This window comes from Lathamus discolor, chromosome W (genome assembly GCF_037157495.1).
Source record: "Lathamus discolor isolate bLatDis1 chromosome W, bLatDis1.hap1, whole genome shotgun sequence".
Classification (NCBI taxonomy): Eukaryota; Metazoa; Chordata; class Aves; order Psittaciformes; family Psittacidae; genus Lathamus; species Lathamus discolor.
The window spans coordinates 26,197,569-26,341,747 of NC_088908.1; the positions used below are offsets into that span (position 1 = coordinate 26,197,569).

At 44.9% G+C, this 144,179-nt stretch overlaps 1 protein-coding gene and 3 long non-coding RNA genes across 4 annotated transcripts; 3 read left to right on the plus strand and 1 right to left on the minus strand.

The window, feature by feature from the left end:
* Positions 1-18,578: 18,578 nt before the first annotated feature.
* Positions 18,579-21,561, plus strand: LOC136004418 (phosphorylase b kinase regulatory subunit beta-like). The gene is made up of 3 exons (XM_065660898.1): positions 18,579-18,693; positions 20,964-21,025; positions 21,115-21,561. The coding sequence occupies exons 1-3, from the start codon at positions 18,634-18,636 to the stop codon at positions 21,305-21,307; spliced, it is 315 nt and encodes a 104-aa protein (XP_065516970.1). The 5' UTR covers positions 18,579-18,633; the 3' UTR covers positions 21,308-21,561.
* A 29,438-nt stretch (positions 21,562-50,999) lies between these two features.
* LOC136004264 (uncharacterized) lies at positions 51,000-87,972 on the plus strand. Its single transcript, XR_010608347.1, has 2 exons — positions 51,000-51,248; positions 87,828-87,972. It is a non-coding gene; the product is annotated as an uncharacterized LOC136004264 (long non-coding RNA).
* Positions 54,732-58,678, plus strand: LOC136004262 (uncharacterized). The gene is made up of 2 exons (XR_010608345.1): positions 54,732-55,362; positions 56,084-58,678. It is a non-coding gene; the product is annotated as an uncharacterized LOC136004262 (long non-coding RNA).
* A 10,326-nt stretch (positions 87,973-98,298) lies between the features above and the next one.
* Positions 98,299-107,557, minus strand: LOC136004263 (uncharacterized). The gene is made up of 3 exons (XR_010608346.1): positions 104,807-107,557; positions 100,695-100,855; positions 98,299-99,973 (listed from the first exon to the last, which is right to left on the minus strand). It is a non-coding gene; the product is annotated as an uncharacterized LOC136004263 (long non-coding RNA).
* Between the last annotated feature and the right edge of the window lie 36,622 nt (positions 107,558-144,179).

The window sequence follows — 144,179 nt, forward strand, 5'->3', positions numbered from 1 at the left end:
TTCTCCTTGTGAGGTAAGCCACAAATGAGAAAAGTGTTGAGCAACTCTGGTTTCATCTCATGAGCAGCAACTTCCTGTGGTACTCAACACTGTGCAGGAATAAGTAGGAAAATTGAGGTAACAGGAGATAATGTCACACAGTATTTTTAATTAGAGATAACAAATTTGTAAATAGTAAAAATAAACCAATAAAAAACAAACAAAACTTCACAGATTTTGACTGAGGTTCTCGAAAATACATCTTATGTATCTTCATGATACATTTCCGCCTCCATTATTTGCTGTAGAATCATAGAATCATAGAATAGTTAGGGTTAGAAAGGACCTTAAGATCATCTCGTTCCAATACCCCTGCCATGGGCAGGGACACCTCACACTAAACCATCCCACACAAGGCTTCATCCAACCTGGCCTTGAAAAAAAAAATTAACACCGCGAGGGATAGAGCACTCACAACCTCCCTGGGCAACCCATTCCAGTGCCTCACCACCCTAACAGGAAAGAATTTTTTCCTCACATCCAATCCAAACTTCCCCTGTTTAAGTTTTAACCCGTTACCCCTTGTCCTGTCACAACAGTCCCTGACGAAGAGTCCCTCCCCAGCATCCCTATAGGCCCCCTTCAGGTACTGGAAGGCTGCTAGGAGGTCACCACGTAGCCTTCTCTTCTCCAGGTTGAACAGCCCCAACTTCCTCAGCCTATCTTCATACGGGAGGTGCTCCAGTCCCCTGATCATCCTCGTGGCCCTCCTCTGGACTTGTTCCAGCAGTTCCATGTCCTTTTTATGTTGAGGACACCAGAACTGTACACAATACTCCAGGTGAGGTCTCACAAGAGCAGAGTAGAGGGGCAGGATCACCTCTTTCAACCTGCTGGTCACACTCCTTTTGATGCAGCCCAGGATACGGTTGGCTTTCTGGGCTGCAAGTGCACACTGCCAGCTCATGTTCATTTTCTCATCGACCAATGCCCTCAAGTCCTTCTCTGCAGGGCTGCTCTGAATCTCTTCTTTGCCCAATCTGTAGCTGTGCCTGGGATTGCTCTGACCCAGGTGTAAAACCTTGCACTTGGCATGGTTAAACTTCATAAGGTTTCCATCAACCCACCTTATGTCAAGGTCCCTCTGAATGGCATTCCTTCCCTCCAGCGTATCAACCGAACCACACAGCTTGGTGTCATCAGCAAACTTGCTGAGGGCGCACTCAATCCCATTGTCCATGTCAGCAACAAAGATGTTGATCTATACCCTTCTCAACACCAATCCCTGAGGGACACCACTCGTTACCGGTCTCCAGCCAGACATCGAGCCATTGACCACAACTCTTTGCATGCTGCCATCCAACCAGTTCTTTATCCACCAAGTGGTCCATCCATCAAATTGACATCTCTTCAATTTAGAGACAAGGATGTTGTGTGGGGCAGTGTCAAATGCTTTGCACAAGTCCAGGTAGATGACATCAACTGCTTTTCCCTTGTCCATCAGTTCTGTAGCCCCATCATAGAAGGCCACCAAATTGGTCAGGCAGGATTTCCTCTTAGTGAAGCCATGTTGGCTGTCACCAAGCACCTTGTTTTTCATGTGCCTTAGCATGCCTTCCAGGAGAATGTGTTCCAAGATTTTGCCAGGCACAGAGGTGAGACTGACTGGTCTGTAATTCCCTGGGTCTTTCATTTTCCCCTTCTTGAAAATGGGGGTTATATTTCTCTTTTTCCAGTCTTTGGGAATTTCACCTGACTGCCATGATTTTTCAGATATGATGGACAGTGGCTTAGCAACTTCATTAACCAGCTCCAGCCGGACACTGAGCCATTGACCACAACTCTTTGCATGCAGCCAGCCAGGCAGTTCTTTATCCACCTACCAAATTGATGTCTCTCCAATTAAGAGACAAGGATGTCGTGTGGGGCAGTGCCGAACACTTTGCACAAGTCCAGGTAGATGATGTCAACTGCTCTACCCCTGTCTATCAGTTCCGTAGCCCCATCATAGAAAGCTCCTGTTGATGTGTTGTTGCAATAGTAATCCTGCTCATTACGAGAGGAACTGCAGGTTCAGACCCTTGGTGCGTGTGCTTGGCTGAGGAGCCACTGGCATGAGGCTACCATCTGTGGGCTTATGACTGAACGCCTCTAAGTCAGAATCCAGCCTTGTCGTTTGATGTTGTGCTGTTGCATCATCGGTCGCTCGAGATTGACCCAGGAGATGACAGTCTTGCTCAGAATACGTGGGTAAAGCCCTTCCCAAATCTTCGTTAGTGAAGACAAGCCATCCTCATAGGAGAAGGAAAACTCCTATCTTCAAACCTGGGAAAATGGAGCTCATCTAGACTTGTAAGGTCTTCCATCTAAGAGAAGGACACTCTTACAACAACCAACAACCTGAGGACTTTGCTGTCACCGTCCTAGCTAGCTAGGCCATGGCAGTTAGACCTCAGGTGTAAAGGGTGGGGCCAGTTCTGTGCACACTGTGCCTCACCTAAAAAATCCACTGTGCAGGCGCAGGCTGGAAGGGCTTACTCTCACTTGTCTGTATGGACAGGCGAGGGTTGAAATGGCAGGTAACAAGGTGCATTGGAAGCTGCAGATCCAACCTTGCTTGTGGGCGAACCAGGGCATGGGTCGTTTGAGATTGCCCCAGGAGTTGACAGTCCTGGTCGGATGCTTCCTGATTGCCTAAGTAGCCTTTTTTTCCAACCAGATTTGCCTATCCCACTTGCCCTTGGTCATCGTGCTTGTAGTAAGCATGGGTAAAGCCCTTCCCAAATCTTCGCTCACGAAGCCAAGCCTTCATTATTATTAGTGGTAGTAGTAGTAGTTTTATATGGTACCTTAGTTATTGGACTGTTCTTATCTCAACCTGTGGGAGTTAGATTCTTTCGATTCTCCTCCCCATCTCTCTGGTAGCAGGGGAGAAAGAAAGGGGCGGGGAGTGATCAAGCAACTGTGTGGTTCTGAGTTACCGTCTGGGCTTAAACCATGACAATATCTCAAAATTTCTGTGTGCATTTTGATGCCTCACTCACTTGAATATTCTAAGACCTCTCAGTTTTCACTGTTTCTTAGTTCCTTATCAGTAATTATTTTTCTAAGCAAATAGGCACTGCAACTTTATTCTGTTTATCACATGTTCTTTATCCAAATAAATTCAAAATTTTGCAGAAAGTATATTACTTTGCTTTTGTATTGCATATAATTATGTCAGTCATTTGTAATTATGTTCCAAAATTCCTGACTCTTGTCCACTTAAAAAATATCGAAGCAGAGTTTGTTAATCCACAATAATCAATAATACCTGTGGCATAACTGTAGATGCAAGATATGCTGCCTTCTAATGAAGAAGTTATGCCATCTTGTTTCATGATGCTTCAAAACTAAAATGCTTGTTTTAACTTGGTTTTGTGTACATGCAAAAATTGTAATTTTCATTTAATTAAATGGTTGACTGTTTTTGGCAAAGATTTTAGCTTTAAAAAGTTGTCTGATACTGAGCTGGTGTTAAGTGTGGGGGAAAAACACCCCAAGTGTTTCACCCTGATACAGCTTTCATTTCTTTGGGTTATGGCTTGTTACCTGTACTGAAATTTGCTTTATTGTTTTTCTTCTTGTGCAGTAAAGTGCTATACAGATAGTGTATGTGTTCTGGGAAGGAATTTTGTGGTTTGGTGAAAAATAAAGTAGTTTACTATTGCCCTAGGTTTGCCATGATGATTGCGTTTTTGCAAGATAACAATGAATAGCAGTAGTCTTTTCTGTTCAATCAAATTGTTGCTAGGGTATAGTTTTTCATGGTTTTGAATCCACTTTAGGTTTATTAGGGAACTACAATAAAATAATAAGAGAATTGAAATTTATTCACTTACTTTAGTTATTTTAAAACTCCATAGGATGTCCTGTTGCATCCAAGTATTACTATGTGCCAGCTGATTTTGTTGAACTGGAGAAGAACCCTGGCAGTCAGAAACTGTTCCCTAGTAACAGTGGACATGATGGAAAGTTTTTCTTGTGGGGACAGGCTGTTTACATCATTGCAAAACTCCTGGATAAAGAGGCTGAGGAAATTCTATTCAGGTTTTAACTCGCCCCAAGTGAAGGGTATTTATCTTGTTAATATTTTTCTTGAATATGAACAAACAAACTAACATTGGCTTGAGTTTTGATTGGACTGTAGGTGACATAGTTTAGATCCTCTGTTTTAGTACATACCTGATAGGCAAAAACTGCTTTTTATTCTTTATGTTAAAATTTTACCCTGCATGCAGCGTACTATAAAGTTTACTGGAATATTTCCAAATACTAAAAATCTTCTAAACATGATATGTTTCTTTTTTGCTGTTTCTTTTCCTGGCTTTCCCTCTTATTTCCTCTTCTTCATGGCAAAATACATTAACACTGGATTAACTGTATCAGCTGCCCCTGTACAGTGATGTTTTAAGTGATATATAGCATTTAATTAAAATTATTTACTTCTTTAAACAGGGCATGTTTAAACTTTGAATAGCTAGAGTCTCAGAAAAAGTTGATGTTTTCTTCAGTCTGTTTTATTTTTAACCTTTGGAAGAAACTAGATGAGCATGTGAAAGTGCATTTCAAAGTTGGGCCATTGTAAATTGTTATAGTGAATTTCAGTCACGACTGAACTTGTGGTCTCACTTGAGAAGATTCAAAGGCTAATGCAAAAACAGTTAAGCTTGGAAAGTCTTCACAGTTAAGATTTTCTACTTAGTATTTCTTTTAAGAGAAAGATATATTACTTTATTTTAACATGGTCAACATTTACCTGGTAATCAGTAGACTGAGTTCTTTTTCTATGAACACTATGAACATTTTTTTCTATGAACACTTTTTTCTATGAACACTATGAAGGGAAACAGGCTGTTGGTAGTAAAAATGAGAAACACTGAAGGGGACTTTAAAATGCAAGACTTGATAAGAACAGTGGGTGTATCTTTAGGTATGGAGCTCTGGTCCATCTGGTGCTCCATCTATTTGGTTTCACTGTATTCCTTGCATAATTCCTTTTTTAGCCAACACTGTAAAGTAAATGTAGGCAGTCTCACCTTTAATGGAAAATAATTAATTAAGCTTTTTAGTATTAGCCAAGTACTCCTCAAATATGTGTGCAGGAATACTGTAGTAGTTCTACTACTATTCATCTTACACTAAAATTTGTGTAGTTCTGTACTTGCAGTTCCTAGCTAAATAACTTGTATTTATTGTTTACTGAATGCTGTTTGAGTAACATAACTTTTTTCTCTTTTGTTTCAATTCTTTGCTGAACATTGTTGCACACTTTTTAATCATTGTGCCAAATCTTTTTGAATTGTTGTAATTGTTTAAAGACTCTCCACTGTATTCACTACTTCTCATTCCTCCCTCACTTTTTTCAAAATTTTTTTTTTCCCTTTTCTCTTTGCAAATAGGGTCTGGAAATTTTATCACAAACCTAAATCTATTTGCCAGTAATTCAGGAACTCCATTTATTCATATTAATTTATAATTGGTGCATTTAACTTTGCTCTTTTCTGGGTGAAAACCTACCTCAATGACAATCTTGTCCTTAGTGAAAGACTTCATGTGTGTTACATTGCTTGTTGGTGCTTGCTAATTAAGTAGAGGCCTGACTCCAAACACTTTGATTTCTGGGGAAGTACTGGTTTCCCATTTCATCACAGAATCGTAGAATAGTTAGGGTTGGAAAGGACCTTAAGATCATCTAGTTCCAATTCCCCTGCCATGGGCAGGGACACCTCACACTAAACCATGTCACCCAAGACTCCATCCAACCTGGCTTTGAACACTTCCAGGGATGGAGCATTCACAACTTCCTTGGGCAACCCATTCCAATGCCTCACTACCCTCACAGTAAAGATCTTTCTTCCTTATATCTAACCTAAACCAAACCCTGTTTGAGTTTGAACCCATTGCCCCTTGTCCTATCACTGCAGTCCCTATCATCCATTTCAGAAATTGCTGTCACCTCAAGGGAAATGGGAAATAATTAATTTGTTTTGCTCAGCCTCCTTACTTTTATTGGCATTTGGTTTTGGGTTTTTTTCCCCTCTCCTTTCTTTCTTTCTTTCAGGAGAAGGTTAAAATAATGGAATTTTAGGGTTGTGGGGGTTTTTATCCCCCCTTGTAAAAAACTCCAAGTAAAAATTACTGGATTTCAAACATACTTAACTGGGTTTTTTTTACAATTTCTTCTTGAGATACCATATTGAGAGATATCTTTGACATCCTTGTCCCATTCAGCATTGTAGTTGTGAGATTAATTTGAGATAAGAGGCTGTCTGCTATTCTTCAAAGCTAAACAGTTTTTTATGGTCACCACTGAATTTGTCATTAAAGCTCCAGAATAATTCCATGGTTGTGGATTGAGGGTTTTTTATGCAACTCGTGTGTTGTGGAGTCTGTTGTCTGTGTATATTCTTTTAACACACCTCTGTGAAAAAATAAAGTATTGTTTTTATTTACTACAGTATTATAGTTAGCTGTAGCAAGAATGATGCTTAAGTCATTAGCTTTAAAATTAATATAATTTTTCACAATTTTTTTTGATCTGTAAATTATTGATGTAAAAGATTATAGCAGCAGAACTGACTATGCAAGATATGTTTGTATGCCTCCTTCACAAAAGCTGCAGGGAAGTACTCGGATCATTCTGCATTTTTATTATCGTTTCCTTTCAGCTGACAAAATAGTAAGTCCTAAAGATATTAACCCTATTGGACCTCCACAGGATCCACAGATTTTCAAATCAGGTAAGCATAACCTTAAAATTAAAATATTTTTATGGAAAAATTGTGACCTATGTGTTATACATGGTCTTCTAATATTGCAGTTAAAGTGCTAGGAAAATATTCAGCATATGTCCATTGTAGTTGATGGAATATTGCTTTTAAAAGGAAAATTATAACATTGCAGTTTTGTGGAAGTGGTGCCTTCAAATTAAGTGGTGCCTTTAAAGGCTGCCTTAGCTGATGAAATTTGCGAAAACTTTGGCAGAAATTTTCATATGTGGGATCAGTAATGTTTTTGTTGTTGTCAGGACAGGAGAAAGAGAAAGACATTCCCAGGATTATCCTTGAGCATACTCTGATGAGCAAGACTGAAGTTATATTTGAAAGCTAGAAATTGAGAGGATAAGTTTACCTTGGTGGGTGGTTTTTTTTTGTTTGTTTTTTGTTTTCCCCTTAAACATAAAAAACTTCATAGAAATCTGACTTAGAGCAATGTGTTCAGTGATTCCTGTAGTTATTCATGTCCTTTCGCAAGCAAGAGGTGGTGAGATGGATTGTTGTTCAGTGGCTTATAGGTAAATAAAGGAAGAGAGAAGCTCTGGAATCATCTGGGTCTGCTTATACTGATACACGGGTAGACTCCACAACTCGTTAAAGTTGTAAAGTAGGTATGCTTTATTCAGTGCTGAGGTGCATGGGGGATTGCTCCTCCAAATGCATGTGCACCTCAGCATTGTTCTCCTCTATATTTATCCGCTAAACTATTACATATGCATTAGATTATGGAACACACTTATACATATTCATGACCCATCCCCACTTCATATTATAATGAGGTAAAAGGTCCTTGCTTGCGTAGTATCTCCTGGTGGTTGTGGGTGAGGGTCTGTCCTGGGTTCAGCAGTAGCAGTCATTTTTCTCCTTCTTAGTCGCTAGTGCAGTGCTATGTTTTCATTTCTTGGCCTGGGAACAGTGCTGATAACGCCGATGTTTTCAGTTGCTGCTCAAATGTTTGGTCTGACCAAGGACTTTCTGAGCCTCATGCTCTGCCAGGGAGGAGGGGAAGGTGGGAGGAAGCAGAGACAGGACACCTGACCCAAACTAGCCAAAGAGGTATTCCATACCATAGCCTGTCATGGCCAGGATGTAACGGACAGTTACCCAGAAGGGCTAGTTGACTGCAGGGTTGGACGAGGTATCGGTCGGTGCTCGACTGGGGGGAGTGGAGAGAGTTATTTTTCAGCTGGTGTTGAGGTGTTGTATTCTTTCCTCCTGTTATTTCCTTTATCATTATTGTTATTGGTGGCAGCAGCAGTGATTTGTGTTATATCTTAGTTACTAAACTGTTCTTATCTCAACCCGTGGGAGTTGCATTCTTTTTGATTCTCCTCTCTGTCCCTCCAGGAGCAGAGGGAGGGAAAGAAGCGGGGGGAAGTGAGTGAACGAGGTTTGTGGTTGGGTTTAAACCACGGCAGTTCTTTTTTGGCGCCCAACGTGGGGCACGAAGGGTTGAGATAATGACGGAGATGATCGGATTAATAGCCATCACAATGCTGATTTATTGGCTCTCAAAGCTGTTTCTCCTGATTTCACAGTTTCAGAATGCTGTACATTACTTAGAGCTGGTATTTGCGGTGTTAGTGTTTATCAGATGGGGGGCTTGGGCTAAGGTTCTTGTTTCACTGTACTTTATGACAATGACTTGTGATACGGGCGGGCTCCGGCAGCAGCGCAGGATGGACGTGGCCGTGGACTTGTACCTGGCCGTCCTGCTGCTCTTCACCGTCCTGGCCCTTGTCCTCGCCCCCGTCTTCGTGAGGCTGCGGGGAGCCGAGGGGGAGCGGCCCCGGGAGCCGGCGGAGGCCGAAGCGGCCCGGGAGAGCGGCTCCTGGGACCAGGCGGCGGCAGGAGTGGGGCCGGAAGCCGGGAAGAAGGAGGCTGCAGAGCAGCGGGAAGAGGCGGTGGAGGAGCCGAGCCCCGCGGCCGAGCCCCGCGGCCGAGCCCAGCCCAGCGGCGACCGAGAGCATCCCCCGGAAGCCGCCCGCCGAGCCCCAGGAAGATGCAGGAGTCCATGCAGCATTTCCCAGCAAGGCAGAGGAGGAAGATCTGCACTCAGGAAAAGAGAAGCTGGTGGTGAGAGAGCTGGCAAGCACAGCAGCTACACGAGCCCCAGTGACAAGTACAGCAGCATCATTTGAGAGTTCTGAAGGTTTTGAATGGACTTTGGGCACCCTTGGGACCTGCCTGCTGATTGTGATGGGGATCAGCATGTTGGCACACACACAGAGTGTGTTCTACCCACGACCATTTTGTCTGATCTCGAAAGTTATTCAGAGTCGTGTTTGGGTCTTGTCTAGGGTTAGACGACGATATAGGAGGACCAGATTTTCCCCAAGACTGGACAGTCATGAGTGGCAGGGTGTGTGGGACAGTATAGGCAAGTATCTAGTCCACTGGGCCCCTCCAGTGCTTTGGAAACATCGGAGGTGGAAGGCAGCTGTATGGAGTCCCCAGCAACAAGCTGCAGAAACTGCTGAAGGAGACAGTGAATTATTTTGAGCCTGGTGGGCCCATGGCACTTCAGGCCATCAGAGCAGAGATGCAACATAGAGATGGACTCATGGTCGAGGGGTGGACTTAGCAATGGACACTATTGACCAGGTTATTCACAAGTGTGAACACTGCACAAAGCCTCTCCTGCTCTGAGAGACTGTTACAAGAGATGGAGCCTCTATGATGTCATAGATCAGATGGACTCAGCAGCTTTATAGGGACTGGTCCATGCACTAAGAGTGTACTGAGATAAGAGTGATGGTATATTGAAAATGTGGGATCTGGGCATGACGTGAATGGTATGGAATAAGGGGTGGATACTGTCCTGGGTTCAGCAGTAGCAGTCATTTTTCTCCTTCTTAGTCGCTAGTGCAGTGCTATGTTTTCATTTCTTGGCCTGGGAACAGTGCTGATAACGCCGATGTTTTCAGTTGCTGCTCAAATGTTTGGTCTGACCAAGGACTTTCTGAGCCTCATGCTCTGCCAGGGAGGAGGGGAAGGTGGGAGGAAGCAGAGACAGGACACCTGACCTAAACTAGCCAAAGAGGTATTCCATACCATAGCCTGTCATGGCCAGGATGTAACGGACAGTTACCCAGAAGGGCTAGTTGACTGCAGGGTTGGATGAGGTATCGGTCGGTGCTCGACTGGGGGGAGTGGAGAGAGTTATTTTTCAGCTGGTGTTGAGGTGTTGTATTCTTTCCTCCTGTTATTTCCTTTATCATTATTGTTATTGGTGGCAGCAGCAGTGATTTGTGTTATATCTTAGTTACTAAACTGTTCTTATCTCAACCCGTGGGAGTTGCATTCTTTTTGATTCTCCTCTCTGTCCCTCCAGGAGCAGAGGGAGGGAAAGAAGCGGGGGGAGTGAGTGAATGAGGTTTGTGGTTGGGTTTAAACCACGACAGGGTCTCAAGATGAAGTAAACGAGTCTTCCTTGACCTTTCCACGTCTAGTTGTTGCATGTGTTCCCTGGTGATTTAGTCACTGTCCAAACCACAAGCTGATTTCAGCTGGTTTAGGGGTCCAGAAAGCAAGAACCGAGTTACTGTTACTTCCTCTTATCAATAACCTTGGTCCTCCCACCCTGTTCCGGCAAGCACGATAAGTGTTGAGCATGCATTTGTTGAGTAAGCATGAGTAAGCAGTAACACTGTTAAGCAAGTGGCTTAACCCTAACCACTCTGTACATCGGTTAACCCTTCACATCAATACCTCTGCTCTTCCCAGTGATGGTACTTCTTTGCTATAGATGGCTGTGCTTTACTTTTACATGTAAATGATAAAACTATCAAACATACTGCATGTGCTTTGCAATGTGGGTAAGAAGGAAGAGAGGCATTTTGGAATCAGTGGGAATTCCAGCTAACTAACTCTGGCATCAGGCCTTTGTCCTTGTAGCCTCTAAGCAGCAGCGTGGAAGTTGTGACCAGCGTGTTTCGTGTCCGTGCCCTGCTAAGACAAGGGGGGGTACAAAAATTACAAAATGGCATATATAAACCTTTTGAATTAGTTTTAAGTAATGTTAAGTTTGATGGCTTTGTAACAGGAGCAATGGAAAATTACTGAGGTCCATAATACATAAAAAAAGAGTACAGCTAGAGAACACACTGAGAATTCTTATACAAGATAAATTGTTATAGTTGACATAATTTTAAGAAAAACAGTCTAGAGGAACAGGATGCAAGGATAAGGAGTATCTGGGAACGGCAGGTGTCCAGGATGGGCTACAGTTAAACTAACTGATAAGTAGGAAGATAGGAGGATTATTATGTCTCTGGTGCTAACGAACTAATTAAACTGGTATAAGCATCTACTGCGCGTGCTTCAAAGGCTGCCAGAAGTGATGAAGACTGATGGAAGAAGTAAACGACCCTCAGAGACCACCACCACAATTTTGAACGCGTGCGGGAAACTTTCTGGAAAGTTATGTAATCCATACGTAGCCTCATGAATATATATGTATGCCCAGTGGCTATATAAGGACAGCTTGTGTAGCAATAAGGGAGACACACGTTAGGAGGAGCTATCCCCGGTGTCTCCCGGCTCCGCAATAAAGAATACCTGCTTGTCAGCTTGAAAACGTTGTTGGCAAGAATCACTGCTAACCAGAGGGTTGTGGAATTTCACTGGGATTGCTGCTACTGAAACAGGTGCTAGTCAATCATCTTGTGCAGTTTTATTATTACATTACGATCAGGGAAAAATATTTGTTGATACAGATGTTTGTTCCAGTTTGTCAACATTAAGAGAATATTAAAGAATGCTGTTGGAACAACTCCAGAGGAGGGCCACGAGGATGATCAGGGGACTGGAGCACCTCCCGTATGAAGATAGGCTGAGGAAGTTGGGGCTGTTCAGCCTGGAGAAGAGAAGGCTGCGTGGAGACCTCATAGCAGCCTTCCAGTACCTGAAGGGGGCCTATAGGGATGCTGGGGAGGGACTCTTCGTCAGAGACTGTAGTGACAGGACAAGGGGTAACGGGTTAAAACTTAAACAGGGAAAGTTTAGATTGGATATAAGGAGGAAATTCTTTCCTGTTAGGGTGGTGAGACACTGGAATGGGTTGCCCAGGGAGGTTGTGAGTGCTCCATCCCTGGCAGATGTTTGTTCCACGAGATCATTCTCGTGGCCCTCCTCTGGACTTGTTCCAACAGTTCCATGCCCTTTTTATGTTGAGGACACCAGAACTGCACACAATACTCCAGGTGAGGTCTCACAAGAGCAGAGTTGTGGAGGACTGGCTTGTCGAAAAAGGTCAAAAGGTCACGTTCCCATCAACGAGCTGAAACAAGACATCTGTGTAGAACATGGTGCAAACCTCTCACACCAGATAATGAGGAAATGAAGGACACCGGCAAACAGCAACATACTATGACCAATCACAGCCAAGGACACTAAGTGATAAGTGCATGAGAAGGAGGATGGTGGGGGGGTGCACGGTGTAGCTGCAAAAATATAGAGCTTACACAATGCCTTATTTGTGCCAGAACCAATCAAGTGCCTAGTATATTTGTGGTCAATGGCGCAGAATCTAGCTGGAGATCTGTGACTAGTGGAGTTCCTCAGGGGTCGGTGCTGGGACCGGTGCTGTTTAATATTTTCATCAATGACCTGGATGAGGGAACTGAGTGCACCCTCAGCAAGTTTGCTGATGACACAAAACTGGGAGGAGTGGCTGACACACCAGAGGACTGTGCTGCCATTCAGCGAGACCTGGACAGGCTGGAGAGTTGGGCGGGGAGAAACTTGATGAAATTTAACAAGGGCAAGTGTAGAGTCTTGCATCTGGGGAAGAACAACCCCATGTACCAGTACAGGTTGGGGGTTGACCTGCTGGAAAGTAGCAAAGGGGAAAGGGACCTGGGGGTCCTGGTGGATAGGAGGATGACCATGAGCCAGCAATGTGCTCTTGTGGCCAAGAAGGCAAATGGCATCTTAGGGTGCATTAGAAAGGGAGTGGTTAGTAGGTCAAGAGAGGTTCTCCTCCCCCTCTACTCAGCCTTGGTGAGGCCGCATCTGGAATATTGCATCCAGTTCTGGGCCCCTCTGTTCAAGAAGGACAGGGAATTGCTGGAAGGAGTCCAGCGCAGAGCCACAAAGATGATTAAGGGAGTGGAACATCTCCCTTATGAGGAGAGGCTGAGGGAGCTGGGTCTCTTTAGCTTGGAGAAGAGGAGACTGAGGGGTGACCTCATCAATGTTTACAAATATGTGAAGGGTAGGTGTCAGGATGATGGAGCTAGGCTTTTTTCAGTGATATCCAGTGATAGGACAAGGGGCAATGGGTGTAAACTGGAGCATAGGAAGTTCCACGTTAACATCAGGAAGAACTTCTTTACTGTAAGAGTGACAGAGCACTGGAACAGGTTGCCCAGGGGGGTTGTGCACTCTCCTACACTGGAGATATTCAAGGCCCGCCTGGACAAGTTCCTGTGTGATGTACTGTAGGTTACCCTGCTCTTGCAGGGGGGTTGGACTAGATGATCTTTTGAGGTCCCTTCCAACCCTTGGGATTCTGTGATTTGCATATTCACTGTTATATTAACCGAAGGTAGAAGCCCAATAAACGAAGCTTGCTGTTAACTCATATTGAGTCGTCCAAGTCTTCCTTTCACGACACAGAGTAGAGGGGCAGGATCGCCTCCTTGACCTGCTGGTCACGCTCCTTTTGATGCAGCCCAGGATAAAGTCCTTTGAGCCTGCGCAGTGCCTCCTAGTGGTCGTGGGCGAGGGTCTCAAGATGAAGTAAATGAGTCTTCCTCCAGCCTGAACTTTTCACCTCTAGTTGTTACGCATGCTCCCTGGAGGCTTGGTCATTGTCCAAAGCGCAGTGCCAATTTCAGCCAGCCTAGGCATCCAAAGGACTGGAATCAAGTCATGAATCCCTACTTCTTAACAATAGCTATGTCCTTATATCTTGTCCTAGCATAATCATGAATGATCCATGATATTGTTAAGCAAGCGGTTTGACCTGTCCCCTTGTACACTGCAAGTACAATAAGCATGAGCAAGCAGTAACATTGTTAAGCAAGTGGCTTAACCCTACCCCCCCTGTACATTTGTTAACCCTTTGCATCAATCAAATTCCTAGCTGTGACAACTTCTATGTCAGGATTTTTTTTTCAAAAGCTTTTGAGACATCTGGCAATTCTGACATTTTCTTTGTGCTCATTATTGGTAGGTACATCTTCCTTGTCAAAGTGTACTTTAAAAAAGAATGTAATTAAATTATTAAATTGCCTGATGCAAAAATTCGCCCCTGTGGGCTTCTAAAAAAGGCAATGCTCTAGCCATGAAGATGAAGTAATGGAAGTTTTTGGGGCATTATGAGAAATGAATCTGGATCTCTGAGTTTATAAAAAAAAACAACAATCCAAACCAAAAAGCAAGCAAACAAAAAAACCCTGGTAGTATTTGTCCTCCTTTGTGGGGAGTGGAATTTAATGCTGGAACAGTTACCTGTATTTTGGGGAAAAAAGCGTTGATCCATAGAGAACACATCTCAATATTCGCCATTCCAGTGCTGTCAATTGTCAGTAATGTTTCATTTAATTTTGTTAGAAACTTTTGAACTGGGTTGGTGCACATGGTAACAGTTTAAACCTCTAGACTTATAACCAGGCATATGTCAAAAAAAGTAGTGCGAAAAGAAACAAATGGATGAGGGGAAGGCATTGATTAAGGAAAATTAGGGATTGAAAGTAAGACTGGAGATCACATAAACAGATCCACAGAGTCTAGGGGTAGTGAATGAAAGGAGGAAGAGTAGAAGAAGAAATTGGTGAAATATGTATGCAATATATAGGAAAAAAGTATTTCTGTAGTGGAAGTACAGTGCAGGAGAATAGCACAATACTCCATAGACATAGACTGATAAAAAGCAGAACACAGAAACACCCCTCTAGCTTGGTTCACTCTCAGACATCAAGCCCACAGTCCAGTCTGTTTTTACAGCCCTTTCTTGCTATTAGCAGCTTTGATATTCCAGAATTGAAGAGTACTTTATCCACAAAAGCCTGCTTGAAGCAGCTGGACTTGCCTGTAGCTGTCCTGTTCTGATACTCTGGTTCTGAATCTGAACTAACGCTTTGATTGCAACAGACCAAGATGGAAAGCTATTACTAGAAGATGAAACTGCTGTAGTAGACAGTAGAACAAAATGATGCCTCAAGTGAAAGAAAGAGTCTTCAGGGCAAGAGACAATATTACAATACTACTGGAACTCTATTTTTGTGATATTTTAGTGTTAAATTATAATGCCTACTGCCATTCTTCTGGTCTCCATTATTTATTGCACAAATAGGTTTGACATTGGTTTTGTTATGTATATAGATGGGATATTTAAAGCTGTTAGGGCTTTGATGTCTCCATTCCTTTCGCACTTGAGTGTGGTTACTTAGTCTAGATGAACAGGTAATGTAGTTGGTAATGTTAGGACAAGAGGTAATGGGTTAAAACTTAAACAGAGGAAGTTCAGGTTAGATATAAGGAAGAAGTTCTCCACTGTGAGGGTGGTGAGGCACTGGAACAGGTTGCCCAAAGAAGTGGTAAATGCTCCATCCCTGGCAGTGCTCAAGGCCAGGTTGGACAGTCTTGAGTGACATAGAGGAGAGGAGAGGAGAGGAGAGGAGAGGAGAGGAGAGGAGAGGAGAGGAGAGGAGAGGAGAGGAGAGGAGAGGGGAGGAGAGGAGAGGGGAGGGGAGGGGAGGGGAGGGGAGGGGAGGGGGACGGGACTGTTAAACCACACCTACATCAGAGTATGTACTGCTGTGCCAGAAAGGTAAGGACTGACAGGGAGCTGTCTGTTTGCACTTGCATCTTGTGTTTCTTGTCTTGATTACATCATTGGTTCCCCTTTGCTGTAAAGGTGCCTGTTATTGGAAGAATTAGATTTGGTCTTTGAACTGTACATTTACTAAATCTAGTGCTCTTTCATTTGATTTATTGTTCTATACAGATGACCCCAATAGAAGTAATGACCACATGTTATGAATCTTGTTTTCTAAATGAAAGCAGAATGCATACAGCTTTCTGTGTGAGCACCAGTAGGAGCATACCAAAGCCATCTGTCTAGGTTTCCCTCAGTTTTCATTATTCTTTCTTTCAGGCTTACTTCCTTTTGGGAGTGAATGACAAACTGAGATTATCTGGAAGACTGGACAGACCCATAGGATGCATTGGAATATCAAAAGTTGTTGCAATAGATGTTATTAGTATTGATGTATATTGCAGCTAAACATTGAATTAGCCTCTGAATTATTTTAAATAGAACTGAAATTAAATTTTATTTTATGCATGTATCTTAAAGTCCTTGTAATGCATTTTGCTGTGATAAGTGTGTGTGCTCTGTCTTACTGTTAAACTGTCGTATGTTTCCTAGACATCCAATTCCAGCAATACTGGGCCAAAACAGGCTGGATGGTAGTGAACTGCTTTGACTGAAGGAGAATGTAGACCTGCACGCCTAATAAAAAATAGAGTACCTAAAATTAGATGCGTAGGTTTTATCTTAAATATTTGGAGTTATTTTTAATTCAACTGTTCTACATTGAGTATTGCTTTTATAGTTTTGAAATAACATTTTTCCTTTTCAGATGCTTCACTGCTTCAAATATTTTAAAGAAAAGATTAATGGAAGCTTTTTCTCTCCACAGATTTATTGGATACTAGGAAAGACTAGTTTGCTACTCCATAATTTTTGATCTAAGTGATTTCTACATGTCTCAGGATGTTATGATGCTGATTGATAACATTAAGGTATTTATCTGTAACTTTTCTTTTGCAAAACTGATGAAAATAGTCTGTAGAAAACTAAACTGTGAAGTTTGATAAAATAGAAGATTGAAAGGGGAATATTGTATGGTGTGTATTGTTCCAATACAGAAATAAACTTGCAGCTCATGCTGGAAAATCTGTGAAGGTGAATATCCTGTCAGCCCAGTAAGAGTTCTAGTAAATATCTCTGACACAAAAACACACCCAGAAGTGACTGGGAATGCTGTAGTGCAGCAAACAAATTATTATTTGTTTCTTTGGGAAAACAAGTGCTCTTGGCTGAAAAAGGAATGAGACTGGTCTGTTTAAGGGAAATACCAAAGCCTTACGTGGAAGAAACATTACTCGATTTTGCACAAATATTACAAATTGTCTCCCTTCCCTGACTTCACGGCAGGCAGCAGGGCAAAGCTGACCTGCCATGTCCCCTGTGCTGGAGCAGATACTTTCAGTGCCCAGGAGGTGGCATTGGTTAGTCCACGCTAGTGGCCATGTTTCAAGCCCTGCATTCCCATGCGTACTTACTAGGTCATTGCATGTAGTACAGTACGCCACACTCTGTCTAGTAGTTTAGTCTGCACTAGGAACATTTTCAGAAAACTGTTGAAATACCAGTGCTTGAAAGCAGCTTCTACTCGTTGAAGAAGTCTGTTAGTAGTTTATTAGCTTTTTTTAAATCTGTTTTGTTTTTCAGTGCTGATAGATCCTTTACTATCTTGCACTGTGTATTCCAGTATGTTGTACTTCTGGGTTGTGGTTTGTTTTTTGGGGGGTGGGGGGGTGTTGGTTTGTTTTGGGTTTTTTTTGGTGACTAATGTATTATTTCTTACCTAGAATGCACTGCAGTTCATTAAGCAGTATTGGAAAACGCATGATCATCCACTGTTTGTTGTGCTTATCCGTGAAGGCAATATAAGGTAGTGAGCAAGAGAGAGACACACATCATTTGCAGGGTGACACTTACCTAATTGGAAGATTAATGGAGTTCTCTTTCAGATTTCAGAGGGAGCAGATTCAATCCAATATTAGATACGTTGGCAGCCTTTAGGAAGGGAATTGTTGGAGGAGTGAAAGTTTATGATGACGGAGTACGGGTATGGTATTTTTCCTGATTGTTGTGTTCTTACCTCCTACTATTGGTACATGTATTCTTACTTAGAAGTAACATTAAAAAAAAAGAAGTATTTCATTTAGTATCATAAAATTAAGGAGTCAAGACCCAAGACATTTGTTACAATTTTTGTTCTATCTCAAAAGAAACATGGGTTTATCTTCATTCCTTTTGATGAGTCTTTTGAAAGTGATAATCACCATGCAGGATTTTCAGAAGGGAGAAAGTCTTTCTTATATTCAGCAGTCTTGTGAAATTGCCACCAAAAGATAAGTCCACCATGTCAAGCATTGAGGGATTTTTTTTGATTAGATAATCAATGAAGGTGAAAAAAATGTGCTTCATATATATTAAAGATCTTACAAGAACTAAGATCTAGTTTTAACATCTTTGTTGGTTTGAATTAATCTTAAAGCACTTCATTAAAATGTGAAAATTACTGAGTCAGGTGCTGGTTTTAACAATACTTGCATATGCTGGTTAATCATATTTAACACCAGCTGAAGAACACTACATTAGAGAAAAGGCCAAAAACACTGTTATGATTTCTTGTTCCCTAGAAAATTAGTAATTTGTAAAAGAGCTGGGTCATTTGTAAATTAAATCCTTGTAGCCATAATGATTTAAGATATCCTTGTAATCTTTCAAATACTGATGTATTTCTACTGGTTACATCAAGGTCATGTAGCCTTGCCCTGGGTTCAGCTTTAACAGTTATTTTTCTCCTTCTTAGTAGCTGGTGCAGTGCTATGTTTACGACTTTAATCTGGGAACAGTGCTGATAACACACCGATATTTTTAGTTGTTGATAAGGAATGCTTACTCCTATCAAGGACTTTTCAGTCTCTCATGCTGTGCCAGTGAGGAGGAGCATGGGAAGCCGGGAAGAAGCAGAGACCAGACACCTGACCCAAACTAGCCAAAGGGGTATTCCATACCACATACCACAGCATGTCATGCCCAGCATATAATCTGGGGGGAGTTACCTGGGAGGCCCAGATCGCTGCTCAGGTCAGGCTGGGTATTGGTTGGTGGGTGTTGAGGAATTTTATTGTGCATCACTTTTGATTATTGTTTTCTTTTTTTTACTTTCTACTTTTAGTTTTATATTCTCTCCCCTTGTTATTTCCCTTATCATCATTATTATTAGTGGCAGTAGTAGTACTTTTGTATTATACCTTAGTTACTGGACTGTTCTTATCTCAACCCGTGGAGTTTACATTCTTTCAATTCTCCTCCCCATCCCTCCAGGAGCAGGGGGGGAGTGAGCAAGTGGCTGTGTGGTTGAGTTACTGACTGGGCTTAAACCACAACAAGTCTTTTCTGTTCCCATTGACTTTTCCTATAGCAAATGCCATAAATGTCCATGGGAAACCTTTAATTTGTCTACAGCACTTGTTGTGGTTTTATGGGTTTGTTTGTTTGTTTGTTTGCTTGCTTGCTTGCTTGTTTAATTTGACTGCAAAGTCTTTCTTGCCTTGCATTTGGTTTAACTGATGTATTATCAGGCAAGAAATTTCTCAATCAACAGAATGTGTCCTTATTTTAAGCACTACACCATTACTTGTTTCATTGGGGAGGATTTGGGTAAAGAAGGGACACGTGTAATTCATGTTTTTTTCTTAAATAATTCATCTATTCTGACAAAATCTGTATGGAATCTTTGTGAATTGTATTCCACTGCTTCATTTAGACACATATGTGTAAACATGCCTAGAGATAGTATATGTGGTTCTAATTGAGTGAACACTATTTTTGTCTTGTAAAATATACAAAATCTAATTTTATTTAAAAATGTGTCTGCTTACAAGATTTGCAGCACTTTTCTGGTTTTCACCTTCATTGTGGTTGTGTGCTCAGGCAGATATGTAAGTCAAAGAGTGGATGACACTAGCAGTAAAAGCAAAGCAGGTTTTTTTATATTCAGTCATCTCACAGTGTACCAGATCAGTATTTTACTGCAATGGAACATAAAAATTCACAATACACAGTTTTATTTAGCTACTGTGAGCCATCAAAAAGCAGTCTTAAAAATGCTTTAGTATGCCACGTTTCTTCTGGCATTATCAAAATAGGAAATTCATAACAATTTGGAGTGAATGAATTGTAATAACTACATCAGATAAATACCACGTTGAATTTCAGGTATGTCATATTCGGAGACAGAAGTATCTGTAAGCTGCATTTGATGTGCAGACTTGGGGCAGGCATGCTTGGATGTCCTGGGTTCAGCAGCAGCAGTAATTTTTATCCTTCTTAGGAGCTAGTGCAGTGCTGTGTTTTGATCTTTTGGCCTGGGAACAGTGCTGATAATGCCGATGTTTTCAGTTGCTGCTCAAATGTTTGGTCTGGCCAAGGACTTTCTGAGCCTCCTGCTCTGCCAGGGAGGAGGGGAAGGTGGGAGGAAGCAGAGACAGGACACCTGACCCAAGCTAGCCAAAGAGGTATTCCATACCACAGCACGTCATGCCCAGGATGTAACGGAGAGTTACCCGGAAGGGCTGGGACTGCAGGGTTGGAGGAGGTATTGGTCAGTGCTCGGCTGGGGGGAGTGGGGCGAGTTATTAGTCGGCTGGTGTTGAGGTGTTTTATTCTCTTCCCTTGTTATTTCCTTTATCATTATTATTATTGGTGGCAGCAGCAGTGATTTGTGTTATACCTTAGTTACTAAACTGTTGTTATCTCAACCCGTGGGAGTTGCATTCTTTTTGATTCTCCTCTCTGTCCCTCCAGGAGCAGGGGGAGGGCAAGAAGGGGGGGAAGTGAGTGAACAAGGTTTGTGGTTGGGTTTAAACCACGACATTGGATTAAAGAATGGCTGCGGGGTAGGAAATGACATGGTGTTGTCTTCCTGAAACATCACTGAGGCTGACAGGAAAACTACCCATCCTTCCGCAATCCCTGAAATAACAAGCATTACCATCCAGAACACAGGTATCATGCAGGACTCTGAGGAATGCAAATACTTGATCTCAGGTGTTCTCATCAGACCTGTTTTTCTTCGGCAGGTGGGGGGATGGATATTGCTTGATTTCACTGTACATTGCAGGCAAAAGAACAGCAGAACACCTACAAAAGAGAGACAGCAGCTCCAAGATACTTCTGCTGTCTTAAGTGAGATCTTAAGAAGGAGGAAAGATATTCTGAAACTGTAAAGATATTTGGAAATGTAGATAAAGAAACTGCTTGCTCAATGGAAACCACAAGCTGAGATGAAAAGACAACTATATAGTTATGTACCTTTCTGCATCTATTTTTATTTTTTCAATTTTTAATTTCAGACACTAATATCTGGAGCAGTTGTTGAACAACTTGACTTCGTAAGAATCGCTGAAACAGAAGAGTAAGGCTATGTGTAAATAATAATGATGATGTTTCATAATCAAGATATTTTCTGAACTATGAAGATATCTAATACTTCCTTTTTTTTAGGGTTCCTGTAATTAAGAGGTTGGAGGAGTTGGATTTTCCAAAACATTCAAAATTCAAGAGACAGTCTGGTACTCCAAATGCTTCTGAACTTGAGCAACAACCAGATGTAGTTATTAATGACTGGAAAAACAAGTCAACTTACGAGATCCTGCAGAAATTTAATGTAAGAAAACTTGCTAAAAAGACAGTGTAAAAGACAGTGTAACATCATTCTCATGAAATGAGAAATAATGTGCTGTTATTTTTACAGCAGGCTTCGTACATCAACATGATTAGTGTCATGGTTCAATGTTGTTAGTATAGCTAGGAACAGAAAAGGTCTACTGTTCCTCTTCATCCTCAGGGAATCTTCCTCTTTACATTCCTCTTTCCTTCTGGCACTTCATGCTGTATCTCTTGGCTTCCATTCTCCCATCTACCCAAATCTTCTGGTAATAAATGACTATCTAAAAGGGGATCAATTTTCCATGTGTCTTATCACTAGATATTTTATTGCTAGAGTAAAATTCGAAAGACTTCAGCAGTTGGTATTCACTCGATAGGTAGGTAGCTTATTGATACCAAGGAAAAGTTCCAATCTGGTCTTTTTTTTTTTTTTTTTTTGTATCTAGAAGAAAGCTACCACTAAGTGTTTCTAGATCCAGAATTTGATAGGAACATACGAAATCTTCTACTTGGCTCCCTATGTCATTACAAGCATTTTTGCTGTAAATGACTGGACCCAAGGAAAGAAAATTGGGAAACATTTCTATGGCCAAATAAGTACAACTTAATTTGATCCACTGAGAAGCCTCTGCAAGCATCAGTGACAAGGATACAGCATATATAGGGTATGAAATAGTTGTGAAGTCCCCTTGAAAACAAAATCTGTAGATTTTTTTTTTTTTTGTTATTAGAAAAAGAAAGGCCCTGTGAAAGCCTGAAGGCTATTTGTGGTTATGTTGTTGCTGGGTTGTTTTGGGCTTTTTTTAAGGACTGCAATTGCCTAGAAAGTCAAGCATTACTCTCAAGTATATTGCTTAAAAGGGAAGGACTGAATTTTATCGCCAAGTATGGTAAGAGCTTCTTTCATTTGACTATTTTGAGTTTTTCAATAAGCATCTGTATTGTCACTGAAAGTCGGGAGAATAAAACTCCTTAACACCAATGTAGCATTAAGAAGCAGTCACTTTTTTATTTCAGTGCTGCATGCTAGATGGAATTTCTACAAATCAAGAACACCCAATGCAGATCTCATTGTTATATTTATGCACAAAAATTACAAGGTAGTATGCTCCAGGTTACAATGATTGGTTAGTGATTTGCATACAATTATAATATCTGCAGTGTCATTCTCTTATGCAACTACACTTGGCAGGGGAAGGGTCTTCACTTGGGCAAAGGTCTTCTCGATCTGTGGGTGTGCTTTTTTGTATTATAATGAAGGCAGTTTACTTCAGGTTACCTTAAAAGTAAGTTTTGTTGCCAAGTTGGCTGGCTAGATTTCTACCTTGCCAGGTTGTCAAATAACTCATCCTATATACAATAGACCCTAGGTGCTCTGGTTATGGTCTAGAGAGTAAAGACTAAGGCTAAAATGTCACAAAGAACATGGATTTCAAGCAACACAGCGTCTGATTTCAAGTAACACATCAACCCATGCTAACATAAAGGCTAACTTCTTATATCAAGATCTTCCTATAGATAACTGTTTCACAAACACAAAAGATTCAGTCAAACTTAAGATAATCTGCAATGTTTTCCCCCTTTGAAAGTTTTGAAAATCATTTCAATACTTTCATTTTAACATTTAATTTTTTATTACTTGTTGGTGGGAGCCGTTATATGTTAGTGGGAGCCTTTGGAACTGATTATTGTTCATCTTGTTGTCTAGCCACTGCTTGGATGATCATTTGACTAAATGCATTCTTGTTATTTGTTTTTTTAAACAATAATAGATCAAAATGATTCTTAGAAAAATAATCAACAAGTTTATTGCAGTGCTAATCAGTGATTTTATCCATAAACTCAAATTCCATCCTAATCCCTTGAAGATTTTATCTGTCCAACTTTCTTGCATGTCTTGCTGAAGCTTTTAAGTATTCTGTTCTACCTTTTCCAATAAGTCTAAGTCATGCTCCACATCTTGAGTCACATTCAGAATGTGTATACAACAGTGATCAATTCTATCTTTCAAGTATCCACAAACTCCATGCTCTTTAAGTAAGAGCATATCCAAAACCATTCTATTTTGTAAAGTCAACCTTGAAGTTGCCTGTAATTGTAAATTCAAATCTTTAAATCCTTTCCTGGTTTTATTTGCTAGTATTTCTACTTGTCCCATTAGTTGATATATCTATTCCCTGTTCTTATATATTGCTAAAGGAGTCAGCAAAGACTCCAAAGCCCAACCAGTCGAAGGTTCATTCCATTCTTCATCTATTTCTGACCTCTTCACCCTTTCCAATTTTAAATGTTCTAATACTCCTCTAAAAGGAGTTCTTTTCCAGATTGGACATAGAGTTGGCATGCCTAATGTTATTTGTCTTACTTTACCATCTAGAGGTAAATAAGTTGTCCAGGTCCCATCACTCATTGTCCACACTAAGTGTCTTGGGCTCTGGAATGCAGGTCTTTTGCAACTAAATATTGTTCCTCTTCTGGGTATGTATGTCTCAGTCAATTTGAGCTCATTCCCTAAGGCCCCTACACAAACATCCATATCTTAAAGCAGCAGGAGGAATAGCCTGGATCACCATATCAGTAGTATTAAATTATATACCTTTTCACACTTTCACCAAGACACTAAGATTACCTTTTCTCATGATGAACTACTCCTATAATTTACATTTGAAAAGGTTGCAAAAGTCACTTCATCCTAAATAAAACACCAAGGTGCTTTAGCCATGTACTGAAATGGAGATAAAATGGCCATATTCCAACTAGAATCCCAATTTGCCTCATTCTTTTGTATCTATCTGTCTGACCTGTCTCATTACATTCCCATTCCATGATCATTTGACTTACATTTTTATTTCTTTGTTCATAAGAACATCATTTCACATTTCTAAATCTCCCAATTTTGATAAAAACATAATTTAACGATTTCCCACAGTCACGCTGATTACCTGGGGATTTCCTTTGTTTACGGATGGTTTCCGTTTGTTGTTGCCATTCAACCACAGGCTTCTGTTCACAATATGTGGTTTCACTTTTTTCCCTGCTTAACTTACGAGATTGGACAAGATTGGGCCTTCTCAGGGTGGTCACACCATAGGCAAAACATAGAGAACATATGCAGCAATAAGCTGGATCCCAGCAAAAGGAGCAGGATGCTTTCAAGGGCACTGAAAGGATATTCAAGATCTTTAACTTTTCCAAAATATGCTCCAACTGTAAATAGCCTGGTGGGGGAGTGGAGGGTGTGAGGGAATATCTCCTCCATAGGTTGACCTCTCGAGGGAAGGAAAAAGAAAGATGTGTAATTGTTAAAAATTCCCATTACTTGCCTCCCATAGTATAGAGGTGATGACCATGCTGAGAACGCATGCCAAACCAGTTTCATGACCAATGAGTCTATTGTATTACAAGTCATTACCATGAAGTAAAGTGAAATAGCCTTAGCCCAGGCCCCCCAGCCAATAAACACTAAACCAGCAAATATTGGCTGCAAGTGTGGTATGACATGCTGATACTCTGAGATCAAGAGCAACAACTCTGAGAGCAAATCAATCAGCATTATGATGAGTGACTATTGATATGAAACAATGAATGCTTATCACAAATACGATTAGAAACACTCTGCTCAGATCTGCTGTTATCTCAAACCTTCGCGCCCCACGTTGGGCGCCACAAAGAACTGTTGTGGTTTAAGTCCAGCCGGTAACTCAGAATCACACAGCCACTCACTCCCCCCCCATTCTTCCCTCCCCCCCCCCCCCCCCCCACTCCCTGAGGAAGGGGGAGGAGAATCAAAAGAATGTAACTCCCATGGGTTGAGATAAGAACAGTCCAGTAACTAAGGTATGATACAAAACTACTACTACTAACACCACCAATAATAATAATGACAATACAATTGTCATAACACATGCTAAGGATACAATTGCTCACCACCTGCTGACCAATACCCAGCTTGACCCGAGCAGCAATCTGGGACTTCCGAGTAACTCCCCCCAGTTTATATACTGGGCATGATGTGCTATGTGTGGTATGGAATACCCCTTTGCCTAGTTTGGGTCAAGTGTCCTATCTCTGCTTCCTCCCAGCTTCCCCTCAGAGCATGAGACTGAGGAAGTCCTTGGTCAAAGTAAACATTACTTATCAAGAACAAGTTTGACCCCCCCTGAAGAGAGCCCGTGCCCTTCCAGGTAACTCCCAGTTACCTCCCTGGGCATGATGTACTGTGGTATGGAACACCCCCCCGGCAAGCCCTGGTCAGGCGCCCCGGCCCCGCTTCCTCCCGGCCCCACCTCGTCCCTGGCAGAGAGAGCATGAGACCCACAAAGTCCCTAGCCAGAATAAACATTACTTAGCAACAATTAAAAACAATCAGTGTTATCAGCTCTGTTCCCAGGCTGGAAGTCAAAACACAGGGCTGCACCAGCTACCAAGAAGGAGAAAAACTGCCACTGCTGAACCCAGGACATGTTCCTTGTCTTTTAGCACTAACCCATTCCCTTACAGACAGTATATTATATAAAATTATAGTACAGACGGTGAAATATTTGTGTGTTCCAACCACGGACCACAGGGTGGCATGTATCAGAGACAATAGATAATGGTCCATGGTGAAACACACAGAAATAGAAAAGTACTGTTTGGCATGGGTTGTTGGAACATAACCTTGAAAATAGGGGAGTTAACACCACTGTTAGCACCAGGGAGTCTTATACCAGTAAACACCTGTTCGCACGCTGGCCACGTGTGTGCTGATGTTGCAACTGGGAATTTTCCACTCCAGCCCGAGGGGGGATATAAGGACCAGTGCAGGGACGGACGGGTAAGAAGGCCAGATGCGCATCTTGATTCGGGAGATGCCCTGATGATGCACTGCCTACCACCTCTCTGACTGGGCAACATAGAATCATAGAATCATAGAATAGTTAGGGTTGGAAAGGACCTCAAGATCATCTAGTTCCAACCCCCCTGCCATGGACAGGGACACCTCACACTAAACCATCCCACCCAAAGCTTCATCCAACCTGGCCTTGAACACCGCCAGGGATGGAGCACTCACAACCTCCCTGGGCAACCCATTCCAGTGTCTCACCACCCTAACAGGAAAGAATTTCCTCCTTATATCCAATCTAAACTTCCCCTGTTTAAGTTTTAACCCATTACCCCTTGTCCTGTCACTACAGTCCCTGACGAAGAGTCCCTCCCCAGCATCCCTATAGGCCCCCTTCAGATACTGGAAGGCTGCTATGAGGTCTCCATGCAGCCTTCTCTTCTCCAGGCTAAACAGCCCCAACTTTCTCTTTCCTTCTCCTGCTCAGCGGTATCCCATGCAACCAGGGGTCAGTATGTATGTAACTTGCTTCACATTAGTGTATATTTGCTTCGCATTAATAACTCAATAAATAGACTAGATCATTTGATTGTTTATATTGTGTTTGGTGTCCAGTCTTTGTACATGGGAATCCTACAAACCTGGAGCACTGGTTGACAGAGTCCTTTGGGATACAGTCTTGAAGAGCAAGGCAGTCCAGGAAGGCTGGACATTATTCAAGGAGGAAATCATAAAAGCACAGGAACGGGCTGTTCCTATGTGCAGAGAGATGGTCTTGTGGGTAAAAAGCCTGTTGTGGATGATCAGAGAGCTTTGGCTCAGGAAACACAGGGAAAAAAAAAAAGAGTTTATGACCTTTGGAAAGAAGGAGTAAGAAACTCAGGAGGACTATAAAGATGTCATGAGGTTCTTCAGGGAGAAAATTAGGGCCAAAGCCCAACTAGAAATTAATCTGGCTATTGCCATAAAAGACATTAAGAAATGTTTATATAAGTACATTAACAATTAATGGAGGGCTAAGGAGAATCTCCATTCTTTATTGGATACGAGGGGAAACGTGACAAAGGCTGAGGAAAAGGCTGAGGTACTTTATGCCTTCTTTGCCTCAGTCTTTAACAGCAAGACTAGTTGTTCTCCAGGTACCCATCCAAATGAGCTGGAAGACAGGGATGAGGAGTAGAATGAAGACCCCACAATCCAATGGGAAATGGTTAGCAACCTCCTACATCACTTAGACACACAAAAATCTATGGGTCCAGATAGGATCCACCAAAAGGGTTCTGAGGGAGCTGGTGGAAGTGCTCAAGCCACTTTCAATCATTTATCAGCAGTCCTGGCTAACCAGAGAGGTCCCAGTTGACTGGAGTTTAGCAAATGTGTTGCCTATATATAAGAAGGGCCAGAAGGAGGATCCAGGGAATTAGAGGCCTTTCAGGGTCAAGGGAATTACAGACCTTTCAGTCTGATCTCAGTGCTGGGGAAAGTTATGGAGCAGATCATCTTGAGTGCCATCATGCGGCACATGCAGGGCAACCAGGTGATCAGTCACAGTCAGCATGGGTTTATAAAAGGCAGGCTCTGCTTGACTAACCTAGTCTCCTTCTATGACAAGGCGACCTGCTCAGTGGATGAGGGAAAGGTTCTGGATGTTGTTTACCTGGACTTTAGTAAAGCCTTTGACATGGTTTCCCAAAGCATTCACCTGGAGAAACTGGCTGCTCATGGCTTGGATGAGTGTACTCCTCACTGGGTAAAAAACTGGCTGGATGACTGGGCTCAAAGAGAGAGTTAGAGTGAAATCCAGTTGGCGACCAGTCACAAGTGATGTTCCCCAGGGCTCAGTATTGGGGCCAGTTCTGTTTACTATCTTTATCAAGAATGAGTGCAGCCTCAGTAAATTTGCAGATGACATCTAGTTGGGTGAGAAAGTTGATCTGCTGAAGGGTAGAAAGGCTCTACAGAGGGGTCTGGACAGGCTGGATCAATGGGCAGTGGCCAATGGTATGAGGTTCAATAAGGCAAAGTGGTGGGTCCTGCATATGAGTCACAGCAACCCCGTGCAACGCTACAGGCTTGGGGAAGAATGGCTGGAAAGCTGCCTGGTGGAAAAGGACCTGAGGGTGTTAGTCGACAGGTGGCTGAATATGAGCCAGCAGTGTGCCCAGGTGGGCAAGAAGGCAAATACCATCCTGGCCTGTATCATCGATAGTGTGGCCAACAGAACTAGGGCAGTGATTGTCCCCCTGTACTTGACACTGGTAAGGCTGCACCTTGAATACTGTGTTCACTTCTGGACCCCTCACTACAAGAAAGACATTGAGGTGCTGGAGCAGGTCCAAAGAAGGGCAATGAAGCTGGTGAAGGGCCTGGAGCACAAGTCTTATGAGGAATGGCTGAGGAAACTGTGGGGGGTGTGTGTGTGTGTGTTAATCTGGAGAAGAGAAGGCTCAGGGGGGACCTTATCGCTCTCTACAACTACCTGAAAGGAGGTTGTTCTGAGGTGGGTCTCTTCTCTTAAGTACCAAGTGATAGGATGAGAAGAAACAGCCTCAAGTTGCACCAGGAGAGGTTTAGACTGGATATTAGGAAAAATTTCTTCACTGAAAGGATTATCAAGTATTGGAACAGGCTGCCCATGGCAGTGGTTGAGTCACCATCCCTAAAGGTATTTAACAGAGATGTAGATATGGTGGACATGGTTTTGTGGTGGACTTAGCAGTGTTAGATTTACGCTTGGACTTGATGATCTTAAAGGTCTTTTCCAACCTAAATCATTCTATGAGTCTGATTCTTTGCCCATTGAATCTCTGCTATAAACTTTGTTTAAATATTGTTCCCACATGTCACAAATGGAGTGAAGTGCAAGGTCCTACACCTGGGTCGGAGCAATCCTAGACACAGCTACAGATTGGGCAAAGAAGAGATTCAGAGCAGCCCTGCAGAGAAGGACTTGGGGGTGCTGGTCGATGAGAAAATGAACATGAGCCAGCAGTGTGCGCTTGCAGGCCAGAAAGCCAACCATATCCTGGGCTGCATCAAAAGGAGCGTGACCAACAGGTCGAAGGAGGTGATCCTGCCCCTCTACTCTGCTCTTGTGAGACCTCACCTGGAGTATTGTGTGCTGTTCTGGTGTCCTCAACATAAAAAGGACATGGAATCATAGAATCATAGAATCATAGAATGGTTAGGGTTGGAAAGGACCTCAAGATCATCTAGTTCCAACCCCCCTGCCATGGGCAGGGACACCTCACACTAAACCATCCCACACAAGGCTTCATCCAACCTGGCCTTGAACACCGCCAGGGATGGAGCACTCACAACCTCCCTGGGCAACCTATTCCAGTGTCTCACCACCCTAACCGGAAAGAATTTCCTCCTAATATCCAATCTAAACTTCCCCTGTTTAAGTTTTAACCCGTTACCCCTTGTCCTGTCACTACAGTCCCTGACGAAGAGTACCTCCCCAGCATCCCTATAGGCCCCCTTCAGGGTCTCCACGCAGCCTTCTCTTCTCCAGGCTGAACAGCTCCAACTTCCTCAGCCTGTCTTCATACGGGAGGTGCTCCAGACCCCTGATCATCCTCGTGGCCCTCCTCTGGACTTGTTCCAGCAGTTCCATGTCCTTTTTATGTTGAGGACACCAGAACTGCACACAATACTCCAGGTGAGGTCTCACAAGAGCAGAGTAGAGGGGCAGGATCACCTCCTTCGACCTGTTGGTCACGCTCCTTTTGATGCAGCCCAGGATACGGTTGGCTTTCTGGGCTGCAAGCGCACACTGCCGGCTCATGTTCATTTTCTCATCGACCAGCACCCCCAAGTCCTTCTCTGCAGGGCTGCTCTGAATCTCTTCTTTGCCCAGTCTGTAGCTGTGCCTGGGATTGCTCCGACCCAGGTGTAGGACCCTGCACTTGTCCTGGTTGAACTTCATAAGGTTGGCATCAGCCCACCTCACAAGCATGTCAAGGTCCCTCTGGATGGCATCCCTTCCCTCCAGCATATCAACCGGACCACACAGCTTGGTGTCATCGGCAAACTTGCTGAGGACACACTCAATCCCACTGTCCATGTCAGCGACGAAGATGTTAAACAAGACCGGTCCCAACACTGATCCCTGAGGGACAACACTCGTTACCAGTCTCCAGCCTGACACTGAGCCATTGACCAAAACTCTTTGTGTGCGGCCGTCCAGCCAGTTCTTTATCCACCGAGTGGTCCATCCATCAAATTGATATCTCTCCAATTTAGAGAGAAGGATGTTGTGTGGGACAGTGTCAAATGCTTTGCACAAGTCCAGGTAGATGACATCAACTGCTTTACCCTTATCCATCAATTCTGTAGCCCCATCATAGAAGGCCACCAAATTGGTCAGGCAGTATTTCCCCCTAGTGAAGCCGTGCTGGCTGTCACCAAGCACCTTGTTGTTCTTCATGTGCGTTAGCATGTTGTCCAGGAGAATGTGCTCCAAGATTTTGCTAGGCACAGAGGTGAGACTGACTGGTCTGTAATTCCCTGGGTCTTCCATTTTCCCCTTCTTGAAAATGGGGGTTATATTTCCCTTTTTCCAGTCATCGGGAACTTCACCTGACTGCCATGATTTTTCAAATATGATGGCCAGTGGCTTAGCATCTTCATTCGCCAGCTCCTTCAGGACCCGCGGATGGATTCCATCAGGTCCCACGGACTTGTGTGCGTTCAGATTTTGAAGATGGTCTGCTGGAACAAGTCCAGAGGAGGGCCACGAGGATGATCAGGGGAGTGGAGCAACTCCCGTATGAAGACAGGCTGAGGAAGTTGGAGCTGTTCAGCCTGGAGAAGAGAAGGCTGCGTGGAGACCTAATAGCAGCCTTCCAGTACCTGAAGGGGGCCTATAGGGATGTTGGGGAAGGACTCTTCGTCAGGGACTGTAGTGACAGGACAAGGGGTAACGGGCTAAAACTTAAACAGGGAAAGTTTAGATTGGATATAAGGAGGAAATTCTTTCCGGTTAGGGTGGTGGGACACTGGAATGGGTTGCCCAGGGAGGTTGTGAGTGCTCCATCCCTGGCGGTGTTCAAGGCCAGGTTGGATGAAGCCTTGTGTGGGATGGTTTAGTGTGAGGTGTCCCTGTCCATGGCAGGGGGGTTGGAACTAGATGATCTTGAGGTCCTTTCCAACCCTAACTTTTCTATGATTCTATGATTCTATGTTCTTCACTCGTAAGAGAGAAGTAGCAATATGTTTATTGATATAAAACAGCAATTTAACAAAGTTTGACGTGGGTAACGGGACAGAAATATTTAGCGAAATGGATCCAGGCGTTATCGCCCTGGTCGGGCTTAAGCCTTGGGAAATGAAGTGTCAAGATCAGTTAGCAAAGCATAGCAGGCAGTTTGCAAGATAAAGCAGGATGTGCAACTCAAAAACAGACCAAACAATGTAAATATTCGTAGCCCTTAGTGGTTTTGCTGAATCATGATGACAAGGAAGTAAGAAGAGTGGAAAATTACTGCTTAGAGCTTAGTACACTATAAAAGGGATGAGAGACGCGCAATAAAGGTCTTCAGATTTCACCAGACCTGGAGTCCATTTTTGATACGCCATAGTTTGATAGTAAATGTGACATTGATTTAACAAGATTTGATGTCGAGGTGCACTTATTTACTGCATAGAGAACAGGGTCAGACAAAACTGTCAGGAAGACCCTCCCACTGAGTCATGAGGTTCAGAAAGGACCCCCTTGCTTTTGAAACTCCTTCTCAGAGAGGAGTCTAGGTGCAGCTAGATACAGACTTATTCCCAGACTTGGTCAACAGGTTATATCTATAGGATTATATGTGTGCAATCAATCTTTTATATCACTTAGCTAAGATTTCAAAGTTTAGCATTCTTCCAATCATTGAGAATCTGTTGCAGCAAGGAATCTCTCAAACCTGGAGGAATAACCTTGAGAGGTGTCTCCACTCAAGGAGAGATGGTGGTCTGCAGCCCGCTGCCATGCTGGAAAGCTCAACAGGCCCCAGGCTGTCCCCTATTTATGGAGTAAGGTAATTGACACGTAGTCATAGAATCATAGAATCACAGAATAGTTAGGGTTGGAAAGGACCTTAAGATCAACTAGTTCCAACCCCACTGCCATATTTGCATACCAACTACCAAAATTTTAGTTTTTTTCAAAACTTGGCTTGAGTCAGACCTTGACCAGCACAATGGGGGAAGGGGTGGGGGGGGGTGGGGGGTGGGGTTGTCCATTGCTCAGATTAGCCTCTGGCTACTTATTTTGTTGCTGTCTCCCCCAAATCCATTCTGAGTCAGATGCGGACAATCATGACCAGATACATCAGTTACCACCACCACTGGTGGTTATCACTTGATCAGAGTTATGGGAAATAAAGGTTTCTTTAACACAGTGCCACACCACAGTGATGTCTTTGGTTTTTGCATTTAGGGATTTCTGGGTTTTAATGTTCTTCTGCATGTTCACCTCCCTGCCTAAAAAATAATTGAGGAGAGAGTCAGAGAGGGAAAATTGGCAGTTTGATCATATGCTCAGCTTACCTGGTCATCAGCAGTCACTTTCAGGATGGGACAATGTCATCGTTTAATCAGCAACTAAGTACCATGCAGCTGCTCACTCCCATGGGCAGGGACACCTCACCCTAGACCATGTCACCCAAGGCTCTGTCCAACCCAGCCTTGAACACTGCCAGGGATGGAGCATTTGCCACTTCTTTGGGCAACCTGTGCCACTGACTCACCACCTTCACAGTAAAGAACTTCTTCCTTATATCTAACCTGAACTTCCCATGTTGAAGTTTAAACCCATTCCCCCTTGTCCTATCACTACAGTCCCTAATGAAGAGTCCCTCCCCAGCATCCTTGTAGGCTTCCTTCAGATACTGGAAGTATGATATGATTCTTTTTTTAAGTTTCCAGGAACTCATGACTGAATTAATAAAAGCTTGGGAAAATCTGGCAGAATTGAATCTCTATAAGAGGATGTGAGACTCACTTTCAGTCTCTGGGGTGTACAGCTAAGTGTACTAAAATTACACTAAGTATTTGCCAAACTAAACAAATAAGGAGATATTCTTACTGTGTTCTTATGACATTTTGTTCAAAGGTAAATGCAAGCTTAATTTCCATTTTTTTTCCTCAGCTTTTGCATAGGCATTTTAAGAGGCTCAGTTTTAAACAAGATTAAACATGTTCACAGCTGAAATCTAAATTGGTTAAAATGTTCTACTTAAATGTTTGATTCTTAATGCAGTCTACACTCTGCCCACAGCAAATGTTCCTCCCACCTGCTGTTCTTCCAATTAACAGAAAGGGGAAGAAGAATTAAGCTACTGCTCTAATTCAAACATGTTGAAGCCAAGAGTTCTGTAGCTGCCATCCAGTATGTAGTGGCCTATAATAGATTGCCTGCCCATATATTCAGAACTCACGTTGCATGAAGATAACATTCATTTTATTAGAAACATTTTTCTAAGCATTTAGTCCTTCTAATTTCCAGTCATTCAAATAGGGCTTCCTTCTCCTTTCTATTCTGGAAAACTCTCTCCAAAAAAGATGAAAAATAAGAATATTTTTTATTATTGCCCAGTGTTTAGCCATAAGGGGAAGTTTTGTCTTGGAGTGGAAGGTGGGAGCACAAAAGCCAGATTCAGCCCATTCATCCCTGAATTATCATTAGATTTCCATCTGATTCATTTCTAAATTTGTATTTCCTCCTGCCATTTGTCTATTTTATCATTCTCCATCACTTGAAGAAGTACTAGTTAAATGGAATCTCTTTTGATTTCCAAACAGTGTAAATACAAAACCAAAACAAAGAAAAACCCTTTCAGATGAAGACAGCAATAAACCAATTTTTTCTCCAGCTTTTCAGATAAAGAGTCATGCTGATACCAAACCATTTCATTCTAAATAATTTTCAAGGCAAATATCCCAATTCCTCCTATTCACTGGTACATGAGGAAACATCTGGCATTCATACCAGCCACTAGCTGAAGCTCTGCCATAGGAGAAACTATGTAACTTGGTTCTAGTAAACTTTGTTCTATTCTTTGATTCCTCAATTTCATTTAGGAGCCTTGCAACCATTTTTTTTTTTTTTGGTCTTGTGTGAGAGCAGGATGTAATTGGAAAGAAGCTATGCAAAAAAATTTCCACTATCAGACTAGGTTGTTCATGGAAACCCCACTGATGACTCTCATCTCCTCACCTCTTTGGTTCAGATGGCTCTGAGAAGTGGACACAATTCACCTAAAACATTCATACACCAAAAACGTATTCATCTCTCCCTGGGAATATTAGTGTGTTCTTCCTTCCTCAGATTTATTTTTTTTCATTTTGTTCTGCCTTTCCCTGTGGCCATTTGACTACTAAACTGACAGTGTATTAGGCAAGCAGGAATTCATTTGAGTGTGTACTGAATTAGTGCAAGATAATCATTGCAATTGATAAGATTTCTTGGTTTTCACTGTTTCAACAAAAATTTCTCTCTTAGCTTTCTGCCACAAGCTTCTTTGAGGTGGGGAAGAAAGGCATGAGACAATACTCAAACTATACAAAATGAAAAATGAAAAATTAGACACCAGGTGCCCACCAAACCACTCTATCACTCCCCTCATCAGCAGGATGGGGGAGGGGGGAGAAAATAAGATGAAAAAAGCTCATGGGTCAAGATAAAGTCAGTTTAATACAGGAAAATAAAAGGAAAGCAAAAGTTTTATTCTCTACTTCCCATCAGCAGGCAACGCCCAGCCACTTCCTGGGAAGTAAGGCTTCAGTACATGTAGCAATTGTTCGGAAGACAAACATAATAATGAATGTCCCCCCACACCTCCTTTCTCTTAGCTTTTATTGCTGAGCAGATCTCATAAGGTTGGAATATTCCTTCAGTCAGTTTGGGTCAGCTGTCCCGGCTATGTCCCCTCTGAAATTCTTGCCCACCATGCAACCTACTGTTGAGGGAGAAATGTTGGAGAGGCAGCTTTGATGCTATGCCAGCACTGCTCAGCAGTAGCCAAAACACTTGTGTATTATCAAAACCTTTCTAGCTGCCAATACAATGCACAGCACTATGAGGGCTGATATGGGGAAAGTTAACTCTACACCAGCCAGCCCCAATTAACCTCTACCCCTTATTCCATACCATTTGCATCATGCTCAGTTCCCACATATTTTAATACATATATATATCTTCCAGACATCCCATTGTAATTAATTATCATTACTGAAATCACTTCTTACCAACCTTACAACTTAAACTACATACTTAAACCATCTTTATATCCAACATTCTTATTAACTACTATCCCTTGTCCTTTAACAAATAGATATTCTCCCATTCCATGGGCTTCCTCCACTCTTCCAGATGCTCATAAGAACCAGCTATGAATTGGGCCTCATCTGTGAAGATGGACACTCAGGACAGGAGAAGCAGCATTGTTGGGCACCAAGACTGTCTTGGTTTCGGTCACTGTTGCACTGACTTGGTTCCTTGTGAAACTCACTCTTTGTTGGTTCAGGTCATTCCTGCTACATTACATCCTACAACATACAACTTGCATCACAGGTTATTTTTCCCCCAAGGATAAATCTTGAGGCACATACTGGGTCTTCCCATCCTTCTGCATTACCCACCAAGTGTATCCAGGTCCTTGAGTGAAAAAAATCTGTCGTGGTTTAAACCCAGCCAGTAACCAAGTACCACGCAGCCACTTGCTCACACACACCTGTCCCCAGGCAGGATGGGGAGAAATGAAAAAATGTAAAACCCACAGGTTGAGATAAGAACAGTTTAAAAACTAAAATAAAATATAGTGATAAAAGAAAGAATACCAACAATAACAATAATGATAATAATAGGAAACAACAAAAAAAGAAATGAAAGCTCAGAAAATGCAAGTGATGCACAATGCAACTGCTCACACCCACCAAATGATACTCAGCACATCCCTGAGCAGCAATCAGTCCCTTCTGAGTAACTCCCCCCAGTTTATATACTGAGCATAATGTGCTGTGGTATGGAATACCCCTTTGGCTAGTTTGGGTCAGGTGTCCTGTCTCTACTTCCTCCTGGCTTCTTGTGCCGCTCCTCACTGGCAGAGCATGAGAGACTGAAAAGTCCTTGACCAGGATAAGCATTACTTAGCAACAACTTTGGTGTGTTATCAGCGTTGTTCTCAGACTAAAACCAAAACACAGCACTGTGCCAGCTACTAGTAAGAAAAATAACTGTGGTTATGGCACCAAGCCTGTCAGAGTTCCAAGGAGTGTCTGGATGATGCTCCTAGTCATATGGTTTAGTGTTAGGCAGTTCCATGAGGAGCAGGGAGTTTGACTAGATAATCCTTAGGGCTCCCTTCTAACTTGAGATATTCTATGAATCTATGATTATGAATGCCAATCTTTCATGAACACCCAGAGGAATGTTGGTTACCTATTTGTTTAAGTATTTACAGAACAACAAGCTTTGGGGTTTGGTTAGATACTTAGGGTGCTTCAGTCTTCCCATTCATAGACTGAATAGTCATACATGGACCATGAGAGTTTAATGACAAAAATAGAGGGGAAACATATCATAAATGAGATTTAGATCTTAATTAGGTATAAGAGTAACCAAATAGAAAAGCTGAACAAGCACAGTGATTACAGCTAATGAGTTTGTGTTTCTCCTCATAAACACAGGCTTTAATGCACCTTTCACGAAAGAGCAGCTTTTACAGTAATGGTCCCCATCCTACTGTTCCTGTGCTTTTGTAGCAGAGGCTCTAGTCAACTGTGGTAATGCAATATTTCATAGCTCATTTCTCCTGGGCCTGATCAAGCCTTCAGCATATGCCGTAAAGCCTCCAAAACACATTTCCTACCTTTTATTTATCCCAAATACAGTCCTTTACCACATCATCAGAAAGATTAGCTCAGTCCTACTTTAGGAGACTTACCTTTGGGCTACTCATCCTGTATCTTCTCTCCCTGCAACAGCTCTTTGCTTCCTGCAATGCAGGTGCCAAGTACTTAGCACTGATTTCATATGCTAGCTGCCATATGGTTTTCTTTGCTTTCTGGGGTGATATAAGCATTATAATGAATGGTACTGTTCATTCTGGACAGTACCACAGCTTAATGGGAACACAACAGAATTTTTCCTGTGGGCTTTACTTGCCTTTGATTAAAATTTGTATGTGTATCAACACATAAGCAGACTTAGGATGTAGGTTCCTAGAGCAGAAGGCTTCCCAGTGAGAAGTAGAATATGTAAGAGAATAATTTTCTGTTTCCCTACATATAAGCAGCACTCCTTTCTCACTTGGTGGCTCCCTGATTTTGCCCCTGCCATAATTCCCTGATGATAGATCAGCTGCTGTTCTGCACTGGAAGTATGATATTGGTATTGTTCTCTGGCTCAAACCAAGCTTCAGATGTCTAGGGAAAAAAGATTTTCATAGCTGCTCTGGGTTCAGCAGTAACAGTCATTTTTCTCCTTCTTAGTAGGTGGTGCAGCGCTGTGGTTTTGACTTTCGACCTGGGAACAGCGCTGATAACACCAATGTTTTTAGTTACTGCTCAAATGTTTGGTCTAGCCAAGGTCTTTGTGTGCCTCATGCTCTGTGAGGGAGGAGGGGAACCCAGGAGGAAGCAGAGACAGGACACCTGACCCAAACTAGCCAAAGAGGCATTCCATACCACAGGACGTCATTCCCAGGATGTAACTGAGAGTTACCTGGAAGGGCTAGGGAGCTGCGGGGTTGGACTAGGTATCAGTCGGTGTTCAGTCTGTTAGAAAAGGGCAAAATTTTTACGATAACTGTATAAATAGTAGAAATGATTATATTTGAAAAATTTATAAATCAATAGTGTGGTTTTGGAAATACTGTAATTTTGCAGTATTGTTTGTAGTTTTGTACCATGGTTATTCAGTAACCAATGTTACAATGGTAGGCTTGGTGGCAAGAGCTGACATAACCATATATAGTGAAGGGTATATAGGTGGATTTAAGAAAGTATTGTGAAAGTCTATTGAAGCAGAAATTATGGACACACCAAGGGTAGTCAAGTGAGATTAAGGGAATGCTGGCATCCACATAATGGTTGGGATATGTCCAAAGAACGGAAAGGTGAAAAGGACAGAGTGAGGAAGACTTCTTACTTCATCTGAGGAAGACTCCTTACTTCATCTGAGGAAGACTCCTTACTTCATCAATGCGACCACCAGAGGGGGCTGCGCAAGCGCAGAAGAGGCTGATGTCCTAATAGACTGATGTGGTAATCCTTGATGCATATGTATTAGTTAATGATGTAATCATTAACCATTGGCCACTGCCCATTGATCCAGCCTGTCCAGGCCCTTCTGCAGAGCCTTCCTGTCCTTCAGCTGGGAAAGAATTTTTAACAGGGCTTGTTGTGATAGGATGAGGGGTAATGGTTTTAAACTAAAAGAGGGGAGACTCAGGCTAGATGTGAGGAAAAAATTCTTTACAATGAAGGTGGTAAAATACTGGAACAGGTTGCCCAGAGGTGGTAGATGCACCATAGAATCATAGAATCAGTGTAGTTAGGGTTGGAAAGGACCTTAAGGTCATCTAGTTCCAACCCCCCTGCCATGAGCAGGGACACCTCATCCTAGACCATGTTGCCCAAAGCTCTGTCCATCCCTGGATACATTCAAGGCCAGGATGGATGTGATTCTGGGCAACCTGATCTAGTTGAAGATGTCCCTGCTCATTGCAGGGGGGTTGGACTAGATGACTTTTGAAGGTCCCTTCCAACCCAAACTATTCTGTGATTCTGTGAGTCTATGATTCTATGATTCCATGAATGGGTTTGCCTTTTCCCATGAGAGGAGCAATCCACACTGCCTTCTTGAGCCACTTCCCTATGTGCACTATGGGGACCTTATCTCCTCCCACATTATGTAGGGGTTTCGTTTGGTCAGGACCAGTACGGTTAGCAGATCCTCTGGTGTTAAACCATCAAAGTGGCTTCTGCTAATTTTGTATCTCAGTGCTTCCATGCCCCATTACCCAATGCTCTCAACACAGTCTTTAACAGTCTAATATATCTATCAGTCTTTCCAGTCTTGTAGGTAACAGGGGATGTGATACACCCACTCATTCCCGTGTTTCTTTGCCCAGGAGTTCATGAGGTTATTTTGGAAATAAGTCCCATTGAAAGGTTAAATTCTTTCTGGGGTACCATGTCACCACAAAATTTGCCTTTCAAGTCCTAAGACGGTGTTTCGAGCAGTGGCATGGTTTACAGAGTATATTTCTAGCCAACTGCTAGTTGCTTCCACCATGGTGAGTATGTAGCGCTTGCCTTGGCATGTTTGTGGCAGTGGTCCAATATAGTCAATTTGCCAGGCATTGCCATATCAAAAACCCAGCCACAGCCCTCTATTCCAGGGAAATTTTACTCATGTGGCTTGTTTGATTATGGCACACGTTTCACATTCATGAGTGACCTGTGTGATGGCCCCATGGTCACGTCCACCCCTTGATCATGAGCCCATCTGTATGTTGCATCTCTCCCTAGATGTCCCAATGTTTCATGGGCCCATTGAGCTACAAATAGCTCACCCTTACACTCCCAGTCCAGGACCATCTGAGCTACTTCAATTTTGACAGTCTTGTCTACCTCTTCATTGTTTCAATGTTCTTCAGAGGCATGTGAACATCTACATGACATACCTTTAGAGCCATGATTTCTACCTGGGCAGTGATGTCCTGCCACAATGCAGCAGGCCAGATGGGTTTACCCCTTCACTGCCAATTGTTTTTCTTCCACTGTTGTAGCCATCCCCATGGGGCATTAGCCACCATTCAGGCATCAGTATAGAATACTGGCACTTTTCTCATTCATCAATCTGTAGGGCTAGTTGGGTGGCTTTCACTTCTGCAAACTGACTTGACTAACCTTGTCCTTCAACGGCTTCAATGACTTTTCATGTGGGACTCCACGGCAGCTTTCCATTTCTGATGGTTCCCTACTGTGGTGTATCACGATGTTAGAGAAAGGGGTGGAATTTTTACGATAACTAAATATTAGAAATGATTATATTTGAAAAATTTATAAATCAATAGTGTGGTTTTGGAAATACTGTAATTTTGCAGTATTGTTTGTAGTTTTGTACCATAGTTATTCAGTAACCAATGTTAACAATGGTAGGCTTGGTGGCAAGAGCTAACATAACCATATATGGTGAAGGGCGTATGGGTGGATTTAAGAAAGCATTGTGAAAGTCTATTGAAGCAGAAATTAATGGACACACCAAGGGTAGTCAAGTGAGAATAAGGGAATGCTGGCGTCCACTCAATGGCTGGGATATATCCAAAGAACAGAAAGGTGAAAAGGACAGAGTGAGGAAGACTTCTTACTTCATCTGAGGAAGACTCCTTACTTCATCAATGCGACCACCAGAGGGGGCTGCGCAAGCGCAGAAGAGGCTGATGTCCTAATAGACTGATGTGGTAATCCTTGATGCATATGTATTAGTTAATGATGTAATCTGTGTTGAATATGTATTAGCGACCAAATTTTTAGTGTATAAATTGCGAACGCGATGTGACGAGGTCGAAGCCAGATTTGGGCGCGTGCCCCTGGTTTCCCAGCGCTGCAATAAAAAACCTCATATAACCATTCCGGTGGTTATATGTTTATTCTTATGCTAACATTTTAGCGATCCAGATGGGACCTCGCGGGCACTGCTGAGGCAGATCACATCTTGATCCTGCTCCAACTGGCACCGAGAAATTCTTGGGGAGCTATCAGCCGCAACCCACCTCCGCTGCTCACAACGGACCTCTGATACGGTAAGAAAGGTGCTTTTCTAATTTGGTTACGGTACCGATTGTTCAGTAATGTAAAGTGTACTGACTTCTGATAAGCCTGCCTGACAGACGCGGCAAAAGCTGCAATTGGTTTGGCGAAGTCTGGTCTGGTAAAGCCTGCCTGTTAGACGTGGCGAAAGCTGCGCTTGGTTGGGGCTAGGGAGCTCCCGGGGTAAGCCTGGGCGCCGTCCGTTAGACAGTAGTGAAAGCTCTGCAGGTTCGGCAAATCTGGTCTGGTTTTATGCTGCAGGATCAGCATTCGGCAAATCTGGTCTGGTTTTATGCTGCGGGATTAGCATCTGTCTGGATACGTGTTGTATACGTGTTGTAATGTAGTGCTGTGAAAGAAACTTGTTTCTAGGGATTTCTTTATATGTACAAAATGCCGTCAATTCCCAAGTCATCTCCGTTAGGCTGCATCTTAAGTCACTGGAAGGAGGGTCGGTTTGGGCAGAGCATGCAAAAGAGTAAACTAATTGATGACTGTAATGAATGGTGGACACAGTATGAACTGGAGGATCAGGAGAAATGGCCTGAAAATGGAACTTTGCAGTACAGTACTATATTACAGTTGATGTTATATTGCAAAAGGGAAGGAAAATTGGATGAGGTACCATACGTAGATATTTTCTTTACCTTAAAAAAAAAAAAAAAAAAAAAAAAAGATGAATGGCAGAAATCCTATGGAATAATGATTGTTAAGGTAAATACTAATGAACAATGTAAGGGATGTGTTACTGAGAAAAGATGTATGGGGTGTCTTGCCTTAGAGAATAGTTTACAACATCAGAAAGATATTGAAAGCTTGGATTTGACGGTTGCCCCATCAGCCCCGCCGGCATTAAATGAAGAAAGGGGGGAGGAAGAGGATTTTGTAATTCAAAAATGGGAATGAATGTAGAAAGGTTAAGATATAATCAATGTGCAAATTGCAAACAGGAAGGACACTGGAAGAATGAATGTCCATTTAAGGGAGGACAATTTATGTCTACAGGGAATCCTTTTATGGGATCTGATGTAGCCAAGGCAATGGTGCTAGGAGAATTTGACAATCAAAGCTGACTAGGCAGGGCGAAAGATAAAGAACCCCTCGTGAAAGTCCAATTGGGAGAAAAAGAAGTAAAATTTTTAACAGACACAGGGGCTACATATTCAGTTTTAAATGATTTACACGGGGGTTAGGGGAAAGAACTACAATTATGGGAGCCACAGGGAAGGAGGAAATATGGCCATTCTTGCAGCCCCTAGATCTGCGATTCAGAGGGAAGGAATTAACACACGAATTTCTATATGTACCTGAATGCCCCATTCCCCTTTTAGGATGGGACTTATTGGCCAAATTGGATGCAGTGATCATTTTTGAAAATGGTGAATTAATAATGCAAATCCCCAAATCAAAAGCAGGACAGATCTTGGTTCTTAAAGAAAAACCCATTGCTCAAATTCCAAAAGAGGTAGAAGAGGCTGTGATACCGGTAGTTTGGGGAACAGAAATCCCGGGAAAATCAAAAGCAGCTCAACCAGTAACAGTGAAATTAAAAGATAGGGTTAGACCTGTAAGAGTTAAACAATATCCACTGAAGCTAGAGGAAAGATTTGGGATTATAAAAATAATTGAGAAATTTTTGAAATATCGAATTTCGGAAGGATGTGAATCAGAATATAACACACCAATTTTTCCAGTAAGAAAACCAAACGGTGAATATAGGTTAGTACAGGATCTGAGGGCAATAAATGAAATAACAAAAGATATCCACCCAGTGGTAGCAAATCCTTATACACTGTTAACATCTGTGAAGGAAAAATATAAATGGTTTACAGTGGTTGATTTAAAAGATGCCTTCTTCTGCATTCCTCTTGATAAAAATAGCAGGAAACTGTTTGCATTTGAATGGGAAGAATCCACGGAGCAGACAAAAAACACAACTAACGTGGACCAGACTACCACAAGGATTCGAAAACAGTCCAACCCTTTTTGGGAATCAATTGGCTAAAGAACAGGAGGCATGGACTACTCAAGGAAAGCTATAGGTACCGACATCACAATATCTCTTATTGCAATATGTAGATGACATCTTTATTGTGCCATAACAGAAATCATTATGCAAAAAAGACTAAAGCCAAAACACAGCACTGTGCCAGCTACTAGTAAGAAAAATAACTGTTACAGCTGAAACCAGGACACAATCCCATGATATTTGAGAAGTCATGGAGGTCAGGCTAGGTCCCTGGTGACTAGAAAAAGGTCAATATCACACACATTTTTAAAAGGGGTAGAAAGGAGGACCCTGGGAACTACCAACCTGTCAGCCTCACCTCTGTGCCTGGAAAGATCATGGAACAGATCCTTCTAGGGGTCATGCTAAGGCACATGGAGGACAGGGAGGTGATTCAAGGCCGCCAGCATGGCTTCATCAAGGGCAAGTCCTGCCTGACCAACCTAGTGGCCTTCTATGATGGAGCTACTACACTGGTGGACAAAAAGACTTTGACACAGTTCCCCACAACATCCTTCTCTCTAAACTGGATATGGTTTTGATGGGTGGAGTGTTTGGTGGATGAGGAATTGGCTTCATGGTTGCATCCAGACAGTAGTGGTCAATGGCTCTATGTCTGTATGGACACTAGTTACAAGTGGCATCCCTCAGGTCCATACTGGGACCAGTACTCTTTAATATCTTCATCAACGCCATCATAGACAGTGGGACTTGGACAAGCTCAAGAGGTAGGCCCATGCAAGCCTCATGAGGCTCAATAGGGCCAAGTGCAGGATCCTGCACCGAGGATGAGGCAACCCCCAGTATTAATACAGGCTGGGGCATGAAGGGATTGATAGTACTCCTGGGGGTACTGGTGGATGAAAGATTGGATATGAGCTGGCAATGTGGGCTCGCAGCTCAGAAGGCCAATTGTATCTTGGGCTGCATCCAAAGGACTGTGGCCAGCAAGTCAAAGGAGGTGATTCTGCTCCTCTACTCTGCTCTGGAGTCCTGCATCCAGCTCTGGAGTCCGCAGTACAGAAAAGATATGGACCTGTTGGAGAGGGTCCAGAGAAGGGCCACAAAAATGATCAGAGGGATGGAGCACCTCTTCTATGAGAAAAGGCTGAAAAAGTTGGGGTTGTTCAGCCTGGAGAAGACTCTGGGGAGACCTTATTGTGGACTTTCAGTTCTTAAAAGGGGCCTATAAGAATCATAGAATCAACAAGGTTGGAAAAGACCTTTAAGATCATCAAGTCCAACCATTACTCCAGGACTGCTAAGACCACCACTAAACCATGTCACTGAGGGCCTTATCTACATGGTTTGTGAACACCTCCAGGGATGGTGATTCCACCACTTCCATGGGCAGCTGGTCCAATACCTGATTACCCTCTCTGTGAAGAAGTTGTTCTTAATATCCAGTCTAAACCTCCCCTGGCACAGCTTGAGGCTGTTACCTCCTGTCCTATCACTTGGTACTTGGGAGAAGAGATCTCCTTTCAGGTAGTTGTAGAGAGCGATAAGGTCCCCCCTGAGCCTTCTCTTCTCCAGATTAACACACACACACACACACCCCCCGCAGTTTCCTCAGCCATTCCTCATAAGACTTGTGCTCCAGGCCCTTCACCAGCTTCATTGCCCTTCTTTGGACCTGCTCCAGCACCTCAATGTCTTTCTTGTAGTGAGGGGTCCAGAAGTGAACACAGTATTCAAGGTGCAGCCTTACAAGTGTCAAGTACAGGGGGACAATCACTGCCCTAGTTCTGTTGGCCACACTATCGATGATACAGGCCAGGATGGTATTTGCCTTCTTGCCCACCTGGGCACACTGCTGGCTCATATTCAGCCACCTGTCGACTAACACCCTCAGGTCCTTTTCCACCAGGCAGCTTTCCAGCCATTCTTCCCCAAGCCTGTAGCGTTGCACGGGGTTGCTGTGACTCATATGCAGGACCCACCACTTTGCCTTATTGAACCTCATACCATTGGCCACTGCCCATTGATCCAGCCTGTCCAGGCCCTTCTGCAGAGCCTTCCTGTCCTTCAGCTGGGAAAGAATTTTTAACAGGGCTTGTTGTGATAGGATGAGGGGTAATGGTTTTAAACTAAAAGAGGGGAGACTCAGGCTAGATGTGAGGAAAAAATTCTTTACAATGAAGGTGGTAAAATACTGGAACAGGTTGCCCAGAGGTGGTAGATGCACCATAGAATCATAGAATCAGTGTAGTTAGGGTTGGAAAGGACCTTAAGGTCATCTAGTTCCAACCCCCCTGCCATGAGCAGGGACACCTCATCCTAGACCATGTTGCCCAAAGCTCTGTCCATCCCTGGATACATTCAAGGCCAGGATGGATGTGATTCTGGGCAACCTGATCTAGTTGAAGATGTCCCTGCTCATTGCAGGGGGGTTGGACTAGATGACTTTTGAAGGTCCCTTCCAACCCAAACTATTCTGTGATTCTGTGAGTCTATGATTCTATGATTCCATGAATGGGTTTGCCTTTTCCCATGAGAGGAGCAATCCACACTGCCTTCTTGAGCCACTTCCCTATGTGCACTATGGGGACCTTATCTCCTCCCACATTATGTAGGGGTTTCGTTTGGTCAGGACCAGTACGGTTAGCAGATCCTCTGGTGTTAAACCATCAAAGTGGCTTCTGCTAATTTTGTATCTCAGTGCTTCCATGCCCCATTACCCAATGCTCTCAACACAGTCTTTAACAGTCTAATATATCTATCAGTCTTTCCAGTCTTGTAGGTAACAGGGGATGTGATACACCCACTCATTCCCGTGTTTCTTTGCCCAGGAGTTCATGAGGTTATTTTGGAAATAAGTCCCATTGAAAGGTTAAATTCTTTCTGGGGTACCATGTCACCACAAAATTTGCCTTTCAAGTCCTAAGACGGTGTTTCGAGCAGTGGCATGGTTTACAGAGTATATTTCTAGCCAACTGCTAGTTGCTTCCACCATGGTGAGTATGTAGCGCTTGCCTTGGCATGTTTGTGGCAGTGGTCCAATATAGTCAATTTGCCAGGCATTGCCATATCAAAAACCCAGCCACAGCCCTCTATTCCAGGGAAATTTTACTCATGTGGCTTGTTTGATTATGGCACACGTTTCACATTCATGAGTGACCTGTGTGATGGCCCCATGGTCACGTCCACCCCTTGATCATGAGCCCATCTGTATGTTGCATCTCTCCCTAGATGTCCCAATGTTTCATGGGCCCATTGAGCTACAAATAGCTCACCCTTACACTCCCAGTCCAGGACTATCTGAGCTACTTCAATTTTGACAGTCTTGTCTACCTCTTCATTGTTTCAATGTTCTTCAGAGGCATGTGAACATCTACATGACATACCTTTAGAGCCATGATTTCTACCTGGGCAGTGATGTCCTGCCACAATGCAGCAGGCCAGATGGGTTTACCCCTTCACTGCCAATTGTTTTTCTTCCACTGTTGTAGCCATCCCCATGGGGCATTAGCCACCATTCAGGCATCAGTATAGAATACTGGCACTTTTCTCATTCATCAATCTGTAGGGCTAGTTGGGTGGCTTTCACTTCTGCAAACTGACTTGACTAACCTTGTCCTTCAACGGCTTCAATGACTTTTCATGTGGGACTCCACGGCAGCTTTCCATTTCTGATGGTTCCCTACTGTGGTGTATCACGATGTTAGAGAAAGGGGTGGAATTTTTACGATAACTAAATATTAGAAATGATTATATTTGAAAAATTTATAAATCAATAGTGTGGTTTTGGAAATACTGTAATTTTGCAGTATTGTTTGTAGTTTTGTACCATAGTTATTCAGTAACCAATGTTAACAATGGTAGGCTTGGTGGCAAGAGCTAACATAACCATATATGGTGAAGGGCGTATGGGTGGATTTAAGAAAGCATTGTGAAAGTCTATTGAAGCAGAAATTAATGGACACACCAAGGGTAGTCAAGTGAGAATAAGGGAATGCTGGCGTCCACTCAATGGCTGGGATATATCCAAAGAACAGAAAGGTGAAAAGGACAGAGTGAGGAAGACTTCTTACTTCATCTGAGGAAGACTCCTTACTTCATCAATGCGACCACCAGAGGGGGCTGCGCAAGCGCAGAAGAGGCTGATGTCCTAATAGACTGATGTGGTAATCCTTGATGCATATGTATTAGTTAATGATGTAATCCGTGTTGAATATGTATTAGCGACCAAATTTTTAGTGTATAAATTGCGAACGCGATGTGACGAGGTCGAAGCCAGATTTGGGCGCGTGCCCCTGGTTTCCCAGCGCTGCAATAAAGCACCTCATATAACCATTCCGGTGGTTATGTGTTTATTCTTACGCTAACATTTTGGCGACCCAGGTGGGACCTTGCGGGCACTGCTGAGGCGGATCGCGTCTTGATCCTGCTCCAGCTGGCACCGAGAAATTCTTGGGGAGCTATCAGCCGCGACCGACCTCCGCTGCTCACGACGGACCTCTGATACGGTAAGAAAGGTGCTTTTAATTTGGTTACTTCGGTTACAGTACCAACTGTTGAGTAATGTAAAGTGTAGTAATGTAAAGTGTAGTACTGACTTCTGATAAGCCTGCCTGATAGACTGTCGTGGTTTAAACCGATCCACACAGCTCGTCCACTCACTCCCCCCCCGACCCTCCCCACTCCCGGAGGGATGGGGAGGAGAATCAGGAGAATGTAACTCCCACGGGTTGAGATAAGAACAGCCCAGTAACTAAGGTATAACACAAATCACTACTGCTACCACCAATGATAATATTGATAAGAGAAAATAACAGGAGAATACGATACCACCGCCAAACGAGTTCGACCCCCCTGAAGAGAGAGTGTGCCCTTCCGGGAAACTCCCAAGTACCTCCCTGAGCATGACGTCCTGTGGTATGGAATACCTCTTTGGCTAGTTTGGGTCAGGTGTCCTGTCTCTGCTTCCTCCCGGCCTCCCCTCGTCCCCAGCAGAGCATGAGACTCACAAAGTCCTTGGCCAGAATAAGCATTACTTAACAGCAATTAAAAACAATCGGTGTTATCAGCTCTCTGCCCAGGCTGGAAGTCAAAACACAGAGCTTGCACCAGTTACTAAGAAGGAGCAAAACGGCTCCTGGTAAACCCAGGACATAGACGTGGCAAAAGCTGCACTTGGTTTGGCGAAGTCTGGTGTTGAGTAATGTAAAGTGTAGGACCGACTTCTGATAAGCCTGCCTGATAGACGTGGCGAAAGCTGCACTTGGTTTGGCGAAGTCTGGTTGTGGGGGATTGGCTTGTCGAAAAAGGTCACATTCCCATCAACGAGCTGAAACAAGACATCTGTGTAGAACATGGTGCAGACTTCTCACGCCAGATAATGAGGAACTGAAGGACACCGGCAAACAGCAACATACTATGACCAATCACAGCCAAGGACACTAAGCGATAAGTGTATGAGAAAGAGGATGGTGGGGGGGTGCATGGTGTAGCTGCAAAAATGTAGAGCTTACGCAATGCCTTATTTGTGCCAGAACCAATCAAGTGCCTAGTATTTGCATATTTACTGTTATATTAACCGAAGGTAGAAGCCCAATAAACGAAGCTTGCTGTTAACTCATATTGAGTCGTCCAAGTCTTCCTTTCACGACAAATGGTGACCCTGACGTGATACTTGTCTTCGCTTGGATGGTAACAACACCACGGCCGTGAAAACTGGCACTTGGCTCCGATTTTGCCCCGGAGGGTCAAAGCGGCGCATCGCGCGAAAGGACGACCGTATAGACGGGATCTGGGCGCTGCCGGACTTGCAGTGGCTGTATCGACAGCGTTGCACCAAGGAGGAGGAGCAGCCGAAGCCTCGTAGGGCAACGGAGCGCGAGCACCTTAAAAGGGGGTATGGAGAGGCAAGCTGCCCTAAATTTATTAAATTGCTTTTTAGAAAAGCGCGGTATTAAGGAGAAGGACTTAATCCAGGGGGTTGGAGAAGCCTTTGAGCTTGGGACTTGGGAAAAAACCGCTAAGGAAGAAGTCTCTGTTTTATGGATGTTTTCAGTCCTTAAGGTGAAGGGAGCAACCTTTAAAGAGACAGACTTAAATTTAATGTTGAAATGGTCGAAGACGCATTATCCAGAGACTGATGAGTCTACCGTATCTGAGGTCTCTTTGTGGAATGGTGCACGAGTTAAGTTGTGGGACGCAGCCACTAAAGGCAGTGACACTGTGAAACATTTGTTAGTCATTTGGAGAACTATTTTAGAGACGTTAAAGTCAAAAAGTGAGATCGTGGAACCCAGTGATCCCTGGCCACCCCTGAGCCTCTGCCAGTTGCCGCCGCGTCTGCAAAGACTGAGGACAGAGATGAAGACAGTCTTTTTGACCCGGACCCTATTGACCCCGAGAAGGAACCTGTGCATGCTCATCAGGCTGCTGCTGCTGCTCCTGAGGTTCTGACGCCTGTTAATTCTGATGCTGACCTGGATGGTCCTCTTAACATGGAGCCGGAAAAGAAGCCTGATTTATGTCACCCAGATCCTCATGATAAATGGGCAGCTGTAAAGGGAGAAGCGAGATGGGTGGGGGATGCAGATGTATTGTGTACTTTCCCTGTGATGTATGTGCTGGATCAAGACCCGCAGTGGGAAGGTCTCTCGTATGCCCTTATCAGGGGTATCGGGCGGACTGTGACGAACCGTGGACTTGGGGCCCCATATACAACTCATTTGATACAGTCTGTCTGTGATACTCATGTACTAGAAGTTGACAAAAATATCTATGATTCTATTGATGCTTGGAAACCTTTATAGATATTGCTGGCCACTTCTTCTGACATAGGCTGGCCACCTGTGTCAGAATGAGTGTGCATTTTGGTCAGTATAAAAGCCCAAGCCTCATGCGATGTGGGGGAGGCAGAGCCTCTGCGGGGACGCTCGCTAGGGCTGAGCCTGCCACCTCACACTGCGATGATGCTTGTTGGAGCTGGTTTCCTGATAGTCTTCACAGAGTCCTTGTGCCACGTTCTGTACGTGGGACTGTGTAGTGCGAGTAATGATTGTCTGAAATTTGTGTTTCAAATATTGTAGTTGTGTGAAGTGTGCTTGGGGGATCCCATATGCATACGTATGTGTGTGTGTGTGATGAGGGCAGATAGTGTTCTATGTATTTTTTTTATTATCGTGTTCGTGTAAAAGTTTTTAACAAGTAGCAGTTTAACATTTCAGGCAAGAAAGGGTTAATGCAAAAGTGCGGTTGCTGACAGGTATTTATGGTTGCTGCTGAAGCAGGCAGGCAGCTGTAGCTTCTGCCGAGCTGTTTGTAGCCGTACAAAACAGGGTGAACAACTTTAGAAAAAAGGTAAAGTTGCAGAGCACGGGTAGACAAATGCGAATTCAGATGATAGATTGGAAATCTATTCAGAGAGGAGCTCTGTCAAACAATGATTTTGATTGTTTGCAGGCCTTGCAGGAAAAGATTCTCGCCTTTCCTGTTAAGTACCAGATGAACGCTCAAGGTCAGGCAATAAATGCTGAAATATTTCCCTTAAATTGGAAATTGCTATCTCAGTTAAGGCAAACTGTTTTTTCTACAGACATTCAGTCTAAACCCACTAAGCAAATGTTGTCATATATTTGGAGAACAGATTTACTGTTATATTAAAAGTATTGTGCAAAATAACTTTTATGTAACCCGCTTATAGCACTTCGAAAATATTTAGCTGATTTTAGAAGTACAGATTTTGAATTACTCGAGTTATTTGAAAATCGAGGTTCGCTTCATAGAGCTGCATATACGTTTGCTTTACAAGCTGCTTCGCCGTTATAGGTCTCATAATTATAAGAAGTTTGTTGCTTTGTTGTACTTTGCAATGTTGTTCTGCTTGTTTACAACGACTCCTGACTCAGTCCTTATTCCTTCATAAAGAAAAAGGGGGGAATTGTGGGGGATTGGCTTGTCAAAAAAGGTCACGTTCCCATCAACGAGCTGAAACAAGACATCTGTGTAGAACATGGTGCAGACTTCTCACGCCAGATAATGAGGAACTGAAGGACACCGGCAAACAGCAACATACTATGACCAATTACAGCCAAGGACACTAAGCGATAAGTGCATGAGAAAGAGGATGGTGGGGGGGTGCACGGTGTAGCTGCAAAAATGTAGAGCTTACGCAATGCCTTATTTGTGCCAGAACCAATCAAGTGCCTAGTATTTGCATATTTACTGTTATATTAACCGAAGGTAGAAGCCCAATAAACGAAGCCTGACAGACGCGACGAAAGCTGCACTATGTTTGGCGAAGTCGGGTCTGGTAAAGCCTGCCTGTTAGACGCGGAGAAAGCTGCGCTTGGTTGGGGCTAGGGAGCTCCCAGGGTAAGCCTAGGCGCCGTCTGTTAGACAGTAGCGAAAGCTCTGTAGGTTCGGCAAACATGGTTATGGTATTGGTATTTGTGCTGCAGGATCAGCATTTGTCAGTATAATTTCTGTAACATAGTGGTAAGTGTGTGTGGGGGTTTTGGAGATCTCTTTGTATTTACAAAATCCCGTTGGTCCCTAAGTCGTCTCCATTAGGTTGTATTTTAAGTCACTGGAAGGAGGGTCGGTTTGGGCAGAGCATGCAAAAGAGTAAACTAATTGATTACTGTAATGTATGGTTGTCGTGGTTTAAACCCAACCACAAAACTCGTTCACTCACTTCCCCCCCCTTCTTGCCTTCCCTCTACTCCTGGAGGGACGGAGAGGACAATCGAAAAGAATGCAACTCCCACAGTTTGAGATAAGAACAGTTTAGTAAGTAAGGTATAACACAAACCACTACTGCTACCACCAATAATAATAATGATAAAGAAAATAACAAGGGGAAAGAATACAACACCTCAACACCAGCCGACCGATAACTCACCCAACCCCACCCGACTGAGCATCGACTGATACCTCGTCCAACCCTGCAGTCCCTAGCCCTTCTGGGGTAAATCTCGATTACATCCTGGGCATGATGTGCGGTGGTATGGAATACCTCTTTGGTCAGTTTGGGTCGGGTGTCCTGTCTCTGCTTCCTCCCGGCCTCCCCTCCTCCCTGGCAGAGCATGAGGCTCACAAAGTCCTTGGCCAGACCAAAAATTTGAGCAGCAACTGAAAACATCGGCGTTATCAGCACTGTTCCCGGGCCAAATGATCAAAGCACAGCACTGTACTAGCTCCTAAGAAGGAGAAAAATGACTGCTACTGCTGAACCCAGGACAATGGTGGATGCAATATGAATTAGAAGACCAGGAAAAATGGCCTGAGAATGGAACTTTACATTATAATACTATCTTGTAGTTGATGTTGTATTGCAAAAGGGAAAGAAAATGTGACGAGTTTCAAGGGAGGCAGGAGCGAGCTGGAAAGCCCTGCTGCCGCCTTCCTCCCACCCACCCACCCCTCCTCCTTTACCCCTCTCCTTTCCCCACCCCCTTTCACCCCCTCCAGAAAAAAGAAAAAAAAAAAAAAAGGAAAATTTAAAAAAAAAAAAAAAAGATGAATGGCAGAAATCCTATGGAATAATGATTGTTAAGGTAAATACTAATGAACAATGTAAGGGATGTGTTACTGAGAAAAGACGTATGGGGTGTCTTGCCTTAGAGAATAGTTTACAACATCAGAAAGATATTGAAAGCTCGGATTTGACGGTTGCCCCATCAGCCCCGCCGGCATTAAATGAAGAAAGGGGGGAGGAAGAGGATTTTGTAATTCAAAAATGGGAATGAATGTAGAAAGAATAGGATATAATCAGTGTGCAAATTGCAAACAGGAAGGACACTGGAAGAATGAATGTCCATTTAGGGGAAGACAATTTATGTCTCCAGGGAATCCTTTTATGGGATCTGATGTAGCTAAGGCAATGGTGCTAGGAGAATTTGACAATCAAAGCTAACTAGGCAGGGCGAAAGATAAAGAACCCCTCGTGAAAGCCCAATTGGGAGAAAAAGAAGTAAAATTTTTAACAGACACAGGGGCTACATATTCAGTTTTAAATGATTTACACGGGGGTTAGGGGAAAGATCTACGACAATTTGCTGTTTAATATTTTCATCAATGACCTGGATGAGGGAACTGAGTGCACCATCAGCAAGTTCGCTGATGACACAAAACTGGGAGGAGTGGCTGACACACCAGAAGGCTGTGCTGCCATTCAGCGAGACCTGGACAGGCTGGAGAGTTGGGCGGGGAGAAACTTGATGAAATTTAACAAGGGCAAGTGTAGAGTCTTGCATCTGGGGAAGAACAACCCCATGTACCAGTACAGGTTGGGGGTTGACCTGCTGGAAAGTAGCGAAGGGGAAAGGGACCTGGGGGTCCTGGTGGATAGGAGGATGACCATGAGCCAGCAATGTGCTCTTGCGGCCAAGAAGGCAAATGGCATCTTAGGGTGCATTAGAAAGGGAGTGGTTAGTAGGTCAAGAGAGGTTCTCCTCCCCCTCTACTCAGCCTTGGTGAGGCCGCATCTGGAATATTGCGTCCAGTTCTGGGCCCCTCTGTTCAAGACGGACAGGGAATTGCTTGAAGGAGTCAAGCGCAGAGCCACAAAGATGATTAAGGGAGTGGAACATCTCCCTTATGAGGAGAGGCTGAGGGAGCTGGGTCTCTTTAGCTTGGAGAAGAGGAGACTGAGGGGTGACCTCATCAATGTTTACAAATATGTAAAGGGTAGGTGTCAGGATGATGGAGCTAGGCTTTTTTCAGTGATATCCAGTGATAGGACAAGGGGCAATGGGTGTAAACTGGAGCATAGGAAGTTCCACGTTAACATCAGGAAGAACTTCTTTACTGTAAGAGTGACAGAGCACTGGAACAGGTTGCCCAGGGGGGTTGTGGAGTCTCCTACACTGGAGATATTCAAGGCCCGCCTGGACAAGTTCCTGTGTGATGTACTGTAGGTTACCCCGCTCTTGCAGGGGGGTTGGACTAGATGATCTTTTGAGGTCCCTTCCAACCCTTGGGATTCTGTGATTCTGTAATTGTGGGAGCCACAGGGAAGGAGGAAATACGGCCATTCTTGCAGCCCCTAGATCTGCGATTTAGAGGGAAGGAATTAACACACGAATTTCTATATGTACCTGAATGCCCCATTCCCCTTTTAGGATGGGACTTATTAGCTAAATTAGATGCAAGAATTATTTTTGAAAATGGTGAATTAATAATGCAAATCCCCAAATCAAAAGCAGGACAGATCTTGGTTCTTAAAGAAAAACCCATTGCTCAAATTCCAAAAGAGGTAGAAGAGGCTGTGATACCGGTAGTTTGGGGAACAGAAATCCCGGGAAAATCAAAAGCAGCTCAACCAGTAACAGTGAAATTAAAAGATGGGGTTAGGCCAGTAAGAGTTAAACAATATCCACTGAAGCTAGAGGAAAGATTTGGGATTGTAAAAATAATTGAGAAATTTTTGAAATATCGAATTTTGGAAGGATGTGAATCAGAATATAACACACCAATTTTTCCAGTAAGAAAACCAAACGGTGAATATAGGTTAGTACAGGATCTGAGGGCAATAAATGAAATAACAAAAGATATCCACCCAGTAGTAGTAAATCCTTATACACTGTGATTCGGAGAAAACTCCAGGAGCAAACTTGCCAAGAAAGTTTTCAAGCTGACAAGCAGGTATTCTTTACTGCGGCGCCGGGAGACATGGGGGATAGCACCTCCTAACGTGTGTCTCTCTGTTGCTACACAAGCCGTCCTTGTATAGTCCCTGGGCATACATACATTACGTCATTTTCCAGAAAGTTCCCCGCATGCATACAGAATTGTGGTGGTGGCCTCTGAGGGTCGTTTACTTCTTCCAACAATCTTCATCACTTCTGGCAGCCTTTGGAGCACGCGCAGTAGATGCTCATACCAGTTTAATTGGTTCGTTAGCACCAGAGACATAATAATCCTCCTGTCCTCCTACTTATCAGTTAGTTTAACTGTAGCCCATCCTGGACACCTGCCACTTCCAGATACTCCTTATCCCTGTGTCCTGTTCTTCTAGACTGTTTTTCTTAAAACTGTGTCAACTATAACAATTTATCTTGTACGAGAATGCTCAGTGTGTTCTCTAGCTGCATTCTATTTTTTTTTTCTATGTATCATGCTCCTCAGTATTTTTCCATTGCTACTCTTACAAAGCCATCAAACTTAACATTACTTAAAATTGATTCTAAAGGTTTATATATTCCATTTTGTAATTTTGTGTCCCCCTTGTCTCAACTGTTAACATCTGTGAAGGAAAAATATAAATGGTTTACAGTGATTGATTTAAAAGATGCCTTCTTCTGCATTCCTCTTGATAAAAATAGCAGGAAACTGTTTGCATTTGAATGGGAAGAATCCACAGAGCAGATGAAAAACACAACTCACGTGGACCAGACTACCACAAGGATTCAAAAACAGTCCAACCCTTTTTGGGAATCAATTGGCTAAGGAACTGGAGACATGGACTACTCAAGGAAAGCTACAGGTACCGACATCACAATATCTCTTATTGCAATACGTAGATGACATCTTTATTGCGACAGAACAGAAATCATTATGCATAAAAGTGACTACTGAAATCCTGAACCAGCTAGGAATGAAAATTGCATAGAGGCAATTTGTGCCATTCCAGAACCACTGAATTTACATGAGTTAAGAACATTTTTGGGCATGGCAGGAGGGTGCAGGTTGTGGATAATGAATTACGGACTCATTGCTAAACCCCTGTATGAAGCCCAAAAATCACACACTTTTCTTTGGGACAAACCACAGAAAGAGGCCTTTAAAAAACTGAAGAAGGCGTTAATGAAATCACCAGCATTGGGACTCCCATATTTGACAAAGGACTTTCAGTTTTTTGTTCCATGAGAGGCAGAGATTGGCGTTGGGAGTATTAACCCAGAAAATTGGAAGCTGGAAAAGACCAGTAGGATATTTTTCGAAACAACTGGATCCGGTAAGTGCGGGATGGCCTTCATGTTTAAGAGCGGTAGCGGCAACTATTGTTCTAATACAGGAGGCCAGAAAACTGACTCTGGGAAAACATATTGAAGTGTTTGTACCACATATGGTAACAACTATCTTGGAACAAAAAGGGGGGTATTGATTATCCCCTAGCTGAATGATGAAATATCAAGCAATCTTAACAGAACAAGATGATGCAAGTCTAAAGACTACTAACTTGTTAAATCCACCAACTTTTCTAGGAACTGACCTAGAGGAAGGAATTCTTGAACATAACTGCATAGAGGTCATCGAGCATACATATGCAACCAGAACAGACTTAAAAGATGTACCTCTTGAGCAACCGGACTGGGAACTTTTCACAGATGGAAGCAGCTTTGTGGAGAACGGAACACGGTATGCAGGATATGCTGTGACAACGCAACAAAAGGTAATTGAAGCAAAAGCATTGCCTCCTGGGACGTCAGCTCAACGGGCAGAGCTGATAGCTCTTACAAGAGCGTTGGAACTGAGTGACGATAAAAAGGTAAATGTATGGACTGATTCAAAGTATGCGTTTGGTGTAGTACATATACATGGAGCATTATGGAAGGAACGAGGACTGTTGTCTTCACAAGGGACTAATATAAAATATCAAGAAGAAATTTTGAAACTGATAATTGCTGTACAAAAAACCAAACAGGCAGCCATTATGCATTGTAAAGCACACCAAGGAGGAACTTCGAAGATATCCGAAGGAAATATACTGGCAGATCAGACAGCTCGACAAGTTGCCCAAAAGGTATGGAACATGATGGCCCTGATACCTCTCAAGGTAAGCCCACTCCATACCTATCTTCCACAAGACCCAAAATATTCAAAAGAAGATGAAAAGCTGGCAGGACTTTTGAAGGCTCAAAAGAATTCTGAAGGGTGGTATACAACAACAACTGGACAGGTAATAGTACCACCAGCAATAATGCGAAAAATCCTACAAACTGAACACCAGAAATGTCATTGGGGTGCAGAAGCATTGGTAACTTATTTAAAACGAGGAATAATTTCCACACAGATGCTAACTATGACAAAAGCAATAAGGTCAAAATGTGAAATTTGTTTAAAAGATAATCCAGTAGTAAAAAGGCAAGTTAAGATGGGAAGAATTAGGATAGGAGTGGAACCAGGAGATTACTGACAGGTTGATTTTGCGGAACTACCAAAAGTACAAGGGTACAAATATCTGCTAATAGGGGTTGACACTTTTTCCAGATGGCCAGAAGCCCTTCCCTGTCGCACCAATCAGGCAAAGGAAACGGTGAAATGGTTGCTTAGAGAAATCATTCCACAATTCGGAGTCCCTTTAGGGATATCGTCAGATAGGGGTCCACATTTTGTTGCAACCATAGTACAAGAATTTAGTAAACAATTAGGGGTATCATGGAACTTACATACCCCCTGGAGGCCCCAATCTAGTGGACAGGTAGAAAAGATAAATCAAACAACAAAGAGACAAATCAGTAAAATATGTCAAGAGGCCAGAATAAAATGGCCACAAGCATTATCTATAGCTCTGTTACGAATCAGAGTAAAACCCAGAAGTGGAATGCCAGTAAGCCCCTATGAGATCCTCTATGGAAAGCCATACTTGGCAGGAACCCTCCACAGGAACTAAAGTAGGATGGGCTATGGAATCCTTATTTGCTCAAGTTGCAGCATATCGGAATAGAGAAATGATTTATGATCTGATTGGTCAGACAGAAAGATTAGCCAGAGCAACGAGGAAGGGATTCAGAGACATGAATTTGCAGTTGCAAGCAACAACTAAAATGACCTTGCAGAACAGAATAGACCATTGTCATATTCATATTCCTAATGTAACTGTGGACATAGAATACGCTATTTCCCAATTGACTAAAGTTGAAAAAGAAGCGGAAAAAGAAGGAGAATATATTGAACAAAATTGGATTGAAGCACTCTTTGATAGTTTGGGCCTTCACCTCACAGGATGGGTCCATTCCCTCGTGCAAACTATATTTGTGATACTGATTGAATTTTTCATGCTATGTCTGATGTATCTTTGTATCCGAAAGGAAATAGCCCAAAGCAGTACACGGACTCATCGAATTATAGGAGCAGTACCTAGGGAACATCCAAAGTAACCCACACCTCCACCTACTTATCAAGAGACAGCTACCTAAGAGAATGAAAATACTTACTTGAGTGAAGTATTTTCAAAGGGGGGAAATGTTAGAAAAAGGGGCGTAATTTTTACGATAACTATATAAATAGTAGAAATTATTATATTTGAAAAATTTATAAATCAATAGTGTGGTTTTGGAAATACTGTAATTTTGCAGTATTGTTTGTAGTTTCGTACCATGGTTATTCAGTAACCAATGTTACAATGGTAGGCTAGGTGGCAAGAGCTAACATAACCATATATGGTGAAGGGCGTATGGGTGGATTTAAGACAGTATTGTGAAAGTCTATCGAAGCAGAAATTAATGGACACACCAGGGTAGTCAAGTGAGAATAAGAGAATGCTGGCGTCCACACAATGGTTGGGATATATCCAAAGAACAGAAAGGTGAAAAGGACAGAGTGAGGAAGACTCCTTACTTCATCAATGCGACCACCAGAGGGGGCTGCGCAAGCGCAGAAGAGGCTGATGTCCTAATAGACTGATGTGGTAATCCTTGATGCATATGTATTAGTTAATGATGTAATCCGTGTTGAATATGTATTAGCGACCAAATTTTAGTGTATACATTGCGAACGCCATGTGACGAGGTCGAAGCCAGATTTGGGCGAGTGCCCCTGGTTTCCCAGCACTGCGATAAAGCACCTCATATAACCATTCCGGTGGTTACGTGTTTATTCTTACGCTAACACTTGCATCTCGTTGTGAGTGCAGAGTTTCACCTGCCTCATCCAGTAAAAAGTCATTACTATAGGAAAGCACACACAGATTTACATTAGCAATATAACTACTACAGGGTGTAGCAGTATGTTGAAGATGCTGGTGGCAGTGGGGGACCAGCCAAAGAAATTTCCTTCCAGTGGAGTTCTCCCACCCTCTCAATTTGTTCCATTACCTACTTTATAACACTACCATGGTATTAGAATCTTTCTAACTTTTGCCTTGGCGTTTTCTAGCAGCTGCTGCAAATTTGCATACTCTAACATCTTTTATAAGTGACAAATCCATACAATACAGGGTGTTGTTTCTTATTAGCAACTGGCTAGTAAATACAGGTGGTTTTATACACAAAATCACAGCCTCTAATAATAGCTACTTTAAAAGCACACATATTCAAGTTGTTACTTTTCAGTTGCCCCCAAGTGATGTTTTGCAATCATTCCTTTTTCTCTTCCTCTATCTCATTCTGCTTGGGGTATTCATGGTCAGCACCTGTAGCTGAGGCATCAGGTTCCTCCACTTGTCTGTCCAGCTCATGGCAAGGCTTGACAAACTTTGCAGGCAGCCGCCATGGACCTGTAAGTAGGATGACACAAATATACCCCCTCCCCCAGGTTATCATTTCTTGAGAAGAAGACAGGTTAAAGTGTTTCCTTAAAGCAGAGGCATTCTGATGCAAAAGGAATGTAAAGCAGCTGCAGAAGTAAACTGCACAGGAGTAAACCATCTCACCCAAGGTTCTGTCCAACCTGGCCTTGAACACTGCCAGGGATGGAGCACTCACAACTTCCCTGCACAACACATTCCAGTGCCTCACCACCCTAACATTAAAGAATTTCTTCCTTATATCCAATCTAAACTTCCCCTGTTTAAGTTTTAACCCATTACCCCTTGTCCTATCACTACAGTCCCTGATGAAGAGTCCCTCCACAACATCCCTATAGGCCCCCTTCAGGTACTGGAAGGCTGCTATGAGGTCTCCACGCAGCCTTCTCCAGGCTGAACAGCCCCAACTTTCTCAGGCTATCTTCATATGGGAGGTGCTCCAGTCCCCTGATCATCCTCGTGGCCCTCCTCTGGACTTGTTCCAGCAGTTCCATGTCCTTTTTATGTTGAGGACACCAGAACTGCACACAACACTCGAAGTGAGGTCTCACAAGAGCAGAGTAGAAGGGCAGGATCACCTCCTTCAACCTGCTGGTCACTCTTTTTTTGATGCAGCCCCGGATACGGTTGGCTTTCTGGGCTGAGAGCACACACTGCTGGCCCATGTTCATTTTCTCATCAACCAACACCCCAAAGTCCTTCTCCACAGGGTTGCTCTGAATCTCTTCTCTGCCCAACCTGTAGCTGTGCCTGGAATTGCTCCAACCTAGGACCTTGCACTTGTCACAGTTAAACTTCATAAGGTTGGCATCAGCCCACCACAAAAGCATTTCAAGTTCCCTCTGGATGGCATTCCTTCCCTCCAGCATACCAAGTGAACCACACAGCTTGGTGTCATCGGCAAACTTGCTGAGGGCACACTCAATCCCACTGTCCATGTCACCAGCAAAAATGTTGAACAAGACCGGTCCCAACACCGACCCCTGAGGGACAACACTCGTTACTGGTCTCCAACTGGACATTGAGCCATTGACCACAACTCTTTGCATGCGGCCATCTAGCCAATTCTTTAACCACTGAGTGGTCCATCCATCAAATTGATGTCTCTCCAATTTAGAGACAAGGATGTCATGTGGGACAGTGTCGAATGCTTTGCAGAAGGCCAGGTAGATGACGTCAACTGCTCTACTCCTGTCTAGTAAGTTCCACGGACTATTACCCGCTCCTGGTGATCCATGTGGGTGCTAGGGATATAGGTAGTAGACTGGGGACCATAAAGAAAGACTACAGAGCCCTGGGAGAGGTGGTTAGGGGCTCTGGTGCTCAGATAGTCTTTTCGTCAATTCTCCAGGACACAGGGGAGGACCAAGAAAAAGCTAGGAGGATTGGCCAGGTCAATAAATGGTTAAAAGGGTGGTGTCATAGTCAGGGGTTTGGGTTTCTTGAACATAAGACTGAAGTTAGTAGGCCAGATCTACTGGGGGCTGGTGGAGCTGCTCTGGTAAAGAAGGGGAAGAGCAGTTTTGGTAGGAGGCTTGCCAGACTGGTCAAGGAGGCTTTAAACTAGATGTGTTGGGGGAGGGGGGCATCATTCCATCCCAACACACCCAGTCAGTTGCCAGCACCTATAATAAATGCTCGGAGCAATGTAGATATATTCCAGCTGCTTCAGCCAACGAGCCGGCTTCAATTGGAGCTCGTCTCAGATGCCTCTATACAAATGCCCGTAGCATGGGGAACAAACAAGAGGAATTAGAGATGTGTACACATCTACGGGGGTATGATATAATAGGCATCACAGAAACATGGTGGGATGGCTCCGATGACTGGAGTGTTGGAATGGAAGGTTACAGGCTCTTTAGAAAAGACAGGCCTGGCAGGCGGGGAGGGGGAGTTGCCCTTTATGTTAGGGATAGGCTGGAGAGTATGGAAGTCTGTCTGGGGACAGGTGAGCAGTTTACAGAGAGTTTGTGGGTCCGGGTTAAAGGGAAAACAGCCGTGGGAGACATTACTGTGGGAATCTGTTACAGGCCGCCTGATCAAGGAGAACCTGTGGATGAAGCACTCTACAGACAGATAGGAAAAGCCTCACGCTCACAGGCCCTTGTTCTCATGGGGGATTTCAACCACCCTGACATCTGTTGGAACGATGGCACTGCACGGCACAAGCAATCCAGGAGGTTCCTCGATTGTGTGGAAGACAACTTCCTTCTGCAAGTAATAGAGGAGCTGACAAGGAGAGGTGCCATGCTTGACCTTGTGCTCACCAACAGGGAAGGGCTTGTTGAGAATGTGGTACTCCAGGGCAGCCTTGGATGCAGCGATCACGAGATGGTCAAATTTGAGATCCCCAGGAGAGTGAGAAGAGCGTGTAGCAAGCTCACTGCCCTGGACTTCAAAAGAGCAGACTTTGGCCTCTTCAGGAGCCTGCTTATTAAGGTTCCATGGGATATAGCCCTGGAGGGCAGGGGGGCCCAAGACTCTTGGTTGATATTCAAGGATCCCCTGCTACAAGCTCAGGAGTGCTGCATCCCAACAAGAAGGAAGTGCGGCAGGAGGGCCAGGAGACCTTCTTGGATGGATAAGGAGCTGTTGAGGAAAATTCAAAGGAAAAAAGAGGCTTATAAAAAATGGAAGCAAGGACAGGAGGCCTGGGTAGAGTACAGGGATGTTGTCCGGGAAGATCTGTCCGGGACCAGGTTAGGAAGGCTAAGGCCCAGTTAGAATTAAACCTAGCCAGGGATGTTAAGGATAATAGGAAGGGATTCTACAGGTACGTAGCAAACGAAAAACAGACTAGGGACAACATAGGCCCCCTGAGGAAGCTTTCGGGAGAACTGGCTACACAGGATTTGGAGAAGGCTGAGGTTCTGAATGACTTCTTCGCATCGGTCTTCACTGGCAAAGGCTCTGACTGCACCACCCAGTTCTTAGAAAGTAGATGCAGGGACTGTGAGAATGAAGACCTTGGGCCCACTGTAGGAGAGGATCTGGTTCGAGACCATCTTCAAAATCTGAAAGCGCACAAGTCCGTGGGACCTGATGGAATCCATCCGCGGGTCCTGAAGGAGCTGGCGAATGAAGTTGCTAAGCCACTGGCCATCGCATTTGAAAAATAATGGCAGTCAGGTGAAGTTCCCGATGACTGGAAAAAGGGAAATATAACCCCCATTTTCAAGAAGGGGAAAATGGAAGATCCGGGGAATTACAGACCAGTCAGTCTCACCTCTGTGCCTGGCAAAATCTTGGAGCACATTCTCCTGGACAGCATGCTAAGGCACATGAAAAACAACAAGGTGCTTGGTGAAAGCCAGCATGGCTTCACTAAGGGGAAATCCTGCCTGACCAATTTGGTGGCCTTCTATGATGGGGCTACGGAACTGATGGACAAGGGTAAAGCAGTTGATGTCATCTACCTGGACTTGTGCAAAGCGTTTGACACTGTCCCACACGACATCCTTCTCTCTAAATTGGAGAGATATCAATTTGATGGATGGACCACTCGGTGGATAAAGAACTGGCTGGACGGCCGCACACAAAGGATTGTGGTCAATGGCTCGATGTCCTGCTGGAGACCGGTAACGAGTGGTGTCCCTCAGGGATCGGTGTTGGGACCGGTCTTGTTTAACATCTTCGTCGCTGAAATGGACAGTGGGATTGAGTGTGTCCTCAGCAAGTTTGCCGATGACACCAAGCTGTGTGGTCCGGTTGATATGCTGGAGGGAAGGGATGCCATCCAGAGGGACCTTGACATGCTTGTGAGGTGGGCTGATGCCAACCTTATGAAGTTCAACCATGACAAGTGAAAGGTCCTACACCTGGGTTGGAGCAATCCCAGGCACAGCTACAGACTGGGCAAAGAAGAGATTCAGAGCAGCCCTGCGGAGAAGGACTTGGGGGTGCTGGTCGATGAGAAAATGAACATGAGCCGGCAGTGTGCGCTCGCAGCCCAGAAAGCCAACCGTATCCTGGGCTGCATCAAAAGGTGCGTGACCAGCAGGTCGAAGGAGGTGATCCTGCCCCTCTACTCTGCTCTTGTGAGACCTCACCTGGAGTATTGTGTGCAGTTCTGGTGTCCTCAACATAAAAAGGACATGGAACTGCTGGAACAAGTCCAGAGGAGGGCCACGAGCATGATCAGGGGACTGGAGCACCTCCCGTATGAAGACAGGCTGAGGAAGTTGGAGCTGTTCAGCCTGGAGAAGAGAAGGCTGCGTGGGGACCTAATAGCAGCCTTCCAGTACCTGAAGGGGGCCTATAGGGATGCTGGGGAGGGACTCTTCGTCAGGGACTGTAGTGACAGGACAAGGGGTAACAGGTTAAAACTTAAACAGGGGAAGTTTAAATTGGATTTAAGGAGGAAATTCTTTCCTGTTAGGGTGGTGAGACACTGGAATCGGTTGCCCAGGGAGGTTGTGAGTGCTCCATCCCTGGCGGTGTTCAAGGCCAGGTTGGATGAAGCCTTGTATGGGATGGTTTAGTGTGAGGTGTCCCTGCCCATGGCAGGGGGGTTGGAACTAGATGATCTTGAGGTCCTTTCCAACCTTAACTATTCTATGATTCTATGATCATTTCCGTAACCCCGTCATAGAAGGCCACCAAATTGGTCAGGCAGGATTTTCCCTTAGTGAAGCCATGCTGGCTCTCACCAAATAATATTATATTATATATAATTATATAATAATGTAACATAACCACACCCTAAGTTCAGCAAGTCATTATCAGACCCCATAAATACCAATCTCTTTTATGAGAGTTATTCCTCTCTAGAGAAATAATTCACAGGCCCAGAGCAAGCATAGGTAATTAGGAGGGATATAATGCCCCAGTAGCTAAAAATCTCAACAGGGATATAGGAGAATAAGTACAAAATCCTAATCTGGCATCCATTTAACTGATCTCTGCTCCCATTCTGTACTCATAATTTATCATCCACAGTACAGACAACGCTTCCACTTGACTTTTCATCTTGAAGGAAAAACTTTACATTTCAAATTGTATGAGTAAGAAATTGTATTAGACACTTCAAATATGTTACTTCTTGAGATTGCTTCATGCTATATCTAGAATAATGTGGATAAAAAAAAGATTATGGAACTTGCTTCACCATTATGGCCAATCTGTTCTATAGGCTTCATTAGGCCTTGGGTATATTGATTCTTATCACAACATCAAGTCTAAATACTTGAAATATTTTCCAACTATGGACCGTTATTCTACAACTGCGGAGACAACACTGTTTTGCACTCTAAAATTTCTCACATCCAGACTCCACCTCAACCCCATGACAGCATGCCTACACAGAAATGCAATACTAAAAGATACTTCTAACAACTGGTAATGCAAGATCTTATTTATTTTTTTCTGGAAAAGAGCTGCAATCTTTCTGAACATTACTGTACTTAATTCCTCCCACCCTTGGGTCTGTGGAATATCAGACACCAGCATGCCTGGTCTCCTGAAAATCCAGGGAGAGCCATGTAATGGATGGGAACCTACCTGAGAGTTGATTCCCTCTCATGACTGAGAGACATAACAAAGTATGTTTTTTTGTCACAGTGTATTCAGTAGAGTATATATGTTTATGTTCATCAAGACTGTTTGTCAGAAAGAGTCAGAAAAACATAGGTGTGCAGCTTTTCTATGACCTTCATACTTGGCTGCACCAGGGTGCCTGGCCAATGCTCTTGGCATGGATAACAGTGAGATCATGAGAAACTGCATGGCCCCACAAGTAAACAATTGGAGATCTGGCATAAAGTCAGTTGGGTTTCTAAGGGTATAAAAGAGGGACCCTCTTGTGGCCAAATCCAAAGCCTGTGTGGATGCACTGCATAGGAATTTTCCCAATTACCTGAGACTCCTGGCATCAGCTGCAATGGGGCTTCCCAGCTTGAAATGTGGGCCTGGATGATGATTCGGTGGTAATTGGTGATGTATTTCTTCTTAATCTCTGTTCTCTCTATGCAGTAATGATTTGATGCATTCTAATTTTCCTCTGTACTTATACATATATATATGTGATTTGCTTTATTGTACTTATTTACTATATATATAGGGAGATATATACCTGATCTGTGTTAGTGTGCTTATTTGCTTTAGTGTGCTTGTTGGCTTTAGTGTGCTTGTTTAATAAACTGTGCATGTTACATGGCTAGTGTGTGGTCATTTCGTTGAGTACACTGCCTGTCAGCAGAAGCCAACACTTCCTCATGGATAGTTTGGAGATTGTTAAATTCCCATCTCAGACATTCAGCAGAATGATAATTAAAATAATAATCCTTCCCTCCATTTTTAACTTCAGAAATAGCCTTATAAGCAGTAAGCATTAAGACTTTAAGTTATGCTCTCAGTGAAAACAATAGTGTAAGTACTGCTCTCTTCCAAATCACCAGCCTGCCTTCACCTACTGCTTTTCTCTCTGGTCCTCATTCAGTGGGGAAATACTCAGAAGGATAGAGCTAGGTATTGGGAGTACCAGTTCACTGAGGAAGAGGTTTGGGTTTACAGATTAGGAGCAGAAAAGACTTCAGGAGTCTTGAATAATCTTTCTGTGTACATTTTTGTATGACTATACTTATCTTTTTGCCCACTTTCCAATTTATCCATTCAACACCCCCTACCAACTTGTGGAATAGATTGTTTCATCTTGCAGATGTAGTAGATGTAAGGTGCTTAGTGCCTGTAGTCAGGAATAATGGTTGTATACCCCAGTGGCATTTCTGAACTGTCAAGTCAAGTCCCTCAAGACCTCACATGTCACTAGACATAGGGCTGTTTTGTGTACTTGGAGGGAAGGGGTGCCTTATGGCATAGCTTCACAACAGTGTTGGGACCAGCAGAACTAGTACCCCCCAGAGCTGCTTGGACCAGCAGAAAGATGTTGATTCTTTTGGGCTGTGGAACTTGGAAATTAGGAAACTGAAATCTGCTAAAATCAAGATAATCCAAACACAGAAAGATCAGGTTTGATTTATTTAGAAAGACATGCCAGGTCTTTCTATACTAATTTGGCTTCATTAATCTCCAGGAAAGTCACAGTACTGCAAGCTTTTCACTGGTGTCTTCTTTATGGTATAAATCTGAGAGAATGAAGAACAGGACAAAATACATTCAATACTTAAGGTTCAGCTCTTAGAGACATTTTATGCATATGGTTAACTAAATGAAATGAACATTTGAATATTGAACATTGAATACATGTAAGTATTTGTAAAGATCAGATGTAGATTTGTAAGATTATGATTAATTTATGTACTGTAGTATATGCGCTGCCACTGATATAACAAATCTCCTTTGTGTAATTTCACAAGAGTGCAACATGACAGAATCTGGGTTGCTCCTCAATAGAACCAAGAGAGAGTTAGAAATCTCTGGGATGGGGTTAGTTACCAGAAAGACTGTCAATGCCATATAAACATATTGTTCTTGCTGGTCTTTTCTCCCTTGCTGTGCTTATATCAGTGTGTCTCAATTTGCGGTTTAGGTGAAAGATGAGAGTTCATATATCAAAATGGTAAGATTTCCAGAACCTGACGGTCAGAACTTGAAGGTCAAAGGTTAAGCAAAAGACTAAATGTTCATAAGTACAGAGAGACCACATACACCAGACATCCCAGTTCTGAAATGCTCCCTTCCTGTTTAGGTTGCATAGAAATGCAACTTGGTGTCAATTGGCACTTCTCTTAGATAACATTCCTTTGAGAGCAAGGATACTGTGTCAAGAGTTAGCTGTTCAGAGTCCAAGCGTTCTTTCAAGAGCTTCCAGGGATTTAAATCTTTCCTAACCTGTTTGGAGAATATAAGTATTTAATTAATCTTTGCTCGTTCTGCTGGTGGCAAATGAAACTTGGAAAGAACCTGGTTTTATCCTCAACTGAGGATTAGGTCATTATCTGGCACATCCCTGAGCTCTGTTACTGTCCAGGTCCGTGTGTTTCATCATTATCTAGAAATCTGTTCTGGCGTATTCCTACATGTCCTGGGTTCAGCAGTAGCAGTCATTTTTTTCTCCTTGGTGGCTGGTGCAGCACTGTGGTTTTGATTTTTTGGCCTGGGAACAGTGCTGATAATGGTGATATTTTTAGTTGATGCTCAAATGTTTGGTCTGGCCAAGGACTTTGTGAGCCTCATGCTCTGCCAGGGAGGAGGGAAAGCTGGGAGGAAGCAGAGACAGGACACCCGACCCAAACTGACCAAAGAAGTATTCCATACCACAGCACGTCATGCCCGGGACGTAATGGAGAGTTACCCGGAAGGGCTAGTGCTCTGCAGGGTTGGACGAGGTATCAGTTGATGCTCAGTCGGGTGGGGTTGGGCAAGTTATCGGTCGGCTGGTGTTGAGGTGTTGTATTCTTTCCCCTTGTTATTTTCTTTATCATTATTATTATTGGTGGTAGCAGTAGTGGTTTGTGTTATACCTTAGTTACTAAACTGTTCTTATCTCAACTCGTGGGAGTTGCGTTCTTTTCGATTCTCCTCTCCATCCCTCTGGGAGTAGAGGGAGGGAAAGAAGGGGGGGAGTGAGAGAATGAGCTGTGTGGCAGGGTTTAAACCACGACACTACACCATAATACCACATTACATAGTGATCTCACAATCACTTGTTAGAGCCATAGAACAGAGCCTGAAGCAATCCCATGCAGCCTGATAGGTGTGACGGACAGAGGTGCAAAGGAGGAAGAACCCAGAGAAATACACATTTATCCTGACTAGAATGTGGATAGCAGCAATGAGATGGAGCCTAGACCAGCCTCAAAATCATGACACTGAGGAATGCCATGAACCCCAAGAAATTGCGTCTCCTTCTCATGTTCTTTTCCTCTTTAGTCAAGTGCTTTGTTCAGTACATCTGGGAAACTTTTCTCATAAATAACCTAATAAAAAATTTGTTGCTTGTTTTTCTACTCCATTAAAGTAGTAGTTATCCACCTCCAAAGTCTTGGCCTTGGGGCTTAGTTGGTCCCCACCCTCAGTCTTTAATTGCAATTCCTGTGGCAAAGTTTCCAACATAGGATGGGTTACATTATTCAATTGATGGTTTTCATCTACCATTTTCACAAAAAGCTTTTATAGTAACTAGTTTTACTTGCTTAGTAAAAGCTGAACTAAAAGGTTTCATTTATAGATCATTGCATCACCAACCAGAGCAGCAGGCTCCATTAACAGCCACATAGCACAGAAAGAGCTGCAGTGAAGAAGGAAAATCACTTAAACTAGAAGGACTGGCATCTAATTCCAGAAAAAATATTTGACATTGTTGAGGTCACAATTGCCTGTCTGTTTTTGAAAACTATTGCTGTCAAATTTAAAAGATATAAAATGTCACATGAATCATTTTAGGAAATACAAAGGGGGACACAAGAGGAGATTCAGCTGCATGGTCCTTAGATTATTTTTCTATTAACTCACAGACCAGATGAAAAAGAGCAATACCTGTTTGTTTTCCCCTTACACCTGGCTCTCTACTGTATAGATTCTGCTGGCTATAATCACAGAATCATAGAATGGTTTGGGTTGGAAAGGACCCAAGGATCATCCAGTTCCAACTCCCCTGCCATAAGCAGGAATGCTTCCCACTTGACCAGGTTGCTCAAGGCCCTGTCCAACCTGGCCTTGAACACTGCCAGGGATGGAACATTCACAGCTTCCTTGGGCAACCTGTTCCAGTGCCTCACCACTCTCACAGTAAGGAATTGCTTCCTTATATCCAACCTAAATCTTCCCTGTTTAAGTTTGAACCCATTATCCCTTCTCCTATCACCACAGTCCCTGATGAAGAGTCCCTCCCCAGCATCCTTATAGGCCCCCTTCAGATACTGGAAGCCTGCTATAAGGTCTCCATGCAGCCTTCTCTTCTCCAGGCTGAACAGCTCCAATTTTCTTAGCCTTTCTTTGTATGGGAGGTGCTCTAGACCCTTTATCATTATCATGGCCTTCCTCTGGACTTGTTCCAACAGTTCCATGTCCTTAATCCACCTTCAAGTAAGGGAACTTGGCATGCTTCTGGTAGGACCAGAATTTTAGAGGCCTCTGTGGTGATGGGAAGCAAAGTTAGGAGATTTCACACTGGGAATGAGTCAGCTATTGTCATGGTTTAAACCCAGTCAGCCATAAATCATGCAGTCGCTCTCTCACTCCCCCCCCCCCCCCCCTTTTCTTCCCCCCACTCCTGGAGGGATGGGGAGGAGAATCAAAAGAATGCAACTCCCACGGGTTGAGATAAGAACAGTCTAGCAACTAAGGTATAACACAAATCAGTACTGCTACCATCAATAATAATAATGAAAAGAGAAATAACAGGAGAAGAGAATATGATACCACAAGCTGAAATGAGCCCGACCGAGAACCGACTGATACCTAGTCCAACCCCACAGTGCCCTAGCCCTTCCGGGTATCTATCAGTTATATCCTGGGCATGATGTGCTGTGGTATGGAATACCTCTTTGGCTAGTTTGGGTCAGGTGTCCTGTCTCTGCTTCCTCCTGGGTTCCCCTCCTCCCTCGCAGAGCATGAGGCTCAGAAAGTCCTTGGCTAGACCAAACTTTTGAGCAGTAACTAAAAACATTGGTGTTATCAGCGCTGTTCCCAGGTCGAAAGTCAAAACCACAGCACTACACTAGCTACCAAGAAGGAGAAAAATGACTGCTACTGCTGAACCCAGGACAGTATCCACACCTTATTCCATACCATTCACGTCATGCCCAGATCCCACATTTTCAATATACCATCGCTCTTACATATATACATCCACATACACACACAGAGAGAAAGAGATCATTTCTTAGTGCATGGACCAATCCCTATAAAGCTGCTGAGTCCATCTGATCTATGATGTGAGGCTCCATCTCTTGTAACAGTCTCTCAGAGCAGGAGAGGCTGTGTGCAGTGTTCACACTCGTGAATAACCTGGTCAATAGTGTCCATTGCTAAGTCCACCCCTCGACCATGAGTCCATCTCTATGTTGCATCTCTGCTCTGATGGCCTGAAGTGCCATGGGCCCACCAGGCTCAAAATAATTCACTGTCTCCTTCAGCAGTTTCTGCAACTTGGTTTTGGGGACTCCATACAGCTGCCTTCCACCTCCGATGTTTCCAAAGCACTGGAGGGGCCCAGTGGACTAGATACTTACCTATACTGTCCCACACACCCTGCCACTCATGACTGTCCAGTCTTGGGGAAAATCTCCTGCTCCTCCTATATCGTCATCTAACCCTAGACAAGACCCAAACACGACTCTGCATAACTTTCGAGATCAGACAAAATAGTCATGGGTAGAACACACTCCGTGTGTTTGCCATCATGCTGATCCCCATCACAATCAACAGGCAGGTCCCAAGGATACCCAAAGGCCATTCAAAACCTTCAGAACTCTCAGATGATACTGCTGTACTCGTCACTGGGGCTGGTGTAGCTGCTGTGCTTGCCGGCTCTCTCACCACCAGCTTCTCTTTTCCTAAGTGCAGATCATCCTCCTCTGCCTTGCTGGGAAATGCTGCATGGACTCCTGCATCTTCCTGGGGCTCGGCGGGCGGCTTCCGAGGTATGCTCTCGGTTGCCACGGGGCTGGACTCAGCCTCAGGGCTCGGCTCCTCCGCAACCTCCTCCCGCTGCTCAGCAGCCGCCTCCTTCCCGGCTTCCGGCCCCTCTCCCGCCGCCGACTGGTCCCCGGGGCTGCTCTCTCGGGCAGTTTCAGCCGCCGCCGGCTCCCGGGGCCGCTCCCCCTCGGCTCCCTGCAGCCTCACGAAGACAGAGGCGAGGACAAGGGCCAGGACGGTGAAGAGCAGCGGGACGGCCAGGTACAAGTCCACGGGCATGTCCGTCCCGCCCTGCTGACGGAGCCCGCCCGTATTACAAGTCATTGCCATAAAGTACAGTGAAACAAGAACCTTAGCCCAAGACCCACACTTGATAAACACTAACACAGCAAATACTGGCTCTAAGTAATGTACAGCACTCTGAAACTGTGAGATCAAAAGAAACAACCTTGAGAGCCAATAAATCATCATTGTGACTATTGACTATTAATCCAAAACAATGAATGCTTATTACAAATACAATTAGACACACACCGGTCAGATCTGCATTATCTCAACACTTTGAGATCAACGTTGGGCGCCATAAAAGTACTGGCGTGGTTTAAACCCAGTCAGCCATAAATCGCACAGTTGCTCTCTCACTCACTCCCCCCCCTTTTCTTCCACCCGCTCCTGGAGGGATGGGGAGGAGAATCAAAAGAATGCACCTCCCACTGGTTGAGATAAGAACAGTCTAGCAACTAAGGTAAAACACAAATCAGTACAGCTACCATCAATAATAATAATGATAGGAGAAATAACAAAGGAAGAGAATACGATACCACCTGCCAAAACAAGCCCGACTTGTTAGTGTACGAATAACCATATAACCACTGGAATGGTTATATGGGGCGGTTTATTGCAGTGCTGGGAAACCAGGGGCACTCGCCCAAATCTGGCCTCAACCTCGTCACATCGCGTTCGCAATTTATACACTAAAATTTGGTCACTAATACATATTCAACACGGATTACATCATTAACTAATACATATGCATCAAGGATTACCACATCAGTCTATTAGGACATCAGCCTCTTCTGCGTTTGTGCTGCCCCCTCTGGTGGTCGCATCGATGAAGTAAGGAGTCTTCCTCAGATGAAGTAAGAAGTCTTCCTCACTCTGTCCTTTTCACCTTTCTGTTCTTTGGACATATCCCAACCATTATGTGGACGCCAGCATTCTCTTATTCTCACTTGACTACCCTTGGTGCGTCCATAATTTCTGCTTCAATAGACTTTCACAATACTTTCTTAAATCCACCCATATACCCTTCACTATATATGGTTATGTCAGCTCTTGCCATCAAGCCTACCATTGTAACATTGGTTACTGAATAACCATGGTACGAAACTACAAACAGTACTGCAAAATTACAGTATTTCCAAAACCACACTATTGATTTGTAAATTTCTCAAATATAATAATTTCTACTATTTATATAGTTATCGTAAAAATTTTGCACTTTTCTAACATTTCCCCCCTTTGAAAATACTTCACTCAAGTAAGTATTTTCATTCTCTTAGGTAGCTCTCTCCTGATAAGTAGGTGGAGGTGTGGGTTACTTTGGATGTTCCCTAGGTACTGCTCCTATAATTCGATGAGTCCGTGTACTGTTTTGGGCTATTTCCTTTCAGATGCAAAGATACATTAGATATATCATTAAGAATACAATCAGTATCACGATTACAGTTTGCACGAGGGAATGGACCCATCCTGTGAGGTGAAGGCCCAAACTATCAAAGAGTTCTCCGACCCAATTTTTTTCAATATACTCCTTTTCTTTTTCCACTTCTTTTTCAACTTTGGTCAACTGAGAAATATCATATTCTATGTCCACAGTTACATTAGGAATATGAATACAACAATGGTCTGTTCTGTCTTTAAAATATTCACAAACACCATGTTCTTTAATCAGTAACATGGCAAATGCCGTTCTGTTCTGCAAGGTCATTTTAGTCGTTGCTTGCAACTGCTAATTCATGTCTCTGAATCCTCCCCTCCTGATCGTGATGATCAAACAGCTGTTTACCCTGCCTAGCCTCTCTCAGAAGATCCCTTTTTTCTGTGATTGCTGTGGGTTGAAGAACAGCAGGTGCCAATTGCTACCAGGACAGTGCACTGGAAGCAATATCACACAAACTGAGAATCCCTGACTCCCATCCATCAGCTGATTCATCGATTGGAGGGCCAAGGAGTCTGATCAGCAAGACTCACTCACTTTTTAAATAGTCCCATAGAGCCAGTATAAAAGTCTGATAGAGGGTGGAGGTTAACAGTAGACTGTCGTGACCTGAATTACGTGATACCACCACTGAGTACTGCTGTAGCACACGTGTTGGAGTTCTGATATGAAGTGGAGTTCTAGGCAAATTGGTATGATACAAGTGACACTGCTAATGTGCTTTGTTCAGTTCCTTTGGCAGTGGAGTGCAGGCCACAGGTTGCTTTCACATGGAGGGAATCAACTGCCCCAGGGACTGAAGCACAGCCCTACCATTTGTCACAGTGTCCTGGGTTCAGCTGTAGCAGTCATTTTTCTCCTTAGTAGCTGGTGCAGTGCTGTGTTGTCAAATTTAGCCTGAGAACAATGCTGATAACACACTGATGTTTTTAGTTCTTGCTAAGTAATATTTACTCTGATCAAGGACTTCCACAGTCTCATGCTCTGACAGGGAGGAGGGGCACAGTAAGCCAGAAGGAAGCAGAGACAGGACACCTGACCCAAACTAGCCAAAGGGGTATTCCATACCGTAGTACATCATGCCCAGTATATAAACTGGGGGGAGTTACCCGGAAGGCCCAGATCGCTGCTCGGGTCGGGCTGGGTTTTGTTTGGCGGGTGGTGAGCAATTGTATTCTCTTCCCTTGTTATTTCCCTTATCATCATTATTATTGGTGGTAGCAGTAGTGGTTTTGTATTATACCTTAGTTACTGGACTATTCTTATCTCAAACTGTGGGATTTACATTCTTTTGATTCTCCTCCCCATCCCTCCAGGAGCGTGGGGAGGAAGAAGGGGTGGAGTGAGCCAGCGGCTGCATGGTTCTGAGTTACCGGCTGGACTTAAACCACACAGACTAATCCAAACTGCACTGGAAAAGGTTGATGCCTCTGAACATCCACAGTACATCGATGGCATCATCGTGTGGGGCAACAAGGCAAAAGTGTTTGATAAGGGAAAAAGAGTGATTCAGATTCTTCTGAAAGCTGGGTTTGCCATTAAAAAAAAGCAAGGTCAAGGGACCTGCACAGAAGATTCATTTTTGGGGAATAAAATATCAGGATGTATGCCATCATGTGCCTATGGATGAGGTCAACAAGATAGCAACTATGTCTCCACCAGCTAAGAAGAAGGAAACACAAGCTTCCCTAGCCTTGTGAGGTTCTGGAGAATGCATATTCCAGATTGTACTGAGGGCCCTCCCTGTCGAGTAACCTGAAAGAAGGACTATTTTGTGTTGGGCCTTGAGCAACAACAAGCCTTTTAGCAGATCAAACAGGAAATAGCTTGTGCAGTACCTTCTGGGCCTTGTCCAGACAGGACCAGCTGTTCAAAATGTACTCTACACTGCAGCTGGGGAGTATGGTCCCACCTGGAGACTGGCAGAAAACATGAGGAGAAACCCGAGGTTGACCATTACTGCTTTGGAGCCAGGGTTATTGAGGATCAGAAGCTCACTACACCCCAACTGAAAAAGAGATACTAGCACCATATGAGGGGCTTTGTGCTGCTTCAGAAGTTGTTAGTGATATGCGGATTGACTCCACAACAGGTCTTAAGGACCTAAAACTATGTCAACTACCTTCAAGCACCTCAGTTATTTTCCATTACAAAGCCATCAAACATAACCTTACTTAGAATTGATTACATTTTTTGCTTTTGTGCCTCCTTGTCCCACCTGAGATCAAAAAATCAGTCTGCTGTTGCTGCTCCTGGGGTTCTGCTACCTTTTAATTCTGATGCTGACCTGGATAATTCTTCTGACCTGGGGCTTATTGGTCTGCCAAAGGAGCCTGATTTATATCCCCCAGATTCTCATGATAAATGGGCAACTGTAAAGGGAGAAGAGAGACGGGTGGGGGATGCAGTCTCAACATTAGCAGTCTCAGCTGCTAAGGTTGACACTGCCACCTCACACTGTGATGATGCTTCTCTGAGCTGGTTTCCTGATCGTCATCACAGGGTCCTTGTGCCACATTCTGTACATGGGGCCGTGTAGTGGGGGTAATGATTGTCTGGATTTTGTGTTTCAAATATTGTAGTTGTGTGAAGTGTTTGTGGGATCCCTTGCGTGTGTTGAGGGCAGATGGTGTTCTGTGTATTTTTTGTTGTTGGGTTCACATAAAAGATTTTAACAGGGGGCATAAAAAGGCAGTGAGGATCCTTTAGTTGTTTGATAACCATGTTTAAAAGAAGCTGCCCTCAAATTAGGCTCCCAGTGCTCCACCAGTGGAACAGCCAGGACGGACATTGGAGCCATGGAGTGAAAAAAAAAAAAAAAAGCCCTCTCGATCTATTGAAGCATTTGGAGCAGTTTGTAGAGACACCACAAACAAAGCCTAAAGAGTGCCTGCAACACTCTGGGAGCATGGGAGGAGCCCTGCTTGGTGTGTTTAAAGAAAACTGGGGGTGAATCCAAGACTTGGAGAAACTGATTCGGAGAAAACTCCAGGAACAGACTTGCCAACAAAGTTATCAAGCCGACAAGCAGGTATTCTTTATTGTGGCGCCGGGAGACACGGGGGATAGCTCCTCCTAACGTGTGTCCCCCTATTGCTAAACAAGCCCTATTGCTAAACAAGCCGTCTTTATATAGTCCCTGGGCATACATACATATTCATGAGGCTACATATGGATTACATCATTTTCCAGAAAGTTACCCACATGCCTACAGAATTGTGGTGCTGGTCTCTGAGGGTCGTTTACTTCTTCCAACAATCTTCATCACTTCTGGCAGCCTTTGAAGCATGCGCAGTAGATGCTCATACCAGCTTAATTAGTTTGTTAGCACCACAGACATAATAATCCTCCTGTCCTCCTACTTATCAGTTAGTTTAACTGTAGCCCATCCTAGACACCTGCCATTCCCAGATATTCCTTATCCTTGCATCCTGTTCTTCCAGACTGTTTTTCTTAAAACTATGTCAACTATAACGATTTATCTTGTACTAGAATTCTCACTATTTTCTCTAGCTGTACTCTATTTTTTTCTATGTATCATGCACCTCAGTAATTTTCCATTGCTACTCTTACAAAGCCATCAAACTTGACATTACTTACAACTGATTCTAAAGGTTTATATATTCCATTTTGCAATTTTGTGCCCCCCCTTGTCTCAGAACAGATAGATCAGTTGAAACAAGAACTGCTAAGTGAAAAAGTTAGAGGGGTAGCGCAACTGTGGAGGATTGGCTTGTCGAAAAAGGTCAAAAGGTCACGTTCCCATCAACGAGCTGAAACAAGACATCTGTGTAGAACATGGTGCAAACCTCTCACGCCAGATAATGAGGAACTGAAGGACACCGGCAAACAGCAACAAATTATGACCAATCACAGCCAAGGCCACTAAGTGATAAGTGCATGAGAAGAAGGATGGTGGGGGGGTGCACGGTGTAGCTGCAAAAATGTAGAAGCTATAAACCAATGATCTTGTAACATGTAAAAGCTATAAGCCAATAATCTCTCTGTAACCAAACTATAAACATGCAAGCAAGGTATATAAGTATCCATCTGCTTAGCAATAAACTGAGACTTGTCGGTCATCATCTGATGAGCTCGTCTCCCGGCGATTCCCACAAATGGTGACCCCGATGTGATCCCTCGAACGCCATGGTGGGACGACGTAAGTTCTGCTCGGGTCCTGATCGCAGCCACAGGACGGTCAAAGCGCCAAGATCTCGGGATTTTAAGCGCCGGACCCTGGGTGACCATATAGACGAGCCCAGCCGATACGCGCCACCGAAACCTGAAGGGGCTGCAACAAGCGCGCTAAAGGTATGGAAAGGCAAGCGGCGTATGATTTATTTACTGCCTTCTTACAAAAGCGGCAGGTTAAAGGGATCGACCTGCAGAAAGAGCTGCAGGGACTGTTAGCTTATGGACAGTCTAAGGGATGTTTTGTTAACCCTCACACTGTCCATGAATTAGCAGAAAGGCGAAAATTTGGAGATAAGATTTGGCAAGCTATATATAATACCCTGTTAAAACAAAAGGCTGGGAAGACAGCAGGGATCGGGAAAGCTCCGAAGAACGCAGCCACAGAAGGCAGTGACACTGTGAAACATTTGTTGGTCATTTGGAGAACTATTTTAGAGATGTTAAAGTCAAAGTTAGGTAAATTATGGCGGGTGGTACATAATGAACTTTTACAATATCAGGCAGAAAAGAAAGCTGCCGAGCAGGCACTCACGGCTCAGGCAAAAAACAGAAGTTATGAAATTGACTGGCCTTCCTCCATTCCAATGCCATCTGCTTTTTCACAAGTAATGTTGCCATCTCCACAAAATGCAGATGACACCGGAGCAAGCCCCTCAGTTTCGGAACCAACAGCTCCCCCCACCACTACGACTCTAAAACCAGAAAAGCCCTCTGTTAACCCTCTTTCAAGCAATGAGCCTATCCCTGGGGCAGAAAGTGACCTAGTGGAGGCCATAGCTAAAGAAAGAAGGGAGGCTTGGGCAGCGGTGGCTAAGGACAGCCTTGAAAAGGGGGACGATGAGGTGGCGACCTCGTTGGCATGCCCGGTGACTTTTCAGCAACACCAGGGTGGTTTGATGGCAACTGTTACCCCTTTAGATTGGAAACTGTTATCACAATTACGAGCGACGGCCAGTCAATTTGGAGTCACCAGTGAGCCGGTAAAGCAGATGTTAGATTATATCTGGACTGCTCATATCTTGCTACCATCCGATTGCAAGAGTATTGCTAAGCTTATATTCTCACAACATCAGCAGTTGCTTTTTAACGCTCATTGGCAAAATCTGGCTCATGGATTCGTAGCTATACAAAGACAACCTGGGGATCCCCTTTACGGGGTAATCCTGGATGAGTTAATGGGTACAGGAACGTTTTTTAGAACCGAGGCACAAGCTTTATTAGGACCTGATAACTGTAGAGCAGCTATGAATTTAGTACGGCAAGCTATTAACCAAGTTAAGGACCCAGGAGGTGTGCCTTCATATATGGCTATCAAGCAAGGACGAGACGAATCATTTGGGTCCTTTATAGACAGAGCTGCTGCAGCTATTGAAAAAGCAGGCATCCCAGACTACATGAAGGGAGCCTTGTTAAAACAATGTGCTTTACAAAACTGCAACCCCATTACCTGAAATGTTATTCTTACTTTGGGAGCTAATTGGACTATAGAGGAAGCATTAGAAAGAATGGCCTCACAACCAACAGGGCCACAAGCTATGGTAGTAGATGCCATAAAACAGCTAGCTGAGGGAATTCAGGAACAAGCTAAGGCTTCACAGACTCAGGTGTTAGCCGCTCTTGCACCCCTTCAAGCGTCGGCCACACTTGCCCAGCGCAACCGCGGCCCTCTACGCTGTTATCGATGTGGAGGAATGGGACATCTCCGCCGAGAATGCACTGTCTCAGGAGTGTGGTGTCAGAAATGCCGAAACAACTCACATAAAACCTCTATGTGTCGGCGAGGTTCGGGAAACTGCAACAGGAGCGCGTACACCAACGGCCGCGTGCAGAAACAAGTTGCCGCTGCAGCTCAGATGATTCCACCCCCTTGCAACCCGCAACCAGCGGAAGCCTCGGCTTGGACCTGGCAACCTCTGTAGAAATAACACTTGTAACTTCACAACCTCAAAAGATCCCTACAGAAATTAAGGAAGACAGAGATGAAGACACTCTTTTTGACCCAGACCCTATTGACCCCAAGAAAGAGCCTGTGCGTGCTCATTAGGCTGCTGTTGCTGCTCCTGAAGTTCTGACGCCTGTTAATTCTGATGCTGACCTGGATGATCCTTTTGACATGGAGCCAGAAAAGAAGCCTAATTTATATCCCCCAGATCCTCATGATAAATGGACAGCTGTAAAGGGAGAAGCGAGATGGGTGGGGGATGCAGATGTATTGTGTGCTTTCCCTGTGATGTATGTGCTGGATCAAGACCTGCGGTGGAAAGGTCTCTCGTATGCCCTTATCAGGGGTATCGAGAGGACTGTGGTGGACTGTGACGGACTGTGGACTTGGGGTCCCATATACAACTAATTTGATACAGTCTGTCTGTGATACTCATGTACTAGAAGTTAGCAAATATGTCTATGATCTTATTGATTCTTGGAAACCTTTATAGATATTGCTGGCCACTTCTTCTGACATAGGCTGGCCACCTGTGTCAGAATGAGTGTGCATTTTGGTCAGTATAAAAGCCCAAGCCTCATGCGATGTGGGGGAGGCAGAGCCTCTGCGGGGACGCTCGCTAGGGCTGAGCCTGCCACCTCACACTGCGATGATGCTTGTTGAAGCTGGTTTCCTGATAGTCTTCACAGAGTCCTTATGCCATGTTCTGTACGTGGAACTGTGTAGTGCGAGTAATGATTGTCTGGATTTTGTGTTTCAAACATTGTAGTTGTGTGAAATGTGCTTGTGGGATCCCATATGCATACGTATGTGTGTGTGTGTGTGTGATGAGAGCAGATGGTGTTCTATGTATTATTTTTGTTATCGTGTTCATGTAAAAGTTTTTAACAGGTAGTGGTTTAACATTTCAGGCAAGAAAGGGTTAATGCAAAAGTGTGGTTGCTGACAGGTATTTATGGCTGCTGCTGAAGCAGGCAGGCAGCTGTAGCTGCTGCCGAGCAGGCTGCTGTTTGTAGCCGTGCAAAGCAGGGTGAACAACTTTCGGAAAAAAAAAAAAAAAAAAAAAAAAGAGGGGGGGGAGAGAAGGAAAAAAGGTAAAGTTGCAGAGCACAGGTAGACAAATGCGAATCCAGGTGATAGATTGGAAATCTATTCAGAGAGAGGCTCTGTCAAACAATGATTTTGATTGTTGCAGGAAAAGATTCTCGCCTTTCCTGTTAAGTACCAGATTAACGCTCAAGGTCAGGCAGTAAATGCTGAAATGTCTCCCTTAAATTGGAAATTGCTATCTCAGTTAAGGCAAACTGTTATTTCTACAGTCATTCAGTTTGAACCCACTAGGCAGATGTTGTCATATATTTGGGGAACAGATTTGCTGTTATATTAAAAGTATTGTGAAATTAATCCTCACCCCTTCGCAGTTGTTGTTATGGAACATGTATTGGCAGAAAACCTGTCAAGAGGCAGTTGCAGTTCAGCGAGGCCAGGGAGATCCCCTGATTGGGGTGCAATTAGAACACCTGATGGGAACTGGACAGTTCTCCACTAAGGAGGCTCAAGTCCAGCTAGGTCCAGAATTGTTAAAAGAATCTATGAAACTAGCCTTGCTACTGGGGAGATCATCATCTGCGTTGAAAGGACTATTCATTGTTCCAGGTGTCATCAATGCTGATTATATGGGTGAAATTACGTTAAATTATTTATGCATCTTTGGTGATGAACAAACTCCAGCGGTTATTAAGAACTTTGTACAAACAGAAGATAAAGCCTTCTTTTAAGGCGTACTATCGAGATCCTAATACAGATCTGTGGCAGGGACCGGCAGAAGTAATGTATCTGGGCCGTGGTTACGCCTGTGTTTGTGCTCCTGCAGGACCCTTGTGGGTACCATCCAAGTGACTAAGACCGGCTGTTGCAGAAGCTCCAGTGACGGCGTCTCCGAGCTAGTGTATGGACCCTGACTCGCAGGCCCAGGAGGAGCGTTGCTTGCGCCGAGCGCTACAGCCACTAATAGAAGAACTTAACTCCTTAGTCAACACAGAGCTTTCATTGAGCACGGTCGCCCTCCTAGATCCGGTCCATGGCCACAGGCATATAGTGGTACAACTGAGATTGGTGATACAACAAGTGCTTCGATAACTCTGTAGTTTTTGTCATCAGTGTGACCCTACAGTAGAATTATACTGTGGTGGTTGTCAGTCTATAAGGCATCTTCGCCAGAGTTAGCTGAAACAAAGACTTTTGTATAGTCTGTCAAATTATCTTTTATGTAACCCGCTTATAGCGCTTCAGAAATATTTAGCTGATTTTAGAAGTTTCACTTCATAGAGCTGCATATACGTTTGCTTTACAAGCTGCTTCGCCGTTATAGGTCTCATAATTATAGGGGGTTTGTTACTTTGTTATGCTTTGCATTGTTGTTCTGCTTGTTTACAACGACTCCTGACTCAGTCCTTATCCCTTTATAAAGAAAAAGGGGGAATTGTGGAGGATTGGCTTGTCGAAAAAGGTCAAAAGGTCACGTTCCCATCAACGAGCTGAAACAAGACATCTGTGTAGAACATGGTGCAAACCTCTCACGCCAGATAATGAGGAACTGAAGGACACCGGCAAACAGCAACAAACTATGACCAATCACAGCCAAGGCCACTAAGTGATAAGTGCATGAGAAGGAGGATGGTGGGGGGGTGTACGGTGTAGCTGCAAAAATGTAGAAGCTATAAACCAATGATCTTGTAACATGTAAAAGCTATAAGCCAATAATCTCTCTGTAACCAAACTATAAACATGCAAGCAAGGTATATAAGTATCCATCTGCTTAGCAATAAACTGAGACTTGTCGGTCATCATCTGATGAGCTCGTCTCCCGGCGATTCCCACAGCGCAACCACAAGCTTTAATAGCCGCCACCACAGCATCAGCCACAGCATCAGGGTGACAGAAAGAAAAAAAAATGAGACAAGGCAGACATGAAAAGGGAAGGACCCATCGCAATCCTATGTTTCCAACCTGCCTGGCCCTTTAACTGCAGGTAATGACACAGCAAACTCCTGTGCAGTTTACTTCTGCAGCTGCTTTACATTCCTTTTGCATCAGAATGCCTCTGCTTTAAGGAAACACTTTAACCTGTCTTCTTCTCAAGAAATGATAACCTGGGGGAGGGGGTATATTTGTGTCATCCTACTTACAGGTCCATGGCGGCTGCCTGCAAAGTTTGTCAAGCCTTGCCATGAGCTGGACAGACAAGTGGAGGAACCTGATGCCTCAGCTACAGGTGCTGACCATGAATACCCCAAGCAGAATGAGATAGAGGAAGAGAAAAAGGAATGATTGCAAAACATCACTTGGGGGCAACTGAAAAGTAACAACTTGAATATGTGTGCTTTTAAAGTAGCTATTATTAGAGGCTGTGATTTTGTGTATAAAACCACCTGTATTTACTAGCCAGTTGCTAATAAGAAACAACACCCTGTATTGTATGGATTTGTCACTTATAAAAGATGTTAGAGTATGCAAATTTGCCATGTGAAGTATGGCACATGAATACCCCAAGCAGAATGAGATAGAGGAAGAGAAAAAGGAATGATTGCAAAACATCACTTGGGGGCAACTGAAAAGTAACAACTTGAATATGTGTGCTTTTAAGGTAGCTATTATTAGAGGCTGTGATTTTGTGTATAAAACCACCTGTATTTACTAGCCAGTTGCTAATAAGAAACAACACCCTGTATTGTATGGATTTGTCACTTATAAAAGATGTTAGAGTATGCAAATTTGCCATGTGAAGTATGGCACATGAATACCCCAAGCAGAATGAGATAGAGGAAGAGAAAAAGGAATGATTGCAAAACATCACTTGAGGGCAACTGAAAAGTAACAACTTGAATATGTGTGCTTTTAAGGTAGCTATTATTAGAGGCTGTGATTTTGTGTATAAAACCACCTGTATTTACTAGCCAGTTGCTAATAAGAAACAACACCATGTATTGTATGGATTTGTCACTTATAAAAGATGTTAGAGTATGCAAATTTGCCAGTACTTTTATGGCGCCCAACGTTGATCTCGAAGTGTTGAGATAATGGCAGATCTGACCGGTGTGTGTCTAATTGTATTTGTAATAAGCATTCATTGTTTTGGATTAATAGTCAATAGTCACAATGATGATTTATTGGCTCTCAAGGTTGTTTCTTTTGATCTCACAGTTTCAGAGTGCTGTACATTACTTAGAGCCAGTATTTGCTGTGTTAGTGTTTATCAAGTGTGGGTCTTGGGCTAAGGTTCTTGTTTCACTGTACTTTATGGCAATGACTTGTAATACGGGCGGGCTCCGTCAGCAGGGCGGGACGGACATGCCCGTGGACTTGTACCTGGCCGTCCCACTGCTCTTCACCGTCCTGGCCCTTGTCCTCGCCTCTGTCTTCGTGAGGCTGCAGGGAGCCGAGGGGGAGCGGCCCCGGGAGCCGGCGGCGGCTGAAACTGCCCGAGAGAGCAGCCCCGGGGACCAGTCGGCGGCGGGAGAGGGGCCGGAAGCCGGGAAGGAGGCGGCTGCTGAGCAGCGGGAGGAGGTTGCGGAGGAGCCGAGCCCTGAGGCTGAGTCCAGCCCCGTGGCAACCGAGAGCATACCTCGGAAGCCGCCCGCCGAGCCCCAGGAAGATGCAGGAGTCCATGCAGCATTTCCCAGCAAGGCAGAGGAGGATGATCTGCACTTAGGAAAAGAGAAGCTGGTGGTGAGAGAGCCGGCAAGCACAGCAGCTACACCAGCCCCAGTGACGAGTACAGCAGTATCATCTGAGAGTTCTGAAGGTTTTGAATGGCCTTTGGGTATCCTTGGGACCTGCCTGTTGATTGTGATGGGGATCAGCATGATGGCAAACACACGGAGTGTGTTCTACCCATGACTATTTTGTCTGATCTCGAAAGTTATGCAGAGTCGTGTTTGGGTCTTGTCTAGGGTTAGATGACGATATAGGAGGAGCAGGAGATTTTCCCCAAGACTGGACAGTCATGAGTGGCAGGGTGTGTGGGACAGTATAGGTAAGTATCTAGTCCACTGGGCCCCTCCAGTGCTTTGGAAACATCGGAGGTGGAAGGCAGCTGTATGGAGTCCCCAAAACCAAGTTGCAGAAACTGCTGAAGGAGACAGTGAATTATTTTGAGCCTGGTGGGCCCATGGCACTTCAGGCCATCAGAGCAGAGATGCAACATAGAGATGGACTCATGGTCGAGGGGTGGACTTAGCAATGGACACTATTGACCAGGTTATTCACGAGTGTGAACACTGCACACAGCCTCTCCTGCTCTGAGAGACTGTTACAAGAGATGGAGCCTCACATCATAGATCAGATGGACTCAGCAGCTTTATAGGGATTGGTCCATGCACTAAGAAATGATCTCTTTCTCTCTGTGTGTGTATGTGGATGTATATATGTAAGAGCGATGGTATATTGAAAATGTGGGATCTGGGCATGACGTGAATGGTATGGAATAAGGTGTGGATACTGTCCTGGGTTCAGCAGTAGCAGTCATTTTTCTCCTTCTTGGTAGCTAGTGTAGTGCTGTGGTTTTGACTTTCGACCTGGGAACAGCGCTGATAACACCAATGTTTTTAGTTACTGCTCAAAAGTTTGGTCTAGCCAAGGACTTTCTGAGCCTCATGCTCTGCGAGGGAGGAGGGGAACCCAGGAGGAAGCAGAGACAGGACACCTGACCCAAACTAGCCAAAGAGGTATTCCATACCACAGCACATCATGCCCAGGATATAACTGATAGATACCCGGAAGGGCTAGGGCACTGTGGGGTTGGACTAGGTATCAGTCGGTTCTCGGTCGGGCTCATTTCAGCTTGTGGTATCATATTCTCTTCTCCTGTTATTTCTCTTTTCATTATTATTATTGATGGTAGCAGTACTGATTTGTGTTATACCTTAGTTGCTAGACTGTTCTTATCTCAACCCGTGGGAGTTGCATTCTTTTGATTCTCCTCCCCATCCCTCCAGGAGTGGGGGGAAGAAAAGGGGGGGGGGGGGGGAGTGAGAGAGCGACTGCATGATTTATGGCTGACTGGGTTTAAACCATGACAATAGCTGACTCATTCCCAGTGTGAAATCTCCTAACTTTGCTTCCCATCACCACAGAGGCCTCTAAAATTCTGGTCCTACCAGAAGCATGCCAAGTTCCCTTACTTGAAGGTGGATTAAGGACATGGAACTGTTGGAACAAGTCCAGAGGAAGGCCATGATAATGATAAAGGGTCTAGAGCACCTCCCATACAAAGAAAGGCTAAGAAAATTGGAGCTGTTCAGCCTGGAGAAGAGAAGGCTGCATGGAGACCTTATAGCAGGCTTCCAGTATCTGAAGGGGGCCTATAAGGATGCTGGGGAGGGACTCTTCATCAGGGACTGTGGTGATAGGAGAAGGGATAATGGGTTCAAACTTAAACAGGGAAGATTTAGGTTGGATATAAGGAAGCAATTCCTTACTGTGAGAGTGGTGAGGCACTGGAACAGGTTGCCCAAGGAAGCTGTGAATGTTCCATCCCTGGCAGTGTTCAAGGCCAGGTTGGACAGGGCCTTGAGCAACCTGGTCAAGTGGGAAGCATTCCTGCTTATGGCAGGGGAGTTGGAACTGGATGATCCTTGGGTCCTTTCCAACCCAAACCATTCTATGATTCTGTGATTATAGCCAGCAGAATCTATACAGTAGAGAGCCAGGTGTAAGGGGAAAACAAACAGGTATTGCTCTTTTTCATCTGGTCTGTGAGTTAATAGAAAAATAATCTAAGGACCATGCAGCTGAATCTCCTCTTGTGTCCCCCTTTGTATTTCCTAAAATGATTCATGTGACATTTTATATCTTTTAAATTTGACAGCAATAGTTTTCAAAAACAGACAGGCAATTGTGACCTCAACAATGTCAAATATTTTTTCTGGCATTAGATGCCAGTCCTTCTAGTTTAAGTGATTTTCCTTCTTCACTGCAGCTCTTTCTGTGCTATGTGGCTGTTAATGGAGCCTGCTGCTCTGGTTGGTGATGCAATGATCTATAAATGAAACCTTTTAGTTCAGCTTTTACTAAGCAAGTAAAACTAGTTACTATAAAAGCTTTTTGTGAAAATGGTAGATGAAAACCATCAATTGAATAATGTAACCCATCCTATGTTGGAAACTTTGCCACAGGAATTGCAATTAAAGACTGAGGGTGGGGACCAACTAAGCCCCAAGGCCAAGACTTTGGAGGTGGATAACTACTACTTTAATGGAGTAGAAAAACAAGCAACAAATTTTTTATTAGGTTATTTATGAGAAAAGTTTCCCAGATGTACTGAACAAAGCACTTGACTAAAGAGGAAAAGAACATGAGAAGGAGACGCAATTTCTTGGGGTTCATGGCATTCCTCAGTGTCATGATTTTGAGGCTGGTCTAGGCTCCATCTCATTGCTGCTATCCACATCCTAGTCAGGATAAATGTGTATTTCTCTGGGTTCTTCCTCCTTTGCACCTCTGTCCGTCACACCTATCAGGCTGCATGGGATTGCTTCAGGCTCTGTTCTATGGCTCTAACAAGTGATTGTGAGATCACTATGTAATGTGGTATTATGGTGTAGTGTCGTGGTTTAAACCCTGCCACACAGCTCATTCTCTCACTCCCCCCCTTCTTTCCCTCCCTCTACTCCCAGAGGGATGGAGAGGAGAATCGAAAAGAACGCAACTCCCACGAGTTGAGATAAGAACAGTTTAGTAACTAAGGTATAACACAAACCACTACTGCTACCACCAATAATAATAATGATAAAGAAAATAACAAGGGGAAAGAATACAACACCTCAACACCAGCCGACCGATAACTTGCCCAACCCCACCCGACTGAGCATCAACTGATACCTCGTCCAACCCTGCAGAGCACTAGCCCTTCCGGGTAACTCTCCATTACGTCCCGGGCATGACGTGCTGTGGTATGGAATACTTCTTTGGTCAGTTTGGGTCGGGTGTCCTGTCTCTGCTTCCTCCCAGCTTTCCCTCCTCCCTGGCAGAGCATGAGGCTCACAAAGTCCTTGGCCAGACCAAACATTTGAGCATCAACTAAAAATATCACCATTATCAGCACTGTTCCCAGGCCAAAAAATCAAAACCACAGTGCTGCACCAGCCACCAAGGAGAAAAAAATGACTGCTACTGCTGAACCCAGGACATGTAGGAATACGCCAGAACAGATTTCTAGATAATGATGAAACACACGGACCTGGACAGTAACAGAGCTCAGGGATGTGCCAGATAATGACCTAATCCTCAGTTGAGGATAAAACCAGGTTCTTTCCAAGTTTCATTTGCCACCAGCAGAACGAGCAAAGATTAATTAAATACTTATATTCTCCAAACAGGTTAGGAAAGATTTAAATCCCTGGAAGCTCTTGAAAGAACGCTTGGACTCTGAACAGCTAACTCTTGACACAGTATCCTTGCTCTCAAAGGAATGTTATCTAAGAGAAGTGCCAATTGACACCAAGTTGCATTTCTATGCAACCTAAACAGGAAGGGAGCATTTCAGAACTGGGATGTCTGGTGTATGTGGTCTCTCTGTACTTATGAACATTTAGTCTTTTGCTTAACCTTTGACCTTCAAGTTCTGACCGTCAGGTTCTGGAAATCTTACCATTTTGATATATGAACTCTCATCTTTCACCTAAACCGCAAATTGAGACACACTGATATAAGCACAGCAAGGGAGAAAAGACCAGCAAGAACAATATGTTTATATGGCATTGACAGTCTTTCTGGTAACTAACCCCATCCCAGAGATTTCTAACTCTCTCTTGGTTCTATTGAGGAGCAACCCAGATTCTGTCATGTTGCACTCTTGTGAAATTACACAAAGGAGATTTGTTATATCAGTGGCAGCGCATATACTACAGTACATAAATTAATCATAATCTTACAAATCTACATCTGATCTTTACAAATACTTACATGTATTCAATGTTCAATATTCAAATGTTCATTTCATTTAGTTAACCATATGCATAAAATGTCTCTAAGAGCTGAACCTTAAGTATTGAATGTATTTTGTCCTGTTCTTCATTCTCTCAGATTTATACCATAAAGAAGACACCAGTGAAAAGCTTGCAGTACTGTGACTTTCCTGGAGATTAATGAAGCCAAATTAGTATAGAAAGACCTGGCATGTCTTTCTAAATAAATCAAACCTGATCTTTCTGTGTTTGGATTATCTTGATTTTAGCAGATTTCAGTTTCCTAATTTCCAAGTTCCACAGCCCAAAAGAATCAACATCTTTCTGCTGGTCCAAGCAGCTCTGGGGGGTACTAGTTCTGCTGGTCCCAACACTGTTGTGAAGCTATGCCATAAGGCACCCCTTCCCTCCAAGTACACAAAACAGCCCTATGTCTAGTGACATGTGAGGTCTTGAGGGACTTGACTTGACAGTTCAGAAATGCCACTGGGGTATACAACCATTATTCCTGACTACAGGCACTAAGCACCTTACATCTACTACATCTGCAAGATGAAACAATCTATTCCACAAGTTGGTAGGGGGTGTTGAATGGATAAATTGGAAAGTGGGCAAAAAGATAAGTATAGTCATACAAAAATGTACACAGAAAGATTATTCAAGACTCCTGAAGTCTTTTCTGCTCCTAATCTGTAAACCCAAACCTCTTCCTCAGTGAACTGGTACTCCCAATACCTAGCTCTATCCTTCTGAGTATTTCCCCACTGAATGAGGACCAGAGAGAAAAGCAGTAGGTGAAGGCAGGCTGGTGATTTGGAAGAGAGCAGTACTTACACTATTGTTTTCACTGAGAGCATAACTTAAAGTCTTAATGCTTACTGCTTATAAGGCTATTTCTGAAGTTAAAAATGGAGGGAAGGATTATTATTTTAATTATCATTCTGCTGAATGTCTGAGATGGGAATTTAACAATCTCCAAACTATCCATGAGGAAGTGTTGGCTTCTGCTGACAGGCAGTGTACTCAACGAAATGACCACACACTAGCCATGTAACATGCACAGTTTATTAAACAAGCACACTAAAGCCAACAAGCACACTAAAGCAAATAAGCACACTAACACAGATCAGGTATATATCTCCCTATATATATAGTAAATAAGTACAATAAAGCAAATCACATATATATATGTATAAGTACAGAGGAAAATTAGAATGCATCAAATCATTACTGCATAGAGAGAACAGAGATTAAGAAGAAATACATCACCAATTACCACCGAATCATCATCCAGGCCCACATTTCAAGCTGGGAAGCCCCATTGCAGCTGATGCCAGGAGTCTCAGGTAATTGGGAAAATTCCTATGCAGTGCATCCACACAGGCTTTGGATTTGGCCACAAGAGGGTCCCTCTTTTATACCCTTAGAAACCCAACTGACTTTATGCCAGATCTCCAATTGTTTACTTGTGGGGCCATGCAGTTTCTCATGATCTCACTGTTATCCATGCCAAGAGCATTGGCCAGGCACCCTGGTGCAGCCAAGTATGAAGGTCATAGAAAAGCTGCACACCTATGTTTTTCTGACTCTTTCTGACAAACAGTCTTGATGAACATAAACATATATACTCTACTGAATACACTGTGACAAAAAAACATACTTTGTTATGTCTCTCAGTCATGAGAGGGAATCAACTCTCAGGTAGGTTCCCATCCATTACATGGCTCTCCCTGGATTTTCAGGAGACCAGGCATGCTGGTGTCTGATATTCCACAGACCCAAGGGTGGGAGGAATTAAGTACAGTAATGTTCAGAAAGATTGCAGCTCTTTTCCAGAAAAAAATAAATAAGATCTTGCATTACCAGTTGTTAGAAGTATCTTTTAGTATTGCATTTCTGTGTAGGCATGCTGTCATGGGGTTGAGGTGGAGTCTGGATGTGAGAAATTTTAGAGTGCAAAACAGTGTTGTCTCCGCAGTTGTAGAGTAACGGTCCATAGTTGGAAAATATTTCAAGTATTTAGACTTGATGTTGTGATAAGAATCAATATACCCAAGGCCTAATGAAGCCTATAGAACAGATTGGCCATAATGGTGAAGCAAGTTCCATAATCTTTTTTTTATCCACATTATTCTAGATATAGCATGAAGCAATCTCAAGAAGTAACATATTTGAAGTGTCTAATACAATTTCTTACTCATACAATTTGAAATGTAAAGTTTTTCCTTCAAGATGAAAAGTCAAGTGGAAGCGTTGTCTGTACTGTGGATGATAAATTATGAGTACAGAATGGGAGCAGAGATCAGTTAAATGGATGCCAGATTAGGATTTTGTACTTATTCTCCTATATCCCTGTTGAGATTTTTAGCTACTGGGGCATTATATCCCTCCTAATTACCTATGCTTGCTCTGGGCCTGTGAATTATTTCTCTAGAGAGGAATAACTCTCATAAAAGAGATTGGTATTTATGGGGTCTGATAATGACTTGCTGAACTTAGGGTGTGGTTATGTTACATTATTATATAATTATATATAATATAATATTATTTGGTGAGAGCCAGCATGGCTTCACTAAGGGAAAATCCTGCCTGACCAATTTGGTGGCCTTCTATGACGGGGTTACGGAAATGATCATAGAATCATAGAATAGTTAAGGTTGGAAAGGACCTCAAGATCATCTAGTTCCAACCCCCCTGCCATGGGCAGGGACACCTCACACTAAACCATCCCATACAAGGCTTCATCCAACCTGGCCTTGAACACCGCCAGGGATGGAGCACTCACAACCTCCCTGGGCAACCGATTCCAGTGTCTCACCACCCTAACAGGAAAGAATTTCCTCCTTAAATCCAATTTAAACTTCCCCTGTTTAAGTTTTAACCTGTTACCCCTTGTCCTGTCACTACAGTCCCTGACGAAGAGTCCCTCCCCAGCATCCCTATAGGCCCCCTTCAGGTACTGGAAGGCTGCTATTAGGTCCCCACGCAGCCTTCTCTTCTCCAGGCTGAACAGCTCCAACTTCCTCAGCCTGTCTTCATACGGGAGGTGCTCCAGTCCCCTGATCATGCTCGTGGCCCTCCTCTGGACTTGTTCCAGCAGTTCCATGTCCTTTTTATGTTGAGGACACCAGAACTGCACACAATACTCCAGGTGAGGTCTCACAAGAGCAGAGTAGAGGGGCAGGATCACCTCCTTCGACCTGCTGGTCACGCACCTTTTGATGCAGCCCAGGATACGGTTGGCTTTCTGGGCTGCGAGCGCACACTGCCGGCTCATGTTCATTTTCTCATCGACCAGCACCCCCAAGTCCTTCTCCGCAGGGCTGCTCTGAATCTCTTCTTTGCCCAGTCTGTAGCTGTGCCTGGGATTGCTCCAACCCAGGTGTAGGACCTTTCACTTGTCATGGTTGAACTTCATAAGGTTGGCATCAGCCCACCTCACAAGCATGTCAAGGTCCCTCTGGATGGCATCCCTTCCCTCCAGCATATCAACCGGACCACACAGCTTGGTGTCATCGGCAAACTTGCTGAGGACACACTCAATCCCACTGTCCATTTCAGCGACGAAGATGTTAAACAAGACCGGTCCCAACACCGATCCCTGAGGGACACCACTCGTTACCGGTCTCCAGCAGGACATCGAGCCACTGACCACAACCCTTTGTGTTCTTCAAATACATAGCAAATAAAACTAAAACAAGAGGCAATATAGGCCCACTGCTGAACGAAGTGGGTACCCTGGAGACAGAGGATATAAAGAAGGCAGAGGTGCTGAATGCCTTCTTTGCCTCTGTCTTTACTCCTGCAGACTCTCCCCGAGGGCCCCGGATTTCTATAGCCCCAGAAGGAGTCAGGACAAAGGAGGAGTTTGCTTTGGTAGATGAGGATTGGGTTAGGGATCAGCTATGCAAACTGGACATCTGTAAATCGATGGGTCCGGATGGAATGCACCCACGGGTGCTGAGGGAGCTGGCGGAGGTCATTGCTAGGCCACTTTCCATCATCTTTGGTAAGTCGTGGGAAATGGGCGAGGTGCCTGAGGATTGGCGGATGGCAAAGGTCACACCAATCTATAAGAAGGGCAAGAAGGAGGACCCGGGTAATTATAGACCGGTCAGCCTTACCTCCATCCCTGGAAAGATGATGGAACAACTTATTCTTGACTCCATCACTAGGCATATCAAGGATGAGGGGGTCATTAGGAACAGCCAACATGGTTTTATGAGGGGGAAGTCATGTATGACCAACCTTATAGCCTTCTATGAGGAAGTGACTAGGTGGAGGGATGATGGTAGAGCGGTAGATGTAGTTTTTCTTGATTTCAGTAAGGCATTTGATACTGTCTCCCACAGCATCCTCATAGATAAGCTAAGGAAGTGTGGGCTTGACGATCAAGTAGTGAGGTGGATCGAGAACTGGTTGAAAGGAAGAAGGCAGAGAGTTGTGGTCAATGGCGTAGAATCTAGCTGGAGGTCTGTGACTAGTGGAGTTCCTCAGGGGTCGGTGCTGGGACCGGTGCTGTTTAATATTTTCATCAATGACCTGGATGAGGGAACTGAGTGCACCCTCAGCAAGTTTGCTGATGACACAAAACTGGGAGGAGTGGCTGACACACCAGAGGACTGTGCTGCCATTCAGCGAGACCTGGACAGGCTGGAGAGTTGGGCGGGGAGAAACTGGATGAAATTTAACAAGGGCAAGTGTAGAGTCTTGCATCTGGGGAAGAACAACCCCATGTACCAGTACAGGTTGGGGGGTGACCTGCTGGAAAGTAGTGAAGGGGAAAGGGACCTGGGGGTCCTGGTGGATAGGAGGATGACCATGAGCCAGCAATGTGCTCTTGTGGCCAAGAAGGCAAATGGCATCTTAGGGTGCATTAGAAAGGGAGTGGTTAGTAGGTCAAGAGAGGTTCTCCTCCCCCTCTACTCAGCCTTGGTGAGGCCGCATCTGGAATATTGCGTCCAGTTCTGGGCCCCTCTGTTCAAGAAGGACAGGGAATTGCTTGAAGGAGTCCAGCGCAGAGCCACAAAGATGATTAAGGGAGTGGAACATCTCCCTTATGAGGAGAGGCTGAGGGAGCTGGGTCTCTTTAGCTTGGAGAAGAGGAGACTGAGGGGTGACCTCATCAATGTTTACAAATATGTGAAGGGTAGGTGTCAGGATGATGGAGCTAGGCTTTTTTCAGTGATATCCAGTGATAGGACAAGGGGCAATGGGTGTAAACTGGAGCATAGGAAGTTCCACGTTAACATCAGGAAGAACTTCTTTACTGTAAGAGTGACAGAGCACTGGAACAGGCTGCCCAGGGGGGTTGTGGAGTCTCCTACACTGGAGATATTCAAGGCCCGCCTGGACAAGTTCCTGTGTGATGTCCTGTAGGTTACCCTGCTCTTGCAGGGGGGTTGGACTAGATGATCTTTTTAGGTCCCTTCCAACCCTTGGGATTCTGTGATTCTGTGATTCTGTGTGCGGCCGTCCAGCCAGTTCTTTATCCACCGAGTGGTCCATCCATCAAATTGATATCTCTCCAATTTAGAGAGAAGGATGTCGTGTGGGACAGTGTCAAACGCTTTGCACAAGTCCAGGTAGATGACATCAACTGCTTTACCCTTGTCCATCAGTTCCGTAGCCCCATCATAGAAGGCCACCAAATTGGTCAGGCAGGATTTCCCCTTAGTGAAGCCATGCTGGCTTTCACCAAGCACCTTGTTGTTTTTCATGTGCCTTAGCATGCTGTCCAGGAGAATGTGCTCCAAGATTTTGCCAGGCACAGAGGTGAGACTGACTGGTCTGTAATTCCCCGGATCTTCCATTTTCCCCTTCTTGAAAATGGGGGTTATATTTCCCTTTTTCCAGTCATCGGGAACTTCACCTGACTGCCATTATTTTTCAAATGCGATGGCCAGTGGCTTAGCAACTTCATTCGCCAGCTCCTTCAGGACCCGCGGATGGATTCCATCAGGTCCCACGGACTTGTGCGCTTTCAGATTTTGAAGATGGTCTCGAACCAGATCCTCTCCTACAGTGGGCCCAAGGTCTTCATTCTCACAGTCCCTGCATCTACTTTCTAAGAACTGGGTGGTGCAGTCAGAGCCTTTGCCAGTGAAGACCGATGCGAAGAAGTCATTCAGAACCTCAGCCTTCTCCAAATCCTGTGTAGCCAGTTCTCCCGAAAGCTTCCTCAGGGGGCCTATGTTGTCCCTAGTCTGTTTTTCGTTTGCTACGTACCTGTAGAATCCCTTCCTATTATCCTTAACATCCCTGGCTAGGTTTAATTCTAACTGGGCCTTAGCCTTCCTAACCTGGTCCCGGACAGATCTTCCCGGACAACATCCCTGTACTCTACCCAGGCCTCCTGTCCTTGCTTCCATTTTTTATAAGCCTCTTTTTTCCTTTGAATTTTCCTCAACAGCTCCTTATCCATCCAAGAAGGTCTCCTGGCCCTCCTGCCGCACTTCCTTCTTGTTGGGATGCAGCACTCCTGAGCTTGTAGCAGGGGATCCTTGAATATCAACCAAGAGTCTTGGGCCCCCCTGCCCTCCAGGGCTATATCCCATGGAACCTTAATAAGCAGGCTCCTGAAGAGGCCAAAGTCTGCTCTTTTGAAGTCCAGGGCAGTGAGCTTGCTACACGCTCTTCTCACTCTCCTGGGGATCTCAAATTCGACCATCTCGTGATCGCTGCATCCAAGGCTGCCCTGGAGTACCACATTCTCAACAAGCCCTTCCCTGTTGGTGAGCACAAGGTCAAGCATGGCACCTCTCCTTGTCAGCTCCTCTATTACTTGCAGAAGGAAGTTGTCTTCCACACAATCGAGGAACCTCCTGGATTGCTTGTGCCGTGCAGTGCCATCGTTCCAACAGATGTCAGGGTGGTTGAAATCCCCCATGAGAACAAGGGCCTGTGAGCGTGAGGCTTTTCCTATCTGTCTGTAGAGTGCTTCATCCACAGGTTCTCCTTGATCAGGCGGCCTGTAACAGATTCCCACAGTAATGTCTCCCACGGCTGTTTTCCCTTTAACCCGGACCCACAAACTCTCTGTAAACTGCTCACCTGTCCCCAGACAGACTTCCATACTCTCCAGCCTATCCCTAACATAAAGGGCAACTCCCCCTCCCCGCCTGCCAGGCCTGTCTTTTCTAAAGAGCCTGTAACCTTCCATTCCAACACTCCAGTCATCGGAGCCATCCCACCATGTTTCTGTGATGCCTATTATATCATACCCCCGTAGATGTGTACACATCTCTAATTCCTCTTGTTTGTTCCCCATGCTACGGGCATTTGTATAGAGGCATCTGAGACGAGCTCCAATTGAAGCCGGCTCGTTGGCTGAAGCAGCTGGAATATATCTACATTGCTCCGAGCATTTATTATAGGTGCTGGCAACTGACTGGGTGTGTTGGGATGGAATGATGCCCCCCTCCCCCAACACATCTAGTTTAAAGCCTCCTTGACCAGTCTGGCAAGCCTCCTACCAAAACTGCTCTTCCCCTTCTTTACCAGAGCAGCTCCACCAGCCCCCAGTAGATCTGGCCTACTAACTTCAGTCTTATGTTCAAGAAACCCAAACCCCTGACTATGACGCCACCCTTTTAACCATTTATTGACCTGGCCAATCCTCCTAGCTTTTTCTTGGTCCTCCCCTGTGTCCTGGAGAATTGACGAAAAGACTATCTGAGCACCAGAGCCCCTAACCACCTCTCCCAGGGCTCTGTAGTCTTTCTTTATGGTCCCCAGTCTACTACCTATATCCCTAGCACCCACATGGATCACCAGGAGCGGGTAATAGTCCGTGGAACTTACTAGACAGGAGTAGAGCAGTTGACGTCATCTACCTGGCCTTCTGCAAAGCATTCGACACTGTCCCACATGACATCCTTGTCTCTAAATTGGAGAGACATCAATTTGATGGATGGACCACTCAGTGGTTAAAGAATTGGCTAGATGGCCGCATGCAAAGAGTTGTGGTCAATGGCTCAATGTCCAGTTGGAGACCAGTAACGAGTGTTGTCCCTCAGGGGTCGGTGTTGGGACCGGTCTTGTTCAACATTTTTGCTGGTGACATGGACAGTGGGATTGAGTGTGCCCTCAGCAAGTTTGCCGATGACACCAAGCTGTGTGGTTCACTTGGTATGCTGGAGGGAAGGAATGCCATCCAGAGGGAACTTGAAATGCTTTTGTGGTGGGCTGATGCCAACCTTATGAAGTTTAACTGTGACAAGTGCAAGGTCCTAGGTTGGAGCAATTCCAGGCACAGCTACAGGTTGGGCAGAGAAGAGATTCAGAGCAACCCTGTGGAGAAGGACTTTGGGGTGTTGGTTGATGAGAAAATGAACATGGGCCAGCAGTGTGTGCTCTCAGCCCAGAAAGCCAACCGTATCCGGGGCTGCATCAAAAAAAGAGTGACCAGCAGGTTGAAGGAGGTGATCCTGCCCTTCTACTCTGCTCTTGTGAGACCTCACTTCGAGTGTTGTGTGCAGTTCTGGTGTCCTCAACATAAAAAGGACATGGAACTGCTGGAACAAGTCCAGAGGAGGGCCACGAGGATGATCAGGGGACTGGAGCACCTCCCATATGAAGATAGCCTGAGAAAGTTGGGGCTGTTCAGCCTGGAGAAGGCTGCGTGGAGACCTCATAGCAGCCTTCCAGTACCTGAAGGGGGCCTATAGGGATGTTGTGGAGGGACTCTTCATCAGGGACTGTAGTGATAGGACAAGGGGTAATGGGTTAAAACTTAAACAGGGGAAGTTTAGATTGGATATAAGGAAGAAATTCTTTAATGTTAGGGTGGTGAGGCACTGGAATGTGTTGTGCAGGGAAGTTGTGAGTGCTCCATCCCTGGCAGTGTTCAAGGCCAGGTTGGACAGAACCTTGGGTGAGATGGTTTACTCCTGTGCAGTTTACTTCTGCAGCTGCTTTACATTCCTTTTGCATCAGAATGCCTCTGCTTTAAGGAAACACTTTAACCTGTCTTCTTCTCAAGAAATGATAACCTGGGGGAGGGGGTATATTTGTGTCATCCTACTTACAGGTCCATGGCGGCTGCCTGCAAAGTTTGTCAAGCCTTGCCATGAGCTGGACAGACAAGTGGAGGAACCTGATGCCTCAGCTACAGGTGCTGACCATGAATACCCCAAGCAGAATGAGATAGAGGAAGAGAAAAAGGAATGATTGCAAAACATCACTTGGGGGCAACTGAAAAGTAACAACTTGAATATGTGTGCTTTTAAAGTAGCTATTATTAGAGGCTGTGATTTTGTGTATAAAACCACCTGTATTTACTAGCCAGTTGCTAATAAGAAACAACACCCTGTATTGTATGGATTTGTCACTTATAAAAGATGTTAGAGTATGCAAATTTGCAGCAGCTGCTAGAAAACGCCAAGGCAAAAGTTAGAAAGATTCTAATACCATGGTAGTGTTATAAAGTAGGTAATGGAACAAATTGAGAGGGTGGGAGAACTCCACTGGAAGGAAATTTCTTTGGCTGGTCCCCCACTGCCACCAGCATCTTCAACATACTGCTACACCCTGTAGTAGTTATATTGCTAATGTAAATCTGTGTGTGCTTTCCTATAGTAATGACTTTTTACTGGATGAGGCAGGTGAAACTCTGCACTCACAACGAGATGCAAGTGTTAGCGTAAGAATAAACACGTAACCACCGGAATGGTTATATGAGGTGCTTTATCGCAGTGCTGGGAAACCAGGGGCACTCGCCCAAATCTGGCTTCGACCTCGTCACATGGCGTTCGCAATGTATACACTAAAATTTGGTCGCTAATACATATTCAACACGGATTACATCATTAACTAATACATATGCATCAAGGATTACCACATCAGTCTATTAGGACATCAGCCTCTTCTGCGCTTGCGCAGCCCCCTCTGGTGGTCGCATTGATGAAGTAAGGAGTCTTCCTCACTCTGTCCTTTTCACCTTTCTGTTCTTTGGATATATCCCAACCATTGTGTGGACGCCAGCATTCTCTTATTCTCACTTGACTACCCTGGTGTGTCCATTAATTTCTGCTTCGATAGACTTTCACAATACTGTCTTAAATCCACCCATACGCCCTTCACCATATATGGTTATGTTAGCTCTTGCCACCTAGCCTACCATTGTAACATTGGTTACTGAATAACCATGGTACGAAACTACAAACAATACTGCAAAATTACAGTATTTCCAAAACCACACTATTGATTTATAAATTTTTCAAATATAATAATTTCTACTATTTATATAGTTATCGTAAAAATTACGCCCCTTTTTCTAACATTTCCCCCCTTTGAAAATACTTCACTCAAGTAAGTATTTTCATTCTCTTAGGTAGCTGTCTCTTGATAAGTAGGTGGAGGTGTGGGTTACTTTGGATGTTCCCTAGGTACTGCTCCTATAATTCGATGAGTCCGTGTACTGCTTTGGGCTATTTCCTTTCGGATACAAAGATACATCAGACATAGCATGAAAAATTCAATCAGTATCACAAATATAGTTTGCACGAGGGAATGGACCCATCCTGTGAGGTGAAGGCCCAAACTATCAAAGAGTGCTTCAATCCAATTTTGTTCAATATATTCTCCTTCTTTTTCCACTTCTTTTTCAACTTTAGTCAATTGGGAAATAGCGTATTCTATGTCCACAGTTACATTAGGAATATGAATATGACAATGGTCTATTCTGTTCTGCAAGGTCATTTTAGTTGTTGCTTGCAACTGCAAATTCATGTCTCTGAATCCCTTCCTCGTTGCTCTGGCTAATCTTTCTGTCTGACCAATCAGATCATAAATCATTTCTCTATTCCGATATGCTGCAACTTGAGCAAATAAGGATTCCATAGCCCATCCTACTTTAGTTCCTGTGGAGGGTTCCTGCCAAGTATGGCTTTCCATAGAGGATCTCATAGGGGCTTACTGGCATTCCACTTCTGGGTTTTACTCTGATTCGTAACAGAGCTATAGATAATGCTTGTGGCCATTTTATTCTGGCCTCTTGACATATTTTACTGATTTGTCTCTTTGTTGTTTGATTTATCTTTTCTACCTGTCCACTAGATTGGGGCCTCCAGGGGGTATGTAAGTTCCATGATACCCCTAATTGTTTACTAAATTCTTGTACTATGGTTGCAACAAAATGTGGACCCCTATCTGACGATATCCCTAAAGGGACTCCGAATTGTGGAATGATTTCTCTAAGCAACCATTTCACCGTTTCCTTTGCCTGATTGGTGCGACAGGGAAGGGCTTCTGGCCATCTGGAAAAAGTGTCAACCCCTATTAGCAGATATTTGTACCCTTGTACTTTTGGTAGTTCCGCAAAATCAACCTGTCAGTAATCTCCTGGTTCCACTCCTATCCTAATTCTTCCCATCTTAACTTGCCTTTTTACTACTGGATTATCTTTTAAACAAATTTCACATTTTGACCTTATTGCTTTTGTCATAGTTAGCATCTGTGTGGAAATTATTCCTCGTTTTAAATAAGTTACCAATGCTTCTGCACCCCAATGACATTTCTGGTGTTCAGTTTGTAGGATTTTTCGCATTATTGCTGGTGGTACTATTACCTGTCCAGTTGTTGTTGTATACCACCCTTCAGAATTCTTTTGAGCCTTCAAAAGTCCTGCCAGCTTTTCATCTTCTTTTGAATATTTTGGGTCTTGTGGAAGATAGGTATGGAGTGGGCTTACCTTGAGAGGTATCAGGGCCATCATGTTCCATACCTTTTGGGCAACTTGTCGAGCTGTCTGATCTGCCAGTATATTTCCTTCGGATATCTTCGAAGTTCCTCCTTGGTGTGCTTTACAATGCATAATGGCTGCCTGTTTGGTTTTTTGTACAGCAATTATCAGTTTCAAAATTTCTTCTTGATATTTTATATTAGTCCCTTGTGAAGACAACAGTCCTCGTTCCTTCCATAATGCTCCATGTATATGTACTACACCAAACGCATACTTTGAATCAGTCCATACATTTACCTTTTTATCGTCACTCAGTTCCAACGCTCTTGTAAGAGCTATCAGCTCTGCCCGTTGAGCTGACGTCCCAGGAGGCAATGCTTTTGCTTCAATTACCTTTTGTTGCGTTGTCACAGCATATCCTGCATACCGTGTTCCGTTCTCCACAAAGCTGCTTCCATCTGTGAAAAGTTCCCAGTCCGGTTGCTCAAGAGGTACATCTTTTAAGTCTGTTCTGGTTGCATATGTATGCTCGATGACCTCTATGCAGTTATGTTCAAGAATTCCTTCCTCTAGGTCAGTTCCTAGAAAAGTTGGTGGATTTAACAAGTTAGTAGTCTTTAGACTTGCATCATCTTGTTCTGTTAAGATTGCTTGATATTTCATCATTCAGCTAGGGGATAATCAATACCCCCCTTTTTGTTCCAAGACAGTTGTTACCATATGTGGTACAAACACTTCAATATGTTTTCCCAGAGTCAGTTTTCTGGCCTCCTGTATTAGAACAATAGTTGCCGCTACCGCTCTTAAACATGAAGGCCATCCCGCACTTACCGGATCCAGTTGTTTCGAAAAATATCCTACTGGTCTTTTCCAGCTTCCAATTTTCTGGGTTAATACTCCCAACGCCAATCTCTGCCTCTCATGGAACAAAAAACTGAAAGTCCTTTGTCAAATATGGGAGTCCCAATGCTGGTGATTTCATTAACGCCTTCTTCAGTTTTTTAAAGGCCTCTTTCTGTGGTTTGTCCCAAAGAAAAGTGTGTGATTTTTGGGCTTCATACAGGGGTTTAGCAATGAGTCCGTAATTCATTATCCACAACCTGCACCCTCCTGCCATGCCCAAAAATGTTCTTAACTCATGTAAATTCAGTGGTTCTGGAATGGCACAAATTGCCTCTATGCAATTTTCATTCCTAGCTGGTTCAGGATTTCAGTAGTCACTTTTATGCATAATGATTTCTGTTCTGTCGCAATAAAGATGTCATCTACGTATTGCAATAAGAGATATTGTGATGTCGGTACCTGTAGCTTTCCTTGAGTAGTCCATGTCTCCAGTTCCTTAGCCAATTGATTCCCAAAAAGGGTTGGACTGTTTTTGAATCCTTGTGGTAGTCTGGTCCACGTGAGTTGTGTTTTTCATCTGCTCTGTGGATTCTTCCCATTCAAATGCAAACAGTTTCCTGCTATTTTTATCAAGAGGAATGCAGAAGAAGGCATCTTTTAAATCAATCACTGTAAACCATTTATATTTTTCCTTCACAGATGTTAACAGTTGAGACAAGGGGGACACAAAATTACAAAATGGAATATATAAACCTTTAGAATCAATTTTAAGTAATGTTAAGTTTGATGGCTTTGTAAGAGTAGCAATGGAAAAATACTGAGGAGCATGATACATAGAAAAAAAAAATAGAATGCAGCTAGAGAACACACTGAGCATTCTCGTACAAGATAAATTGTTATAGTTGACACAGTTTTAAGAAAAACAGTCTAGAAGAACAGGACACAGGGATAAGGAGTATCTGGAAGTGGCAGGTGTCCAGGATGGGCTACAGTTAAACTAACTGATAAGTAGGAGGACAGGAGGATTATTATGTCTCTGGTGCTAACGAACCAATTAAACTGGTATGAGCATCTACTGCGCGTGCTCCAAAGGCTGCCAGAAGTGATGAAGATTGTTGGAAGAAGTAAACGACCCTCAGAGGCCACCACCACAATTCTGTATGCATGCGGGGAACTTTCTGGAAAATGACGTAATGTATGTATGCCCAGGGACTATACAAGGACGGCTTGTGTAGCAACAGAGAGACACACGTTAGGAGGTGCTATCCCCCATGTCTCCCGGCGCCGCAGTAAAGAATACCTGCTTGTCAGCTTGAAAACTTTCTTGGCAAGTTTGCTCCTGGAGTTTTCTCCGAATCACAGTGTATAAGGATTTACTACTACTGGGTGGATATCTTTTGTTATTTCATTTATTGCCCTCAGATCCTGTACTAACCTATATTCACCGTTTGGTTTTCTTACTGGAAAAATTGGTGTGTTATATTCTGATTCACATCCTTCCAAAATTCGATATTTCAAAAATTTCTCAATTATTTTTACAATCCCAAATCTTTCCTCTAGCTTCAGTGGATATTGTTTAACTCTTACTGGCCTAACCCCATCTTTTAATTTCACTGTTACTGGTTGAGCTGCTTTTGATTTTCCCGGGATTTCTGTTCCCCAAACTACCGGTATCACAGCCTCTTCTACCTCTTTTGGAATTTGAGCAATGGGTTTTTCTTTAAGAACCAAGATCTGTCCTGCTTTTGATTTGGGGATTTGCATTATTAATTCACCATTTTCAAAAATAATTCTTGCATCTAATTTAGCTAATAAGTCCCATCCTAAAAGGGGAATGGGGCATTCAGGTACATATAGAAATTCGTGTGTTAATTCCTTCCCTCTAAATCGCAGATCTAGGGGCTGCAAGAATGGCCGTATTTCCTCCTTCCCTGTGGCTCCCACAATTACAGAATCACAGAATCCCAAGGGTTGGAAGGGACCTCAAAAGATCATCTAGTCCAACCCCCCTGCAAGAGCGGGGTAACCTACAGTACATCACACAGGAACTTGTCCAGGCGGGCCTTGAATATCTCCAGTGTAGGAGACTCCACAACCCCCCTGGGCAACCTGTTCCAGTGCTCTGTCACTCTTACAGTAAAGAAGTTCTTCCTGATGTTAACGTGGAACTTCCTATGCTCCAGTTTACACCCATTGCCCCTTGTCCTATCACTGGATATCACTGAAAAAAGCCTAGCTCCATCATCCTGACACCTACCCTTTACATATTTGTAAACATTGATGAGGTCACCCCTCAGTCTCCTCTTCTCCAAGCTAAAGAGACCCAGCTCCCTCAGCCTCTCCTCATAAGGGAGATGTTCCACTCCCTTAATCATCTTTGTGGCTCTGCGCTGGACTCCTTCCAGCAATTCCCTGTCCTTCTTGAACAGAGGGGCCCAGAACTGGACGCAATATTCCAGATGCGGCCTCACCAAGGCTGAGTAGAGGGGGAGGAGAACCTCTCTTGACCTACTAACCACTCCCTTTCTAATGCACCCTAAGATGCCATTTGCCTTCTTGGCCGCAAGAGCACATTGCTGGCTCATGGTCATCCTCCTATCCACCAGGACCCCCAGGTCCCTTTCCCCTTCGCTACTTTCCAGCAGGTCAACCCCCAACCTGTACTGGTACATGGGGCTGTTCTTCAGATGCAAGACTCTACACTTGCCCTTGTTAAATTTCATCAAGTTTCTCCCCGCCCAACTCTCCAGCCTGTCCAGGTCTCGCTGAATGGCAGCACAGCCTTCTGGTGTGTCAGCCACTCCTCCCAGTTTTGTGTCATCAGCGAACTTGCTGATGGTGCACTCAGTTCCCTCATCCAGGTCATTGATGAAAATATTAAACAGCAAATTGTCGTAGATCTTTCCCCTAACCCCCGTGTAAATCATTTAAAACTGAATATGTAGCCCCTGTGTCTGTTAAAAATTTTACTTCTTTTTCTCCCAATTGGGCTTTCACGAGGGGTTCTTTATCTTTCGCCCTGCCTAGTTAGCTTTGATTGTCAAATTCTCCTAGCACCATTGCCTTAGCTACATCAGATCCCATAAAAGGATTCCCTGGAGACATAAATTGTCTTCCCCTAAATGGACATTCATTCTTCCAGTGTCCTTCCTGTTTGCAATTTGCACACTGATTATATCCTATTCTTTCTACATTCATTCCCATTTTTGAATTACAAAATCCTCTTCCTCCCCCCTTTCTTCATTTAATGCCGGCGGGGCTGATGGGGCAACCGTCAAATCCGAGCTTTCAATATCTTTCTGATGTTGTAAACTATTCTCTAAGGCAAGACACCCCATACGTCTTTTCTCAGTAACACATCCCTTACATTGTTCATTAGTATTTACCTTAACAATCATTATTCCATAGGATTTCTGCCATTCATCTTTTTTTTTTTTTTTTAAATTTTCCTTTTTTTTTTTTTTTTCTTTTTTCTGGAGGGGGTGAAAGGGGGTGGGGAAAGGAGAGGGGTAAAGGAGGAGGGGTGGGTGGGTGGGAGGAAGGCGGCAGCAGGGCTTTCCAGCTCGCTCCTGCCTCCCTTGAAACTCGTCACATTTTCTTTCCCTTTTGCAATACAACATCAACTACAAGATAGTATTATAATGTAAAGTTCCATTCTCAGGCCATTTTTCCTGGTCTTCTAATTCATATTGCATCCACCATTGTCCTGGGTTCAGCAGTAGCAGTCATTTTTCTCCTTCTTAGGAGCTAGTACAGTGCTGTGCTTTGATCATTTGGCCCGGGAACAGTGCTGATAACGCCGATGTTTTCAGTTGCTGCTCAAATTTTTGGTCTGGCCAAGGACTTTGTGAGCCTCATGCTCTGCCAGGGAGGAGGGGAGGCCGGGAGGAAGCAGAGACAGGACACCCGACCCAAACTGACCAAAGAGGTATTCCATACCACCGCACATCATGCCCAGGATGTAATCGAGATTTACCCCAGAAGGGCTAGGGACTGCAGGGTTGGACGAGGTATCAGTCGATGCTCAGTCGGGTGGGGTTGGGTGAGTTATCGGTCGGCTGGTGTTGAGGTGTTGTATTCTTTCCCCTTGTTATTTTCTTTATCATTATTATTATTGGTGGTAGCAGTAGTGGTTTGTGTTATACCTTACTTACTAAACTGTTCTTATCTCAAACTGTGGGAGTTGCATTCTTTTCGATTATCCTCTCCGTCCCTCCAGGAGTAGAGGGAAGGCAAGAAGGGGGGGGAAGTGAGTGAACGAGTTTTGTGGTTGGGTTTAAACCACGACAACCATACATTACAGTAATCAATTAGTTTACTCTTTTGCATGCTCTGCCCAAACCGACCCTCCTTCCAGTGACTTAAAATACAACCTAATGGAGACGACTTAGGGACCAACGGGATTTTGTAAATACAAAGAGATCTCCAAAACCCCCCCACACACTTACCACTATGTTACAGAAATTATACTGACAAATGCTGATCCTGCAGCACAAATACCAATACCATAACCATGTTTGCCGAACCTACAGAGCTTTCGCTACTGTCTAACAGACGGCGCCTAGGCTTACCCTGGGAGCTCCCTAGCCCCAACCAAGCGCAGCTTTCTCCGCGTCTAACAGGCAGGCTTTACCAGACCCGACTTCGCCAAACATAGTGCAGCTTTCGTCGCGTCTGTCAGGCTTCGTTTATTGGGCTTCTACCTTCGGTTAATATAACAGTAAATATGCAAATACTAGGCACTTGATTGGTTCTGGCACAAATAAGGCATTGCGTAAGCTCTACATTTTTGCAGCTACACCGTGCACCCCCCCACCATCCTCTTTCTCATGCACTTATCGCTTAGTGTCCTTGGCTGTGATTGGTCATAGTATGTTGCTGTTTGCCGGTGTCCTTCAGTTCCTCATTATCTGGCGTGAGAAGTCTGCACCATGTTCTACACAGATGTCTTGTTTCAGCTCGTTGATGGGAACGTGACCTTTTTTGACAAGCCAATCCCCCACAATTCCCCCCTTTTTCTTTATGAAGGAATAAGGACTGAGTCAGGAGTCGTTGTAAACAAGCAGAACAACATTGCAAAGTACAACAAAGCAACAAACTTCTTATAATTATGAGACCTATAACGGCGAAGCAGCTTGTAAAGCAAACGTATATGCAGCTCTATGAAGCGAACCTCGATTTTCAAATAACTCGAGTAATTCAAAATCTGTACTTCTAAAATCAGCTAAATATTTTCGAAGTGCTATAAGCGGGTTACATAAAAGTTATTTTGCACAATACTTTTAATATAACAGTAAATCTGTTCTCCAAATATATGACAACATTTGCTTAGTGGGTTTAGACTGAATGTCTGTAGAAAAAACAGTTTGCCTTAACTGAGATAGCAATTTCCAATTTAAGGGAAATATTTCAGCATTTATTGCCTGACCTTGAGCGTTCATCTGGTACTTAACAGGAAAGGCGAGAATCTTTTCCTGCAAGGCCTGCAAACAATCAAAATCATTGTTTGACAGAGCTCCTCTCTGAATAGATTTCCAATCTATCATCTGAATTCGCATTTGTCTACCCGTGCTCTGCAACTTTACCTTTTTTCTAAAGTTGTTCACCCTGTTTTGTACGGCTACAAACAGCTCGGCAGAAGCTACAGCTGCCTGCCTGCTTCAGCAGCAACCATAAATACCTGTCAGCAACCGCACTTTTGCATTAACCCTTTCTTGCCTGAAATGTTAAACTGCTACTTGTTAAAAACTTTTACACGAACACGATAATAAAAAAAATACATAGAACACTATCTGCCCTCATCACACACACACACATACGTATGCATATGGGATCCCCCAAGCACACTTCACACAACTACAATATTTGAAACACAAATTTCAGACAATCATTACTCGCACTACACAGTCCCACGTACAGAACGTGGCACAAGGACTCTGTGAAGACTATCAGGAAACCAGCTCCAACAAGCATCATCGCAGTGTGAGGTGGCAGGCTCAGCCCTAGCGAGCGTCCCCGCAGAGGCTCTGCCTCCCCCACATCGCATGAGGCTTGGGCTTTTATACTGACCAAAATGCACACTCATTCTGACACAGGTGGCCAGCCTATGTCAGAAGAAGTGGCCAGCAATATCTATAAAGGTTTCCAAGCATCAATAGAATCATAGATATTTTTGTCAACTTCTAGTACATGAGTATCACAGACAGACTGTATCAAATGAGTTGTATATGGGGCCCCAAGTCCACGGTTCGTCACAGTCCGCCCGATACCCCTGATAAGGGCATACGAGAGACCTTCCCACTGCGGGTCTTGATCCAGCACATACATCACAGGGAAAGTACACAATACATCTGCATCCCCCACCCATCTCGCTTCTCCCTTTACAGCTGCCCATTTATCATGAGGATCTGGGTGACATAAATCAGGCTTCTTTTCCGGCTCCATGTTAAGAGGACCATCCAGGTCAGCATCAGAATTAACAGGCGTCAGAACCTCAGGAGCAGCAGCAGCAGCCTGATGAGCATGCACAGGTTCCTTCTCGGGGTCAATAGGGTCCGGGTCAAAAAGACTGTCTTCATCTCTGTCCTCAGTCTTTGCAGACGCGGCGGCAACTGGCAGAGGCTCAGGGGTGGCCAGGGGTCACTGGGTTCCACGATCTCACTTTTTGACTTTAACGTCTCTAAAATAGTTCTCCAAATGACTAACAAATGTTTCACAGTGTCACTGCCTTTAGTGGCTGCGTCCCACAACTTAACTCGTGCACCATTCCACAAAGAGACCTCAGATACGGTAGACTCATCAGTCTCTGGATAATGCGTCTTCGACCATTTCAACATTAAATTTAAGTCTGTCTCTTTAAAGGTTGCTCCCTTCACCTTAAGGACTGAAAACATCCATAAAACAGAGACTTCTTCCTTAGCGGTTTTTTCCCAAGTCCCAAGCTCAAAGGCTTCTCCAACCCCCTGGATTAAGTCCTTCTCCTTAATACCGCGCTTTTCTAAAAAGCAATTTAATAAATTTAGGGCAGCTTGCCTCTCCATACCCCCTTTTAAGGTGCTCGCGCTCCGTTGCCCTACGAGGCTTCGGCTGCTCCTCCTCCTTGGTGCAACGCTGTCGATACAGCCACTGCAAGTCCGGCAGCGCCCAGATCCCGTCTATACGGTCGTCCTTTCGCGCGATGCGCCGCTTTGACCCTCCGGGGCAAAATCGGAGCCAAGTGCCAGTTTTCACGGCCGTGGTGTTGTTACCATCCAAGCGAAGACAAGTATCACGTCAGGGTCACCATTTGTCGTGAAAGGAAGACTTGGACGACTCAATATGAGTTAACAGCAAGCTTCGTTTATTGGGCTTCTACCTTCGGTTAATATAACAGTAAATATGCAAATACTAGGCACTTGATTGGTTCTGGCACAAATAAGGCATTGCGTAAGCTCTACATTTTTGCAGCTACACCATGCACCCCCCCACCATCCTCTTTCTCATACACTTATCGCTTAGTGTCCTTGGCTGTGATTGGTCATAGTATGTTGCTGTTTGCCGGTGTCCTTCAGTTCCTCATTATCTGGCGTGAGAAGTCTGCACCATGTTCTACACAGATGTCTTGTTTCAGCTCGTTGATGGGAATGTGACCTTTTTCGACAAGCCAATCCCCCACAACCAGACTTCGCCAAACCAAGTGCAGCTTTCGCCACGTCTATCAGGCAGGCTTATCAGAAGTCGGTCCTACACTTTACATTACTCAACACCAGACTTCGCCAAACCAAGTGCAGCTTTTGCCACGTCTATGTCCTGGGTTTACCAGGAGCCGTTTTGCTCCTTCTTAGTAACTGGTGCAAGCTCTGTGTTTTGACTTCCAGCCTGGGCAGAGAGCTGATAACACCGATTGTTTTTAATTGCTGTTAAGTAATGCTTATTCTGGCCAAGGACTTTGTGAGTCTCATGCTCTGCTGGGGACGAGGGGAGGCCGGGAGGAAGCAGAGACAGGACACCTGACCCAAACTAGCCAAAGAGGTATTCCATACCACAGGACGTCATGCTCAGGGAGGTACTTGGGAGTTTCCCGGAAGGGCACACTCTCTCTTCAGGGGGGTCGAACTCGTTTGGCGGTGGTATCGTATTCTCCTGTTATTTTCTCTTATCAATATTATCATTGGTGGTAGCAGTAGTGATTTGTGTTATACCTTAGTTACTGGGCTGTTCTTATCTCAACCCGTGGGAGTTACATTCTCCTGATTCTCCTCCCCATCCCTCCGGGAGTGGGGAGGGTCGGGGGGGGAGTGAGTGGACGAGCTGTGTGGATCGGTTTAAACCACGACAGTCTATCAGGCAGGCTTATCAGAAGTCAGTACTACACTTTACATTACTACACTTTACATTACTCAACAGTTGGTACTGTAACCGAAGTAACCAAATTAAAAGCACCTTTCTTACCGTATCAGAGGTCCGTCGTGAGCAGCGGAGGTCGGTCGCGGCTGATAGCTCCCCAAGAATTTCTCGGTGCCAGCTGGAGCAGGATCAAGACGCGATCCGCCTCAGCAGTGCCCGCAAGGTCCCACCTGGGTCGCCAAAATGTTAGCGTAAGAATAAACACATAACCACCGGAATGGTTATATGAGGTGCTTTATTGCAGCGCTGGGAAACCAGGGGCACGCGCCCAAATCTGGCTTCGACCTCGTCACATCGCGTTCGCAATTTATACACTAAAAATTTGGTCGCTAATACATATTCAACACGGATTACATCATTAACTAATACATATGCATCAAGGATTACCACATCAGTCTATTAGGACATCAGCCTCTTCTGCGCTTGCGCAGCCCCCTCTGGTGGTCGCATTGATGAAGTAAGGAGTCTTCCTCAGATGAAGTAAGAAGTCTTCCTCACTCTGTCCTTTTCACCTTTCTGTTCTTTGGATATATCCCAGCCATTGAGTGGACGCCAGCATTCCCTTATTCTCACTTGACTACCCTTGGTGTGTCCATTAATTTCTGCTTCAATAGACTTTCACAATGCTTTCTTAAATCCACCCATACGCCCTTCACCATATATGGTTATGTTAGCTCTTGCCACCAAGCCTACCATTGTTAACATTGGTTACTGAATAACTATGGTACAAAACTACAAACAATACTGCAAAATTACAGTATTTCCAAAACCACACTATTGATTTATAAATTTTTCAAATATAATCATTTCTAATATTTAGTTATCGTAAAAATTCCACCCCTTTCTCTAACATCGTGATACACCACAGTAGGGAACCATCAGAAATGGAAAGCTGCCGTGGAGTCCCACATGAAAAGTCATTGAAGCCGTTGAAGGACAAGGTTAGTCAAGTCAGTTTGCAGAAGTGAAAGCCACCCAACTAGCCCTACAGATTGATGAATGAGAAAAGTGCCAGTATTCTATACTGATGCCTGAATGGTGGCTAATGCCCCATGGGGATGGCTACAACAGTGGAAGAAAAACAATTGGCAGTGAAGGGGTAAACCCATCTGGCCTGCTGCATTGTGGCAGGACATCACTGCCCAGGTAGAAATCATGGCTCTAAAGGTATGTCATGTAGATGTTCACATGCCTCTGAAGAACATTGAAACAATGAAGAGGTAGACAAGACTGTCAAAATTGAAGTAGCTCAGATAGTCCTGGACTGGGAGTGTAAGGGTGAGCTATTTGTAGCTCAATGGGCCCATGAAACATTGGGACATCTAGGGAGAGATGCAACATACAGATGGGCTCATGATCAAGGGGTGGACGTGACCATGGGGCCATCACACAGGTCACTCATGAATGTGAAACGTGTGCCATAATCAAACAAGCCACATGAGTAAAATTTCCCTGGAATAGAGGGCTGTGGCTGGGTTTTTGATATGGCAATGCCTGGCAAATTGACTATATTGGACCACTGCCACAAACATGCCAAGGCAAGCGCTACATACTCACCATGGTGGAAGCAACTAGCAGTTGGCTAGAAATATACTCTGTAAACCATGCCACTGCTCGAAACACCGTCTTAGGACTTGAAAGGCAAATTTTGTGGTGACATGGTACCCCAGAAAGAATTTAACCTTTCAATGGGACTTATTTCCAAAATAACCTCATGAACTCCTGGGCAAAGAAACACGGGAATGAGTGGGTGTATCACATCCCCTGTTACCTACAAGACTGGAAAGACTGATAGATATATTAGACTGTTAAAGACTGTGTTGAGAGCATTGGGTAATGGGGCATGGAAGCACTGAGATACAAAATTAGCAGAAGCCACTTTGATGGTTTAACACCAGAGGATCTGCTAACCGTACTGGTCCTGACCAAACGAAACCCCTACATAATGTGGGAGGAGATAAGGTCCCCATAGTGCACATAGGGAAGTGGCTCAAGAAGGCAGTGTGGATTGCTCCTCTCATGGGAAAAGGCAAACCCATTCATGGAATCATAGAATCATAGAATCACAGAATCACAGAATAGTTTGGGTTGGAAGGGACCTTCAAAAGTCATCTAGTCCAACCCCCCTGCAATGAGCAGGGACATCTTCAACTAGATCAGGTTGCCCAGAATCACATCCATCCTGGCCTTGAATGTATCCAGGGATGGACAGAGCTTTGGGCAACATGGTCTAGGATGAGGTGTCCCTGCTCATGGCAGGGGGGTTGGAACTAGATGACCTTAAGGTCCTTTCCAACCCTAACTACACTGATTCTATGATTCTATGGTGCATCTACCACCTCTGGGCAACCTGTTCCAGTATTTTACCACCTTCATTGTAAAGAATTTTTTCCTCACATCTAGCCTGAGTCTCCCCTCTTTTAGTTTAAAACCATTACCCCTCATCCTATCACAACAAGCCCTGTTAAAAATTCTTTCCCAGCTGAAGGACAGGAAGGCTCTGCAGAAGGGCCTGGACAGGCTGGATCAATGGGCAGTGGCCAATGGTATGAGGTTCAATAAGGCAAAGTGGTGGGTCCTGCATATGAGTCACAGCAACCCCGTGCAACGCTACAGGCTTGGGGAAGAATGGCTGGAAAGCTGCCTGGTGGAAAAGGACCTGAGGGTGTTAGTCGACAGGTGGCTGAATATGAGCCAGCAGTGTGCCCAGGTGGGCAAGAAGGCAAATACCATCCTGGCCTGTATCATCGATAGTGTGGCCAACAGAACTAGGGCAGTGATTGTCCCCCTGTACTTGACACTTGTAAGGCTGCACCTTGAATACTGTGTTCACTTCTGGACCCCTCACTACAAGAAAGACATTGAGGTGCTGGAGCAGGTCCAAAGAAGGGCAATGAAGCTGGTGAAGGGCCTGGAGCACAAGTCTTATGAGGAATGGCTGAGGAAACTGCGGGGGGTGTGTGTGTGTGTGTGTTAATCTGGAGAAGAGAAGGCTCAGGGGGGACCTTATCGCTCTCTACAACTACCTGAAAGGAGATCTCTTCTCCCAAGTACCAAGTGATAGGACAGGAGGTAACAGCCTCAAGCTGTGCCAGGGGAGGTTTAGACTGGATATTAAGAACAACTTCTTCACAGAGAGGGTAATCAGGTATTGGACCAGCTGCCCATGGAAGTGGTGGAATCACCATCCCTGGAGGTGTTCACAAACCATGTAGATAAGGCCCTCAGTGACATGGTTTAGTGGTGGTCTTAGCAGTCCTGGAGTAATGGTTGGACTTGATGATCTTAAAGGTCTTTTCCAACCTTGTTGATTCTATGATTCTTATAGGCCCCTTTTAAGAACTGAAAGTCCACAATAAGGTCTCCCCAGAGTCTTCTCCAGGCTGAACAACCCCAACTTTTTCAGCCTTTTCTCATAGAAGAGGTGCTCCATCCCTCTGATCATTTTTGTGGCCCTTCTCTGGACCCTCTCCAACAGGTCCATATCTTTTCTGTACTGCGGACTCCAGAGCTGGATGCAGGACTCCAGAGCAGAGTAGAGGAGCAGAATCACCTCCTTTGACTTGCTGGCCACAGTCCTTTGGATGCAGCCCAAGATACAATTGGCCTTCTGAGCTGCGAGCCCACATTGCCAGCTCATATCCAATCTTTCATCCACCAGTACCCCCAGGAGTACTATCAATCCCTTCATGCCCCAGCCTGTATTAATACTGGGGGTTGCCTCATCCTCGGTGCAGGATCCTGCACTTGGCCCTATTGAGCCTCATGAGGCTTGCATGGGCCTACCTCTTGAGCTTGTCCAAGTCCCACTGTCTATGATGGCGTTGATGAAGATATTAAAGAGTACTGGTCCCAGTATGGACCTGAGGGATGCCACTTGTAACTAGTGTCCATACAGACATAGAGCCATTGACCACTACTGTCTGGATGCAACCATGAAGCCAATTCCTCATCCACCAAACACTCCACCCATCAAAACCATATCCAGTTTAGAGAGAAGGATGTTGTGGGGAACTGTGTCAAAGTCTTTTTGTCCACCAGTGTAGTAGCTCCATCATAGAAGGCCACTAGGTTGGTCAGGCAGGACTTGCCCTTGATGAAGCCATGCTGGCGGCCTTGAATCACCTCCCTGTCCTCCATGTGCCTTAGCATGACCCCTAGAAGGATCTGTTCCATGATCTTTCCAGGCACAGAGGTGAGGCTGACAGGTTGGTAGTTCCCAGGGTCCTCCTTTCTACCCCTTTTAAAAATGTGTGTGATATTGACCTTTTTCTAGTCACCAGGGACCTAGCCTGACCTCCATGACTTCTCAAATATCATGGGATTGTGTCCTGGTTTCAGCTGTAACAGTTATTTTTCTTACTAGTAGCTGGCACAGTGCTGTGTTTTGGCTTTAGTCTTTTTTGCATAATGATTTCTGTTATGGCACAATAAAGATGTCATCTACATATTGCAATAAGAGATATTGTGATGTCGGTACCTATAGCTTTCCTTGAGTAGTCCATGCCTCCTGTTCTTTAGCCAATTGATTCCCAAAAAGGGTTGGACTGTTTTCGAATCCTTGTGGTAGTCTGGTCCACGTTAGTTGTGTTTTTTGTCTGCTCCGTGGATTCTTCCCATTCAAATGCAAACAGTTTCCTGCTATTTTTATCAAGAGGAATGCAGAAGAAGGCATCTTTTAAATCAACCACTGTAAACCATTTATATTTTTCCTTCACAGATGTTAACAGTGTATAAGGATTTGCTACCACTGGGTGGATATCTTTTGTTATTTCATTTATTGCCCTCAGATCCTGTACTAACCTATATTCACCGTTTGGTTTTCTTACTGGAAAAATTGGTGTGTTATATTCTGATTCACATCCTTCCGAAATTCGATATTTCAAAAATTTCTCAATTATTTTTATAATCCCAAATCTTTCCTCTAGCTTCAGTGGATATTGTTTAACTCTTACAGGTCTAACCCTATCTTTTAATTTCACTGTTACTGGTTGAGCTGCTTTTGATTTTCCCGGGATTTCTGTTCCCCAAACTACCGGTATCACAGCCTCTTCTACCTCTTTTGGAATTTGAGCAATGGGTTTTTCTTTAAGAACCAAGATCTGTCCTGCTTTTGATTTGGGGATTTGCATTATTAATTCACCATTTTCAAAAATGATCACTGCATCCAATTTGGCCAATAAGTCCCATCCTAAAAGGGGAATGGGGCATTCAGGTACATATAGAAATTCGTGTGTTAATTCCTTCCCTCTGAATCGCAGATCTAGGGGCTGCAAGAATGGCCATATTTCCTCCTTCCCTGTGGCTCCCATAATTGTAGTTCTTTCCCCTAACCCCCGTGTAAATCATTTAAAACTGAATATGTAGCCCCTGTGTCTGTTAAAAATTTTACTTCTTTTTCTCCCAATTGGACTTTCACGAGGGGTTCTTTATCTTTCGCCCTGCCTAGTCAGCTTTGATTGTCAAATTCTCCTAGCACCATTGCCTTGGCTACATCAGATCCCATAAAAGGATTCCCTGTAGACATAAATTGTCCTCCCTTAAATGGACATTCATTCTTCCAGTGTCCTTCCTGTTTGCAATTTGCACATTGATTATATCTTAACCTTTCTACATTCATTCCCATTTTTGAATTACAAAATCCTCTTCCTCCCCCCTTTCTTCATTTAATGCCGGCGGGGCTGATGGGGCAACCGTCAAATCCAAGCTTTCAATATCTTTCTGATGTTGTAAACTATTCTCTAAGGCAAGACACCCCATACATCTTTTCTCAGTAACACATCCCTTACATTGTTCATTAGTATTTACCTTAACAATCATTATTCCATAGGATTTCTGCCATTCATCTTTTTTTTTTTTTTTTTTTTTTTTAAGGTAAAGAAAATATCTACGTATGGTACCTCATCCAATTTTCCTTCCCTTTTGCAATATAACATCAACTGTAATATAGTACTGTACTGCAAAGTTCCATTTTCAGGCCATTTCTCCTGATCCTCCAGTTCATACTGTGTCCACCATTCATTACAGTCATCAATTAGTTTACTCTTTTGCATGCTCTGCCCAAACCGACCCTCCTTCCAGTGACTTAAGATGCAGCCTAACGGAGATGACTTGGGAATTGACGGCATTTTGTACATATAAAGAAATCCCTAGAAACAAGTTTCTTTCACAGCACTACATTACAACACGTATACAACACGTATCCAGACAGATGCTAATCCCGCAGCATAAAACCAGACCAGATTTGCCGAATGCTGATCCTGCAGCATAAAACCAGACCAGATTTGCCGAACCTGCAGAGCTTTCACTACTGTCTAACGGACGGCGCCCAGGCTTACCCCGGGAGCTCCCTAGCCCCAACCAAGCGCAGCTTTCGCCACGTCTAACAGGCAGGCTTTACCAGACCAGACTTCGCCAAACCAATTGCAGCTTTTGCCGCGTCTGTCAGGCAGGCTTATCAGAAGTCAGTACACTTTACATTACTGAACAATCGGTACCGTAACCAAATTAGAAAAGCACCTTTCTTACCGTATCAGAGGTCCGTTGTGAGCAGCGGAGGTGGGTTGCGGCTGATAGCTCCCCGAGAATTTCTCGGTGCCAGTTGGAGCAGGATCAAGATGTGATCTGCCTCAGCAGTGCCCGCGAGGTCCCATCTGGATCGCTAAAATGTTAGCATAAGAATAAACATATAACCACCGGAATGGTTATATGAGGTTTTTTATTGCAGCGCTGGGAAACCAGGGGCACGCGCCCAAATCTGGCTTCGACCTCGTCACATCGCGTTCGCAATTTATACACTAAAAATTTGGTCACTAATACATATTCAACACGGATTACATCATTAACTAATACATATGCATCAAGGATTACCACATCAGTCTATTAGGACATCAGCCTCTTCTGCGCTTGCGCAGCCCCCTCTGGTGGTCGCATTGATGAAGTAAGGAGTCTTCCTCAGATGAAGTAAGGAGTCTTCCTCAGATGAAGTAAGAAGTCTTCCTCACTCTGTCCTTTTCACCTTTCCGTTCTTTGGACATATCCCAACCATTATGTGGATGCCAGCATTCCCTTAATCTCACTTGACTACCCTTGGTGTGTCCATAATTTCTGCTTCAATAGACTTTCACAATACTTTCTTAAATCCACCTATATACCCTTCACTATATATGGTTATGTCAGCTCTTGCCACCAAGCCTACCATTGTAACATTGGTTACTGAATAACCATGGTACAAAACTACAAACAATACTGCAAAATTACAGTATTGCCAAAACCACACTATTGATTTATAAATTTTTCAAATATAATCATTTCTACTATTTATACAGTTATCGTAAAAATTTTGCCCTTTTCTAACAGACTGAACACCGACTGATACCTAGTCCAACCCCGCAGCTCCCTAGCCCTTCCAGGTAACTCTCAGTTACATCCTGGGAATGACGTCCTGTGGTATGGAATGCCTCTTTGGCTAGTTTGGGTCAGGTGTCCTGTCTCTGCTTCCTCCTGGGTTCCCCTCCTCCCTCACAGAGCATGAGGCACACAAAGACCTTGGCTAGACCAAACATTTGAGCAGTAACTAAAAACATTGGTGTTATCAGCGCTGTTCCCAGGTCGAAAGTCAAAACCACAGCGCTGCACCACCTACTAAGAAGGAGAAAAATGACTGTTACTGCTGAACCCAGAGCAGCTATGAAAATCTTTTTTCCCTAGACATCTGAAGCTTGGTTTGAGCCAGAGAACAATACCAATATCATACTTCCAGTGCAGAACAGCAGCTGATCTATCATCAGGGAATTATGGCAGGGGCAAAATCAGGGAGCCACCAAGTGAGAAAGGAGTGCTGCTTATATGTAGGGAAACAGAAAATTATTCTCTTACATATTCTACTTCTCACTGGGAAGCCTTCTGCTCTAGGAACCTACATCCTAAGTCTGCTTATGTGTTGATACACATACAAATTTTAATCAAAGGCAAGTAAAGCCCACAGGAAAAATTCTGTTGTGTTCCCATTAAGCTGTGGTACTGTCCAGAATGAACAGTACCATTCATTATAATGCTTATATCACCCCAGAAAGCAAAGAAAACCATATGGCAGCTAGCATATGAAATCAGTGCTAAGTACTTGGCACCTGCATTGCAGGAAGCAAAGAGCTGTTGCAGGGAGAGAAGATACAGGATGAGTAGCCCAAAGGTAAGTCTCCTAAAGTAGGACTGAGCTAATCTTTCTGATGATGTGGTAAAGGACTGTATTTGGGATAAATAAAAGGTAGGAAATGTGTTTTGGAGGCTTTACGGCATATGCTGAAGGCTTGATCAGGCCCAGGAGAAATGAGCTATGAAATATTGCATTACCACAGTTGACTAGAGCCTCTGCTACAAAAGCACAGGAACAGTAGGATGGGGACCATTACTGTAAAAGCTGCTCTTTCGTGAAAGGTGCATTAAAGCCTGTGTTTATGAGGAGAAACACAAACTCATTAGCTGTAATCACTGTGCTTGTTCAGCTTTTCTATTTGGTTACTCTTATACCTAATTAAGATCTAAATCTCATTTATGATATGTTTCCCCTCTATTTTTGTCATTAAACTCTCATGGTCCATGTATGACTATTCAGTCTATGAATGGGAAGACTGAAGCACCCTAAGTATCTAACCAAACCCCAAAGCTTGTTGTTCTGTAAATACTTAAACAAATAGGTAACCAACATTCCTCTGGGTGTTCATGAAAGATTGGCATTCATAATCATAGATTCATAGAATATCTCAAGTTAGAAGGGAGCCCTAAGGATTATCTAGTCAAACTCCCTGCTCCTCATGGAACTGCCTAACACTAAACCATATGACTAGGAGCATCATCCAGACACTCCTTGGAACTCTGACAGGCTTGGTGCCATAACCACAGTTATTTTTCTTACTAGTAGCTGGCACAGTGCTGTGTTTTGGTTTTAGTCTGAGAACAACGCTGATAACACACCAAAGTTGTTGCTAAGTAATGCTTATCCTGGTCAAGGACTTTTCAGTCTCTCATGCTCTGCCAGTGAGGAGCGGCACAAGAAGCCAGGAGGAAGTAGAGACAGGACACCTGACCCAAACTAGCCAAAGGGGTATTCCATACCACAGCACATTATGCTCAGTATATAAACTGGGGGGAGTTACTCAGAAGGGACTGATTGCTGCTCAGGGATGTGCTGAGTATCATTTGGTGGGTGTGAGCAGTTGCATTGTGCATCACTTGCATTTTCTGAGCTTTCATTTCTTTTTTTGTTGTTTCCTATTATTATCATTATTGTTATTGTTGGTATTCTTTCTTTTATCACTATATTTTATTTTAGTTTTTAAACTGTTCTTATCTCAACCTGTGGGTTTTACATTTTTTCATTTCTCCCCATCCTGCCTGGGGACAGGTGTGTGTGAGCAAGTGGCTGCGTGGTACTTGGTTACTGGCTGGGTTTAAACCACGACAGATTTTTTTCACTCAAGGACCTGGATACACTTGGTGGGTAATGCAGAAGGATGGGAAGACCCAGTATGTGCCTCAAGATTTATCCTTGGGGGAAAAATAACCTGTGATGCAAGTTGTATGTTGTAGGATGTAATGTAGCAGGAATGACCTGAACCAACAAAGAGTGAGTTTCACAAGGAACCAAGTCAGTGCAACAGTGACCGAAACCAAGACAGTCTTGGTGCCCAACAATGCTGCTTCTCCTGTCCTGAGTGTCCATCTTCACAGATGAGGCCCAATTCATAGCTGGTTCTTATGAGCATCTGGAAGAGTGGAGGAAGCCCATGGAATGGGAGAATATCTATTTGTTAAAGGACAAGGGATAGTAGTTAATAAGAATGTTGGATATAAAGATGGTTTAAGTATGTAGTTTAAGTTGTAAGGTTGGTAAGAAGTGATTTCAGTAATGATAATTAATTACAATGGGATGTCTGGAAGATATATATATGTATTAAAATATGTGGGAACTGAGCATGATGCAAATGGTATGGAATAAGGGGTAGAGGTTAATTGGGGCTGGCTGGTGTAGAGTTAACTTTCCCCATATCAGCCCTCATAGTGCTGTGCATTGTATTGGCAGCTAGAAAGGTTTTGATAATACACAAGTGTTTTGGCTACTGCTGAGCAGTGCTGGCATAGCATCAAAGCTGCCTCTCCAACATTTCTCCCTCAACAGTAGGTTGCATGGTGGGCAAGAATTTCAGAGGGGACATAGCCGGGACAGCTGACCCAAACTGACTGAAGGAATATTCCAACCTTATGAGATCTGCTCAGCAATAAAAGCTAAGAGAAAGGAGGTGTGGGGGGACATTCATTATTATGTTTGTCTTCCGAACAATTGCTACATGTACTGAAGCCTTACTTCCCAGGAAGTGGCTGGGCGTTGCCTGCTGATGGGAAGTAGAGAATAAAACTTTTGCTTTCCTTTTATTTTCCTGTATTAAACTGACTTTATCTTGACCCATGAGCTTTTTTCATCTTATTTTCTCCCCCCTCCCCCATCCTGCTGATGAGGGAAGTGATAGAGTGGTTTGGTGGGCACCTGGTGTCTAATTTTTCATTTTTCATTTTGTATAGTTTGAGTATTGTCTCATGCCTTTCTTCCCCACCTCAAAGAAGCTTGTGGCAGAAAGCTAAGAGAGAAATTTTTGTTGAAACAGTGAAAACCAAGAAATCTTATCAATTGCAATGATTATCTTGCACTAATTCAGTACACACTCAAATGAATTCCTGCTTGCCTAATACACTGTCAGTTTAGTAGTCAAATGGCCACAGGGAAAGGCAGAACAAAATGAAAAAAAATAAATCTGAGGAAGGAAGAACACACTAATATTCCCAGGGAGAGATGAATACGTTTTTGGTGTATGAATGTTTTAGGTGAATTGTGTCCACTTCTCAGAGCCATCTGAACCAAAGAGGTGAGGAGATGAGAGTCATCAGTGGGGTTTCCATGAACAACCTAGTCTGATAGTGGAAATTTTTTTGCATAGCTTCTTTCCAATTACATCCTGCTCTCACACAAGACCAAAAAAAAAAAAAAATGGTTGCAAGGCTCCTAAATGAAATTGAGGAATCAAAGAATAGAACAAAGTTTACTAGAACCAAGTTACATAGTTTCTCCTATGGCAGAGCTTCAGCTAGTGGCTGGTATGAATGCCAGATGTTTCCTCATGTACCAGTGAATAGGAGGAATTGGGATATTTGCCTTGAAAATTATTTAGAATGAAATGGTTTGGTATCAGCATGACTCTTTATCTGAAAAGCTGGAGAAAAAATTGGTTTATTGCTGTCTTCATCTGAAAGGGTTTTTCTTTGTTTTGGTTTTGTATTTACACTGTTTGGAAATCAAAAGAGATTCCATTTAACTAGTACTTCTTCAAGTGATGGAGAATGATAAAATAGACAAATGGCAGGAGGAAATACAAATTTAGAAATGAATCAGATGGAAATCTAATGATAATTCAGGGATGAATGGGCTGAATCTGGCTTTTGTGCTCCCACCTTCCACTCCAAGACAAAACTTCCCCTTATGGCTAAACACTGGGCAATAATAAAAAATATTCTTATTTTTCATCTTTTTTGGAGAGAGTTTTCCAGAATAGAAAGGAGAAGGAAGCCCTATTTGAATGACTGGAAATTAGAAGGACTAAATGCTTAGAAAAATGTTTCTAATAAAATGAATGTTATCTTCATGCAACGTGAGTTCTGAATATATGGGCAGGCAATCTATTATAGGCCACTACATACTGGATGGCAGCTACAGAACTCTTGGCTTCAACATGTTTGAATTAGAGCAGTAGCTTAATTCTTCTTCCCCTTTCTGTTAATTGGAAGAACAGCAGGTGGGAGGAACATTTGCTGTGGGCAGAGTGTAGACTGCATTAAGAATCAAACATTTAAGTAGAACATTTTAACCAATTTAGATTTCAGCTGTGAACATGTTTAATCTTGTTTAAAACTGAGCCTCTTAAAATGCCTATGCAAAAGCTGAGGAAAAAAAATGGAAATTAAGCTTGCATTTACCTTTGAACAAAATGTCATAAGAACACAGTAAGAATATCTCCTTATTTGTTTAGTTTGGCAAATACTTAGTGTAATTTTAGTACACTTAGCTGTACACCCCAGAGACTGAAAGTGAGTCTCACATCCTCTTATAGAGATTCAATTCTGCCAGATTTTCCCAAGCTTTTATTAATTCAGTCATGAGTTCCTGGAAACTTAAAAAAAGAATCATATCATACTTCCAGTATCTGAAGGAAGCCTACAAGGATGCTGGGGAGGGACTCTTCATTAGGGACTGTAGTGATAGGACAAGGGGGAATGGGTTTAAACTTCAACATGGGAAGTTCAGGTTAGATATAAGGAAGAAGTTCTTTACTGTGAAGGTGGTGAGTCAGTGGCACAGGTTGCCCAAAGAAGTGGCAAATGCTCCATCCCTGGCAGTGTTCAAGGCTGGGTTGGACAGAGCCTTGGGTGACATGGTCTAGGGTGAGGTGTCCCTGCCCATGGGAGTGAGCAGCTGCATGGTACTTAGTTGCTGATTAAACGATGACATTGTCCCATCCTGAAAGTGACTGCTGATGACCAGGTAAGCTGAGCATATGATCAAACTGCCAATTTTCCCTCTCTGACTCTCTCCTCAATTATTTTTTAGGCAGGGAGGTGAACATGCAGAAGAACATTAAAACCCAGAAATCCCTAAATGCAAAAACCAAAGACATCACTGTGGTGTGGCACTGTGTTAAAGAAACCTTTATTTCCCATAACTCTGATCAAGTGATAACCACCAGTGGTGGTGGTAACTGATGTATCTGGTCATGATTGTCCGCATCTGACTCAGAATGGATTTGGGGGAGACAGCAACAAAATAAGTAGCCAGAGGCTAATCTGAGCAATGGACAACCCCACCCCCCACCCCCCCCCACCCCTTCCCCCATTGTGCTGGTCAAGGTCTGACTCAAGCCAAGTTTTGAAAAAAACTAAAATTTTGGTAGTTGGTATGCAAATATGGCAGTGGGGTTGGAACTAGTTGATCTTAAGGTCCTTTCCAACCCTAACTATTCTGTGATTCTATGATTCTATGACTACGTGTCAATTACCTTACTCCATAAATAGGGGACAGCCTGGGGCCTGTTGAGCTTTCCTGCATGGCAGCGGGCTGCAGACCACCATCTCTCCTTGAGTGGAGACACCTCTCAAGGTTATTCCTCCAGGTTTGAGAGATTCCTTGCTGCAACAGATTCTCAATGATTGGAAGAATGCTAAACTTTGAAATCTTAGCTAAGTGATATAAAAGATTGATTGCACACATATAATCCTATAGATATAACCTGTTGACCAAGTCTGGGAATAAGTCTGTATCTAGCTGCACCTAGACTCCTCTCTGAGAAGGAGTTTCAAAAGCAAGGGGGTCCTTTCTGAACCTCATGACTCAGTGGGAGGGTCTTCCTGACAGTTTTGTCTGACCCTGTTCTCTATGCAGTAAATAAGTGCACCTCGACATCAAATCTTGTTAAATCAATGTCACATTTACTATCAAACTATGGCGTATCAAAAATGGACTCCAGGTCTGGTGAAATCTGAAGACCTTTATTGCGCGTCTCTCATCCCTTTTATAGTGTACTAAGCTCTAAGCAGTAATTTTCCACTCTTCTTACTTCCTTGTCATCATGATTCAGCAAAACCACTAAGGGCTACGAATATTTACATTGTTTGGTCTGTTTTTGAGTTGCACATCCTGCTTTATCTTGCAAACTGCCTGCTATGCTTTGCTAACTGATCTTGACACTTCATTTCCCAAGGCTTAAGCCCGACCAGGGCGATAACGCCTGGATCCATTTCGCTAAATATTTCTGTCCCGTTACCCACGTCAAACTTTGTTAAATTGCTGTTTTATATCAATAAACATATTGCTACTTCTCTCTTACGAGTGAAGAACATAGAATCATAGAATCATAGAAAAGTTAGGGTTGGAAAGGACCTCAAGATCATCTAGTTCCAACCCCCCTGCCATGGACAGGGACACCTCACACTAAACCATCCCACACAAGGCTTCATCCAACCTGGCCTTGAACACCGCCAGGGATGGAGCACTCACAACCTCCCTGGGCAACCCATTCCAGTGTCCCACCACCCTAACCGGAAAGAATTTCCTCCTTATATCCAATCTAAACTTTCCCTGTTTAAGTTTTAGCCCGTTACCCCTTGTCCTGTCACTACAGTCCCTGACGAAGAGTCCTTCCCCAACATCCCTATAGGCCCCCTTCAGGTACTGGAAGGCTGCTATTAGGTCTCCACGCAGCCTTCTCTTCTCCAGGCTGAACAGCTCCAACTTCCTCAGCCTGTCTTCATACGGGAGTTGCTCCACTCCCCTGATCATCCTCGTGGCCCTCCTCTGGACTTGTTCCAGCAGACCATCTTCAAAATCTGAACGCACACAAGTCCGTGGGACCTGATGGAATCCATCCGCGGGTCCTGAAGGAGCTGGCGAATGAAGTTGCTAAGCCACTGGCCATCATATTTGAAAAATCATGGCAGTCAGGTGAAGTTCCCGATGACTGGAAAAAGGGAAATATAACCCCCATTTTCAAGAAGGGGAAAATGGAAGACCCAGGGAATTACAGACCAGTCAGTCTCACCTCTGTGCCTGGCAAAACAGTGTATAAGGATTTGCTACCACTGGGTGGATTTCTTTTGTTATTTCATTTATTGCCCTCAGATCCTGTACTAACCTATATTCACCGTTTGGTTTTCTTACTGGAAAAATTGGTGTGTTATATTCTGATTCACATCCTTCCGAAATTCGATATTTCAAAAATTTCTCAATTATTTTTACAATCCCAAATCTTTCCTCTAGCTTCAGTGGATATTGTTTAACTCTTACTGGCCTAACCCCATCTTTTAATTTCACTGTTACTGGTTGAGCTGCTTTTGATTTTCCCGGGATTTCTGTTCCCCAAACTACCGGTATCACAGCCTCTTCTACCTCTTTTGGAATTTGAGCAATGGGTTTTTCTTTAAGAACCAAGATCTGTCCTGCTTTTGATTTGGAGATTTGCATTATTAATTCACCATTTTCAAAAATGATCATTGCATCCAATTTGGCCAATAAGTCCTATCCTGAAAGGGGAATGGGGCATTCAGGTACATATAGAAATTCGTGTGTTAATTCCTTCCCTCTAAATCGCAGATCTAGGGGCTGCAAGAATGGCCATATTTCCTCCTTCCCTGTGGCTCCCATAATTGTAGTTCTTTCCCCTAACCCCCGTGTAAATCATTTATAACTGAATATGTAGCCCCTGTGTCTGTTAAAAATTTTACTTCTTTTTCTCCCAATTGGACTTTCACGAGGGGTTCTTTATCTTTCGCCCTGCCTAGTTAGCTTTTTTTTGTCAAATTCTCCTAGCACCATTGCCTTAGCTACATCAGATCCCATAAAAGGATTCCCTGTAGACATAAATTGTCCTCCCTTAACAAGTACTCATATTCAAGTTGTTACTTTTCGGTTGCCCCCAAGTGATGTTTTGCAATCATTCCTTTTTCTCTTCCTCTATCTCATTCTGCTTAGGGCATTCACAGTCAGCTCCTGTAGCTGAGGCATTGGGTTCCTCCACTTGTCTGTCCAGCTCATGGCAAGGCTTGACAAACTTTGCAGGCAGCCGCCATGGACCTGTAGGTAGGAGGACACAAATAAACCCCCTCCCCCAGGTTATAATTTCCTGAGAAGAAGACAGGTTAAAGTGTTTCCTTAAAGCAGAAGCATTCTGATGCAAAAGGAATGTGAAGCAGTTGCAGAAGTAAACTGCACAGTGTTAACAGTCAAGGAGTTTGCTGTGTCATTACTCTTTTTTTTTCTTCTGCCACCCTGATGCTGCTTGGGTGGCAGCTAGCAAAGCTTGTGGTTGCACTACCCCTCTTGTTTTTTCAGTTAGCAGTTTTTGTTTCAACCAATCTATCTGTTCCTCCAAGTCTTGGATTCACCCCCAGGTTACTTTAAACACACTAAGCAGGGCTCCTCCCATGCACCCAGTGTGTTGCAGGCGCTCTTCAGGCTTTGTTTGTGGTGCCTCTTAGAACTGCCCCAATACTTCAAAAGATCGAGAGGGCTTTTTTTTTTTATCTTTTTTTTTTTTTTTTTCAATTCACTCACCCTGCTTTGCACTGCTACAAATGCTGGCCTGCTCGGCAGCAGCTACAAATGCCTGCCTGCTCAGCAGCAGCCATTAATAACTGCAGGCAACCGCACTTTTGCATTAACCCTTTCTTGTCTGCAATGTTAATCTGCTACCGTTAAAAATTTGTACATGAACCTGACAACAAAAAATACACAGAACACCATCTGCCTTCAACACACACACATGCATGGGATCCCACAAGCACACTCCACACAACTACAATATCTGAAACACAAAATCCAGACAATCATTACTCCGACTACACAGCCTCGCGTACAGAACGTGGCGCAAGGATCCTGTGAAGACGATCAGAAAACCAGCTCTGAGAATCATCATCACAGTGCAAGGTGGCAGGCTCAACCTTAGTGGGTGTCCCTGGGGAGGTAACATTGACTTGGGTGGTATGAGGTTTTGCCTCCCCCACATCACATGAGGCTTGGGCTTTTATACTGACCAAAATGCACATTCATTCCGACACAGGTGGCCAGCCTGCATTGGAAGAAGTGGCTAGCAATATCTAGAAAGGTCCCCAAGGGTCGATAGAAACATGGACATATTTATATTTGCCAACTTTAGTACATGAGTATCACAGAGAGACTGTATCAAATGAGTTGTATATGGAGTCCCAAGTCCATGGTCCTTCACAGTTCGCCTGATATCTTTGATAAGAGCTTATGAGAGACCTTCCCACTGCGGGTCTTGATCCGGCACATACACCACAGAGAAAGCACACAATACACCTGCATCATCCGCCCATCTCGCTTTTCCCTTTACAGCTGCCCATTTATCATGAGGATCTGGGGGGATATAAATCAGGCTCCTTTTCCGGATCAACAGGCCCTGGGTCAAAAGGAAGGTCCAAATCAGCATCAGAATCATCAGGCATCAGAACCTCAGGAGCAGCAACAGCAGTTTGATGAACATGCATAGGCTCCTCATAAATGTGTTCTGGAATTTCATTTTTATCAGCCATGTCAGCGTTACCAAGTGCAATTAAAACATTTCCTCCCTCAGGTTTCAGGCGATCTGAGGGTACTGTAATTGAGTCAGTTTGTGAAAGGTTATCATCTGCTACCCATGGCTGGAGAGAGTGCAATGCAGCAAAAACGATGTGCCAAGTAATTAAATAATCAGGATTAATATAATTGTCATCGGATTGTACAGTTTGTAACTGCTGTCCCACGTGCTTCCAATCCCGTATTTCATAAGAGTCTGTATCAGGATCGTCTTCATCCCCATCCTCAGTCTTCGCAGCCGCATTGGTGACTGGCGGAGGTTCAGGTGGTGTGTGGGGGGTGGGGCACTGGGCTCCACTATCTCATTTTTTTACTTTAGTGTTTCTAAAATAGCTTTCCAAATGACTAACAAATTTTTCACGGTGTCATTGCCTTTTGTGTCTGCCCCACAATTTAACTCCTGCACCATCCCATAAAGAGACCTCAAATAGGCTTTATCTTGCAAACCACCTGTTTCGTTTTCCTAAGTGATCTTGACACTTCATTGTTCTCTTTACCATTCCCAAGGGTTAAGCCTGACCAGGACAATAACACCTGGTGTTTTCTTTACCATTTCCAAGGCTTAAGCCTGACCAGGCGATAACGCCTGGATCCATTTTGTTAACTATTTCTGTCCAGTCATCCACAATTTCTACAGAGATCAGCAACTCCCCCTCCACTGCCCCTCTTGAGGAAGTTTTAGACTGCAATGGGGTCACCCCAAGTGACCTTACCTTTCGCAGTCTTGGTTGCCCTCCTCTGGACACATAAATAGTTTGATGTCATTCTTCTATTGAGTAGCCCAAAACTACATAGAGTACTCAGGTGGGGCTGCACCAGTGCAATGTAGAGGGAGACAATCACCTCCCTCAGCTGTCTAGCTATGCTGTGCTTGAGGCACCCCAGGTCAAGGTTTGTCCTTTTGGCTTCCAGGGCATTGTTGACTCATATTCAACTTGCCATAAACCCAAACACCCAGATTACTTTCTGCACTGGGTCTGCACTTTCTCCATCCTCTCATACCCTAATTTATACATATAACCAGGATTACCCTGTCCCAGGTGCAGAATCTGGAACTTGCCCTTGTTGAATTTCATAAGGTTGGTGATTTCCCAGCTCTCTAGTGATTCAGAGAAAACTCCAGGAACAAACTCGCCAACAGAGTTTCAAGTTGACAAGCATGTATTCTTTATATTAATATTGCTGCAACCAGTTGCCTTAACCAGGAGAGATCAGGTAACCATGAAGTTAACTTTTTCCATATTTCTTCAAACCCCCAGGAGGTATCATCCTTGGCCATTTTATGAAATATTTTATTTTGTTTCCAAAATTCCTCCAGATCTGTTTCAGGAACAGCAACTTTCATTGATTATGGAATAAACTCCTCCTTGTGAAACCAATAACATGTCTAGAGCCATTCGGTTTTGTAATACCATTTTAGATAGGCTAGTTATCTCTTCTTGTTCTGCTTGGATTATATCAATGGTTTTACTTTCTATTTCGTCTATGGTTGCTGAGATATTTATGATTGCCTTCTCTAATTCACTTACTCCCAAAGAGTAAGTGAAAAAAAAAAAAGCCATCTCGCAAAACTATGAAATGCAGTATTCCATTCAGCAATAGGGTTAACCCCTCGCTTAACAAATACCATCCTTTCCCTTCAGGAATGGGCCACCACTGAACCACGATACCATCTAAATTAATTGTGTGCTTGCAATTTGAATGGTTATCTAAACCTGTGGCATTTAAACAATCTCATACTCTGGATCCTGGTGTAATACATCTTTGTACACAGGTGTCCTGGGTTGAGCAGCAGCAGTCATTTTTCTCTGTTACTGCTGAACCCAGGACAGTATCCACCCCTTATTCCATACCATTCACGTCATGCTCAGATCCCACATTTTCAGTATACCATCACTCTTATCTCAGTGCACTCTTATCTCAGTGCATGGACCAGTCCCTATAAAGCTGCTGAGTCCATCTGATCTATGATGTGAGGCTCCATCTCTTGTAACAGTCTCTCAGAGCAGGAGAGGCTGTATGCAGTGTTCACACTCGTGAATAACCTGGGCAATAGTGTCCATTGCCAAGTCCACCCCTCGATCATGAGTCCATCTCTATGTTGCATCTCTGCCCTGATGGCCTGAAGTGGCATGGGCCCACCAGGCTCAATAATTCACTGTTCCCTTCAGCAGTTTCTGCAGCTTGTTGCTGGGGACTCCGTACAGCTGCCTTCCATCTGCAACGCTTCCAAAGCACTGGAGGGGTCCAGTGGACTAGATACTCTCCCATACTGTCCCACACACCCTGCCACTCATGACTGTCCAGCCTTGGGGAAGACCTCTTGGTCCTCCCATATTGTCATCTAACCCCAGACAAGAAGCAAACCTGACTCTGCTTGACTTCTGAGATCAAACAAAATGGTGGTGGGTAGAACACACTCTGTGTGTGTGCCAACATGGTGATCCCCATAACAATCAGCAGGCAGGTCCCAAGTGTACCCAAAGGCCATTCAAACCCTTCAGAACTCTCCAATGATGCTGCTGTACTTGTCACTGGGGCTGGTGTAGCTGCTGTGCTTGCCGGCTCTCTCACCACCAGCTTCTCTTTTCCTGAGTGCAGATCTTCCTCCTCTGCCTTGCTGGGAAATGCTGCGTGGACTCCTGCATCTTCCTGGGGCTCGGCGGGCGGCTTCCGGGGGACACTCTCGGCCGCCGTGGGGCTGGGTTCGGCCGCGGGGCTCGGCTCCTCGGCCGCCTCCTCCCGCTGCTCAGCAGCCGCCTTCCTCCCGGCCTCCGGCCCCACTCCCGCCGCCGCCTGGTCCCCGGGGCTGCTCTCCCGGGCCACATCGGCCGCCGCCTGGTCCCGGGGCCGCTCCCCCTCGGCTCCCCACAGCCTCACGAAGACGGAGGCAAGGACAAGGGCCAGGACGGTGAAGAGCAGCGGGACGGCCAGGTACAAGTCCACGGCCACATCCATCACGCCCTGCTGCCAGAGCCCGCCCGTATTACAAGTCTTTGCCATAAAATACAGTGAAACAAGAACCTTAGCCCAGGCCCCACACTTGATAAACACTAACACAGCAAATATCGTCTCTAAGTAATGTACAGCATTCTGAAACTGTGAAATCAGGAGAAACAACTTTGAGAGCCAATAAATCAGCATTGTGGCGACTATTAATCCGGTCAGATCTGTCGTTATCTCAACCCTTCGTGCTCCACGTTGGGCGCCAAAAAGAACTGCCATGGTTTAAACCCAACCACAAACCTCGTTCACTCACTCCCCCCCCTTCATTCCCTTCCCTTGCTCCTGGAGGGACAGAGAGGAGAATCGAAAAGAATGCAACTCCCACGGGTTGAGATAAGAACAGTTTAGTAACTAAGATATAACACAAATCACTACTGCTACCACACAATAATAATAATGCTAAAGGAAATAACAAGAGGAAAGAATACAACACCTCAGCACCAGCCAACCAATAACTCGCCCCACTCCCCCCAGCCGAGCACCGACTGATACCTCCTCCAACCCTGCAGTCCTCCAGCCCTTCTGGGAATCTCCCCGTTACATCCTGGGCATGACGGGCTGTGGTATGGAATACCTCTTTGGCTAGTTTAGGTCAGGTGTCCTGTCTCTGCTTCCTCCCAGCTTCCCCTCCTCCCTGCAGAGGATGAGGCTCAGAAAGTCCTTGGTCAGACCAAACATTTGAGCAGCAACTAAAAACATCAGCATTATCAGCACTGTTCCCAGGCCAACAAAATCAAAACACAGCACTGCAATAGCTCCTAAGAAGGATAAAAATAACTGCTACTGCTGAACCCAGGACCCCAGGTTATTCACGAGTGTGAATACTGCACACAGCCTCTCTTGCTCTGAAAGCCTGTTACAAGAGATGGAGCCTGACATAATGGACCAGATGGACTCAGCAGCTTTATAGGGATTGGTCCATGCACTAAGGAATGTTCTCTCTCTCTCTCTCTCTGTGGATATATATATATATGTATATATGTATATATGTATATATATGAGCGATCTTATATTGAAAATGTGGGATCTGAACATGACGTGAATGATATGAAATAAGGGGTGGATGCTGTCATGGGTTCAGCAGTAGCAGTCATTTCCCTCCTTAGTAGCTGGTGCAGTGCTGTGTTTTTGACTTTTGGCCTGGGAACAGCGCTGATAACACCGATATTTTTAGTTGTTGCTAAGTCATTTTTACTCTGACCAAGGACTTTGTGAGTCTCATGCTCTGCCAGGGAAGAGGGGAAGCCAAGAGGAAGCAGAGACAGGACACCTGACCCAATCTAGCCAAAGAGGTATTCCATACCACAGCATGTCATGCCCAGGATATAGAACTGTGGGCAGTTACTCAGAAGTTCTAGTTCACTGCCAGGGTCGGGCTGGGTATCGGTCGGCGGGTGGTGAGCGGTTGTATTCTCTTCCCTTGTTATTTCCCTTATCATTGTTATTATTGGTGGCAGCAGTAGTGGTTTGTGTTATACCTTAGTTACTGGACTGTTCTTATCCCAACCCATGGGAGTTACATTCTTTTGATTCTCTTTCTCGTCCTTCCGGGAGCGGAGGGAGGAAAGGGGGGGGGGGGGGGGGGGGGCAGGTGAGAGACCGGCTGCGTGTTTTTTTCTGGGTTGCCAACTGGGCTTAAATCAAGACAGTGCGTTAAAAGAAATCAATAACCATGCACTTTTTGACATTTTGCTGAAGCTAAAGCATTGTTTGGAAACTAGGAATTATTCTGTTTTATTGGACATATTAGATTGCATTCCAGCCTGCCTGGCCCTTTAACTGCCGGTAATGACATAGCAGACTCCTTGACTGTTAACACTGTGCAGTTTACTTCTGCAGCTGCTTCACATTCCTTTTTTCATCAGAATGCCTCTGCTTTAAATAAACAGTTTAACCTGTCTTCTTCTCAAGCAAAGTAAATTGTCATGTCTTGCCCTGACAGTCAGTCAACAGCTCAATCCTCATTTGCCATGGGTGTAAATCCTCGTGGCTCAAAGGCAAATGAGATTGGGCAAACAGATGTTACACACATTGCTTCCTTTGGTGCCTTTAAGTATGTGTATTTGTCTGTTGACACATTTTCACATATGATTTCAGCCTCTGACCATAAAGGAGAGAAGGCTCGTGATGTTTTCTGGCATTTAACATGTGCATTTGCTACCTTAGGAGTTCCTTCACAGTTGAAAATGGATAACGGCCCTGCATATAATTCATTAGCATTATCATGTTTTTTACAGCAAAGGAGTGTCACACATGTCACTGGTATTCCCCACTCCCCTACAGGCCAGGGGATTGTGGAAAAAGTCATGCTGTTCTGAAATCCATGCTACAAAAACAAAAAAGGGGGAATATGGTCCCTCAAGAACAATTAATGCAATCTATACATTGAATTTTTTTAATTGCACTCAATCTCCCATGAATACTCCTGTCACTGCAGTACAACGACATTTTGGCTCCAATAGTCTGCCTTCAGAATGTGCTAAAGTGTGATACTATGATCCTTTGGGCCCGCAGAAATGGGAAGGGCCTGTGGAACTGATAACCTGGGGGAGGGGGTATGCTTGTGTCCTCCTACCTACAGGTCTGTGGTGGCTGCCTGCAAAGTTTGTCAAGCCGTACCATGACTGAACAGACAAGTTAAAGAATCCAATGCCTCAGATGCAGGAGCTGACCTTGAAGACCCCAAGCAGAATGAGAGAGAGGAAAAGGCATGATTTGTAAAACATCACTTGGGGGTAACTGAAAAGACTCTATAACCAGACCGTGTTTAATATGTAATATGTGTGCTTGCAACACAGCTATTGTTAGAGGCTGTGATTTTTTGTATAAACCACCTGTATTTACTAGCCAGTTGATAATAAGAAACTACACCTTGTATCATAGTAGAACTTCAACCCCTGTCGGTATGGATTTGTCACTTGTAAAAGAGATGTTAGAGCATGCAATTTGCAGCAGCTGCTAGAAAATGGTAAGGCAGAAGCTAGAAAAATCCTAATAACTGTACATCACAATGGTAGTGTTATAAAATAGGCAATGGAACAAATTAAGATGGTGGGAGAACACCACTGATAGGAAATTTCTTTGGCTGGTCCTTCACTGCCACAAGCATCTTCAAAGTGCTTTTGCACCCTGTAGTAGTCATACTGCTAATGTAAATCTGTGTGTGCTTTGCCATGATAGTGACTTGTTACTGGATGAAGCAGGTGAAACTCTGCATTGACAACAAGGTGCAAGGACTGAGGTTGGCCAAATGCCTCTTACCATAGTCAAGGGCAAGAATGGGTTGTCCTCTGTGTTTGCCACCAAGAAGAATCTTTAGCTCCACTGTTGTCTGCAACCCAGCAGGCATCTAGCGGTGTGGACGCATGCCATGCCAGACCTTGATGTGAGGAATGGCCTCCTCTGTTATAAGGGGGCCATCGAGGAGGGAAGGGCAGGCCAAGAAGCCTGCAGTTGGCACGAGAGATGATTTAGTCCAAATCCCCTGCTCAAGCAGGGTCACCAAAAGCAGGTTTCATCACTCTCAGTAAAAAAAAAAAGCAAAGTTAACATAAGTAACTATTATAAGTAGTAATAATATAATAAGTAACTACTGTATTTGAACTTTCCATTTCTAAATGCTAATGTCAAGAAGCTGCTTTTGTGTGGTTTAAGACTCCTCAAGCAGAGAAGGGGATAAGGAAAGCCAAAGACTGTGTTTTTGGAAGTAACAGCATCTATTTCCAGGTTCCCAAGACTCCCAGTACGTCTGGCCAACACATTGCTGAGATCTTGTCTTTGGAGCCTGGACATCACCGCTTTGCTTTACTTTTCCTCCATGTCATCTAGAGACTTGTTGCCAACTTGCAATGAACCAAAGCCAAAGTATCATGCAAAACAAAAAAGGGGGAGATGTGGGAAATGCAAGCTGTCCTGTTCCTGCTATGTGGATAATTAAAGAAGAATAATTATAATAGTGCACCTATTCCTCCCCAAGAAAAAGAAAAGATAGTGCACCTGTGTCTTGAGTAAGCCAGGGAGTGTTTAGGTGCAAGGTCAGGCTGGGAAGCAGCCTGGGGAGTGATTGTTTATAGAATCAAATTTATAGTGATGGAAAATAGTCACTGGGAACGATGTAATTGCTGTTTGGCTTCATGGCTTGAACCCGTATCTGTATGCTATATATTACCATGCTTGAGTGAATACAGTAGAGCTAGTTGTGAAAGCAGTGTGTGTGTGTGTTTGTGTTTAACCTCTTTCTTTACAGATGCCGCACTGAGAGACTGTTACGACAGATGGAGCCTGACATCATGGACTGAATGAATTCAGCAAGCTTTATAGGGATGGTCCATGGACGAAAGAATGATATATTTGTGTGTGTGTGGGTATATATATACACATATATATATGAGACAAAAGCATATATTGAAAAATGTGAGATCTGAGCATAGCATGAATGGTATGGAATACTGTCCTGGTTTAGAGATAAACTACTGTCCTGGTGGATACTGTTCTGGGTTCAGCAGTAGCAGTCATTTTTTCTCCTTCTTAGTAGCTGCTGCAGTGCTGTGTTTTTGACTTTCAGCCTGGGAACAACACTGACAACATGATATTTTTAGTTGTTGCTAAGTATTGTTTACTCCAGTCAAGGACTTTTCAGTCTCATGCTCTGCCAGGGAGGAGGGGAAGCCGGGAGGAAGCAGAGACCAGACACCTTACCCAAACTAGCCAAAGGGGTATTCCATACCACAGCACATCATGTCCAGTATATAAACTGGAGGGAGTCACCCAGAAGGCTCAGATCGCTGCTCAGGTCGGGCTGGGTATAGGTCAGCGGGTGGTGAGCAATTGTATTCTCTCCCCTTGTTATTTCCCTTATCATTATTACTATTGGTGGTAGCAGTAGTAGTTTTGTATTATACCTTAGTTACTGGACTGTTCTTTTCTCAACCCATGGGAGTTACATTCCTTGATTCTCCTCCCCATCCCTCCAGGAACAGGGGGAGGAAGAAGGAGGGGAGTGAGAGAACGGCTGTGTGGTTCTGAGTTACTGGTTGGGCGTAAACCTCAACATGTGGGCAGCGGCATGGCTGGTTGTGGGGGCTGAAGGTCAGTGGGTGGTGGGGAACAGCTGAGCATACAACTGGGGGGACACCGGGACCATGAGGGGCCAGGATGCCTGGCTCTCACCAAGCCAGAAGTTTACTGCATGTCCTCACTTAATGCAGGCAATGCTCTTCCATGGGGCAATCATAAATCATAGAATAGTTAGGGTTGGAAAGGACCTCAAGATCATCTAGTTAAAACCCCCCTGCCATAGGCAGGGACACCTCTCACTAAACCATCCCACCAAAGGCTTCATCCAACCTGGCCTTGAACACTGCCAGGGATGGAGCACTCACAACATCCCTGGGCAACCGATTCCAGTGCCTCACCACCCTAACAGGAAAGAATTTCCTCCTCATATCCAATCTAAACTTCCCTTGTTTAAGTTTTAACCTGTTACCCCTTGTCCTGTCACTACAGTCCCTGACAAAGAGACCCTCCCCAGCATCCCTATAGGCCCCCTTCAGGTACAGGAAGGCTGCTATGAGGTCTCCACGCAGCCTTCTCTTCTCCAGGCCCAACTTCCTCAACCTATCTTCATATGGCAGGTGCTCCAGTCCCCTGATCATGCTCGTGGCCCTCCTCTGGACATGTTCCAGCAGTTCCATGTCCTTTTTATGTTGAGGACACCAGAACTGCACACAGTACTCCAGGTGAGGTCTCACAAGAGCAGAGTAGAGGGGCAGGATCACCTCTTTCGACCTGCTGGTCACGCTCCTTTTGATGCAGCCCAGGATACGGTTGGCTTTCTGGGCTGCGAGCGCACACTGCCAGCTCACGTTCATTTTCTCATCAACCAGCACCCCCAAGCCCTTCTCTGCAGGGCTGCTCTGAATCTCTTCTTTGCCCAATCTGTAGCTGTGCCTGGGATTGCTCCGACCCAGGTGTAGGACCTTGCACTTGTCATGGTTGAACTTCATAAGGTTGGCATCAGCCCACCTCACAAGCGTGTCAAGGTCCCTCTGGATGGCATCCCTTCCCTCCAGCATATCAACCGGACCACACAGCTTGGTGTCATCGGCAAACTTGCTGAGGGGGCACACTCAATCCCACTGTCCATGTCAGCGATGAAGATGTTAAACAAGACTGGTCCCAACACCGATCCCTGCGGGACACCACTCGTTACCGGTCTCCGGCCGGACTTCGAGTGGTCCATCCATCAAATTGATATCTCTCCAATTTAGAGAGAAGGATGTCGTGTGGGACAGTGTCAAACGCTTTGCACAAGTCCAGGTAGATGATATCAACTGCTTTACCCTTGTCCATCAGTTCCATAGCCCCATCATAGAAGGCCACCAAATTGGTCAGGCAGGATTTCCCCTTAGTGAAGCCATGCTGGCTGTCACCAAGCACCTTGTTGTTATTCATGTGCCTTAGCATGCTGTCCAGGAGAATGTGCTCCAAGATTTTACCAGGCACAGAGGTGAGACTGACTGGTCTGTAATTCCCCAGGTCTTCCATTTTTCCCTTCTTGAAAATGGGGGTTATATTTCCCTTTTTCCAGTCGTCGGGAACTTCACCTGACTGCCATGGTTTTTCAAACTTGATGGACAGTGGCCTTGCAACTTCATTCGCCAGCTCCTTCAGGACCCGCAAATGGATTTCATCAGGTCCCAGGGACTTGTGCGCGTTCAGATTTTGAAGATGGTCACGAACCAGATCCTCTCCTACAGTGGGCCCAAGGTCTTCATTCTCACAGCCCCTGCATCTACTTTCTAAGACCTGGGTGGTGCAGTCAGAACCTTTGCCAGTGAAGACTGAGGCAAAGAAGTCATTCAGAACCTCAGCCTTCTCCAAATCCTGTGTAGCCAGTTCTCTGCTCATGGAAGGGTGGAAAGCAAGGATGAGGTGCCACGGGATGATCCACACTGTCTCTTTTCCCATGGCAGATCCTACCCCTCTTGTATGAAACAGGAAATACCCTATACCGGAACAGCAAGTTGCAGCACAACCTGCAGTGTGTCACAGAGGAAGCATTGCAGACCTGTGTCCAGAAAATCCAGGTGTGCACCAACAGGGAGCTGCCAACAGCAGGGGATGCTGCTTGTCATTGGCCTGAGGATAAGGGACTTGGTGTCTCCTGGAAACCACTCGAATCCTGATAGAAAAGATACTAAAACCTTCCCTTTCCTCCCTAAACTCCAGGTGATCATGCAGGCAGCGCTGGACATGGCGCACAGCCTTTGCCCAGGTGTGGTGCAGAAGAGCAGGATCAGGAATGCCATGTCAGAGCAGATCTACCTCCAGGACCACCTTAACCTCAGCGCTGTCCTGGACCAGATGGTCACTGATGTCTTCAGCAAGCTGAAGTGGATGATGTGCTGTTCTTCTTTCTTGCTTGGTGGCTGGCTCTCACACACAGGGCCGGATGAGGAGATGAGGATTTGGGGGGCTACCTAACCAACTGCTCCCTTCCCTGTGTGGTGGTGTGCTGGGTCCTGTTGCTGTGTTTTTCTAGCTGTGCCTTTGCTTCCCACTTGTATTTGGTTTGATGTGTCCCTAGGGAAGTCCCATGAGGTGATGCTCCTACAGGCACATCCCCATGGCTGGCAGAGGGGAGCCCTGGCCATCAATGAGGGGATGTACTTGGCATCTTTCATCCCAGCCAGTGCCTGCTTCCATTCCTGCTCCCAGTAAGCTGGAGCCCAGGGCATTATCCTGGGTGCTCCTCTGGGTGCTACAGCCAATCATCCATCCCTCCAGCAAGGCTCTCCCTGGAGTGCTGTCCCTGTGGCTTGCAGGGGCTATGGGTGCTGGCCCTGACACCCTTCCTTCTGCTCCCTGTGAAATCAAGCTCTCTGTCACAGCTGCCATGGCCAACTGCATTGTGGATACCATGGTGGGGGACCTGACCATCGCCCAGTACAAACTAGTGAGCACCGGGGGCTGCCAGCACCTGGGGAATGGGGATGCGGGATGTAGTTCTGGGTACCCCAGCATTGCCTAAGCACCAGCCACCACTGTAATCATGGATTTGCTGTCTGGGAAGCAGGACAATTCCCACCCAGGTTGGTTTTCCTCCCAGGTAATCCTCTTCCCATGCAGTCATGGCAGCATTAAGGTTCTGAGCGAAGCCACTGTGTGGCAGGGGCTGCTCATGCACTGGGGCTGGCAGCCAGCTAATCAGGCCTAAATCCATTCACAAATCCCAGGCGTGGGTAGGGAATGGAGCAGCACAGAGCACACAGAACAGCTGGGGACAATTGAGGCGCTTCCTAATGGTTTTAGGTGGAGAGCTTCCCCAAGCAGGGGCTTGACCTCCTGACACTGCTGCTGGAGCTGCCTGAGGATGATGCCACAGTGCTGGCAAGGTGCAGGAATCCTCCTGACCCTGTTGCAGAGGAGGTAGGGTCTGACTGCGGCTGCAGTGTGATGCCTGGCTATAACTGCCTTTTATCCTCCTTACTGGATGATGCCAGGCTTAATGGGGCAGCATCTCTGGGGGCACATACCCCCAACACCCCACCCCCACCCCCCCAGGCAGTGCCAAGGCAATTAGTGCTGGGAAATGGCACTGTTGGCCTGCCTGGCCAAGCTGCCTGCCCTGCCGGCACTGGGAGTGTGTCCTTGCAGTAGTCTGGGCTCATCTGGTTGCTTCAGGACCTGGGATCCAACCTGGCACAGGGTTCTGACCAGGGAAGCACCCAATTTGGCATCATGGGTGCTGGACCAAGATAAAGGGGTTCAGCCCTGGGGGTGATGGAGGGTTTGCACCCATCACCATGGCTCTGGATGCCATGGGAAGCCACTCACCATGGCCAGCTTGACAACGCTGAAGCCACCACCACCCCTCTCTTTCTGCAGTACAAGATGGCCCTGCAGAGGAAAACCAAGTATTTCAGGAGCATCTGGACCACACCAAGTGTGAGAGGTAAAGCACAGCTTTCCCTCCACCATGGTGCAGTGTGCTGTGCCCCCACCATCAGGGCATGGCAGGGGTGGGGGGGCAGCAGTGATGGGGGGTGATGGGCAGAGCTCCCTGATGGTGCTACAGGCAGCGGGCAGTGCCTGGAAAGGGTCTGGCCCCTTTGGAGAGTCTCTACCAGCACCATGGTGTGCATCCGTACACGAAGCTCAACTTGAATCTGCTCTTGTGCTGGTCTTGGGGGGTTAGCTCACAGTGGGGTCCCTGAGATCCCTCCCCATGGAGCCAGGCAGGGGTGGGAGGTTTATCTGTGTCTGTGGACACTGTGGCATCTCCCCCTGCCCTTTCCAGTGACCACCCTGGACATGGGCTTCACGGAGCCACACAGCACCCTGGGGACCTGGCACAGGGGAGGAGATGGTGCTGCTGGTGCTGCCCCATGGAGCTCTGAATGCTTGGGGGGCAGGACCTAGGTCTGCCACAGGCAATATACAGCTGGTGGGTGACTTTGGCTTCTCGGGGCTTTGCCTGTGATGTGTATTTGGCTTTGGCTGAAGCAGAGCTTGTGCCGGACCCCAGTGCCTGGCACCCAGGTGTCCCCTGATGTTCCCAAGCCCAGCAACATACTGCCCCCCATCCAGCAAGTAACCAGGGGGTGAGGAGCTGCCTGCAGAGCAAAATGGGGTGTGTTTATGGGTGCTGCTCCCAGGTCCAGTGCTGGCAGTACCTGCGCTGTAGTCACTACTTGCTGCAGGGATCGGCTCGGTCCCTGCCCAAGCATCCCCCCTCCTCATCCTCATTCCCCCCTGCATCCCATGCACACAAACCTCCAGGGACAGTGGCAAGATACATCCCTGGCTATGCCACAAAGATGCTGCCCCAGGAGCCACTATGAAAGCTCTGGTTGGGCACAGCCACTCCCTCCCCACGGCCCAGCCAATGCCACGCTGACCCTCTGCAAGTGAGTGAAGGTGACGATAGTGATGGTGGTGATGATGATGGTGATGCCTGGCAAGGTCAGTTGCCAACCAGGGCCCTCTTGCCCTTTGTAGGTGTCTCGGAGCTGGAGCCAGTGGAGGGCAGGGATGCAAGCAGGCTCAGAGCTCACTGGATGCTGCTGTCGCTCAGCGTCTGCACGCCCTGCCTCCACAAAGGATGCTGAGCCTGCTAGCAGCTCGTTCTCCTCCACACAGCCTGCCACTGCCACCACCAGATCCCTTATGGACTTGCCAACCACCAGCGAGAACCCGGAGCATTGCACCAAAGCCAGGCCCCGGCCCAACCGCCAGCACAAGCAGCCTCCCAGCAGGCCCAATGTAAGGAGGAAGGGAACCGTTGATAAGGGAGAGGGGGGTGGATTTGGTTTTTTTTTTTCCCTTTATTTTGTCAGTTGGGTGGATTATTGCAGTTGGTATTTGTGGCAAGGCAGAGAAATGAGATGTGGGAAGCTGCCGCTGGTTTATTATCCTGCATTTCAGCTGCTGCCGGAGCCTCCTTGGAGGAGGGAGGAAGTCCAAAAGGATGGGCAAAGGGGGCTGGGAAGGGGTGAGGGAAATCCTCCATCCCCTTTCCTGCTGCCTGCTGGGAGATGCTGGTGGTGAGAGGCAGCAGGGATGGAAAACCACAGTTTGGATGCAGAGGGGCCAGTGCCTTCAGCAGTAGCTCTAGCTGCTGCTCTCCTCCTGTGCCAAATTTGCTCCCCCCCATCCAAAACCCATTGGCCCTGAAGTGCTCCTGGTGATGCTGGTGGAGCTCTGCAGGACACAGCAGTGTAGGTTTATCCCCCCCCAATCAAAGGGTGAGCACTGGGGATCCTGCCTTTGCACCTTGATTCCCAAAGGAAAAGTAAGTTTTGGGTGCAGTCAGTGGAGAGTCTGTCTCAATTGCTGTCCCCATGGCTGGATCCTGCTGGCATTGCCTTGTCCCCATGCCACCATGATACAGCTGGATCCTTCCACCCACTAGAAATCCCTGGCTTATATGGCAATGGTGGTGCTTGCCCTTGGACCATGGTGGGACTGCATGGCTGGAGGAGAGGCAGGAGCTGTTTCCTGGAGGCAGGGTGGGTGCTGGAGGCTGGCAGGGGCCAGGCAGAGCCTGGGGGCATCACCTTGGCACACTGCTCCACAGCAGGATGGGCACACTCAGCACCCAGGCTTGGGCAAGACTTGAGCAAGGACAGGCTTTGATGGATGTGATAGGGAGAGCAGAACTCAGATGGCTGGAAAAGCTCCTGAGCAGCATAATTCCAGCCATAATGAAAAGATGCTATGGATCAAAATGCCACTGATGGAGAAGTGCTTCCATCTCATCAATAGGGAGCCACCAAAACAGTGCCATATGCTGGGGTGAGAAAGGTGCCATGGAGGAAGTCTTGGCCCATGGCACAGATGGCTTTGCCATGAGGATGGAGTGGGTGGCCTTCATGCAGGCTGTGGTGGCACTCCAAGGTTGGACTTGAGGATAAGCACCAGCTTGAAGGATGCAGATGTGGGTCCACACAGGTCATCTGCTCCATCACCCACCAGCAGCATGGGTGTCCCTCACTTGGAGCTCAGATGGAGGAAAGCATCCCTGTCAAAGGCTTCTCCCATCAGGACAGCAGGGTCAGAGACCTGGCCCAGCTCTAGGAGGGCTTTAGCAGGGTTTGCCATCACGTGTCACCAAGGAGGAGCAGAGGCACCTTACCTGTGTGTAACGCAAGGGTGCCTGAGCATGTAGGGGTCCCCAGTCCATACTGGGGAAAAACCAGCACCCCATACGTGGTGGCTGGCAGGAAGGGCCAGGGGCTGTCAGGAGCTCCTGATACCCCAGGGATGCAGCAGGGTAAGAACTAGGACACAGCTGATAACACCATAGTCTGGCTTTCATACTGGATGCGAGATGGGAGGGTGCCAGCACCCATCCTGCAGGGGCGCTCACTTGTCTGTGCACAGGCATGGGTGGCACATGCTCGCAGAGGGGTGTTTCTTTGCCCCGTGCCGGGCTGATGGCCGCACTTGCTTGCAGGTGCAGCCTGTGGACTGCAAGAACAGTGAGGACAGGAGCATCACCCATGTGGACGAAGGGCTGGAGGACTTCTTTGTCAAGAGTCTAGTCACAGAGGAGCTACCGTAAGCCCAGGGGAGTTCTGAGGGCCCTGCGCCCATCCCCAGGGTTTGGGCAACCCCCTGCTTTCACCTACCCTGCAAATAGTCCCAGTGCCAAGGAGATGCTGGGGGAAACATTGCACCCAGGGGCATTGCTGAGGGCAAGGCTGGTGGGAGAGTGATGGGATGGCAGCCATGGGGTGCAGGATGCTGCCAGCACCCCATTGCTACAAGCTCAGGGAATTATTCCTACGGTGGAGAGGCAATGGGGCAGCACCTATGGGGCCCCACACTGGGAGCATCATCTCAGGTGGAGTGTCCAGGGTCTGTATCCATCCCTTTGAGGTGGATGGAAAGTGGGGGGAAATGCTCCCTCGGCCCTCAGCAGCCTGGAGCTCACCTTTTCCAATGCTTCATCTCTCCCCAGCCCCACGGTTCCAGAGACCTGCCTGGGATCAGCCCCTCTGGCCCCCTCCAGCTCCCGCACCCTCAGGAAGAAAATGAGGATTTTTTTTTTACTTCAAGAAACCCAAATCCACCCAGGGCTCGAGGTGTGAGAAGGACCCTGAGGGCATCCCCAGTATCCCCAGGAGCAGTTGCTTGATGCTCAGTGACATTTTAGGAGTGCCTAGCAAAGCGGGCAAGGAGGGGAAGCTGCTGAGCAGACTGGAGGAGGGGGAACTCGCTGCTGAGCCCTGGGCAGTGATTCGGAGAAAACTCCAGGAACAAACTTGCCAAGAAAGTTTTCAAGCTGACAAGCAGGTATTCTTTACTGCGGCACCGGGAGACACGGGGGATAGCTCCTCCTAACGTGTGTCTCCCTGTTGCTACACAAGCCGTCCTTATATAGTCCCTGGGCATACATACATTACGTCATTTTCCAGAAAGTTCCCCGCATGTGTATAGAATTGTGGTGGTGGTCTCTGAGGGTTGTTTACTTCTTCCAACAATCTTCATCACTTCTGGCAGCCTTTGGAGCACGCGTAGCAGATGCTCATACCAATTTAATTGGTTCGTTACCACCAGAGACATAATAATCCTCCTGTCCTCCTACTTATCAGTTAGTTTAGCTGTAGCCCATCCTGGACACCTGCCATTCCCAGATACTCCTTATCCCTGTGTCCTGTTCTTCTAGACTGTTTTTCTTAAAACTGTGTCAACTATAACAATTTATCTTGTACAAGAATGCTCAGTGTGTTCTCTAGCTGCACTCTATTTTTTCTCTATGTATCCTACACCTCAGTAATTTTCCATTGCTACTGTTACAAAGCCATCAAACTTAACATTATTTAAAACTGATTCTAAAAGTTTATATATTCCATTTTGTGATTTTGTGTCCCCCTTGTCTCAGCAGAGCCTGAACACTGCCAGACCCCCAGCTCTGCCCACAGGATCCGGTCCAAGTACTCGCAGGAGGGCAAATCCCAGTCACTCATACTGCTGTCTGGGGAGGATGAGGATGCACTGGGGGTGAGGCAGGACAAGGTAAGCACCATCACTGAGCAACCACTGCTGCTTGGCTGACCCGTTGGGTGCTGCTTCCACCCAAGGGTGCTGGTGGTGGGGTCTGCCAGGCACCACAGGGAGACATGGGGACATCCCCACTGGGTTGTGGCTATGCCTCCATCACCCAGGAGTACGGGTAGGGTTGGAGACCTGGGTGCCTGCAGGTGGGTGGGTGCTGTGGGTGCCATGCCCCTGTCAGGACTCTGTGTATTCTGCAGAAGAGGCAGCTGGAGAAGAGCGAAGGGGAGCTGCCTGGCTCCTTCAATCAGTGCATGTAGGTCATGCTCCACCGCACCAGCATCAACGAGGGCCCAGCTGTCGAGGGCAAAAAGCAGCAGGTAGGGAGAAGATCCACTCTGGGGACAGACCCTGCACCCAAAGGGTGGGTGGAGGTGGTGGTCCATGGGGTGGGGGTTCCCTGGCCAGGCCTGTGCCACTGCTGCCCATGCCCTCTTTCCTGTCACCTAACCCTCTGCAAGGAGACCTATGGGCTCCTATGCACTGCATGGTGTCTGTCCCTCCTCCCATGGCACGCACCCATCCCTTGCAGCCACCCCAGAGCCCAGTAGAACCCTGCCCTCTGCCACCCGTCATCCCTGAGGGTGATGCCACCCTGACCCTCCCCTTACCAGGTTTCTTTCCCCTTGCAGAGCAAAGACAGTGAGATCAAGAAAGCTGGCTCTGATGGTGAGGGGCTGCATCCTCTCACATGGGTGAGCACCCACGGATGGGCACAGGCAGGTCCCCTTGGACACCCAGCTGTGGGTCCCACCATGTTCCCCTCTCACTGGGTGCTGGTGGCATGGGGCAGACCCCAGCACACTGATGCTGGCTTGTGGCTTGTGCTTTCAGGGGACATCGTGGACAGCTCTGCAGACTCACCCCCATCCCCGAAGGCCTGCATGCACTCTGTGTCCACAGGTAGGTTACTGGTGGGTGCTGCGGGGGTCACACCAGCCACCAGAGCAGAGGGCTCTATCCCCTCTGCTAGCACCAAGCAGTGCTATATGGGGACTGGAGCCAACAGAGTCTGGTAGGCACAGACATGGGCACCTAGTGAGGGTCCCACCCTTGGGAAGGTGCCCAATGCTGGTGATGATGGATGGAAACCCAGTCCCTGGGGTGGCTGCAGGCTGGTTGCCAGCACATGGGATGGCCCCATCCTCTGGGGCCTCGAATCCTGCGTTCAGTTCTGGGCCCCTCACTACAAGAGAGACATTGAGGTGCTGGAGAGGGGCCAGAGAAGGGCAACAGAGCTGGTGAAGGGCCTGGAGCACAAGTGTGATGAGGGATGGCTGAGGGACCTTGCGGGGGTTTAGTCTGGAGAAGAGGAGGCTCAGGGGGGACCTTATCGCTCTCTACAACTACCTGAAAGGAGGTTGTAGTGAAGCGGGGTCAGTCTCTTCTCCCAAGGAACGAGTGATAGGACAAGAGGTAATGGCCTCAAGCTGCACCAGGGGAGGTTTAGGTTGGATATTAGAAACAATTTCTTCACAGATGGGGTAATCAGGTATTGAAACAGGCTTCCCAGGGCAGTGGTAGAATCACTGTCCCTGGACGTGTTCAAAAACTGTGTAGATGAGGCCCTCAGTGATATGGTTTAGTGGTGGCCTTGGCAGTGCTGGAGGAACAGATAGACTTGATGATCTTGAAGGTCTTTTCCAAACTGGTCGATTCTATGATTCTATCCCTGCCGGGCACCCACAACTCTGTTCTACTTTCCCCACAGATGCACCCTTCCGAAGCCCGGCCACCACGGTGGAGCCCTGGCCAGCCTGGAAATCCCTTGGGAGGCTGCTTCCTGCTGAGCTACAGGG

Bases quoted from the DNA above. Each gene is read 5' to 3' on its own strand.
- LOC136004418 (XM_065660898.1), top strand. From the start codon at position 18,634: ATGTCATGCCCAGCATATAATCTGGGGGGAGTTACCTGGGAGGCCCAG. The intron at 18,694-20,963 runs GTCAGGCTGGGT...TTTTAATTTCAG, and splicing joins AGGCCCAGATCGCTGCTCAG to ACACTAATATCTGGAGCAGT. The intron at 21,026-21,114 runs GTAAGGCTATGT...CCTTTTTTTTAG, and splicing joins AGAATCGCTGAAACAGAAGA to GGTTCCTGTAATTAAGAGGT.